Raw genomic sequence first — 143799 nt, forward strand, 5'->3', positions numbered from 1 at the left:
ACTTTGCTGGGGTCAAAGATGACATTGAGTTTCTGGTTTGGAAGAACTGGGTGCCATTCCACAGCGGGGGGCTGGCCATTATTTGAGAGCATAGGCAAAGAGTTCATTTGCAGTCAGGTTATAGGAAAGGACTATATCCTGGATGCAGAATAGAAATCCCACCAGAGGGATGAGTCTGATTATACACGTCTTTTCTCCCTCTCCACTCTTCCCCCCCCCCCCCCCCAGACCACATCTCTTCAGGCATCAGAGAATATTTTCCTTGGACCTGGGTCATCGTGCCCTAAGCAATACTGGTGCATCTCAGTAGAGAGATTTGCAACCAGCTGTTCCACCAACCAGGTGACTCAAGCAGAAGGCAGCTCACAGAGGACGGCTGGTGTGCTGCCTAGAGACCCCCAGACCCCTGAACTGACTTGTGCTTAGGGAACAAATGGTGCCACTTGTCTTTCTGTTGGCTCAGTGGCCCACCAGTTCCTACTTCTTGTGATTCAGGCCTTTCTTCTTGACGAGTAGGTTGCAGAGAGTGACGAGGATCTCTGCAGAAAAGTGTGTTAGACCAAGAATGAGGCCAATCCTATTTCCCCACCATCTGATCCATCTATCTACTGGTGCTCCTCACAAGGCACACAGCCAAGTCTACCTTGGCCCAGACGTGAGGGCCACTTTCTATTGGTGCCCACGTCTGGCTATTTCCCCTGAAGTGCCATTTCTATTCATACTCGATGTGTACAGGAGGCCCCTGCTCCTCTCTCCTCTTTGATGTTGTCGAAGCTTCCTAAGGCCCTCAGCTTCTACCTCTGGAATAGCGTCTGTGGTCCCTGATACTTCCTACGTGTGGGAGGGGTGGGGATGGGGCAGACTTTGCAGCAAGGGTGAGATCAGGTAGGGGTTGCTCCAGAAGATGATCAGAGAGGAGAAGGCCAACCTGACCTCTGGGGGGTGGGGGCGGGGTTCCCCAGTCCAGGGCTCATTCTCTGGAGGGTCAAGTGCTCTGGAGTAAGCCCTCCTGTATCTTTCCCTCTGTACTTTGGTCACACCACCAAAAATGAGCAGCTCCTGTTGACTCTGGGTCGAAAGGTCCCTTGTGCCTGGGCCCTCAGCGGTGAAACCCTCTTTGGCCCCACCCGGGGAGGGGGCTTATGCAAGACAGGGCAGCTGCCCAAGCCATGCAAGCCACTGTAGGCTGTGACCAAGCAGCCCCAGGGATCCACCCCTGCAGGCTCCACCTTGTCCAGTGTGGAGGCTCCCTGGACCCAGCCCCAGAAAGGCCTGAGCAAAGGAAACACACAGGGCCCTCCAGGCCACAGTCGCTTCTGATGTAAAATGAGGTCTTTGAACTTGGGGGCCTGGAAGTGGCCCTCCAGTACTAGCGGTCCATGATTGTCTGAAACCCATCAGCTTTTTCTTCTTCACCCCACAACTCAATTTTCCCTGCCTCCTGCACGTCAATGACGCAGGCGGGAGTCCCCCACGAGGCGGCCCAGTGCCATGTCCTGGGGATTATATCTTGATTGTGTTCAACATTTGCCTGAATAGAAACCAGGTGACAGCACTCTGGAAGGACCCCCGCTCCGAAGGCGCTTTCACCCCTAAGCATGGATCAAATGCATCTGGTGGGTACAGGACACCAGGAACATGTGGCAGACCCCACCTCCAGATGCCCACGGCTCAGTAGGAGGAGAGGGACCAACAAATAAACAAGAAAATCTAAACTAGGTAGCCTTTCCTGGTGGGTCCGAGCCAGCCCAAGGCCCTGCCTTCTCCCCGGTTAGCATGAGATGATGGACTTTTGAATCAGGCAGTGGGGAGAGAGGGTAATAATGTTACTCCCAATTCAACCCCGTAGCCCCAACACCCTTTTAGCTTTTGCTTTATGCTTTGGCACTTTGTTTTTGGTTTGCAGGTGATTAGGATCTTGACTATTAAGAAACTTTTATAAATTTGGCTGATGTACACTGATTCTTTCTTCCTGGAACCTAGAGTCTCCGCCCATTTCCTGATGGGCACTGTCACCTGGGAGCCCCAACTCCACATGAGACAGGAAATCTTGGAGTATCGATGATGGTGCTCTCAGCACTGGGAAAATGGAGGGACACCAGAGATGGTGGCAGAAACTGTCACCAGCCCTCACCCCAGGACCCCCCAAAGGAGCACCCATCACCCCTTTATTCTTTGCCCTTCTCTTCAGCCAGGTTCCTTCTGAAACAAATGACCAGCTTGTATGTTTGGGTGATGTTTTTAAGCCATGGCAACTGTCCCCCAGGTTGGCCCAAACTCTCCTGGGGCCTGGGAGACCCCCACCTTTCTTTCTGTCCATTTCTCCCCAGTCAATCATCACAAGGAAGGCCTAGAAGTATTACAGTCTGAAACTAGCTTAGAAGTATGTCAGTGGGGCCAAAGCAGGGTCAGTGGGGGGCGGTGGGGGGATCTTTTCTACAGTAGCTTTGAAGCTGCCATTGAGCACATGTCCCCTGACTCTAAGCAGCATCCCAACTCAAAACAAAGTGGCCCCGATAGCCCCAGATACCACCTCCTACTCTGTGCCTGGATACTGACAGGTGGTCACGTCCCCAAAAGTTTGTGTGGACACTTCAACCTCCTTGCCTTCATAAAGATTAAAAAGTGTCTAGCAGACAGACAGGATCTCTGCCCCCAGGAAAACAGTGATCTAGAACAATGAGACAGATATTAATCAAATGATGACCCAAGTCTGTACTTACAATTCTAAGAGCAGAGAGAAAATGCCCAGGGTGCCGTAAGCATAGTGGAGGTTAAAGTAGAGAACAGGCCTCTAGAAATTTCTAGTTCCCTCTTGCCCCAGCTGAATCTGACTTCCGAACAGATGATGGTTTCTTCCCAACTTCCTTCCAAATGGTGAGATAAAAGAGCTCCTCTCCTGCAGGTAACTCCCGTGTGGATGCCAGCCAGAAGCCGCCCTGAGGGTCTCAATGGTTACTGGGGCTCCCAGAGACCTGCTCCCACAGGCCTCAGGCTGGAGAGACATGGCAATCACATGACAACCTTGCACATGCAGTAAGTCCGAGCGGCTAGATTGCGATTTTAGCTTATTTTTGGTCCTTCTCTGTTCCATATCTCTATCCTTTGGTTTTAAAAAGGCCAGATCAATTTTGAGCCTGGTTCTAAACATGGAAACTTAACTCACTTTGTACCTGCTCCTGGTGCCTTCGCCGTGGAGAGGCCCTGCTGCCTTGGGTCATTTGCCCCAAGAAGCTTGGGTCCTTTGTCTCCCAAGTAGGGGGTGCTCAGAAATCCTTCCAGAGACTCAAGTTGCATCGCAGTGTCCAGTTTGCAGCCCGTACCACTTACCTGTGGCTGAACACTGAGAAGTAGACCAATCTCCTTTTTGTAATCACAGATGAATTCACAGCAGGAAGGCGATGCTCCCGGGGGCGGATCTAAATGGGCATTTGGCCCCAGATAACCCTCAGCCAAATCTGGTGTGCAGCCTGCCTAGACCCCGGTTGGTTTATTACCTCTCAGAGTGGGCAAAGCTTAATATTGGTCTTCACTTCTTGCTCAACACCCTTTCTCCAGAGAGAGTCCTTGGAAAGCACCTCCTTGGACAGGAAAGGAGGAGGCCAGAAATCTGGCTTCCAGAAATTCTGGGATTCAACAGGTGCCACTCTGGCTTGCCCTTCCCTGGCTCCTTGGGATCCTATGTGAGTGCTGTGTGACTCTCAAATGTCTCAGGGAAAGAAAGGTAGAGTCTGGCCAGTTCTTCTCGCTGTCAGGCGTGACTGCCACATGGTGTCACCATTGAACACTGACCCTGTGGAGGGTCCCCGGACTTGAGCTGGTCCAGCAGTGACAATGTCCTGAACAGGCTGTAGACTTCTTCAAGAGAAGGTGACCCCACTTCTATGATGTTAAACTCAACCTAGGCCCCACCTTTGAGCATGCCTATGAGTATGCACGGGTGTGTACACACACACACACACTCGGTGGCTATTTCCAAAGCACGTCCAGCGTGCCTGAGTGACTGGGTCAAGGATTGCTTCCATCCCCACAGAGTGTGCTAGAATCCCATCCCTTCCCCCAACTGACCTCCTCCTTGTGGCCTTACATTGAGCCTGGGCCAGTAGTCAAGGTAGTATTTTATGCCTGAGTGTGGTGCACCTTTATCCATCCCAAAAGACTTCAGGACTTTGAATATCAGGAATTAGAGGTTGGAGTCTTTGCCAGAAGGTCCTAGCTCTTATGCAAGTAGATTTACTTCCTCACCTAATTAGCTCTGCATTCAGGAGACTTCTGAGGGCAAGTCAAGGAAGGTTCTATAACAGTCTAAATCCATAAAAAAGCAACTGCTTGCTCTCACTGCTCTCTCTACATAACAAAGAGGGACGTTCAAGTGGGTTTTTCAAAGGGGAGAGATTAGCTTCTCTCAATTAAAAAAAAAATTAAGGCAGCTACATTTACATTCCTTCTGTATGTGTGGTCCTTTCTGTCTGCTTGGGGACTATGGTCTCCTCTAATGATCTTTGATTCTGTTTACTCCACTAAAGAGTTATCAAAACCTAAATTCTAAGACTTTTTTAGCCCAGGCAATGGGCCTTCCCTGTTTAGACATGGAAAAGAGAATATTTTCCCATGAGCTGTTCCTCTAGAAACAGATTATTAATCTAAGCAGAAAATCTCCCTGACTTATAAATAGCACGGGTAGTGTTCAATGTGGTCTATAGTATACATCTGAAAAAACAAAATCTAACTTCGTTTCTACCAGGGGCCAGCACCATGGATTATATCACATCGGGCTGCGTTTATCACCCTTCTTTAAACTTTTAAGATATCTAACTGGGATGATTAGAAACCAAAATATGCAAGGCTGTATTGGCCACATGCTGCTTTGTAGCAGAGCTGTGCGAGTCTGTCCAGCAGACAACTAAGAGAGGGTTTCTTACCTCGCTGCCTATCAAGTGATGGCTCCTCGAACTGAACTCTTTGGGGTCGGCTTAGGACGAACTGTCGAGCCTGCAGCCAGGAAAAAAATAAAAAATCTTTCTAGTCAGAAACCACATCTAATCTTCACAAATTATTATCAATTTCTCTTTGCCATAAAAAAAAAAAATCTCAGATAATACACGTCCTTGATGGAGGGCCAGCATATCTGTCCATGAGATCCAGGGAGGGGTTGGGGGGGTGGGGTGTACTGGGGAGAGGAAGGAAGAAAGCAGGTAAATTAGAACACTCATTTATTACATATAGTGTCAGATTATTTGACATTTTTACAGTAAGCAGTCGCTTTCATGCTTTTATAATTCTTAATTTTTTTTTAAAGTTCCAATGTCAGTTCTTTCTTGATTAAACCCAACTATAGCTGTCTTTGGCTACTATTGTACCCAAGAAACAACGATTTAAGCACAGTGGTCTAGAGACAAATTAGCTTGCTGATTATCACCCCAAGGAGACATCTCGTAGGAACAACATAAGGCTGTAGCTCGTGTGGATTTTTGGCTCCGTTGATTAAAAAAAAAAAAAAAAGGCTTTGAAATACACTAAATGAGACCAGTTCAGATCCCTGTACTGATGCATGTAGGAAGTCTGTATTCTAGCATCAAAACAAGGCATATAGAAACTGTCGTTCTCAGATAAGAATTTCCAGTTCAAGAATATGGGATACAGTCTGAAATTCCATTCATATCTGTGAGTAACTTGGACCCACTTTTAGGTGAACCAGATACAAGTCCCCCACTGTAGCTGAGCTCTTCTTCATGCAAATAACATGACCTCATTGCCAAGATTAGAAATACCTTGATAGACAACTGGCCCTACTTTCAATCAGCTATTACAAATTCTGCCCCCACTCTCTAATATCCTCATGCCTCATGTCGACACTATCATTTACTGGGGTGACATTTTGAAAACGTGGATTTCTTTTTTATTTATTTTCTTGTTTTAGAAAACATCCATTTCTTGCAGATACAGGAAACTACTTTGCTCAAAGTTAATTGAGCATTTTAGAGTAATTTCAGAAATGTGTTTATAGGCTAAGGAGGGCATCTGGTTACACCTATTCTCAGAATGATACCGGCTAAAAGAAAAAGCACAGTCAACAAGTATGTTTCAACCTCTATTGTGTTTGGTTTGGAGAAATCAAAAAATAGAACACAAATTGAAATTTAACTACCCATGGCAGTCTGAAAAATAGATCAAAGCTGCAGAAAGATATAATTTTTTTAATTACGTGAATTTGCTGTCGTGATTTTTATGTTTTGTTTCTGAAGGGTAGAGAACGATCACACCTATTCCACACTTCCACATATATCACACTGCAGCAAACGAAGGCTTTTATTTCTGCCTCCCTGAAATGCACATTCATTTTCCTTTTGAACAATGGTGTTTGAGGAATCGGAGGCCTCTTGGTGCAAGAGTCCTTCAAAATGCTGCTCAAACTGAGGATTTTGAGGAGATGATTACCACTTGGGGACCTGGAAAGGGTTATCCTGCAGCACGTCTATAGAATTATTTCCATGTTTGTGCTCTGCAGTAACTTGTAATTCAGCATCATCAGGATTCCCTTTGCTCCCCATTTTTAACTAACAAGGCCAAAGCGGGTCTAAAGCAAATAACGAAGGACTAAGGGAAAAAACTGAGACTGTTTGGTGGTCAGAAAACATCATGGCAGCTGGCAGTGAGAGCCAGGCCACCCAAGGATGGCATAAGTTTTAAAGATGCTCAGAGAGTCTCCACAAGCTACCCCACAGATGTGACCAATACACATACATAGCACCCACACTTGGCCTTAAAGGGGAATTGTTCAAAAACACTTAACGTATAGGGTTTGAAAATTGGATATTTATCTTCTTTAATTCCTCCATGCGCCTCTCAGAGTTCATGAACCAACGGTCGGGAAACATCCTCTGGAACAGCTGATGGAAAGGCACAAGGATTAGAACTTTGAAAAGCATCTAAAGGGCTTGTTTGGGGTTGGTTTTTGCTGGTTGGCTCGTTTGAGGGGAAACCTTGGTCCTGTTGGCTCGTGTGTGCGTTCGCAACCCCGCATTCTTCCAACCCGTGGCCTTGTTGGGATTCTCAGCTTTCCTAGAAGATCTCAATCCCACTGCCTCTCCAAGCACCTAGCCAGCATCCTGGAGTAAGCATACTCCTAGCATTCAGCAGGGATATCAGTTGGGCACAGTAAGGGGACTGTCCTGAAATAGAGCCCATCCTGTCCATCTGGCACTCCAGAACAGCACCGTTCAAGTTTTTTAAACCCACTCGGCATTTTGACAACCCCCAACCCCAAATCACGGCCATCCTTTATACAGCTACTTGAAATTCCAAACTAAATTCAACCCCATAACCTGGAAATTCAAACATGAAGGCAAGAGGACAACACTCCAACTTGCCTTCACACTCTACAATAGCCACACACCTGTTAGAAAGGCGGAAACTCCTTTCTATAGTCCTGTAGACTATAATATGATTATTCATCAAGATACTATAAGAGCATCAATTGGAAGATTCTTCGTATTAATAAGACATTAAGGAATATATACCAAAATCTACCCAAATATACCAAAATCTCCCAAATTGATTTCTTTCCTCTATTCCAACAACAAACAGAAAATATAGGAGTATATTGGGAGGATTGAAAAAACTCAGAAACCACACTAATGACAAATGTCAAAGACCTATATTAAAAACACAAACCTTTTACAGAGATTGATAAAAGAGAAAAGTTAATGGAAAGACGTAACCTTGGATTGAAACATTCAATATATTAATGCTGGTAATCCTCACCAAAGTAATTGTCAGGCGAAATGCAAGCCTAACTAAATCCCAGTGGGATTTTTTTTTTTTTTTTTACCTTGATGAAAGATTCTAAAGCTGATCTGGAAGGGGAAAAAATGATGAGAGGAGAATAGTTAAGAGTTGTTTAAAGAATATCAAGGAAGTACTTTCCCTAAGAGATACCCAACTATATTATTATTGATACAGTCATTAAAATAGTGTGTTACTGATGCAAGACTCAAATCAATTGAAGAAGTGGAACCACACAGTCCTGAAACCTATTATATGGTTTTTTTTAAACTTAAATCTGAGAAATGAAATACCAGAAAGCAATGGTTAATGTTTGAATTATCTAAAAGGGAAATTGGAAAATATGGCCGTTTGGGAAGGGGAAGGAATCAAATTTGATTCCTATCTCATAACATACATTCAAAAACATTTGAGTGTATTAAATGTAAAAAAAAAAATGAGTCCAAAAATATCTAAAAGGAAATATTGGTGTATATTTAACTAAAGCCTAGGTGAGGAAAGGCTTTTTAAAAAAATTTTTTAATGTTTTATTTATTTTTGAGAGAGAGAGAGAGAGAGAGCACAAGCATGGAAGGGGCAGAGAGAGAGGGAGACACAGAATGTGAAGCAGGCTCTAGGCTCCGAGCTGCCAGCACAGAGCCGGATGCAGGGCTCAAACTCGTGAACCATGAGATCGTGACCTGAGCTGAAGTGGGATGCTTAGCAGACTGAGCCACCCAGGTGCCCCTAGCAAAAGCTTTTTGATCATGAAGTAAATGAAAGTGATGATCAGAACAGAAGGAGTTATCTAAAAACATATCAAAAACAACCTGCACAAAACATAAAAGGAAATGATACATCGGTTAAAAATATTTGAAGGAAATGAACAAAGAGCTAAAAGGTTTAATACAGCAAATACTTTTATACATCAATAAGGAAGACAATCCTGGGCAGACAGAGAATCCCAAGCATACAATTTTTAGAAGAAATACAAGTGTGTAACTAAATTCATGATAAATGTTTGATCTCAAGGTTAATCAGAAAAAGGCACATCAGCAAAATGAGATCTTTTTTGCAGTTAATAACTGTGTATTTTAATTATATTCACAGTTGACGAGGTGAAGAGGGGTGGCGGGGGGTGGGGCTGTTCAGGTCCCCTTCCAGGGAGCCTGCCTGGGAAGCCTGGGAAGCAGAATTGACTGACAGCTCTAGCTGCCTGCCCCCTGGTGACCCCTAAGGGTCCCAACCACAGCTTGAGAGTAACAAGGGTCCTCAGACCAGCCCATTCTTGCAAGAAACTTTGGTTTGGGGGTTCCCTACCTCTGCTCAAAACTTTCTTAGAATCATGCCACAGTCTGAGCCACTTCTACACTACCCTTTCCTCTCTCGCCTTCCCAAATTTCCATCTGAAGGCTCTTCTGCTGGCCCTGCCCCCCTCCCCACCTTCCCCTTCACACTGGCATCACCCCCATCCAAATGCATCTCGGTGCCTGCTTCTCAAGACACTATAGTGACACAGGAAGTGATGTGGGCACCGTCCTACTCTGCTAATGGGACTGTCAATGAGCACAACCTTTTTGGAAACTACCAACGATGGAATTAACGGTGTTTCCTCATTGAATAGGATATTGTGTGGTTGTGAACCATCAGGTTTGGAAAGAACCCTGATGGGAAAATATTTGTGTTATAATCTTAACTGGCTAAAGCGAGAAACTACATTGACAGCATGACATGAGTTTCAAAGAACCATCACATAATAATAGATGGACACATAGAAAAAAGACGGGCAACAAACCCACCCTGATGTACAGGGTGGCTATGTCAGAGGAAGGGGCCGTGGATGACTTTTTCCTCTTTATACGTTTCTGCGTTTTTTGTATTTTCTGCAGAAAGTAGGTATTATTTCATAGTCAGGAGCTTTAAACGACAAGATTTAAATGCAGGCCAGAACAAGAGGGGGCAATAGAACAGGAGCCCAGTGTAATTGTACAGGATCCGCTGTGATGGACTGGGAAGGGGAAGAGGGCCCCTGGCCCCAGGCCGGATGGAAAGGCCGCAACAGACATTCAGATGACTGGAGTGGCCATGGCCACAGGCAGGAATTGCATGGTCTGAACCATCAGTGGGAAGTGGGAACGGGGTTGGTTTTTTTTAATGAGAAAAACAATAGGAAAGATTGAGAAGCTCAAGTCAGAACAGGAAAGAGTCTTCAAGTGCTAAGCCAGTCCGTGGAAAGCCTTGGAAGTTTCTTTGGCATTGCCAGCTGACTGATACTCCCTTCTCCCTGCCATTCCTCTGAATCCCCAGATTAAACCCAGAGAAAGCACCCACAGCGAGAAGCAGCTAGAAGGAGTTTGAGGCTTAGTCGTCATGTGCTCATCTACCTGAGTGCATGCAGCCTAGGCAGCCACGGGGCCCCCGGGGGGAACTGTCCCCACCCCTAAGGGAGGGCAGCCTTCCCTTGAAGTGGCTCTTCCTCAGGAGTTGTTTTTCTTCTCTTTTGCTTCATCTGCCTCTCCCTCACATGGGCGAGGGGGCGGAGATCCATGCCTCTCAGTCTGGACTCTTAGAGAAACCCCTAGACTCCCCCTCCCTTGAGGACCCGTCTCTGGCCACTTTGCCTTTCTGCTTTTTTACTCCTGTATCTGCGGCTAGCCACAGCTGTCTCTCTCAGACAGAAACCATGAACTCTGGTCCTGGATGACTCCTCCCACCCCCAACGCTGTTCCCAGCCCCAGTAGGATATTTCTGGGCCCCTGGGGGCCTCACCTACCCGGAGGAGGGTTCCAGCTCCCCAAAGGCTGCCCTGTTCCAATCTGCCCCTGCCTGTGGAGGGAGAAAGGAGGGAGGCTTGGGGCGGTGGGGGCGGGGGCAGGGGCAGGAGGCGGGCAGGCCAACCCCCTCCTCCTCTTTCTTCCAAGCGGCAGCAGGCAAACCCCTCTTCTTCCAGTCTGGGCATCTCAGAAATGAACAGGATTCTAGAGATGAAGAAAAGCCCGGACATGTCGTTTACACTTTCACAGCTAACTGCCGAATCCCTTTCAGTCAAATGCCCAAGTATACATGGCAAGACTTGCTCCAAGAAGTGATGGGGCCTGAGGCTCAGGGAATCCTGGGCTCCCAGGCTCTGATCTCAAATAGAGCCAAGCTCCATTCACCCGTCCCTAAATGACCAGAGTTTAGGAGCAGCTGGGACTCCTTTAAACTCCAGCTGGGAGAGGGCAAGATTGAGCTCACCTGGTATCTTTTCACAAGGGATACAAGAGATAAGTGATTCCCTCTCCCTGTACCCCTATAAGCATCTTCGGAAAGGTCCCTGGGGGACTGAAGCAGGGAAGGTGGGTGAAGTGCCCCAAAGCCCTCCCACACAAAGCCCTGCTTTGGGCTGCGGTCCATTCTCAGTATCCTGGCCTTGCCTCGCATCCCCAGCTCTGGGAAGCTATTGTCCTAACCATTGAACCTAGTGTTTCCAGGAACATGGTAGTCAAGTCTCCAGCGGCATCCCTCAGACCGCCAGCACCCTGGCATGGTCCAGACGGCCCCAAGCCTCAGGGCGCTGCCCACTAGGATCTGACCCTGCCAGAGCTGGGTTCACTGCTGCTGAGCCAAGTCAGAAGCCTTTCCTTTTGTTGTTCTCTCCTCTTCTGCCCCAAGCCACCAGGGTCTGGGCCGCAGGAGGGGTGTGGTCCATCCCTGACATCCAAGAGTCACTTTCATCTCCATCCGACTCAAGTCACTGCAGCGTTCCCCAAGTTCTTATAAACGCCACTGCCTACAAGTGTTTACAGAATACTCCCCACACTGCACTCAAGCCCAAGGAAACAAGGAAACAAGACAGATTCCAAACGCTCACGGAGCTTACAATGCCACTGGGAAGACAGCAGTCCAAGCCATGTATGAGTGCCCGCAAGAGGCCAAGCTAGGCCTCTAGGGGGTGGGAGCTGGGCGGGATGACTGGGGTGCTGTGACAGGGGGCGGTGTGAGGGGAGAGGGAATTTGAGGGGAAGAGAGGGCGGCCACACCAAAGGGAAAGACTATATGGCACCATCCCAGTCCCCCAGGGCCACAAAAGATGGGCTCCCCGTGCAAGTCGCTTCTCCCTCCTCGGTGTCATATTTTTGTCAAGTGACAAAAGCCTGTGTCTGAAAGAGACCCTTCCTGTTTTCTTCCTGTAGACTCGATGTCTAGCGTTCCTCAACGTCCTAGATCAGAAAGTCAGCCTAGACACATGACGGCAGCATAGCTCTGCAAGCGGGGAGATTCATGCTTGTGCTGGGTTGGCCATCAGACAAGGAGATCCCGACGATCTCTTCCAGATCCCAGATTGACGAATCTCTCTACTCCCTCCCAAATCCATCCTCCATTTCCAAGACTGTCAGGTGTCTGGTTGACCAGCTGTCACCGTTTCCCTGTCATGGTCGATAGGCACAGCCACGGGGCTGCGTTCTTTCCATTGTGGAAAGAAGGTGTGGATGACTTCCAGGTAGCCCAGAAAAGCATTATACGCTCCCACATCCCATGAGCTGGAGTGATGATGACCAGAATAGCAACCCTGGAAGCCACTTGTTGAAAATGGCAGAGCCACTCTCCGTGTGAGTCCTATAGGAATGCACAGAGCAGTATACTTTCTGCCCCATCTCCAACCATCCAGGACATGTGCCTGGACTATTAGGTGAGAAAGAAAGAAACGTCTCTTGCCCTTGAGCTCTATTGTATCTTGGGTCTATTTGTTAAGAGCACTTTGGCCTACCCTAACATAATCTCAAAGACCTGAGTTTTCCTTTATCAGTCAAACAAGTGACTCAAGAATGGTTAATGAAACTCAATTACTTACAATTCTGGGTATTGATAACTTAGGGAAAGAGAAAATTAGGTGGCAATTTAAATGAAGGGTTACACATTCATAAACTTGCCCTAAAACATTTTGGAGATGTCAACTTTAGCTTTGTATATCTCCATTTGAATTTGAAGACAGAGTTGGCAGTTCCAAGGAGGTATCTAATTGAGGATTGCTTTTCAATTCAACAAACATACCCCGAGAGTCCCCCCTGCCAGGTAAACCCAACTCTTAGAAAGGGAGCTGGATACAAAATGGAAGAAGCGGCCTCCTAGAAACAACGGCACCCTTTACTGGGCTCCAGAAAAGCAATCAAATACAGCGACCCAATGGGTTCTCACCTACCGAGCTCTTTCTGCAGGCCTGAGGATACTGACATCATGCAAATGTTGTGTCTAAAAGAGAAAAACCAAGGTGTTCTGGAAGGAGGGACGGTGCTTTCCCTCCACCCTTAGAATTGTCCTTTAGAGGAGAATTGTGTCTTAGGAAGAAAACTACTGCTGTCAGCACAGCACCAATCATGACCAGTGGGAACCTAAGGCGATACCTGGGCTGGGGACGGAGGCTAGGCTGTCAGTGGCTAAGATGTCTTCCTGAACCCTCCAGGATGCTTTTAGAGTTTATGTTTTTAATTACACGCAAAGTGCGTTGTTGACATGTTGCACGGCAGAACCTGATATATACTCTCTCCCCAATTCCCAATTAAAATATCCCAAAATGTGCTCGCAATGGGGAAGGCCCTCAACTAACCGCTGTATTCATGGTGGCAGCCTGCTGGTGACTTGCGCGTCGTAGGGGAGCTCGGTCACGTACATGTTTTGAGAAGTGCTAAATTGCAATCATGCAAATATGTTATATATCCCATTTCTTAATCCATGTAATGGAAAGAAAATGCAAATGAAAGTATCCAGAAGATACCGTAACTGGATCAAGTCTTTTTTCAATTGCTACAGTCTTCTGAAGATAGACCTCAAAACCCCAGCAATGCCACGACCTGGGGTCCTGACATTCAAGCTTAAAGCTTCTGCCGTCACTCCCTTAGCTGACCTCTGAGTCCCAGGCAATGTGCCACGGGCTGCATCTGGCCCCCTCACAGCCCACCCCCCAGCTTGAATTCCTCCTTTGGCAAAAGCCTGCTGGTGCCAGCATGGAGCTCTGCTCTGCCCACGGAGGGAACTACCCAGCCCCAAAAGGTTAGTGATGGAAGTTCAAGAAACTCCATGCACCTGGGCTGACAAATACAAGTCCTAGAGCGGGGACCGTGCTGGTTCAGGAACAAATAAATCTGGGGGTGCGGGGGGTGACTTGGAGGAGAGGGATTCTAGAACATTCCTGAGAATGTGAAGCCTACACAGGTGTAGGGTTTTTGGTGTGTTTTGTAGATCAGTGTGTCCCCAGTGCCCAAAATTGGACTTGGCACATGGTAGGTGCTCAGTAAATATTTGTGGAATGAATGAATGAATGAATGAATGAATCAAGATGGGTTCCTTACTGACCGAAAGTAGACATGTGGAATTATGTAGTTGAAGAGAGCCCCTGCCAGCTAGGCTGCCCAAGCTGGATGCCAGAAAGGCCAGCTGGCTCACCACCAAGGTGCACGTTTCTCCCTAGAGACCACGGGAGGACAGCAGGAAAGTGGAGGACCTCCCTCCACCCAGCCCCTGCAAGCTCAGAAGCCTGGTTTTCCTGGGTATCCAAAACAGATAAACTCCAAGGCCAAGGGTGATCATTAGAAAAAAAGAGAAAGACTTCTGTCCCAGGGGACACCAGCAGGTCCTGCAGACACACCTCCCTGGATCTGCCCCCTCCTCTCCGATCCTCTGAGGTCTAGAGTCTCCTCCATCACCCTGGACCTCTCCTCTCTCCTCCTGGGCTGTCTCCAGGATGCATCTGGAGTTTACCTTAGGGCTGGGAAGTGTGGAATCAGGACAAGGCACATTAACAGGGGCGGGGGGTGGGACCACCTGGGCAAGATTTACATCATCGTATGTGGCCTCTTGAGGTACTGACTGGTAGCAACTCCTGGTAAAGGCAAAAACAACTATCAAATATACCAAGAATCTTTGCCCTCCGTGACCCACTTCCAGGAATCAACCCTTAGAAGTGATGACAGGAGGCGTTGCAATACACCTGAAAAAGGATGTTCTTGAACGCATTAATAATGATGGGAACTTGGAAGCTACATACACGTCCTGGAGAGAAGGGTTAAATGAGAGTGTGGTCCTCAGGAAACCCACTTATGCCCCCAGCATGCCGCAGGACCAAGAGATGACAGGAGCCTCCAAATGTAATTAAACCATGCCTGTAAAGGATTTTAGAAATATGCACGAAGGGTAGGGGTTTGCAGAGATGGCTTACCGTTGCAGCGCGCATGGCACTTCACTCCAAACAGAAGGGAAAAAAAACCTACACTCAGCTCCTGTCCCCGGGGCTCCCTGGGTATGTCCAGCCCCTGAGCACCCAGCTGTCAGCCAGACCCTCTGGATCCAGCATCCCCCATGGCCTCTGTCTTCTTCCTTATTAGATATTTATAAAAAGAGAGATGTAAATGCGATGGGCTCCAGGCCAAATAGGGGGTCACTGGCACAGGCACCCACGAGCACGGCAGAAGCGGGCCACTGTCAGAAGGCGCCGTATATACATATGTATGTATGTACTTGTATCTATGTAAAATACATACACGGATGAAAAAAGAATCGAGGCGAATGTGAAGAAATGTAAATGTCATTTGATTTCCACTTGGGCCTCTTTTTCTATACCAATGCCTAAGTTCAGAAAAAACGTGGACTATCCTACCGAACGGCCTCAGCAGGGGTCCCCTACAAGTATGCCGGCTCTTTGTATCTGCACGCAATTTGATCTCTCTTCTCCCATCCTCCCAAGGTCTGCAGGCTCATCCAGCACTCCTGCCTCCTCTCTCCTTGTGGGTGGTCCTCATGCCCAAAACCCCTTAGAGAAACACAGACTTGCCAGCTGGTGAACAAAGGTGCCGGTTCTGGAGGCTCCCTTCGGGTGGCTCAGATGCCGGACCCTCCAAGCCTTCCTGGGAGTTTGGGACGGGAGGCTGTGCCTCTGAGCTCTTCCTGCTCCAAAGGCCCGGATGCGCCTGCCTCGTCTGCCTGCCCTAGAGCCCAGCCGGCCTTCCTCTGCCTTTTCCCACTCCCCACCCCCCGACTCCCACCTCCCACCTCCCCCCCGGCACCCACCCCACAAAGAGCTCTGCTGGATGAAACTTCCCGCCGGCAAAGAGGAGCCTAGAGAAGTAACTAAGACTTCTGTTTCTGGAAATGGCCCATCAGGTCACTGAAACCATACCCCCCCCCCAAAAAAAGTTATTATTTTTTTAATTAAAAAACAGATGGGATATTATAAGAGAAAGACTCTTTTTAAAGGCATCAAAGAGATGACAAGCTAGTGAGGAATTGATGAGCAGAGTCGCAGAGAAGAAAACCCAGAACAGAAAACCCAGCTCTCAAATCTGCTCTTGCCTCGAGGGCACTGGGATCCAGATGAATCTGCTTAGAAACTAAGCTGTGATTCCGATGGGCTTGTGGGCAAAAGTCACTGCCCAGCGCCCACCACAGTCTGGGGCCCTACTGAGCACCCCCCCCCCCTTCACCAACCACTACCCTGAAGGCGTACATCCCCAGAGCAAAGGAAAACCAGAACTGAGCCAGCCCTCCATGGGCCTGTGGCTTCACTCCGAGCCCTCTGGTTGACTCAGGGAACCCCAGGCCTCAAGCCTGCATGATGGTGGCCCCGGCCCTCGTACTGCCAGCAAGCGTCTGTCAGAAAAGCAGGGAAAGTCTTCTCTGGAAGAAGGTTAACGTCACCCTAGGCCTCAAATCGTTCATACACAGGAAGAGCCATCCTTGAAATCCGGGAACTCCTGGCAGGCCACCTCCCTGAGAAGGACACGGAGGTCACCTCACAAGGACACTGGAGTGCCCGCCCCACGGGGCAGAAACATACCTGACCACTCCCCATGCTGTCACGAGCCCTCACTGCGCCCTTTTCTGGGATGAAGCTGGACCCAGATGCAGGTTCTCTGTGACATCAGAGCTGCGTGCATGAAGGAGGCCCCTTCTCCATAAGAGAAATGCAAAAACTTAGAAAACTGAAACCACTAAAACCCATCACCATCTTTTCCCCCAGTCTTCTTTGCAAGGAGCCAGGAGGGTTTGTTGGGAAGCAGGTGGCCCTGACGGGGGAGGGTGTCTAACACTGGGAAAAGGGCTCGGCCTCTTTGAGAGGAAAGTACCCCTCTTCGATGGGCTCAGGACACATCCCACCCCTTGGCCATTTCTCCTGAGGCTCACTCCCAGGCCTCCCTTGTCCCATCCCCATCCCTTCCTGTCCCTTCGGATCCAATTGAGGGCCCACCACTGCTCCCACCCCTTAGAACTCTCCCAACAACGGAGGACTTTCATCCGCTTGACGTCTGACTTCTCTTAGTACGAATTCCACAGACACCAAAGCCAAGACTGTTATGTCCACGAGGGTGTTCACAGTTCCCAGAACACTGCCTAGCACAGAGGAGGGCTCAGCCGTTTGGTTTTTTGTTGTTGTTTTGGTGGGGTTTTTTTATTTTAATTTTTTCCCCAAGCAAATGAATGAAATCACAGCATTTCCTGTGAAGCCCAGAGACTCTGAACAGCCAGCTACAGGCCTTCCCCTGGCCTTTGCTTCAGGGGGACTTCCTCCTCCTCCTCCAGGAATACTGGGAGCCCTTCTCCTTATCTCCCTTCATTTTCCTCTTCTTTTGTCTCCTCCTTTTGTACGAGACTTTTCAGGAGCCTGTGTCCTCCAGCGCTTTTAGAGTAGGACCCTTCTAGGACAGTGCTGCTCGACTCTTTTCCATTTTAAAAACACTCCCAAATTCATTTACCGGCAACATCCTCATACTACCGTCATTGTCGCTATCAAAAGTGGTCACTGCCTCACTGGTCCCAGTGGGAGACCCCGTACTGAGCACAAAGAGAATTAACAGTCTGTGTCCACCTGGAAGCTGGAGGGAGCCTCACGGGGAAGGCTGGGCCAGTGAGTGTTCTCTGATGATGTCACAGATACATCAACAAGTGCCTGGGGAGGGAAGAGGGGGGAGGAGGGCAGGAATAGCTGTGACACCTTCCTAGAGAAGTAATGATATGGGTGGGGGGAGGGGCACGCGGGAAAGGGTTTGATCAGTCCTTGTGGTAGAAGGTGAGGGCCCCAGAGCCTGAGGGCACAGGGAACAGGGTGAACCCACTACTGCACGGGACGAGCAGGGGGATTTGGGATTTTTTGGTTGGGGGTTGTGGGGAGGGTGATGGGAGCAGGGCGAGGCAAGAGGGCAAGTAAAAAGAGTGTCGTTGGCAAGAGTAGGAGGCTGGACACCGCTGGCCTGGGGCCAAGGGAACATTCCAGTGGCAGGGATGGGGGACAGAAAGAACGCTTACAGGCAGGAACGTCCAAGGCACCCTTGTAAAAGTGTGTGCATGTGTTTGCGGTGCACAAGGTAAGGCCTCTCAGGAACATGCCCACGGCCTCCAGAAAACCCAAACACTGCCTCCACGTCTCTTATGTGATAGAGTTTTGATTGCACCTGGCACCCAGGGTGATGTGGCGAGGGGAGCGCAGATGTACAGAAGGCAAAAATCAGGAGGCAAAGACGACCCCATGGTCACAGGCCCCCAGGCCTCCAAAGAAAGCCCACGACGGTGGGATTGTGCCTGCCTGAGCTCCTTAGATCTTAAATCTCACCGGGGCCTGGACACCTCAGAGAATAAAGCTCTGGGGAGACAGGGCCGTGGGTTGGTAGGCCACGGCACCACGTAAAAGTGGGGCTGGAACTGGACCTTGACTGGGGAGCGGGGCGGTGCAGGTGACATGTCGGGGAACCGCACACGGGCACTGACAAAAGGGCTGTTCAGGGACAGGCAGGGGGTGGGGGCGGGGAGGGTCACGGTAGAAGACGGAGCAGCCTTCAGAGAGACTCCTAAGCTAAGTTAAAGAGTTTGGACTTTTAATCTGTTGGCAATGGGGAGGCAGTGAAGCTTTATTGACCACAGAAGCACTTGGGTCAGAGAGTGCTTGAGACCACCCCCCAAGGGTGGTGTTTGGGCTTCAGCCCCCCAGGCTCTGCCCCAGGGTCTCTCAGAGAGCAGCTAGGAGACTCCACAGGAGCTCAGACTGTGGGAAGGAGGGCCTGGAGGGGAGGAGGGCCACCAAGGCCAACAATGGCAGGGGAGGTGAGGAAGTGACGAGAACCCGAGAACCCACAGCGAGCAGCTGGTCAGAAGCAGGGAGGGGAGAGGAGGGGAGGAGGGCAGACATTGAACCAAAGATGATGCGGACGACCTTGATGCTGGGGAGAGGTCTGGAACCCCGGGGGACCCTGGCGAGACGCGGGTGGGGCTTGGGGAGCACAGGCTGGCAAAGGCTCCAGGTGAGCACACACGGGAGGGAGGGAGGGAGGCAAGAAAACCTTGACTCACACTGCTTTTCTCAAATGCAGACTTCCATAACACATGTTCTCTGTCTTCTCAAGTGCACAGAGGCTTCAGGCCATCTTCCTGCCCTAGGAAAGGCATCTGCGTCTCACTGGATAGAGACATGCGCTGCCCCAAAATGCCCACTGGGCACCACTCACACACCCAGCCTGCAGCACCGGCAGGTGAAACAGGCAGCCCTCCCCTCCTCGTCGCTCACTTCTTCTGGGGGTCAGGCCGGGGGCCCAACACCCTGCTGTCCTCCTGACCCCACTGTCTGCCCATTTGCCTTTTCTCTGACACTCAGGTGCAAAGGAAGCCCTGAACATATCTGCAGTACCCCAGGGGCAAACGTCTGAAATTCTCACCACCACCCGCCCCCCCCACCAAAACGCTGAAAATGTTGACGATCTCCCAAAGAGACAAGTTTGCCAGCCTCTGGCACGAGCCTCCTGACTCTACCTCTACTTGCAAAGTTCGAACCTGTAACCTTTTATCTACTGCAACTTAAGTTTTCCGGGCACTTTCTCTTTCTCTTTCCTCTGCATCTATTTCTTCCTCGGGCCACTTTGTGTCACCGCCTGGTTAGTTTCCAAATACTCTGCTCTATTCCTCCTCTCCATGCTCATCATTTCCCTGGACAGTGGGAAACTGCCCCATTCGCCATCTTTCTCTCCCAAAAGTGAACTCTTCGGCCACCCAGGCGAGCGAGCGTCTGGCAACGTCTTTTTACGTTTGAATCCTCCCCTGCCCCCAGCCCAGCCTCCCCCGCAGTGCTGACAGATTCCCCGCCCCCCCCCCAAAAGCGCTGATCTGTCCCTGCCATACCCGATGACTGCAGGTCCCAGCCATGGCCCGTTTTGCCTGACACCTGCCTGTGTCACACTTGGGAGGGTGTTGGGACCCGGCTGGGACGCCAAGGTGAGATCTTCTCTGTGACAACCCAGCCTTCAGTGTCCAATGGGCTCTCAAGGGCTTAGACCTTCTCGTTTCCAAATGGAAGCTTTTTTTTTTTTTCACTTGTAGGTTGCTGAGAAGGAAAGGAAACTGTAGTATAGTGGCTTTGTTTTGTTTCTTAAGTCTTTTCTGCTCACGAAAAAAAGCCATATGTTCATGTGCTTTGGCACCCAACCCTCCTACTGGGCTGCTTCTCAGACATCAGGGCCATCTTCCTGGCACCAGCCATCCAGGATGGTTTCCATCCTGGAAACCCCGTTCCTCCAAACAAGGTGGCCCTCGTGGGCATGGGAAGGAAGCCATCACCCCATTCAAGTCCCTGCTCCCGGCCCTCCTGCAGGGCGCCGGGCCTCGGTATCAGGGATGGTCTGTGGAGTCGGCACATGGGACCGTCTGGCTGGGACCTCCGTGAGATTCTAATACAGAGGGCATCATTGTCTCTGGGGACCATTGTGGAAGAGGGGGCAGGTCAGAGGTGACCTCAGAAAGCCGACGAGTGACAATGAAGCAGGGTACAGGAAAAAAGCAAGCTAAACCCTTGCTCTTCAGGATGTGGTTCCCTGGACCGGTATCTCTGGCCTCCCCGGGGTGCTTATTGGAAATGCAGAGTCAGGCCACAGGCCTGCGAGTTCTCACGCGTCTTCAAGGCTGTGTGGCCTTGGCCTTGGTGGACCTCACAGTGGTCCCCAAGTGGGCCTCCTGTGGGGCCCGCTGGCCTGGCTGTTGGCAGTCCAGGGCCCGGCTGCCATCTCCCCGCTCTGGGGACTCTGGCACCCCCACACAGAGCACCCAGCTCCAGCACTGCCTCCTCCCAGGGCAGGCACTTTCCGGCACAGCCCCCAGACTGAGAGATCATACCGCCAAGCCCCAGCAACCACAGCCATGGTTGGTCACAGCCAGTGAGGTGGGGCCACCGCTCTCCCCAGTCCTTCTCTGTCCCCCTGAGGATGAAGTTCAAGGCTTTCAGACTCCTGAGTCCCTTGGGTCACCAAGCTGCTTTCAGGAAGCACCTTATGGTGCTTCCCTTTGGTAGCCCCACATTGTGAATCTGAGGTTCTTTATAGATGGCCCATATCCACTCTCTGCCCCGAGTGCAGTGGCCACACCCTTCCCAGTCGGCACATGGGTCAGGTGTACTGTGACCGCCCCCCCCCCCCTACACACACACCCCGGCACCCTCGCCTGGACAGGGTGGGAAAACAATGAGGCACAGGTGTAGAAGAAAGAACTGGAAGAAGAGGAGGGGCCTCCTGCTGAGTCTTGCTTAGGGCTCTGGGTGCAGGTAGCCGGGCCTCAGAGGGAGCTTGCCCTCCTGTGGAGGCAAGAGTTGGAATTCCCATAAACTCTAGGACCCCAAGTCTCCTCAAGTGTACGTAGCACGAGGACACTGGACTCCATGACCCCAAGTGACAAATCCCCCCATGTCCTCCTGTTCCACAGTGCGGGACCCTCTGGCACAGACTTCAGGTGGGACCTAGGACCTAGTACCGGGACAATTACCAACACCATGGAGCTAAGCTAAGCAAAAGCTTTCAACAGAAAACTTTGACATAGAACTTAGTATATACTACCACAGAGGTGACTGTCTCAAGTCAGTGGCTGAGGGACAACTAGATGGAAAACCGGTAAGACGGAATCCAAACCTCACACAACGGCTGTTTTCAGGGCCAGGCACAGCCCAAGAAGACTGGTGGTTCTGAACCCAGCGTGCACATCAGAACCACCGGGGGCTCCTCGTGGGGCGATACCTATAGGGGGACAAGGCTGGCGGAGCTCTGAGGGGTTGGGGGGCTTCAGCTCACTTTGGCCACAGAGCCCTCCCTGGGCAGGCTCCACGTGGCCGGCAGCTGACCCTCCACGGGCTCCGGTCAGTGAGGCACAGATGGCCACTGAGTGGCCGTCCACCAGGGGAAGGACAGAAGAGGGTCAGGACCACACACAACCCAGTGGTGACTGTGGGCCCGGCAGCGAGCCGAAGCCCCCTGGTCACACAGAGGTAAGGACAGACAGCGGTGGGCCAAGTTTCGCGCTCACACAGGCTTCAGCCTCCTCTTGGCCAGGCTGAAATAGTTGGAAGGGGCATAAAGGGGAGGAAAGAGGAGGAGGAAAGGAAACTAGCCATTATCTGGGCTCCACTTGGGGGCCAGTGCAGACCCCAGAGGCCTCGCTCCCTGTACTTGGTGCTGGGGCCTCTCCCCTCCTCAGCCAATGGAGATTAGGGACAGGGTCACTCGGTGGCAATCCTACAAAATCCAATTCTAAGGCTCCCATTTAAAGAATTGTCTTAACTATTTACGGACGCACTGGAAACACTCATCATATTGAGTCTAGGGGCGCCTGGGTGGCTCAGTCGGTTGAGCGTCCAACTTCAGCTCAGGTCACGATCTCACAGTCAAGTGAGTTCAAGCCCTGCATCGGGCTCTGTGCTGACAGCTCGGAGCCTGGAGCTGCTTCAGATTCTATGTCTCCCTCTCTCTCTCTGCCCCTCTCCCATTCTTGCGCACATGCTCTCTCTCTTTCTCAAAAATAAACATTAACATTTTTTAAATAAATAATTGTCTTAAATATTTACGGATGCCAGAAATGCTCATAATAGCAGCACCAAAAATGCTCATAATACTGAGTGCAAAAATCCAGTGCTATGCCACAATGTTGTAAAGAAGAATGTGAAGGTCACCCCCACACAAGTCCAGAGGTCACTCATCATGCAAGCAGAGCTGGTCCCTCCCTTGTCAGGGCTTCTGAGTCCCCACCCCAGCCCCCAGTGCCTGTCACAGCCCTTTCTTCTCCATCATCCCGGAAGTCCTACATCTGGTCTTTCTCTAGACTCAACTTCTTGAACCTCCCAACTAACACAGAGCCTGGCATAAGTGGGCATTCAATAAATGTTTGCAAATGATGAGTGGATAAATGATGGATGGAGGGAAGGAAGGAAGGAAGGGGGGGAAGGGAAGAGGGGAGTGAGGAGGGAGGGAGGGGAGAGGAGGAGCCGGAAAGGAATGAAGAGGAGGGTAGAGGAAGGGATGGAAGGGAGAAGGAGGGGAAGGGAAGGAAGGGAAGGGAAAGAGAGAAGGGAAGCAGTAGGGGAGGGGCGGAGACAGGGGTAAATTCAGAGGAAAACACGACCAAAATGTGGAGGGTTACTATTCTCTGGCTAACTTATTTTACCTCCTTTTCAATTACTTCCAAAATGTCACCAATTTTTTTTTAAAAAAATCACTTTGATAATAAATCCACTTTTTATCAAAATTCTATTTAAGTTGTTCTGAAACGTTTTCTCATAACATTCCAAGTCCTATTTTAGGTGAGTCGAGAAGACACTGGCACCAGGTGATGTCTATATGGTGGCCACGTGTTCCAGAGCCAATACTGGAACACACGATCCACAAGTTCCCAAATGCTCAGAAAAGATACGGAACGGAGTAGCTGGATTCTGGGCAAGACCCCCACATCTGAGGAACAGGCATGCCCCTCGAGAAAGAAAGTAGTACCCCTGGGGGCTGTGGGATCCCTTGGGACGATGGGCCAGTCTCACCCTGAGGTCGGCTGCTCTGAAAGGCCCATGGCAAGGATGGAAAGAGGGAGACGTTAAGGAAGAAGACACCCTACCCGGGTCCGATCTTCCTTCCAACCTACTTTGCGTCCCCAAGGCTGAACTCATTCTGCTTTTAGGAAATCACTCTCATCCCAGAGGAGGAGCTGGATTTTCCAAGTAAAGACAGACCCTCCAGTCCCCACCCCACCCTCCCTTCTCCCCTCTGCCCAGGTGCTACACCTGTGGACCCCACTGTCCCAAGCACGAGCACCTGTGGCCACGAACGCCCTGCCCAGGGGGAAAGAAAGCGGCCTCAGGAGAGCCCTAGGGGCCCGCACCCTCTCTGGGCCTCTGGAACCGTGTGGCTGCAGCGGGACCTCCAGGCAGCGGGCCCTGGTTGGAACGTGGCCTCCCGGGCTGGGGCCGAGACCCAGCACCGGGTAGCGACGCAGCACTGTGCACAGCACTCGGGGCTTTGGACCTGGGCACGTCCACTACCATACTTCGGGTTCCTAGCTTGTAGAGCAGAAAGGATATCAGAAGCTACTTGAGTGGTGCCGGACACACGAACACATTAGTGCTGATGACACGCCCACTTTGCAGCGCCCCGATGAGGCGGGTGCTACTGCGCCCCTTTTACAGATGAGCAGAGGGGCTCGTGGGGAGGTCAGAGCAGTGCCCCCGAGGTCCCGTGGCTGGTAAATATTAGAACCAGGACTCGAGTCTGGCTCCAGAGCCTGAGCTCGCAAGACGGCGTCTAGAAGCTGTTTAAAGCACGACCAATAGTAGCTGATGCTCTGGTGTTACAGATGTCTTAGTAAAGCAGAGGGTGACCAAGGTAGGGCTCTGTGTACCAACCGCTTCCTTCTACTCTACCAGCCTTCCAAGACAGAAGCATGTCTGGACCATTCACCTCCGTGGCCCAGCAGACCCCCCATCGTGCCTTGTGGCTCCCTGAACACCTGTTGCACAGGTAATACAATGACACATTTATCGGGCACCCACCCACCACGTGCACCTTACCTCATTCAAATCTCTCTCTCCCTCCCTCCCCCCCCCCCCAACACTCACGGTGTGGGCAGCTGAGAACTGCCTCAGCCAAAGGGTCCAAGCTAGGTGTTGGGCATCCCCAGGCTGGCCTGCCTGACCTTGCAGCCTCTCCACGAGCGAGGGGTGAACGTGGAGGGATTCTCGAGGCAGAGCAATGTGCCCCTGGGGTAGCTTTCAAATGAAAATGAGATGATCCCATTTCTATAGCATACAATTCCGTTGTTCTTCACTTTCTATTCCAGAACGTGCCCAGCAATTATTTCCACGGATAGTGATTCCAAGTAAAATAAGGAGAGAAAAGTACACAGCTGCCCTCCAAGACCTCGAGGGACTTGGGAGGGAGAGTGAGGGCATCAGAAAACAAGGGCTGATGTCAAGGCCAGCTGAATCAATAATGGTCTCACATCTTATAGTGAGAGAGTCATTATAAAGAAAAACAACGCTATCTCAAAACAGTGGCAATGTCAAAGCACAACCCTACTACATCTTTGATTTCCAAAAAAAAAAGGAGACTGGGAAGATCCCTTGTGAACCCGACTCCAATCTAGCAAATGGTCCATCCTAACGGCACGGGCACCCAGAGCGGGCTCGTCATCACGTGTGGGCGTCCGCTGGTCTCCCCGCCATTGGTTCTCACGTTGCACAACAAGGCTCACAACAAGGATGGAGACCACACACACAGTTTTCCCCGATGCGCAGCCGGTGTCAGTCCCCCAGACTGGGCCCACCCGCTGCCGATGTCTGCTGCATCCAGGTCAGGATTTCAGCAGAGGGTCCCGGCCCGCAGCCTGTTCCCCTTCTCTTGCACCCCCGCCTGGTCCGCATCGTGAGGGGCCTCGTGCACGCCTGTGGACACCGCAGCCTGCACACCCCCATCCCTAGCTGCTCAGCCAAGGTGTAGGCACACCAGGGGCCCAGGCAGGACGCCCGGAAGCCAGGGACATTCAGGCAGAGAATTCAACCGTGAGATCTGAAAAGGGAAGGTCATGGGCCTGTGAAGAGGCCACAGACAGAAGGGGGCCTTCCAGAGTGTGGGGTGCCTATTGGGACGTGTGCCTTTCAGTGTCCTTGACCCAGAGCTCAGACGTCTTAGGCCATCCCGCGAGTAAGCTGCAATGGCCTCTGAAGAGAAGCTCCCTGCCTCCTTCCCTCAGGGGAAAGTGCTAGAGAGCCCAGGAGACTCACAGCCCAAGATCTGTCCCCTTTTACCAGCAGACCCCGCAGTGACAAGACCTTCCTGATCCTGGTCCTCTAGAAGACCAAGACCATCCCCAGGCTCCCCACGTGGTTGGCCGCACTCCCAGGCTGTTAAGGCACTAGGCCAACAGGAGACTTGTTTTCCAACGGGGATCCCGGGAGGAGGAGGTGTGGCTCTCGATGGGAACAGCCCAGGGTCCATGGGAAGGACAGCGGAACCCCGAGTGAGTTCCAGGAAGGACACCTGCAGAAAGGACTCTCCAAAGAACTGAACAAGAGAGTGGATGCAAACGCACCTGGCCCACAGGAGGGACTTGAACGCCTCTGGTGACGTGGCTGGCAGCAGCGACATTGTCTTGAGTGACTCTGTGCCAGGCACCTGCAGCATGCGCTTTGCTAAATCATTCCTTTGATCACAACAATCAGAGAAGCCTCGCTCCAGAGGAGTGAGGCCAGGATCCCCCAGCTGGTCAGCAGCCAGGCCGGGAATCGCACGCGGGTCCGTCCATCTGCCTCCCAATCCTCCTTCCCAGTCCCCACCCCCTGCCACACCACACTCAACGCCTCAGCTCGTCTTCCTGCAGACTCTGAGGAGAACCCCCCACACGCCTACCTGCCCCCAGCTCCCAGGACAGGCTGGAGGTTAAACAACGCGGCCAAGACTCCAGGCCCCCTGCTTTGCCAACACCCTAGAGCTCTCTGTGTTCCTGTCCTGTGTGCAAAGCTCCTGGAAAACCCATCCCCAGGAGGACGAGCTTGCAGATAAGCCAACCAACCACACCCAGAAAAGTGTCTCACCTCAGCACATTTTTTTTAAGTTTATTTATTTTGAGAGATACGGAGACCGCGCTAGTGGGGGAGGGCAGAGAGAGAGGGGAGAGAGAGTCCCAAGCAGGCTCCACGCTGTCAGTACAGAGCCAGACGCGGGGCTCGAACCCATGAACCTGTGAGATCACGACCTGAGCCGAAACCAAGAGTCTGATGCTTAACCGACTGAGCCACCCAGGCGCCCTTCACCTCTGCACATTTTGAGTACACTTTACAAGGAGACCCACAGCCAGCTACTTGGTGGACCAAAGACTCGGGTAGCAATATAGGGTACGGCTCACAACCACCTGAGTCTGTCTGGTTCCCAAAAATCATGCAAAATAGACCCTGTTTTCACTACTGTGTGTGTGTGCCCTTGAGTCCACATCAAGTACTCTTGAATTCACTCATAAAATCACAAGAACGTTTCAAGATGCCAGCACTACCAGGCCCAAGGTCAGCCCCGGCCCCCACCTGTCTCAGCAGGAGCCATCTGGGGGGCTTCCTGGGGGAGACCCTTTGTCTGCACTGGGGGAGGGGGGGCTGCAGCAGACACCTCCCCAGGCCCCAGAGCTCGCTCACCCCTGGCCCTGGCGGTTTCAGAGGATGAAACCACCTAATTGCCTAAGACAAGACCTAACCCCGAGCCCTCAGAAGACCCAGGGAACTATTAGTGGGGAGAAATGTACGGAATACTGGGTCCTGCAAATTCATGGTTCCGGGGCCCTGGGAAGAGGTGTGCAGGGGGGAGGGGGCTGCAGGCGGCTCTGTCAGGGAGGACTGCCCGGTGCCGAGTCCCCTCCCCTGCCCTGCCCTCCCCTTTTCTCCAACTCCTTTCCCTCCCCTTCTCTCCCCCCCTCCCCTTCCCTCTTCAGGAAATGACACCACCAATGTCCACTCTGCTGACACAGTTGCCACAGTCTCACCAGCAAGTCTGGGGCATGGGCACACCCTATTCCCTCGGATCTTGCTCTTCTGGATCCTCTCCCCCTGATCGCGCTTAAATGGTATCCAAACACAGGAATCCCACTGAACAGGGCAGGGAGGGGAGACAAGACTTTCAGGGACGATGTGCCAATTCCTTACAACACGTCATTTTGCAACAACGCCCCAAACTTTCCCGCATACCCCCCCCCCTCCACCTGCCCCGGCCACAACGTGAGAACAGCCATATAATGACTACGTTCAGGACAGCACACACGGGCGGTAGAGGGAAGGGGTTGATAATTATGAGTCTCCTTTCCCTTCATGCTTTCTGTAGGTACCGACGGCACACCGGGAAGGGCGGGTTTTCTTTGTGTAGAAGGGGGCGCATTGCGGGGGTTGATCCCCAACTGAATCCCCCAAAATAGAAGGTTAGGTGAGGTATCGGCCAACCCTGGGGGCCTCCTGCCGACTCTGGAACATGCCTCCTCTCTGCACCCCCAGCCCGGCCCCTCCCTGGGTGCCCACAGGATCCTACCCCACAGGAGACCCTCCACCACGGCACCTTCCCTGCAGCCCTGCTGGGAGAAAGGACCGCCCCAGACGACTGCAGTGCAAGAGACGTGAAGAGCAGGGCAGACCGCCCCCCCTCCCCCAGCTTCTCCAGAACGTCTAAGGACACCACGTGAGGACAGAAGCAAATAGCCAGCTTTCCTTCCTGGCGCTCACTCGGGCCGGCGGACCCAGCCTGGACTTGGCCCGTTCCTGCCCCTCCAAGCCAGGTAGGTAGGAGGCAATAACAAGCCAGCACATTCTGACACTCTCTTCTCTGGAGACACCCCCAAGATTCTCCAAAATCCCCGCGGCAGCTCCCAGGAAATGACCAGATGTGCCTACACGTACGTGCACAAACACCGCACGCCCGCCTCTCCCCAGCACCATTCCCGTTCTCAGCTTTTCCCTAAACCACCAGGACCAGGTGCCTCCCCCTTAGCCCCCCGCCTCTGCCCTCCTCCAGGCCTTGTGCCCGCGCTCCTGATCACCAGAAGGCACCTCGCTGGCCTCCGGCTTAGAAAACATCCAAAGCGACGCACGCATGGGTCATGCCAAAAGGGTCGTTTTTTGGTTTGTTTTTTAATTTTTTTTTATTTAAGAGCCCGCAGTGCTGCAGCTCTGGAATTGGGAAGGTCATTCCTGGCGGCCACACCTGCCAGGCCCGGCGGAAGGCACCTGGAAGGCGGCACCGGGGTTTCTGTGTAAGGCGGAAGAATCCGGCTTCCCCGCACAGGGTTCCAGTCCCAAGGTTCAGAGGGCACACAGCTGCTAGGCGCCGGTCCCACTGAGTCACCGCTCTGGCCCGCGAGTACCCTGTGGGGGGAGAGGTAAAGCAGGCCCGCCCCAGGGACAAACAGGGCGGAGAAGAGCAGGAGGAAAGTCAACAAAGGACATGCGAAAGAGGGAACAGAGGCACAGCTGGTTGTACAGGCAGGCTCTGCACCACACCCTTGCCCCAGCAGTCTTCCCAGACACCCCCCTCTCTCCTGCAGAGGCCATCGCACCGTCCCGATAGCCAGGGACTGGGGAACCCGTGGACCCCGCAGCACTGACGGCCCTTCTCCGGAAACTGAATAACCTGAGAACAGGTGAGTCAGAAACGGCTACGGAGTTTTCACCCACAGCGGTGGTACAGGCCATAAGCAGGCAAAGTGCACGAACCCTGCAGAATGCCAGAAGAGAGGGGATAAAAAACGCAAAACCCCTCTCCAGAGAGAACAGAATCCCAGAGCCCCAAAGGCACTGCTCAAGCAGCTAATCTCAACCTCGGGAAAAGAGCAAAACGGAAGGTCTCCATCCACCAGAGAGGTCAGCCCAAGGCCCTGTTTCCAGAAGCCAGCACATGTCTGGGCACACAGCTCTGAAACGAGCCAGCCCCCCCCCCCAAAACCCCTGATCCACACCTTCAGGAGGGGCCTTCCTGCTGTCACCTCCTGAGTCCCGGTGGGTGTCCGGTCCAGCCTGGCCTAGAACAACTTCAAACGTGGTCCCCGACACTGTGCCTTTTTCAGGCAACCAAATCCCCATCCCTCGGAATCACCACGGTGATTTTCTAAAATTACATTTCCAAGCCCCAACAGTGTAGAACAGGGCAGAGAAACACACGGAGGATGTTACTAACCAAAGGCTGCCTCGTGCTGTCTTTTCCTCCCAGAAAGGGAGAAGTTATTTCACATGTGCACACGCGTGTGCACACACATGTATGCATACACGCACATACATATAGGCTTTTCCCTGATACACAAAATTCTTTGTGAACTAGCTATGTCTAATTCTGCTGGACCCGTTTTTTGAAAAAGGAGAGAAAAGGAGCCACAAACACCAGTATATTTCTGCTAGGGCTGGCTGGCTCTAAACATTTCAACTTTGAACTTTCACATAGCTGTCACCAAAGGCCAGAACTTGGCCAAACCCAAAAGACCACTGAAGGGTCAGACGTCTAGAATGTTGTAGATCCAGGAGAGCAGAATATCAGAAATTAGAAGCTGAATATCCTCTAGGCTTTTTTTTTTTTTTTAGGTTCCTGTTAACTTCTGATCTCTTTACTTTTGTGAACAGTTGCCTTAAAGTTACTTTGTTTAAGTCAAAATGTTTCTATCCCTTGCCCCGTAGCAAGACAAAAACCCTCTTGAGGAAGACAGGGTGACATTTTAAAGGGGCATCCAGAGGGTAGTAGAGGCGACTCTCCTGCAGTGATATTCTGAGCTGATGTGCGACACACACAACTGTGCCAGAGTTTCATAGTGTTTGTTTTGGTTTCAACATCTCAGACAAGACAGCTTCCAGATCCTTCACATCCCAGGCTGCAGCTGACCAACGTTCCACAGGATGCCAACATGCTGGATATAGATTTTACCTAAAAGAAAAAGAAGAACCAGTCAATGCCCTCGGCAGAACCCTGCATCCATTCTGACCCTCACAGTCTCTACCCTATAGGTCACACTCACCCAACCACAGGACCTTTGAACATGCTATCTGGAAGGTAACTCCTTCCGTTCCTTCAGCTCCTCGCTCAGGATCCTAGCTCCCCATGCAGACCCCCTAGTACAGAGCTGCTTTTCTCCTTGTACTTCTCCTTCCTAGCAGTGCTACTGGTGTTTACTCCAGGGCTCCACAAAATTTTTCTGTCGAAGTCCAGACAGTAAACATTTTCGACTTTGTGGGCCCTACATTCTCTGTGGCAACTACTCAACTCCACCCCTGTGGAACAAAAGCCACTGTGGATAATAGGAACATGCTTGAGCATGGCTGTGTTCCAATAAAACTTTATTTGTGGACACTGAGATTTTATTTGCAAATTTTTACAGGTCATGAAACGGTAGGCTTCTTTTAATTCTTTTTCAATCATAAAAAATGATTCTTGGCTTACGAGCTGTACCAAAACCAGGCAGACAGCCATATTTAGCCCATGGGCCATAGTTTGCAAATCCCTGGTTTATGCAATTATCTGATTCATGTCTGGCTCTTGCTTAGGCTGGGGGCCCCTTGTAGGGAAGACCCATGTCTGAGCTCACTCACCTTTAAACCCCCGGCACCAACCACAGTACCAGGAGTGAAAGAAAGCCTGGAACCTAAATCCACTCAAGACATCATCCAAAGAGACTCAGGAGAGGAGGGAAAATCTGTGAGGTCAGAGCCACCAGTGTCCTCTGCTCATGTTTGATCATGGGCATCAAAAAATCATACATGTAAAAATAGTGGGGATTTAGGAGAATTTACAAAATAATGAATTTCTTTTCATAATGTTACATGACCCCAAATATAAATATTACCATCATCATCAGGTAACTATTTTCTAAAAGATAACAAACATCCTATTTTTAGGAAATACACAGTTAAGTATTTGCCAAAAAGGAACATGATATATGTAACTTACCCTCAAATGGTTCAGGAAAAAAAAAATCTGTATGTACACACACACAGAGCCATCATAAGGTGACTGAGGTGAAACGTTATACCAGGAAAATTTGGGTAAAGAGTATACTATTTTGGGGAGCACCTGGGTGGCTCAGTCGGTTGAGCACCCAACGTTGGCTCAGGTGATGATTTCACAGAGACTTCAAGTCCCGCATTGGGCTCTGTGCTGACAGCTCAGAGCCTGGAGCCTGCTTCAGGTTCTCTGTTTCCCTTGCTCTCTGCCCCTCCCCCACTTGAGTTTTGTCTCTCTCTCCAAAATAAACATTAACAAAAAAATGTTTTAAAAAAGAGTATACTATTTTTGTTTTTGCAACTTTTTTTAGGCTTGAAATTATTTAACAAAAACTTTCAAGAAAAAAAAAAAAAAAAAGCAGGGGCTCCTGGGTGGCTAAGTTGGTTAAGCATCTGAGTCTTGATTTCAGCTCAGGTTGTGATCTCACAGTTCACGACTTTGAGCCCCACACTGGGCTCTGTACTGACAGCACAGAGCCTGCTTGGGATTCTCCCTCTCTTCTCTCTCTCTACCTCACCCCCACTGTCTCTCTCAAATAAAAAATACACTTATAAAAAAAGAAAAAACACAAAGATACACTCATATTGGCCACTAGGATACCCTACACAGCAGACTGGTGGGCGGAAAAGACAAGTTGCCACATCCGTGTCCAATCTGTGCAGGGTGGCTTTTTTCCAGCATCCACATGCGCCCTCCTCCCTTGGGCTGGGGAGTGGGGGCTAATCTCCCCCAACTGACATCCATGGAGCCCAGATGCTCACCCCCACTCTACAGATGCAGCCTGAGGACCTCAGATGTAAAGACTCCCATCAGGGCTGCCCCCCTCCCACAAGAGTCAGGCTACATCCACTGCAGGTTCAATGTAGGGGGACCAAGGGACTGGGGACCGAGCTTTCAAAGCTTCCAAAGACCAAGAACGGGACCCGAGTGAAGGGACTGGATTCCCAAAGGCTCCAACGAAGCGGCCGTGCCTAGGAAGGGGAGCAGCCTTGGGCGCTGGCCTGCTGAATCTGGGAGGAGCAGAGCATGAGGAGTCACAGAGGCACGGACTTCACGTAGGGGACACAGGCCGGAGACTCACCTTCTGATCCGGGGACATACATCTCAGGGATGCCGCGAGACCACACCCAGGGTCGTCCGCCAGGCCCCTGTCTGTGCCCACGCCCCCGGGCAGCCGCGAACACCCCTGTGCTTATAGAATAAACGTGCTCGAAGGACGGAGTGGGACGGGGCTGGCGCAGGGGGCCCCCCATGAATCACCACGCTCGGCACAACTACTCACAGCACAGTGGGACAGGGGGGAAAGGAAACAACAGAGTTTACACACACCTCCCGAGGGGAGCAGTCACCCTGGGTGCCTGCGATCGCCCTCAGGGGGGTCACCAGCTCTCCAGAAGGAGGCGAGCCCCATCACAAGTCTGGGCCGTGGGGTTGGCTTCAGACTCTCCGGTGACGCTGTGACTCAGGAAGCTCCAGGGGACCGTGGACACAGACACTAGGGCTCTCGGTTTCATCTCCCTGCCTCCCCAAGGCCATGCAGATTTGGGGTTCTCCCCCGGAGGGCCCCGTGGGGTGGGGGACGGGCTCACGGCTGCAGTTCCCCCGGCTCTCCCTCCACTCGCTCAAACCTGCACACATCACACATGCTGTCAACTCTCCCCCTCACTCCTCCCCGCCCCTCAGTCCGCCTTGGGGTGCTTCCTTTCAAACCCACCATGAGCTTCACCTCCTCTGGAAAGAGCTTCCTGCCCCGGCGAGGTAACCCTCCTGGCTGTCCACAGCACCCCGTTCTCTCCTCCCAGCGGTTCCCAGGTTTCTGGCTGTCGCTCCCCAACCCCTGCCCCAGTCTCAGCACAAGCTCCCGGGGCACAGGCCAGGTTCACCCAACCTCACTCACAGTGAATGGAATTAGCAGGCTCGCGAGCCGGACACACAGAGGTGGGGGACGCGCAGAGATTTCTAGAAGGACTCTCTCAGCCTCTTTCTCTTCCCCAGAACAGCCAAACTGCTAACAACACTCCTGCTTCATCAAGAAGAGAGACCCGAGAGAGTCTCAGAGCTGAGCTCCCCGCCCTCCCTGGCAGCTCCCTGAGAAGTGAAGACACATTTGGGCTCCATACCCCATGCTTATTCCTTTCAAACCTCCAAACATCCTGTGCAACGACACTGGGTTGTAACCATGTAACCATCCCGGAGAAGGAGAAGGGCGTGTCCCAACCTGTCTGTGTCCCGTGCTTTGTCTGTCAGCAGAAAAAAGCCCTTGGGGCACCTGGGTGGCTCAGCCAGTGAAGCATCTGGCTTACCGCTCAGGTCATGACCTCAGGGTTTGTGGGTTCGAGTCCCGCATGGGGCTCCGTGCTGACAGCTCAGGGCCTGGAGCCTGCTTCGGACTCTGTGTCTCCCTCTCTCACTGCCCCCCCCCCTCAAGAATAAATAAACATTTTAAAGAAGAAGAGCCCTCAACACACAGGGTGTTGCATCTCTGCACCTGTGAGCACCCTAGCAGCCGACCTCTCCGCACAGCGGTCCAGGACACCTCAGGGAGGTGAGGCGAGGACCACCACTGCATGTCAACCGTGCTCCCGCTTTCATCCAGGACACCAACCACAGTAAGGAGCAACCAAACAACGTGGCCAGCTTTTGCAAAAGCATTGCTAAGATTATTTGTGCTAGGTTTTGGGTTGTTTAGTGGGTTTTTTTTTTTCCTTTGTTCTTTTCACTTGATTCTTCTGTAGCCCTATAAGCTCTGGTGTGTGTGTGTGTGTGTGTGTGTGTGTGTGTGTGTGTGCGCGCGTGTGCGCGCGCACATGTGTGTAGGCAGGAGACGAGTCACATTCACTTAGTGGTAAATTTTCATCGCCACGCAAATTCCTGTTGGTATAGGTTCTCTGCTCAGAGACCTAAAACTCCAATCTTTTTACGGTGCATGATACCTTAGCAGAGGACTGCCCCCAGATGGCCAATACTGCTCTTCAAAGACACAGAAACGTCCCCTGACATGCCCGTCTTTCAGACAGGAGCTCAGCTTGTACAGAAGAGGGCTGGCAGAGCATCGTCCAAACAGGTAGGGGGGTGACCCCTGCTGTTGTCTGAGGTCCAGGTAGGTTACTCCGGCATCCTCAGGGGAACCTGTGGGTCGCTGATTCCTTCCCGGCCTCAGAAGCTCACCATACCCCATCGTCCCTACAGCTGCCCACATGTTGACGCTCCTAACAGCTTCGTTCCTCACTCTAGAACCTTCGTTCCAGAAGACAAGGAAGCAGGGAACAGAAGGGCCATTTGAGCCCGACCTTCAAGAAGTCACTGCTCTGGGGCACCTGGGTGGTTCAGTCCATTAAGCATCTGACTTCAGCTCAGGCCATGATCTTACGGTCCATGAGTTTAAGCCCCGTACGGGCTCTGTGCTGACAGCTAGGAGCCTGGGGCCTGCTTCAGATTCTGTCTCCCTCCCTCTCTCTGCCTTTCTCCAACTCTCTCTCTCTCTCAAAAATAAGTAAACATTAAAAAAAATTTTTTTTTAAGTCACTACTCTGTGCTTAGCAACTTCCATAAGGTGTCCAGGACTCTGAGCCCCAGGCTCAGTCTAGCACAAGTAAGTCAATCTGCTTTCTCCTGCTCCCAGCCTTGCCTCCAGGGGCCTCTTGCTGCAAACAGCCACCTAATGCCCTTTGTTCCAAAGACAAGATGCCAGGCACAGCACCTGGCATCCCAGCGGAAAGCTCATGGCTTTCTAATGAGATTCCCACAGGAAGCTCTATTCACAAGAGGGTGGGAGGCGGGCACTTGTAGAATGCATGCCTGGATTCCCACAGGCCACATCTTTTCCAAACCTAAGAAGCAGAGGGACGTGGCACGCAAGCTTGGGCGGGAGGAGCAGTGGGTCTCCCCAGCTCCCAGCACCCACCTTTGCACCCCACGTGTCACAGCCGCCACTACCACCTACAGACAACCGGGAGGAAGGTTGGCACCTGCCTCGCCACCGGGGTACACGCCCAACGGGTGTCACAGGGGTCTCCTGTAGGAAAGTGGGGATGCACGAAGACCCGGAACATCAGCCACAGCCGCACGCCAGGCCAACCAAGCTCAAAGCACACACAGCCGGGGTTCAAACGCCTTTGGAAACATGGAACCATTCCAAAACCCCAGGGTTCTCTGTACTCCGGTTAGCCAACATTTATTTCTTCTAATTAGCCTTTTTAAGGACAGAACAGGGAACGCATTTCCACAGACTTTGTTTCCCTCCACGCCCCCGCCCCATCTGGCCCTAAACACTGGAGGTCTTATCTCATGGCCTTGAACATCCCAGTTGCCCAGGAGCCTAAAAAGAGGGCTACGCACAGAAGTCAGGAAGCCCTGGCCGCCTTCTCTCCATTTCCTGCCGGGCTGATGCGGCCAGGCTCTGCGTCCCACAATGCCATCAAAGAACAGCACGTGTAATAGTATGGACCAAGTTACTGCCTCACTGCCCTGGGCACCGACAACACGATTTTCCTCTTTGCAGTCACTCATAAAATAACCCAAGGTCATAATTCAGCTGCATCGATTTAAATGCAGTCTGTTTCCCAGAGGGAACCCCAATATTTCGCTGAGCTAGGTCTAAACAGGAAAGACAAGTACCTGTGAAGAGATTATCAGGGGCAGACAGAGAAGTTCTCAAAAAACACTAACCCGAACATAAAACTGGTCTTAAAATTCGTGTTCTTTCAAACTTATTGACCTATAAAGTTGTTTGTAACATTCCGTCCAGGTGGAAAACTGTTCCAAAGCAGCACGTGTAACATGGTGCTACTTCTACAAAAAAAGAAAATTCACAGATATGTACTCACACACACTCTAGTGGTTACCGTTAAGTAGTGAGATTACAGAAATTTTATTTTTCCTTTCTCTTCTCTGTAATGTGCATAGCATACATGACATCTGTAATAAGGAAAGCTGTCACTCTCAGTCTTCCTAAATGGTCGGTCATCTCTGGGCCTGAGGGCTAGAGCAGTCTTGTGTCTGGTGACCAAGCTCCAAGTTCGCTCACATCCTGGTATCATTTCAACCACAAACAACACAACCAGGAGCTGCTTGAAGTTCGACAGACAGGAGGATAGTGCCTGGTGATGAGGAAAGCCTGCGGGAGGCAGCTAAAGTAGATTGTTACAGAATAAACACTGGGGCGCCGGGGTGGCTCAGTTGGTTACATGTCTGACTCTTGATCTCAGCTAAGATCTTGATCTCAGGGTCATGTGTTCAAGCCCCATGTTGGGCTGAAAAACACAAAAAAAAGAAAGAAAGAAAAGAATGAAAAGGGGACCATGTCTACACGATTCAAAGATTAAAAAGATAGTAAGAGAATGCTGTGAGCAACGTTAGGACAATAATTTGAAAACTTGGATGAAGTGGAAAAAATCCCAGAAATACGACCCATATCAAAACTAACCCAAGAGGAAACAAAGACTATGTAGTCCTATCACTGTTCAAAGGACTGAACATCAATAGGTTTTTTTTTGTTTTTTTTTTTTTACTCTTTGCACACAGAAAACATCAGGATCCGGTGAGTTTCAGCATGTTCTACTAAACATTTAGTAAACAAATATTTCTAATCTGATACAAACTGTTCCAGAGACACAGCAAATAAGGAACCTACCCTACCTTGCTTTATAAGGAAAACGTGTCTTACTAGTAAAACATTTACCAAAGCCTGACAAAGATATCACAAAGTAGGAAAAGGACAAAGCAATCTTGGTCACTCAGACAACCAAAGAAAGCCCTAAATAACTATCATCAAAGCGGCGTGCATGACAGGATAACACAATGACAATCAAGCTCCTTTTGTTGCACAGACGCAAAGTTGGTTTAATATCAGAAAAATCTAACACAATTTCACCACCTTAACAGATGGAAGGTTAATAAACAGTATGACTGACCCTCTCAACAGAGCTAGAAAAGGCATTAAAATAAAATTTGACATGAGCAAACTAGGGACAGAGGGAATCTTTGCAGGAAAGAAATTCTACGAAACCCCACAGCTGCCACCACTCTCAGTGGTCAGCATGGAAAGCACACACTTTAAGGTCAAGAATAATGCAGAATGTCTATCGCTTCTATTTAACAACGATTTAGAGGCAGAGGCGCCTGGGCGGCTCAGTCCGTTAAGCGTGTGACTCTTGCTTTTGGCTCAGGTCGTGATCTCACAGTTCAGGAGACCAAGCCCCGAGTGGGGTCTGTGCTTGGGATTCTCTCTCTCCCTCTCTCTCTCTGCCCCTCCCCTGCTCATGCTCTCTCTCTCTCAAAATAAATAAAGAAATATCTTTTTAAAAAGTCACCACGTGCTGAGGGGCCCCATGCACTGCTGTGTCATGTGGAGCTGGAGCCACCCGCTATGAAAGTGGCCAATGACCTACTCCAGAGCATATGCTCCGAGACCCTGTGTCTTTTTTTTTTTTTATTTTTTTTATGTTTGTTTATTTTTGAGAGAGAGAGAGAGAGCACGAGCTGGGGAGGGGCAGAGAGAGAGGGAGACACAGAATCCGAAGCAGGCTCCAGGCTCCCAGCTCAGAGCCCAACACGAGGCTCAAACTCATGGACCGTGAGATCATGACCTGAGCCAAAGTCGGATGCTCAACCGACTGAGCCATCCAGGCGCCCCTCTGACCCAGTTTTTCACCTGTTCTTGCCCTTGAAACAAACCAGGGAGCATACTCAGACTTTCGTAAAAGCAAACGTGAGGCTCCCGGGTGGCTCAGTCGGTTGAGCATCCGACTTCGGCTCAGGTCATGATCTCATAGTTCATGAGTTCGAACCTCGAGTCGGGCTCTGTGCACACAGCTTGGAGCCTGGAGTCTGCTTCAAGTTCTGTGTGTGTCTCTCTCTCTGCCCCTCTCCCCTGCTCACACGTGCTCTTTCTCTCAAAAATAAACATTAAAAAAAAATGTATTATCTGTTACCTAACACCTACCAGGGGGTTCAATTTAATCATCTGCTTTTAGAAACAAAACCACTATGCCGAAGACATACCTGCCTTCCTACGTTTACTGCAGCATTATTTATGACAGCCGAGACATGGAAACAACCAAAGTGTCCATGGACAGATGAAAAGATAAAGAAAATGTAGTGGGTGTATATATATATGTAATGGAATATTATTCAGCATAAAAAGGAAGGAAATCCTGCCATTTGCAACAACATGGATGGACCTTGAGGGCGTTATGCTAAGTGAAATATGCCAGACAGCGAAAGACGAATACAACATGATCTTCCTCATATGTGGAATCTCAAAAAAAACACCATACTCATAAGAAAAAGAGACCAGATTTGTAGTTAGCAGAGGTGGAGGGGTGGGGGTGGGGGACTCGGGTGGAGATGGTCAAAGGTGCAAGCATCCAGTTAAGAGATAATACATACTGGGGATGGCTGTGGCTAACACTGCCTTACGGTGTACCTGGAAATTGCTAACGAAGTACCAATGTCAATTCAGCACGTACGGTCAGCCTAGAAGAGGCACTTGCTCCATTGTTTGAAGTACTAAGATGAGCCGTGGAATTTTCTTAATCTGACAGTGGTTTCAATACTTCTTTTCATGATACCAGACACAATACGAATCCAGCAGTCTCTAAGCCACAGTAATACTTGTGTCCATGTGCTCAGGAAAGGGCCCCTTTGGGGATGCCTGGGTGGCTCAGTGGTGAAGCATCCTACTCTTGGTTTCGGCTCAGGTCATGATGTCACAGTTCATGGGTTCGAGCCCCACATTGGGCTCTGCGCTTAAGAATGCAGAGCCTGCTTGGGATTCTCTGTCTCTCCTTCTCTCTCTGCCCCTCCCCCGCTCACCCTCTCCTCTCTCTCTCAAAATAAACATTTAAAAAAATGTTAAAAAAAATAAAAGAAAGAAAGGGCCCCTTTTCCTACCTTACACTAAAGTCCAAGCCTAAAGATAGACTATCTGGACAGATTGATTGATGTATTTCTTTGTTAGGGTCTTTTCCTATTTAGTGAGATGCAAGGCTTCCACAGCTAGTTCAGTCATGAAGTATGGATGAGATTCTATTTAAGTGTCTCAGCATCAAAACAGTACATTGAGCCCCGTAAGCCCACAAGGGCTCCCTACTGTATAATACTTCCAGGCCTGCAGGACACAGCAAACCCTCTTCATTGTGACTAATAACGAGGACAGAGTTTTCTTCACGTTATGTTTTATTTCTGTGCATTGAACATGAAACAGATGAAATGGCTAAGCAATAAAACCAGTACGACCACGAACTTTCTTACGTGTATATTATGTGATAGTATTGATGAATATCACTGATTGTTCTCATTCTACTCAAAGGGCTACTATTTACCTAACATGCAAATTATAGCGAATGGTTTTGCTCTGCTATCTACTATAATCAATCCATGCTTTAATGTTTGTGTATTCTTAAAATGTAGGTGTTGATTTTTTTTTAATGGCTATTTATTTGGGGGGGTGGGAAATGTGAGCATGAGTGGGGGAGGGGCAGAAAGAAAGAGGGAGACAGGATCTGAAGCAGGATCCATGCTGACGGCAGACAGCCCGATGCAGGGGTCAAACTCACAAACCACGATATCGTGACCTGAGCCAAAGTCAGAGCCAAAGTTAAGAAACCGGCTGAGCCACCCAAGCACCCCCAAGAAAATAGCATTTTTTTAAGTTAAAAATACATACATATATTTGTAAAACACCTGGCAATATACGTAACAGAAACTTATAAAACATTTATGGAGACATTTTTGAAAGTACTGAAAGACATTTTTTTTTAAATACCTAAGTAAATGGAAAGTCATCCCATATTCATGGATTGGAAGGATTCTCACAAAGGGGCTGATTTCCCCCTAAACTGATGCATGGAGTCAAAATCCCAAACATGCTTTTGTTGAACCTGACAACTGATTTATAAAGAAGGGCCAAGAACAGCTGTGCTGACAAAGAACAAGTCAGGAGAGGCTGTGGAAGACTGGCCTTCTCAGGAATGGAAACGCTGCATGTGCTGGTTAATCTGACGTGTCAACTTGACAAGAGTCACAAGGTGCCCTGACATTTGGTCAAACATTCTGAGTGTGTCTGTGAGGGTGTTTCTAGAGATTAACAATTTTATCAGTAGACCAAATGAAGTAGATTGCCTTGTCTGATGTGGGTGGGCCTCGTCCAATCAGTTGGAGGCCAGAATAGAACAAAAGGCGGGTAAGAGGGAATTCACTCTCCCCACTGACTGTTCTCAAGTTGGGCCACTGGTCTCCTCCCTCACTTGGAACAGGACTTACATCCCTGGCTCTCCTGGTTCTCAGACCTTCAGACTTGGACCTTTATAATAAATCTTTCTTTATGTAGATACATATCCTATTGGTTCTGTTTCTCTGGAGAGCTGTCCAGGGAAAACTCAGGATTGGGTCCAGCCTGGACCTGTAGTTCCCCTTTGTCGGCAATAACTGGAAACTTAAGCAAACAACTTCCTCTTCTCTGAGGCTTTGAGCCCTCATCTCTAATCTACACTCACCCCCGTCCTTACATTGAGAATCTCATACCTCCAAAGAGCACGCTCTAAAAGAATCCAAAACGCAAACTACAATCCTGAAGTCACAAAGTCATTCTGACTTTCCTACAGGCTCCCTTTCTCATCGGTAAATTCCAGCCAAGGAGTAACCCTCGCCCCACTCCACGCTCTCAGCCATCAGTTTTAGAGTGGCTGAAAGAGAAGTGTCCATTTGTGGGCAGTCTGTGGCACAGGCAGCTGCCAGAACCAGATCCCCGCAGGCAGTGCGCGAGCAGCTCGTTGTCTGATATTCAGTCCCCCTTTTCTTCACGCAAAGCTGATTCCTCCAGCGTTCGCATTTGGGGAAAGTGGGAATAACCATTTCTCTGCCAGCTTTCTGGGTGCTGTGCATTCTAGGAAGGGATCAAAGCGGCTCCCCCCATAAGCAGAACGCCCCAAGGTCAAACACATAACCAAAGAACAAGGACACATGGACGCCACCCCTGGCCTTGCGCTGTTTTCCAAGGTGAACCGTCCCACCACGCCAACACCCGAGGGCCCAAGGAGGAAGCTGCTGCCCCCCCAACCCCCGTACCTGTATTTGATGTCAAATACTGTGGAGTCCTCATCCTCATCCTCCTCTTCGTTCAGCGGGGCCATTTCCACTCGCTCGGCTGGAGTAGTGATGATGTCATACTTGCGGGTCTTCTTCAACCTCTTTCCCGACCTGGAGGAAGGGAGGCACGTTCCTGAGAACTCTGTGATGCCCAGAGGTAAGTGGCGTTGCCCCCTCCCGCTTGCTCCGGGCAGCCCTGGCAGACGTCCCAGCTCCCTCCCTTTCAGCCATGGGAACTCTTACAGATTCCGGACCTCGCCAATCCTCTTGGTCCTCACCTGCAAAGTGGAGATGATCATGCCTGCCCTGAGCACTGAAAAGCCCAGTGAGCAAATAAATAGTACCCCAATGCAATATTTTTAAAAGGGTAAAATTAATGCAAAGAAAATCTGCGATGAGCCAAAGATGAAAATGTTCAATGAAGACAGGATCCAGCCCTGGGTTTGCATGGGCGTGACACATCTGTCCCCTTGCCCCCTCCCCCGCCCCCCCCCCAAGCATAGATGTCACAGGTGGCACTGACAGGCCAACCAGGTGGGATCTGGGTCAAGGCTCAGGCACTCTCCACCTGTGTGATCTCAGGCAAGTCGGTTAATCTCCCTAAGCCTCAGTTTCCTCCTAAATAAAATAGGATATGGACAGTATTTGCCCCTCACAGGCAAGAGAGAATTAAATGAGATGGTGAATTCAAGGAGCCTACACACAGGAGGCTCTCAGCAAAAGTTACTGTTAGTAAAAATAATAAACAAACAGAAGTGCTATAGCCTCTCTCAGATGACAAGGACTTGTAAAAAAAAACAAGTCAATATCATTTCCAGCATGAGGATTTATGGGGACAGTGAGTTATAACACGAAGCTTTTACCTCTGGGATGGTAAAGGGTCACCGCGAGCCACCGGGAAAGTGCTAAGACACGTCCTTCGGTCTCTGGCATTAGTCACTCTGCACGAAGGATGCTACATTTATCAGGGCAGGGCTGAAAGTTTATAATGCCACTGGGAATAATACTATTATCATGACTACTGATGCTCTTTGCATTTATTTCTCCACTATCTTGACTATTTTCCCAAATGCCTTGTATTCTACGGTGTCTCTCCGTTTTGACTACATTTGATACTGTCTATGAGAAGCCAGACAACCTCCTCCCTGCAAATAATCATAAATGGGGCACTGAAGAATTGTACACTCTGCACATTCCTCCTGCAGACTGTCAGCTCTTCCCAGGTGGTGACCACATCCAGGATACACGCAAGACCTCTTTGTCCCCCACATGCAGAAATTCTTTGGTCAGTTTGTAAAATGATGAAATAAGAAATTCACTTTAAGGTTTCTTTTTTGTATATGCTTTTTAAAGTTTATTTCTTTATTACTGAGAGAGACAGAGCACGAGCAGGGGAGGGGCAATAGAGAGAGAGGGAGACACAGAATCCGAAGCAGGCTCCAGGCCGTCAGCGGTCAACACAGAGCCCGACGCGAGGCTTGAACCCACGAACCATGACATCATGACCTGAGCCGAAGTCAGATGCTTAACTGACTGAACCCCCCAGGCGCCCCAACAGTCAGGTTTCTCATAGTTTCTTAGCAACAGCAAATTGTTCTTGTCTTACCTGGTATGATTTACCAAAAACATGAAACTGTCACTTACGTAGAAAAAGTAGATATTTACCTGTATGTGTACCTGTATCTTCGGCATAAAGCACCCTATACAACCTCTAGTACCTGCTCCTTGTGGTTTTTCAGGGAGAGACTTCGAGAGACAGGGGGAAACCAGCTATAAATTCTGATGACTGGGGCACCTGGGTGGCTCAGTCGGTTAAGCATCCGACTTTGGCTCAGGTCATGATCTCTCGGTTCATGAGTTTGAGACCCACATCGGGCTCACTGCTGTCAGCCTGTCAGCACAGAGCCCACTTCGAATCCTCTGTCCCCACCCCTCTCTGCCCCTCCCCCATTTGCCCTCTCTCAAAAAGATATGAAACATTAAAAATAAAAAGTCTGCTGATCACCACACCCTACCATAAAGCTATCTGCCCTACCTGGACAGACACACACACACACACAGAGGCATGGGTGTGATTGCTTGTATCTCAAACGTGAGATGAGGCATGGTACCAGTACCAAGCTTGGGGGGTAAGAGGGGCACAGCCAGCCGCCTCCCCAGTGGTCCTGGACAATGGCATTTTAGAAGGAGGCTTTATGCAGGAGCATAAACACTAACCTTGTAAACACCACTAGTCCTACATTCTCAACCCTCAACAGACTCTTCTTTTCTATCCACCTCCCCCCAAAGGAGTAAAGTAAGTCTCTGCCTTCTGCCCTAGCTGACTCATAATCCTTGACCAACTCCATCTCCGATACTGGACAGGGGAGATTAGAAACAGCTTCCAGACGCCACAAGCCACCCAAGACAAAGGCACAAGGAACCACCATCCCCAAGCCCTGAAGACGGGTCAACATCCCCATCTCCGCAGACCCTCACACCACACCTTTGTCAGGAAAACAGCCCCACATCTCCACCCAGATGACTCACAGCTGTTCAGAGCTCTCTGCAAAGCCTGGCTTTGCAAAGGTTTTTGCCCAAAGAGACCGACAGCCTGATGGTTTCGGGCTGAGGAATCACAGTGCTGTTTGTAACTCTTTTTCAGGTACAAGGAAGCCTAGAAAATGCGAAATCTGATCTGAAAACCTCGTGGTACACTCGGAACTTGAAACCTAATTTAGTCATTGGCCCTGGAGCAGGACTGACTGCTGACTCTGGAAGAAGGTTCTGGAGGCTCTGACTTTAGCTCTGCTTCATGGGAGTGGATCCCTATCACCCCTCAAATCACCTCCCTTCTTCCTGATGGCTTATAGAATCTCATCATGAGAAAATTAACTTAGCTAGTTTAAAATAAGACCCTTGAACAGTTACGCAGGGGAGAAACTGGAAAACACCACCAGCTTCTAGAATGTCACGGCCTACTTGGTTTAATGCCACCCATTCCAACCATGTGACCTCAGAAAATAATTTTAAACCCCAAGATTACACCAAAGGTGTAATGGTTAATTCTATATGTTAATTCTGTATGTCAACTGCCACAAGGCGTTCAGGCATTTCATCAAACATTACTTCTGGGTGTTTCTGTGAGGGTATTTCTGGATAAGATTAACATCTGAATTGACAGACTAAGTAACAGACTGCTCTCCTCGGTGTGGTGGGCCTCATCCAATCAGCTGAAGGTCTGACCAAAACATAAAGACTGACCTCCCTGCCTGACTGCCTTTGAGGTGGGACATTGTTTTTTGTTTGTTTCTTCCTTATGTTGACAATTAAGCTGAAAAGCTAGCTTTTCTTGGGTTTCAGGCCTGCCATCCTTGGGATGGGAACTTACACCATTGCAAGCTCTTGGGTTTCTAGATTGCACGTTCTCCTTGCAAATCTTGGAACTTGTCAGCCTCCTTAATCTTGTAAGCCAATTACTTAAAATATATATATATATATAATATATATATATATTAAAATATATATATACATATACATAAATCTATTGACTGATTATATACAAGTGATTAATGTTTTAATAATATAATTCATGTGTTACATATTGATATATGTTCCGTGGCTCTTAGAAAGATAGAAAGATAGATCGGTTGATCCATCCATCCATCGACCCTCTTGGTCCTGTTTCACTAGGAGGACCCTGACTAGGGACAAGAGGCCATTAACAAGGGCCCTCGTGCATGCTTTAAATGCCAGTTCTGACGTAATGAGCTGAAGAAATTACATTTCAAATGATCAGCTCTCTGAGACACAGAAACATCACAAACAAGGAGCGATGTCACTGTTCCATGACTGGACGTGTTAACAGGGAAACTGGGACCCAGTGAGAGGCTGAAGAGACCCAGACGCATGGACAGCGGCCTCCAGGGACAAGTGCCTTTGGTGGAGGGGGGCGGTCACGGTCAATGCGCAAGCTACGCACGCATTCAGGTGGGGCGGGATGGGAGGCTCCCCACATATTTGTCACAAGAGGAAGCGAACCCCTCCTTTCCTAGCAGTGCCCAAGTCAGAAGCAGGGAAACGTGTGAACAGTCAGTGAGCATTTCCCGCAGATTCCAAGGGTCCTGGGGCTGGAGAACAGTGTCATCCTGCTTCAGGGAGGGAGAATGGGAGAAAACGGAAAACGGATAGTTCTCCAGCCCGAATAACTTCACCCAGTCCTGCTCTGTCTTCTCTGAGTGTGGACACTCTAACGTGTCTTTTCTAATTAATACCAGTCTACGACAGGTGAGCTCTTGCTGGGCTAAGTCATTTACACATACTGATCACATGTGATCACATGTCACAGCTCATCAAGCACTCTACAAGGTGCCGCCGCCTGCCTCACAACTGAGGAAAAGGGGGCTCAGAGAGGTTGATGTTCCCACGGCCAAGGCCAAAGGCTGCCCCAGAACAAAGCTCCCTGGTGGTCACCTTGAACCACCCGTGCCTGCCAAGAGGCAAGGCGCCAGCTGTCTCTAGATACTTCCTGCTCACTCTCAAACGCAAGCCCACTCCGCACCCCCACCAGACTCCACCCCCACTCCACGTTAACACCAAGAAACTCTCTGCCCTTCTAGAACCTGCCACTTAACAGAGCTCGCACATTCCTACTCCAAATTGATCTGCGCACACTTCTAATGAACTCGCTCTAAATCGTGGACCCTCAGGACGTGAGTCCGTTCAAAGCAGGCCAGTTTCCATTTCCTCCCTCCTTTCGGCGTCTACATCTTCAGGGGCCTGGGTGAGTCCCCTTCCCACGTAGTCCCCACGGTTGAGGGGGCCTGGTCACCTACCATACCCCCAGTTCCAGGAGTAGCTGTGGGACTGAAGCCCGAGCCAATCAGTGTGTTGCAATCCCCAGGCCACGGCAAGAGGGGCGGGACTGGGGACCAATCAGAGCCAATGGCCTTTTGCTAGGAAGGCTGGACCGGGGGCAGTAAATGCTCCATCCACTGGTCTTGAGACCCAAATGAAGCAAGCCATCTTGCCACCTTCTGGAAATGGAAAGTAAAAGGGTGCCTGAGCAGCTCAGTTGGTTAAGCGTCAGAGTTTGGCTCAGGTCATGACCTCACAATTCAGGGGTCAAGCCCCACGTCAGGATCTGTACTTAGAGTGTGGAGCCTGCTTGGGATTCTCTCTCTCTCTCTCTCTCTCTCTCTCTCTCTCTTTCTCTCTCTCTCTGCCCCTCCCCCATTCATGCTTTTATTCTGTCTCTCTCTCAAAATAAACAAATAAACTTAAAAAGAAAAAAAAGAAATGGAAAATAAAGCTCATATGGCAGAAGGCAGATTGGGAGGGAGAGAGATCAAGTTCCAAATCTACTATAAAGCCAGCCCTCCTTGGGGCGCCTGGGTGGGTCAGTTGGTTGAGCGTCTAACTTCAGCTCAAGTAACAATCTCACCATTCATGAGTTCGAGCCCCATGTCGGACTATGTGCTGACAGCTCAGAGCCTGGTGCTTGCTTCGGATTCTGTGTCTCCCTCTCTCTCTGGCCCTCCCCCACTTGCACTCTCTCTCTCTCTCTCTCTCTCTCTGTCTCTCAATCTCTCTCTCAAAAATACACATTAAAAAAAATTAAAAATAAATGAATAAATAAATAAAATAAAGCCAGCCCTCCTTGACAGCTACCAAAGCCAGCCTGGGCTGAGGTTTCTGTCACACACCACATGGAGAATCCAGTCACAGGATCCTGATGGAATGAAGGCAGGCACAGCATGAAGTGAAACCATCGCTGTAACAATACAAACCATCTTGGGATTTTCCTACCTGCTAACGGTAAAACTTCCACATGTACATACAATTTTATTTCGTCTAACCCTTCAAAACCCCAGGACTCATCCCTGCTCTAGAAAGAAAGAACCCATACATACAAAGTGCCTCAGTGACAACATCCTAAACATTTCTGCTTAGAGCCACCGGGGAACAGGTTTTCCAAGAACACAAACATCCTGGTGACTCCTTCCCACAGGGATGTTTATAAGCACACTGGCCTGCGAAAAAGGCCAAGGCCACATGGCCACAAAGACTCTGAAGTCCCCTGAGTCTCTCCAAGGGACAGTGCATCAGCTTGTGGGCACAGCCCTCATCTCGGTCACCAACCTGAGGAAGAAAGTTCTAGACACCTGGTTCTAGAGCCCAGGTGCAGAGTCAGATCTGAGTTCATAACCCAGCAATTCTATACACAGGCCTGTTTCCACAGTCATACACGGGGGCGGGGGGGGGGGGGGGGGGGAGGCAGGCAGGGGAGGAGCCTGCCAAAACTGTCAGGCATACAGCTTCCAGCTAAAGAAGATTCGAGAATCAAAGAAGGGAAAAGATATAGCTGGCCTGTGCTCTACAGCATGGCCCCGGTGACACCATTTCTCTTCAGTGAATAAGGTCCCTTTATTTTTTTATTTATCCATTTTTTGAGACAGAAAGAGAGAGAGAGACAGAGTGCTTGGAGGAGGGGCAGAGAGAGGGGGGCAGAGAAAATCCCAAGCAGGCTCCGTGCTGTCAGTGCAGAGCCCGACCCGAGGCTTGGAACCATGAGATCATGACCTGAGCTGAAATCAGGAGTTCGACACTTAACTGACTAAGCCACCCAGGCGCCCGTGGAACAAGGTCCCTTTGAACCAGATGGCCTCAACGAAGAGATGGCAAGCGGTGGCTTTAAGTAAATGTTCACACTGTGTTTCACAGGAAGAGGCAAGACCAGAGAAGTTCTAAGAGACAAAGGATCCTTCCACAGGAGCCAAAACACACATTTTTAACAAGGCAGAGGAGAAGTTCAAGATTCTTTTACTCTGAAATGTGATCCTAAAGCCAGGGGATTTGTTTACGCAGAGGCCCTGTCAGCAGCTGCCCAGAAGCGGGTTTCCCAGTGAGGGGGGGCTGTTCCGCTTATGCAAACACAAAGGCCGGGGAGCAGAGCATCGGGGCTCAGCGGGCCAACGTGGAGGGGGGCCTTCCGTCCCTGCCCTTCCCCGCGAGGAGGAACAAAACTAAGCCAACCCTTAAGGGTTAGTTTGTTATGAGAAATCCAGCTGGGGGTGCAGCAGTCAGACCCATAGACTGCACATCCAGAGATGGGGTTTGGACCTCGGCTCCCCAATTCCTCTGTTATGTACTCACTCCCCTGAATCTTTAAAAAAAAAATTTAAACTTTAATGTTTATTTATTTTTGGGAGACAGAGTGAAACAGAGTGCAAGCAGGAGAGGGGCAGAGAGAGAGGGAGACACAGAATCCGCAGCAGGCTCCAGGCTCCGGGCCATCAGCACAGAGCCCGACGCGGGGCTCGAACTCATGAACGGAGAGATCGTGACCTGAGCCGAAGTCAGATGCTTAACTGACTGAGCCACGCAGGCACCCCTGAATCTTAATCTCATGTCCATTGGTACCGCTGGCCAGGTTCAGTTGGGGTTCTGGTGATGGAGCCTCATGGTGCCTCCCGCCTCACCCACTCCATGGGCCACAGCACGCCCGTTTCCCCCACGAGGCCTTCCCAGGACACCCCACAGAGGTCAGGTTTCCTGCTGCCTCAGATTTCTGTGATCTCCACTCGCAGACACTGTCCCCGCTGTGAAGCACCATCTGCATGTGACTCCGAACCACGAGTGGCCCTCTTGCATCACCGTTCCGCTGGGGTGACAGTAACAGCAGCCACCACAACGGGGCAACACTCAGCGCCAGGCATCACCCGCGTACTCCTAGTGGAGCCTCCGGCCATCGTGGAGTCAAGGAAACAAAAGCCAGGAGGCACTGAGCGACCTGCCCCGCGAGTGGGGCTCAAGGCTACGTCTACCACATTCCAGAACCCAAGCTCTTCACACTCCAACAGAGAGCAGGAGACGCACCGGGGTCACCGGGGATCCCCACACTGTCAGACAGCAAGAATCCAATTGCAAATTCTTGTGGTCGCCCCCTGCCTCCTCCACCACCGAAAAACAACCGGCGGAGGACCGTGCCAGCAAAGGGAGGGTGCGCCGTGCTTCCGACTACAAAGCGTCCACGCCAATGTCACGCCTCTCATATTAATCTACAAGTTTAACGAAATCCAATAAAATACGGACAGATTTTTGTTGGGGGATCTAGACGAGTTAGTCCCAAAGCTCAGAGAAGGGGGGAAAAAATGGATAACAAGAATAGCTAGGAAAATTCTGGAAAAGAGGAGTTTGAAGGGAGACTGATCCTAAATAGGGTTTACCTAAGCCTGGGGGCTGGGAGGGAGATGGGGGTTCTGCTAATGGGCTCGGAGTTTCTTTCTGGGGTGATGAAAATCTTCTAAATTGATTGAGGTAATTGTGCGCAAGTCTGTGCATGCACTAAAAACCACGAATTGGACACTTTAAATGGGTGAATTGTGGGATATGAGAATTATCTTATAAAGCTGTTACTAACAACAGGGAAAGACAGGGGCGCCTGGGTGGCTCAGTAGGTTAAGAGTCTGACTTCAGCTCAGGTTATAATCTTGCGGTTCATGAGTTCAAGCCCCACGTCTGGCTCTGTGCTGACAGCTTGGGGCCTGGAGCCTGCTTCAGATTCTGTGTCTCCCTCTCTCTCTGCCCCTCCCTGGTTCGCACACTCTCTGTCTCTCTCAAAAATAAACAAACATTAAAAAAAGGTTTTTTTAACATAAATATGGGGTGCCTGGGTGGGTCAGTCAGTTAAGCATCTGACTGCTGATTTCAGCTCAGGTCTTGATCTCACAGATTGTGGGTTTGAGCCCCACATCAGGCTCTGAGCTGACAGCACGGAGCCCGCTTGGGATTCTCTCTCTCCCTCTCTCTCTCTGTCCCTCCCCCACCGCACACACACACCCTCTCTCTCTCAAAAAATAAACATTTTTAAAAAATAGGGAAAGATATGTATTTATTTATGTGTGTCTGTACATACGTTACGCTCATTTCTCTACTTTTAAAACCTCTAGGGAAAGAGACACAGGAAATTGATGGCAAGCAGAGAAGAAAGTGTGGTGGCTGAGGGGACAAGAGGTAAGAAGGACATTATTCACAATATATTCTTTGGCTCCTCAGGAATTTTGAACCATGTGAACATACGATCTGTTTTTAAAAGGAACAAACGAGGAAGTAAAATTCAAAGTCAGTAATTAAAAAAATACTTTAAATGCATCAGGTCTGCTCTCCCCTTGGAGCTGGCCCAGGGGCCCCTCTGCTCCACCCAGAGGCCTCATGTCGCCTCCCCTCATCTGGGGACTTTAGGAGCCAAACCCAGCAACCGAACCTTTCCTCCACCCTGGCTGATTTCATTTTTAAGCCCATTAAAGTAGGTCTGTAGCTCGAGGACCAGCTTGCTGCAGAAACCACACTACTTGTCACAAAGAGCATGTCACCTCTGACATTGAGAAAAATTAACAGGGGCCCCTGGGTGGCTCAGCTGTTGAGCATCCGACTTTGGCTCAGGTCATGATCTCACGGTTCATGGTTTCAAGTCCCACGTGGAGTGAGCACAAGCCCCGCCTCAGGTGAGCTCAAGCCCCACTTTGGGTGAACTCCTCTTCTCTCTCCCTCTCTCCCTGCCTCTCTCCCTCCCTCTCTACTCCCCCTCCCCGGCCATCGTAGGATTCTCTCTCTCTCTCTCCACCCTCGCCCACCTGCACCCTCTCTCCCTCAATAAAAATAAAATATTTAAAAACAAAAAAAGTTAATAAAGAAAATAAGAACGAAATGGGGTGGGGGACACAGAACCCAGAAGCTGCTGGGAGCTGGCTGAGATGCCACACGGCCTTAATGCCTGGTGGGGCTTCTGCTCTGGGGTCAGGGGCGTTTCCCATTTTTCTCTCTGACCTTGACCCTGCACCTCCAACCTCAGAGCGTAAGACATAACTACTGAGGCTTCCCTAGAAAACTAAGTAAACTCGGGGTGCCTAGGTGGCTCAGTCAGTTAAGCGTCTGACTCTTGATTTCGGTTCAGGTCATGATTCCAGGGTCATGGGATCAAGTCCTGCATCAGGAAGATTCTCTCTGCCCCTCTCCCCTTCTCTCTCTCTCAAATTAAAGAAATAAATAAATAAATAAATATTTTTGAAATAAATAAATATTTTTTAATTAAAAAAAAGAAAACTAAGGGTGCCTGGGTGGCTCAGGTGATTAAGCCTCCAACTCTGGCTCAGGTCTTGATCTTGCAGTTCACGAGTTCAAGCCCCACGTCGGGCTCTGTGCTGACAGCTCAGAGCCTGGAACCTGCTTCAGATTCTGTGTCTCCCTCTGTCTCTGCCCCTCCCCCGCTCGTGCACGTACATGTGCTCGCTCTCTCTCTCTCTCAAAAATAAATAAAAACATTTTTAAAAAATTTTTAAAAAAAAGAAAACTAAGTAAATCTGAAGAAAGAACCCAATTCCAAAACCCACCTTCAAGCTTCCCTGCAGGAAGGAGCAACAGTGCTGTCCCTGGAGAATAGGTCCAGGATTAGCCCCCAGCTCAGGAGGCAAGGCCAGCGCCACTGCTCACCAAGGCCGGTGGCCAGGATACAATTCCCAAGTACAACCCTCCTTCCTGGGGCCCGGCCCCTGCACCCCACCCAAAACCTTCCTTTTAAAGCAGTTGAAACAAGCCACTGAAGGAGGCAAACACGCTAAGCTCCAACAGGAACCTCATCGCGCTAAGCTCCGGGCGGGCACCTGGGGACGGATGGTCAGGTCCATGAGACAAAGCTTCTCCTCCAGCACAGTGTGAGCTTCAAGGTCTCCAGCGGCCCAGCTCTACCATGGCTCCAGTCAGGCCCTCCTGAACACTGGTGTTCGAGAGCCTTCCAGATGCACCCAGAAGCAAGCACCTCCACGCCTTTCTCTGTCCTTGGGCTGCACCCTCCCCACCATGCCAGGGCTCCTCGGCTCCGGCCCCCGGCGCCCGGTCAAGTGCAGTGACTCAAAGCACCGCGTCAAAAACGCAAATGCCACAGAGCCCCGCAGGCACAGGAAACCGGTGAAGCAGGCCTGGTGCGACACGAACATCGGAACGAACGGGATGACAAACGGCGACCAACGCTCTCTGACTCAGAGACGCAAGGTGTTCACAGCCCCGGCCGAGAGCGATGGCTGCGACCCAGCGCCTACCCACGACTGCCACCTGGAACAGAGGCCCTGTGTTTCCAGGGATTCTCGTCTGTCGAGAAAAGCAGACCTCGATTCTCACATGAAGACTTCCAATCTGTAAGTGTCCTCAACCATCTCAGTTGTCAAAAACACCGCGCAGATCAAAACAAAACAAAACAAAACAAAACAAAAAACGTATCTGCAGACCATCAGTTTGCAACCTCTAGTTCCTGGCCATGGTCATGGATGCCAAGCAGGAGTGATACTCAACAACTCAACGAAAAAATCATGAGCCCAGAAAGATGGAATGACTCCCATGTTCAACCAAGGCCTTCCTCATAGCTGCCCCCCAGCAGTTCAGTTGTTATTCACACAACCTAGCTGCCTCCCTCCCTCTTGGGCACCATCCCCTTGGGGTTCACGGAAGTGGTGTCATTTCTGACGGAGCCCAATGCCTACATCCGGCACACAATGCGCGTTGTGCCCTGGGGGTGCGTACAGTTCATATAAACACGGATCATGCAAAACGGGCCACAGGACCCCAAAGAGCTTGATCACAAGCCTTAGGGCTTTTCTTCGTAACACCACAGCTTCTGGCCTCCGTCTGCTCTCCACACTTGTTTGTCTGTCGCTCCCTGGGGACTGTCTCCAACTTTCATTCTTCCAAGACAAAAAATAAGCACACCCCCGGCTTTAACCAGTTGGGGGAGTCACGTGTGGTATGGCAACAGCCGACGCACCAAGCAAGACCTGTTCCTCCAGCTGCCAGGTGTGTTTGCAAAGGGTTGGGTCCGCCTTGTTTTTTTAAATTGTTTCTTAACGTTTATTTATTTTTGAGAGACAGAAAGAGACAGAGAATGAGCAGGGGAGGAACAGAGAGAGAGGGAGACACAGAATCCGAAGCAGGCTCCAGGCTCAGAGCTGTCAGCACAGAGCCCAATGCGGGGCTCGAACCCATGAGCCGTGAGATCATGACCTGAGCCGAAGTCAGTTGCTTAGCCGACTGAGCCACCCAGGTGCCCCTAGGTCCGCCTTGTTTTCATACGAGGTACCAGGTGAGGGAGGCGAGGCATAAACGCGACGCAGGCAGCCTCCAGGGGCAGCTCCATGGGTTTCAAGGGCAGTGGCGAGATGACGGAGAGGGACTCTTTTGATGGACCCAGCGGACCCAACTACAGCCTGGAAACTCTGAAGTCACTGTGCTTTGGGACACACGTCATGAGTGACCCTTTCAGCACCCGCTTGTCCCTGCCACGTGGTAGGGGAGGCGTGGGAACGTCACTCCTTGCCACCCGCACCTCACTTCAGGGGCAGTCACTTCTCACAGAAGCTCAGCCCAGATGTCCAGGTGTGTGGGATGGAATTTCTGTGAGCAAGTGTCACCTATACAGCACTTTCTTCTTCTTTTTTTTTTTAAAGTTTATTTATTTGAGAGAAAGAGTGTGTGTGTCTGTGTGCAAGTAGGGTAGGGGCAGAGAGAGAGGGAAAGAGACTTCCAAGCAGGCTCCACACTGACACAGTGCAAAGCCCGACACAGGGTTCAAACCCACAAACCATGAGACCATGACCTGAGCCGGAAATCAAGAGTCAAATGCTTAACCAACTGAGCCACCCAGGTGCCCCTGCATCATCTGCTTTCTCCCCTTCTCCCCTGCCTGACCCCGCCGTGACCCCTTTCTCCAGGTCCTTCAGGGCCTCCTGACACTCTCCTCCCCCCTTCCTCTTCACAGGCTCAGACCTCCAGCCCTCCCTACTGGTCCTTCCAGCCCCTTCCACAGGTCTCCACAACCATCCTGAGTCCCCACTGTAGCCACATCGCTATTCACTCAGTCACTCAGCAAACACTTACTAAGCACCTAGCATGGGTCAGCATTAAAGCAGCACTTTATTTCACTCCATACGATTCTCCCATCCACTACAATTCCCCAAATCCTCCAGCTAGAATTGGTGTCTTCCAAAATCTGGCTTCGAGAAGGGAAGGGCAGAGAACCCTGGCTCGGAAGTCAGACTCCAGCCCTTCACCAGCGGCATGGCCGTGAGCAAGACTACATCACTCTGTGCCTTGATTTACTCATCTGGAAACTGGGCGCTCCGGCCGCACACCGATCGGAGGAATGAGGAAACACAGAAAACGTTTAGCACAGAGCCTGGCACACAGTGAGGGCTTCATGGATATTAGTTGCTACTATTATTGTCATCATCATGATTTCCAAGTGATCGTTTTCTCACACCCCCCCCCCCAAGGCAAAATCCTCTTCCTCCCCACTTGCCTTCCCAGACCGTTCGGTCTGGGGCCAAAGCCCCTGGGGCCAACCTTCTGCAGTGTATGCTTTTGCTTGTGAGTGTGGCTTTTGTTATATCATTCCTCCGTTGAACTGCATTCTTTCTTCTCTACCCAGTAGAATCCTCCAGGGGCATCAGCCTATCTCCTGGATTGCACTAGAAGCTCCTTGGACAGCACAGTCCCCCCTATGCTGACAGTGGGCCTCGGTAAATACACTGGGAAGATGAATGCTCCATCCATTCAACCATGGTTTCTCCTGGGTCCTTGGACGAATATGCTGGGGAGACACAGCGGGACCAGACCAAAACCCAGCCCACCACAGATTGGAGGCCCAGAAAGGACCAAGCTGAGCATCAGAACTCCTTGCACTTAAGTTCTGTTCTTCCTACAGACTCACTGGATGACCTCAATAAACCCTCCCCTCTTGTGGCCCTCAGTTTTCTCATCCGAATGAAGGGAGGGAGGTCAAGGGAGCTCTCTGTTGCCACAGCCTCTCCCCTGCGCCACACCTGGCAATAAACGTGGATTTCCTGTCCCCTGCACCCTGAGGAAAATAAAGTCTGGGCTCCTGGCAGATCACCCTTAGATTAAGTATGGATTTTTTTAAGTGAAACCATGACAACATGATTCCAAATGCATGGTTGCAGAAATTACCTCTGCAAATAGTTAGCACCAAAGCATCAGCCATAAAACTAAAATACCAGCTCAACCCCTCAAGCGTCCTCTGCTTAAAGCGAGGAGGGTGCTACACAGACATTAACACTGGAGACCCCACCCCTGGACGTGCCTCAGGTGTCAGGAGGGACCTGAGTTTGCAAAGCCCACCCCCCCAACCAATGCATACGTGCGCATGAAAGTTTATAGGTAAAGTTATACAAGGCAAAGGGCTCAGGGTTAAATTAAAGAGGGATTTTTCTCCCTTTCGGATTCGAGAGAAGAAATCATTGGCAGGTGCCCAGTCCTCACAGACACATTGGATAAGCAGCCATGAGACACTTCCTCCACTCAGGGTCTTGTGTGTCCAGGGAGGCTCACGCACGTTAGAGTCACCAATTACATCCGAAAGAGGCTCTCAGAGGCAGATGCACCTGCCTGATGACTCTGGCCATATGGCTGTGTCCTCATTGACAGGCAGAAGCAGGACCAAAAGGTTGGATATAAATTACATCTGTTTTCAGAATCGGATTTTTAAATACAAGAGGATACTTTGCTATTGAAAGGGGAGCCAGGGACTTGGTCGACTTGATGTCATTCTAAATATCCCCACAGGCCTTGGAGGCGTGTACTCCAGTGAATGGCCAGAAAGGCCCAGTAAACCGCTCACGTGAGGCGACCAACAGCCTCCCAGCCCAGACTGTCAGGGAACCTCAGCACTACCGAAGTCTCAGGCTATCCTTTGTTAAGGGGCTGTCCTGTGCTATAGGAGGATTCTGGGACATCCTTGGACTCGAAATACCACAGGACACTAGCATCCCTCTCCCCAAGTCATGACAATCAAAAATATCTCCAGGGGCACCTGGGTGGCTCAGATGGTTAAGTGCCAGACTTCAGCTCAGCTCATGATCTCACGGTTCATGGGTTCAAGCCCCGCATCAGGCTCTGTGCTGACAGCTCAGAGCCTGGAGCCTGCTTCGGATTCTGTGTCTCCCTCTCTCTCTGCTCCTCCCCCGCTCACACTATCTCTGTGTGTGTGTGTGTGTCTCTCTCAAAAATAAACATTTAAAAAAATTTCATCTGAATTTTTGCTGTATTATTTAACACTCTTTCTTCACTGTGGTATATAAAATTAAACGGGAGAAGGGGGGAGCGGGGGATTGGATGAAAATGGCCCAAGGATGCAAACTTCCAGTTAGAAGACAAGTTCTGGAAGGTATAATGTTAACCTGATGATGACCGTGGCTCACACTGTGGTACAGTGCATCTGAGAATGGCTAAGCAAGCAGATCCCAAAAGTTCTCGTCATAAAGAAGAAAACAAAAACCTTTTTTTTCTTTTTTTTTTTGTTTGGTATCTGTGTGAGGTGATAGATAGTAAGTAAACTTATTGTGCTAATCATTTCACGATATACGTAATCCAAACCATTCGGCTGTATACCCTCAGCTTACAGTGCTGTATGTCGATTTTATCACAATGAAACTGAAAAGGAAACAGAAAATCCAGTAAAAAATTAAGATTAAGTTAGGATAAATATGTTTCACTTCTATAGCTTTTCCCCCCCAATTCAAAAACTTTGGTCAAACAATCAAAAATTACCTGATGCAAAACAAACTGCATGATCTCTCTCAAAGTCATAAAAAGGGGCTTAACTTTCTAACCATGCTCTGCCTACAGCCCCAGTTTATTAAAAGAATATTCCTACGCTAACGAGCAATAACTAAAAACATGTCAGAACGGTTAAGTTTCCCCAAATCCCAAAAGTATGAAGCTGTTATGTTTTCTCTTAAATAACATTTGTTCTTATTATAAATGTAAATACACAGACGATGGGAAATTTGGGGAATCTGGGGTAAGCAGAAAAGTCTTCATTCCTTTTCAAAGACCTGGGTTAGATTTTTTTTTAATTTTTTAAGGTTTATTTATTTTTGAGAGAGAGTGTGTGATTGCGGCAGTGGGGGGGGGGGGGGGGGGGGCCGGACACAGAATCCGAAGCAGGCTCCAGGCTCCCAGCTGCCAGCACAGAGCCTGATGCGAGGCTTGAACCCACGAACTGTGAGATCATGACGTGAGCTGAAGTTGGACCCTCAACCGACTAAGCCACCCAGGCACCCCTACCTGGGTTAGTAAATTCACGGAGCTTCTGGGGTCCCAACGTCTTCAGGACGTGGCGGCATGCACCTCTGCCACTGTGGCAAATGTGACAGCCGGGCAGTGTCAGACCACCGAGGATTCATCTTCCTCCCCCGTCCTCCAGGAAGCACCAAAACCCTCCTTCCAACATAAGAGGATTTTGCAAAGCTTTTGAAATAAGAAATGGCTGGGAATGCAGCCAGCAGAGATCTGGGAGAAATGTGGCCTGGGCAGTGGAGCTCGGAGACTCGCCAAGATGGGGAAAGGATCCCCATGAGGAGAGGAAAGTCGTGGCTGAGGTGGTAGTTTCTCTGCCTTGTCTCCACCCCGGTCATAAGACACCGGAGAGGAGAGCCGGATTCCTCCCAGATTGCAAAGGGTAAATGTCAGACCTGAGAGAGCATGTGGGGCACAATACTGGCTTAAGTTGTGTCATCCCTGACTCCATGCAACCCACCAGATCTTTCCAAACATCCAAAAGTTAGAGGAATTGCCGTTTTCTACTTCCTAGACAGCCTCCTTGTTGCTTCTCTTCTAGCTCTCAGAAACAGATCAAGTAAGAGACCTGGGGAGGCAGCCCCACTACCAGCTGGGCAGAACTGCACGTGTGGACACACACACACACACACACACACACACACACACACACACACACACACACACAGAGTGAAGGTACCCTGCATCCACACTGCCTTTCTCTCCTTCCAATTTTGTCTCCTCTTAAAACAGTGTTGCTTAATGATTCAAACACATGAACAAGGTGTCAATGATTCTGCAGATGGCAGGATCGGCTCGATTCATAAGTCCGGGAAGAGGGAGCTGTTCAACCTCAGTAGAAAATGGAAAAATGCAAAACAAACCAATGAGATTCCAATTACACCCACCTAATTGGAACAGTGAGAAAGCCAAATGGTACTAATACTCGACAGGATCGCAGAACCCTCAGGCACTACAGGAGGAAGGGCAAACCGGTACATACTCCAGAGAATCATGTATGAGTCACCCTGGGGCCCAGAAACCCCACATGTACACCCCAGGTGCCCCCACACAGGTCCCCGAGAAGACATGTCCCAAGCCACAGCAACGAGCTGAGTGCACAGACAAGGGACAGCTGAAAAGAACATATGTCTGTTGTAAGGAAACTCAGAGCATGTAAAAATTTTTATTTTTCAGGTTATATAAAAACATAACCTGAAAAATAATAATCACCCACATCCATAAATGTGCACACACACAGATTTCTTTGCATACTCATTGTATGTATATAATTTATGATTTAAATGCCATCGTACTATCCATACTATTTTGTAACCCGTCCCACTCGATAATAGCTGTTAGATCAATGCCATCATTTTTAACAGCTGTACCGTATCCCACATGTTCCATAAGTTATTTAACCAAGACCCAGTTGTTAAATACTGAGGTTATTTAAATCCTTTTACTACCAAACAGAACTGCTCTGAACCTTCCTGCCCATGGACCTTTGCTGCTTCTTCTAATTAATAAAATTGGAAGAAAGATGGATCACAGTGAAAAACGTGTGTACCCTGGGAATGGAATTGCTTCATTAAAGGTATCTATATATTTCACTACAATATACATTCTGTGCTTTCCTTTTCTTTTTTTAAATTTTTTTAATGTTTATTCATTTTTGAGAGACAGCATAAGTAAGCAGAGGAGGGGCAGAGAGAGAGGGAGACACAGAATCCAAAGCAGGCTCCGGGCTCTGAGCTGTCAGCACAGAGCCTGAGGCAGGGCTCGAACTCACGAACCACGAGATCATGACCTGAGCTGAAGTCAGATGCTTAATAGACTGAGCCACCCAGGTGCCCCTCTGTGCTTTCCATTTTAACAGTTTCCTTGGCTCCACATTTTTCCTGCTGTCTGGCCAGGTGGCTCCTTCAGGGAAAACACACAAAGGGGCTAGCATTGCTGCTTGGTAAGCAATACCCTGACTATACTCTTCCTCCCTTGTCTGCGTTGTTAAGGAAATGGAGAGTCTCCATCCAAATATATTCCTACCTCGCAGGCTTCTGGCATGAGCCAGGCATCTGGGCACAGAGGACATTTTGAGAAACAACAGTAATATAAAATACTTAGAGGAGTTCAACATTCGTTTGCTAACAACATCTTCATTAGATGCCAGCTTCGTGCTTGGAGGCTACCTGGTGCCAGAGAGGCACAGACGATCAAGGGCCAGCCTTGCTCTTGGGAGTCCCCAGGCTGGAAAGCAGAGGGACACGTTCAGTGACTGTCTCGACTCCATGTAGGAATTTCCAAACTCCAGAGGGGCTCAGGGAGCCCTGGAGGGCCCTGCTGGAGGAGGTTTCTCAGAGGAGGCAACAGAGGAGGGCAAAGAGCCATGAGCTGGCCGTGTAGTCTCGGTGGCAGAGGGGACTCCAGGCAGAGGGTCAGAGCGGAGCAAGGCATACAGGTCCCAGGCCACGTGGCACCTCTGGAGAACCTCTGGGAGCCCCGCGGGGCTGGAGCGGTGGGCAGAGCTGACACAGGGACTCGAGAGAGAGGCAGAGCCCTGTTCATGAAGAGCCAACATAGTCTGCAGCCTAAGGAGCTTGTTTGGGGGTGGGGGGAACAAGTGGGCAGAGGAAGGACAAGACCAGAGAGGGAGGATGGACGGGGCGGGGACAAGGCTGGCAGCAGGGGCACCAGTGTGAAGGCTACTGCTGTGCCTTAGAGACAAGGTAGGGAGGCAAGCCCAGCAGAAGTGCTGGCAGGAAGGGGAGCCTGGGTGGCTCAGTCGGTTAAGCGTTAGACTTCAGGTCATGAAGCTCAGGTCATAACCTCACAGTTGGTGAGTTCAATCCCCACATCGAGCTGTCTGCTGTCAGCACAGAACTCCTTTGTCCCCCTCTCTCTGCCCTTACCCCGCTTGCTCTGTCTCTCTCTCTCATTCTCTCTCTCAAAAATAAACATTAAAAAAAGAAGAAGAAGAAGAGGAAGGAGAAGGAGAAGGAGAAGGAGAAGGAGAAGGAGAAGGAGAAGGAGAAGGAGAAGGAGAAGGAGAAGGAGAAGTACTGGCAGGTGGAGAAGCCTCCATGGGGGAAGAAGGGATGTGGGCCCAGGCGAGATAGCCTCAGGGTCACTCGAAGGGTGGAATGGCCAGGACTCAGTGACTACACGCTAAGGATCTGAGAGAGGGAACACATAAAGCATGACACCCGGCCGGGACAGCAGGTGGTCGGGGAGGCCCGACGAACCGAGCCTGCCAAGGGCTGTGGAGAGGAGGAAAGCTCACGGTATAGACCACGAGCAAGATGGGGCGCTGGCGCTGCCTCAGCCACAGATTTATAGCACATTCTAGAATCTAGTGGGCAACTCACTCTACTCCCTGGAATGTGACTTTCCCCTCTGCAAAGGACCACATGGGGACTGTGTACCACTAAGGCCCTTCCCAGCTGTAAAATGTTTTAAGCTCCTGTCGGCATCAGAAACCGGGATGCCAGTGGTCCACCTGCAAACTCACCCCAAGAAAGACACCTTCCATGGACGAAGAGGCAAGTCATAGATGACCAGCTTCTATAAAATCAGAACCTTCCTCCTACACGAAGCAAACAAGCAGACGAGGCCTGAGCAACAGGCAGCTCACATCTGGCCACATGCTGACTGCCTTTCTCCCCCACCCCTTGGTAATAAGGAGCAGACTAGCAAAATAGTTCAAATGCCTTCTTAAAAAGCACACTGCCTTGTAGGCTCAGAGGCCTATTTTGAGCAAAATGTTTCAAACCTCTGTGCTCAGAGCCAGTCTAGGCATCAACAGCTCACTCCAGCTGAACGATCAGGGAGTCCGTGAAGGACTCTGGTGCATCCGCTGGATGCCAGGCCAGCATCCGGCACTGAGATACGAGGGGGGACCGGACATCCCTGTCTCCCAGGCCTGTCTGCTCAGAATGGGAGCTTGACAGCAAACCCAGCCACCCAGCCCTGCGCAAGAAGGCTTGTACGGAGGATGCGCAAGGCTAGCGCTGGGGGAAGCCAGAAAAGGAAGTGGACCTCACTCGAATGTCCAGAAAACTACTCAGAGGAAGGGGCATGGGAGCTTGATGCAGACCTGGAAGGTGTGCCGCAGGAGCTGGCCCAGCAGTGGGAAGGCACAGGCCAACCATGGAGCATAAGGAAATGAGCAAGGGACGGAGAGAAGCTCAGAAGGGCTGGCTGATGGCCACAGGATGGGCTGGGGCCAGTCTGTAAGAGCCCTGAAGGCCACACCCAGGTAGCAGTGCAGGGAGCCACCGAAGTTTGCGAGCAGAGGAGCGAAGGCAGTGGAAAGGATGGGGTGAAGAGGGGCAATTCAATGACCAAAGTACATCAAGGGGACCAGCACAGTGAGGAACAACATGGCCGGGACCAGGGCAGGGGACAGAGTGGGGGGTGGATGTGGGAACACTATTCCCCTTTCTCCATTTTCTCAGGACCACTGGCATTTAATCCTACAGACCCGCAAGGAAACACTTGGACACAGAGTTGCACAGCACCAACAGCAAACCTCAACAGACAGCCCGACCCTGCCTTTCCAGGTCTGGTTTCCACTCCTGTGCTGAAAATGCTCCCCCGAGGAGAGCCTCAACGAGCCCCCCGAAGAGGGCCCCTGGCCCCAACCCTCCAACAGCTGATCAAACAGCAAAGCACACTGTGTACACTTCAAGGGGGGTGGGGTGGGCACGGAATAACTCACACACACACACACCCCCAGATTTCCAGGTGGCCCGCCTGAGCAACAGGACACATTTGCACCATTTCCTGCAAAAAACAGGATTTCCCAGGCATTCAGAGAAAATGTCCCCCTTGCATTCCCTGTGGTCTTCTCCATCTCTGCTCCAAGGACCCAGGGTCCTCCTTCCTTATTTCCCATACACTTTCCCCCTGAACTTGAGCAACCTACAAAAGCCTCCCCCCAGACCCTCAGGCCCTAGTAAGTCTTCGCTGGGGCAGCCCCGTCAGGCAGGAGCACAGGAGAGCCATTTGTATCCCCCAACAGTCCCTCAGACCACCAAGGGTCACCAAGCACCCACCCTGGTGCCCAGCTCCAGTTCCTGGTGCAAAGTCACCTCCAACACACGCCCTGGGCGCATTCCATCCTCGATGCTTTTGTTGTTGTTGTTGTTGTTGTTTTTGGTAGCACAAGGAAGGAAAAGGAAAAGGGCAGGTGGGGCACTGGGGAACCTTCGAAGCAAAAAAAGGAAAGAACAGCAAGACGGGTAAAGTTGAAGGCAGACGGACTTGAGCTCAAATTCTACCTCCACCACTGAGTTTACTTGGATAAACTACCCCGCTTTTCTGGAGGTTTTTTCCCCCATCTGTGAAATGGGTGTAAAAATAAATTCCGTGTAAAAATAAATACTGAATTAATTACCAGAATTGGAGCGCTACTGTTAGCTTAAGCGCTAGCAGAGAGTTCAAAGGAATCCAGTATTCACGACAGCTATCGTTAAAGGGGGGAGAAAATTTATAAAACGTTTGGGGGGTGCGGGGCGGTCGGCAGAGCGCACGCCCTCCGGGTAGGGCCGGAGACGCTCGGCTGGGCTGGCTGGAGCGCACCGAGGCCCCGAGCGGAGCCGCGCGCCCGGAGCAGCCGTGCGCGCGAGGGTGGCGGGCGCGCGGTGACAGCAGGTTGGCGGGACAGGTTGGCCCGCGGGGGAACGGCAGCGAGCGTGCGGACCCACCTGAAGACGCGCAGCAGCAGGCAGGCGATGAGCAGCGCGGTGAAGGCGCACGCCACTATCACGGCCGCCTTCAGGGTGGGCAGGTCGCGGAGCAGGCTGGAGATGCGGGTCACCAGGGCGTCGCCGCTGCTGTTGGAGCTGCCGCCGCCGCCGCCCGCCGCCGCCGCCGCCGCGGCCCCAGACCCCGTCCGGGTGGCGTTGCCGGGCCCCGGGCCGGTAGACGGCCGCGGCTGGCGCTCGGCTTGGGGCTGCGGCGCCGGGGCGGACTCGGCTCTGCGGGCGCGGGCGGCGGGCGCGGCCAGGAGCGCGAGCAGCAGCAGCAGCAGCGGCAGGAGCGGCGCGGGCGGCGGCGCGGCGCGCATCGTTAGGTCGGGCGGCGCCGGGCCCCGCGGGGCGCGCGCGCGGCGGAGCCCCGGTCCCGCACCGGCGCCGAGGCCTGCACCCGGGGCTTCCGCGGCGGAGGCGGCTGCGCGGTGCTCGGCAGGAAGCTGCGGCGCCCGGAAGAGCCCGAGCCGCAGCCGCCGCCGCTGCCACCAACACGTTGCACGGAGTCATTCGACGGGCCGCGGCCCCACGTGGGCGGAGCAGGCCACCCGGGCCCCGGTGCGGGCTGTGCCCCGCTCACCGGCGGCTTCATTCTCCCCCCTCCCCGCGCCAACCCCACCCCGGGGAGCCCGGGACCCCTGCGTGGAAGCAATCACGGTCAGGCTCACTATTGCGCCGGCTCTGTGCTTCGGAGTTTACGTTTTATTTATTTCATTTAATCCTAAAGCCCCTTTAGGAGGCAGGTAATTCTTTATCCTCATTTAATCGTTGATTTAGGACCCAGAGAGCCAGCTCACAGTAACCCAGATTCTGTCAGACTAAGAACCAAAGCCTATGGGACGTCGAGGTAAACCCCCATTTTACAGATGAGGAAACAGACCTCCAGGGTGAAGGGTTTGCCCCATGCCCTATGCCTTGCAGTATATTTTAGTATCTCCCCAAATTCCCTCTGTGTCTCGTTTCTTATGTTCTCAGTTTTCAGACATTTTGCACCTCTGCTTATGAACTGGATTGGGAAGTGCATTCCTGCCTTGAAAACTTTGCTGTGGAACAGTAGTTGGGGGCATTAACAGGCTTCCTCCGAGACCAAAGTTTTAGGCTCCAAAAGTAATTGGCTGCCTCTGGTTTGGAAGCTACATGATGCGGAAGTGGAGAAAGATCATTGTGGAGGGTCCAGTGTGAGGCCCAAAGGTGGGAACTGAGGGCTTTCCTGGAGCATTAGAAACTACACTGAGGACCTGCCACCTTTCACTTTGAGGACCAAATGTGGCAGTAAACTCTCTAATGGCAGTTGAACAGGTAAGGACACAGGACAAGGATTCACTGACCTTAAACAGCTCTCTCCTGGTCCTGCTAGAGAAAGAGACAGATAAAGATAATACAGTGTATCAGTTAGCTGTTGCTGCCTAACAAATTACCTCAAAACTTTGAGGCTTAAAACAGCACACATGTATTATCTCACAGTCTGTGTAGGCTAGGAATCTGAGCATAGCTTAACAGAGACCTCTGTTTTAGGATCTCTCAGGGGTATATGCAGGTTAGCAGGTGCTGGGGTCTTATCTGAAGGCTCAAGTGGAGAAGGACCTTCTTCCAAGCTCCATCAGTGTTTGTTGGCCAGAAGAAACTCTTCACAGACTGTTGGACTGACAGCCTCAGTTCCCTACTGATGATGGCCTGAGGCTGCCCTCAGTTCCTTACCATGTGGGCCCTTCCAATATGGCAGCTTGCTTCATCAAAATGTACAAGCTTGGAAGCCAATGGGAGTCTACTACCAAGGCAGAAGTCACTATCTTATGAAACCTTATCATAGAAGCAACATCCCAGCACCTTTGCTGTATTCTGTTGGTTACAGGCAAGTTACCAATCTTGTCCACACTCAGGAGGAAGAGATTACACAGGGGTGTGAAAGTCAGGAAGCAGGGATTATTGAGGCCATCCATGAAGATGCCTGCCACTGTATGTGATACATTTTGATTCAGTGGGATGAACAGTAATCGGGTTATCACCCAGCAAATACTATTTGAAATGTATGTTGAGTATTTTGGCGTGCCCCAGTGGTGATAAATTTGGACAGATCACATGATTCAGGTCTCTTCCATCTCTAAAATGCCACGTTATGGCATGTCAGAAATGTTGCTTTGGTACAAAGCCAACATTATCATATCAGCATGACAGAATTTATAAAAAGAAGTTCCTTAAAGAGCTTACTCTGACACCCATGACTTTACAGCACAGCGTTCAAGGGCATAAACCCTAGACATCACAGGTTCATATTTTTGTCCTTATCCGAAATTCCTGTGTAGTGGAGCAGAGAGGTCCTGAGCTCTGGAGTCTCTCAGCCAGGATGAGAGGTTTAAGCACGGAGTGGCCTCGGTCAAGGTGTTTAACCATCAAATCCAAGTTATTTTTAATGTCTACAATACTTAGCTCAGTAAGGTCACTGGAAATATCCATAAGAAAGGAGAAAATATTAGTACCTTATCCTTCTTTTGCTATAATTCCTGGACCTGTGTAGACTTATTTTGATTATTTAACATTGACTTACCACCAAAGATGTAAAAAGTATAAATGTTAGATATTTTTAGTAAAGTGAAACTTTAGAATCTCTCATTCCTCCTATTTGCTGCACAAATCATCATAACAAAGGACTTATTTATAAATTGCCCTAAATTAGAGTTCCTTAAACATTTAGATTAAACCATCCATAGACAGTGACATTTTTAACGTGGAACACAGATGACCGGCCACAGAAAACTCTGGCTGATTTCAGGAAAGGGGAGTTTATTGGAAGCATGTTGGGTTGCTTCTAGAATCAACTGGTAACTAGAGGAGAAGTTCTAAAAGTGTGGTCTGTGGACCCCTCAAGTCTCTGAGATCCTTTCAAGGAATTTCACTGATGGGGTGAAGATTAATGCCATAATAATACTAAAATATTATTTGACTTTTTCACTGAGTTAACATTTGCACTAATATTGCAAAAACAATGGTGACAAAAACCGATGGTGTCTCACTTCCCCAAAGAAGACATCCAGATGGCCAACAGACACACAAAAAGATGCTCATCCTCACTTATCAGGGAAATGCAAATCAAAACTACAATGAGCTATCACTTCACACCGGTCAGAATGGCTAAAGTCAACAACACAAGAAACGACAAGCGTTGGTGAGGATGTGGAGAGAGAGGAACCCTTGAGCACTGTTGGTGGGAATTCAGCCACTGTGGAAAATAGTGTGGAGTTTCCTCAAAAAGTTAAAAACAGAATTACCCTACGATTCAGCAATCGCACTATTTTTTTTAACCCAAAGAATACAAAAACACTAACTAAAGGGATACCTGGACCCGTATGTTTATAGCAGCATTATCTATAACAGCCAAGATATGGAAGCAGCCCAAATGTCCATCAATTGATGAATGGATAAAGAAGATGTGAGATTGTGTGTGTGTATACACACACACACACACACACACACACACAAGAAGATGTGATATATATGATGATGTGATATATATATAAAAGAAGATGTGATATATATAATATTATAATGGAATGTTTTATATATATATATGATGTGAAATGTTATTCAGCTATTAAAAGGAATGAAATCTTGCCATTTTCAAGGACGTGGATGGAGCTCGAGAGTACAATGCTAAGTGAGATAAGTCAAAGACAAATACCATATGATTTCACTCACATGTGGAATTTAAGGAACAAAACAAATGAACAAAGGGGGAAAAAAAGAGACAAACCAGAAAAAACTCTAGGGAACAAACTGATGGTTACCAGAGGGAGGTGGGTGGGGGGTGGGTAAAATAAGGGAGGAAGATTAAGAGTACTTTGATTATGATGAGCGTGGAGTAATGTATGGAATTGTTGAATCACTACATTGTACATATAACACTAATAGAACACTGCCCATCAAGTAACTAAAATTAAAACTTAAAAAAAAAAAGACAACTGATGGTGTCTTATCATGTATCAACACAAACTATACCCATAGTAATTGAATTCTTCACAACCATGCGCGATAGGGAAAAAAAAAAAGCTATAGCCATGAAATTATTAAATCTTGACCCTTGGGAACAGAACATTTTAATATTACATGTGATGAAATGGAAAGTATGAATAAGTCACTTCTGCTGCACACTGAAGCATGATGTTTGTCTTAAGAAAAAGCACATGTGCCATTCTTAGAGTTGCAAACTGAACAAGCCACTTTTTTCACAGAATACCATTTCCAATCAAAAGAGTGCTTTTAACCTGGTTTTTGGCAGGCATTTTCTCAAAAATGAGCAAGATGAGCCTGTCACTCCACAGATAATAACTGAGTGCATTGTAGCCAATGATAAAATTCAAACCTTCGAGTGAAAATTTGAATTCTTAGAAAACCTGTCAATTAGGATGCTCTCTGCAGTGAGCTAGACCGCTTCCCAATCCTTCAAGACTTTTCTGATTAGCTTTCGAATTTAGATGTTATATAATGATATATGTCAACATTTAGAAGCTCTGCATAAATCAGCAAACCAGTTTTTCTAAACGGCCAATGTGCAATGCTACAAAATCATGCATGGGGTAGGGGTCGGGGTGGGGGAATCATGTGTGGGTAACACATCCATTCAAAGTGCAAGGTAAACAAACAGATTTTGAGGAAACAAAGTGCAGCAGTCCATTGTCATGGTTTTAGATTTCACATTGTAACTGATGTTTAAGAACGACTAGTTGTGGGGAGCCTGGGTGGCTCAGTCGGTGGAGAGCCCAACTCTTGGTGTTAGCTCAGGTCATGACCTCGAGGTTTGTGAGATCGAGCCCAGCATCAGGCTCTGTGCTGACAACGTGCAGCCTGCTTGGGTTCTCTCTCCCTCTTTCTGCCCCTCCCCCACTCATGCGCACACACGCACTCTCTCTCTCTCTCTAAGTAAATAAACATTAAAAAAAAAAACTACTAGTTGCAAGTTCAGATGCAGTATCAAAGAAGAATGTCTATACTATTTGAAGACTATTAAAATTCTCCTCCCTTGTCTGAGCACGTATCTGGGTAAGGCTGGATTTCCTTCATATTCTTCAGATTCGCAACAGATTGAAAGCAAAAGCAAATATAAAGATCCATTTATCTTCTATTAAGTCTGATATTAAAAATATCTACAAAAATAAAAAGGTTGGGGCGCCTAGGTGGCTCAGTGGGTTAAGCGTCCGACTTCGGCTCAGGTCATGATCTCACAGTTTGTGAGTTCAAGGCCCGCATCAGGCTCTGTGCTTACAGCTCAGAGCCTGGAGCCTGCTTTGGATTCTTTCTCTCCCTCTCTCTGCCCCTCCTCTGCTCACGCTCTGTCTCTCTCTCTCTCTCCTTTAAAAATAAACATTAAAAAAATTAAAAAACAAAAAGTTAAACAATGCCACTCTTCTATTTTTTGAGAAAACTTTTGAGAAAACAGTTATTTTTCCATAACAATGTTATCAATGTTAACATATTAATGTATTTGTAATTTTGTTTTTAAAATGAGTTAATAGGGGCACTTGGGTGGCTCAGTCAGTTAACTGTCCAACTCTTGGTTTTGGCTCATGTCATGATCTCACGGCTTCGTGGGTTCAAGCCCCAGATCAGGCTCTGTGCTGACAGGACAGAGCCTGCATGGGATTCTCTCTCTCTCCCTCTCTCTGGCCCTCCCCCACTTGCGCTGTCTCTCTCAAAATAAATAAATAAACTTTAAAATTTTTTAAATGAATTAATAAGTATTTTTAAGTTTTCTCCATTTTAAATTTCTAACGTGTTATGTGACTGGCTCACTCAGTGGAGCGTACAATTCTTGGTCTCCGGGTCATGAGTTCGAGCCCCAGGCTGGGGGTAGAAATTACTTAACATAAAACAAATTGCTTAAAAATGTTTAAACAATAAACTTCTAATACAGTAAATACCAATGGGTATAACCTAAGGTCCTTCATCTTTATTAAGACTAGAAATCAAGAAGGAACCAAAACATTCAGGGATTAAAATTCTATTTGAGAAATGCTGAGCTTAGAGAATCAGGTCTGGAGGAGAAAAGAAGCGAATCAGTTAGGATACTTTCTGCTATGGGAAACCGAAAACTCCATTTGGGGGCACCTGGGTGGCTCAGTTGGTTAAGTGTCTGACTTTGGCCCAGGTCATGATCTCCCGGTTCATGAGTTTGAGCCCCGCATCAGAGTGAGAGAGCCTAAAGCCTGCTTCGTATTGTGTCCCTCTCTCTGCCCCTCCCCCAATCATACCCTTTCTCTCTCCCTCTCTCTCTCTCAAAAATAAATAAGCATTAAAGAAAAGAAACTCATTTTAACTGAGTTAAAGGAAAAGGAAATCTTTTCTCTCACATGAAGAAAGTCCCAGATGGGGCTGCTCCAAGGTTAGTTGACTCAGCAGCTACATCACATCAAGGACCCTGGACCCTTCCACTCCTCTGCTCTGCTGCCCACAGCTTTGGCTTCAACTCTAGGAAGGTGGTCACAAGATCATGACAGTGACAATCAGAGTGGCATGTCTTCTTGTCCACATACAGCAGAGAAGAAACAAGAAAGAGAAAACCTTCTGCTGCCCACGGAATATAAACCCTTCTGTTGGTCTGACCAGTCCATCATGAGTTAGCACCCACCAGGGGAATGCCATGCACTGATGTGACTGGACCTGCCTTGGAGCTGAGGTCTGGGAAGCCCCTTGAGGAAAACTAAAGGAGAGGGAAGGTTCTTAAGAGAAGAGGAAGGGAAGAAGTAGATGCCACATAGGCTGGAACTCTCATTCCAACGGGCAGGAAAACAGAGACGTGAGTCTGGCTGGGCTCCTAGTGCCAAGGTCAAAATCAGACCCCAGGAAGGATCCAGCTAGCAAGCTACTAACCAATGGCTCTGTCCAGCAGATGTTCCGCTGGTTCCACCACAACTACTGTCTCCTTTGTCACTGGACCATAGATGCCACTGCCGTTACCACCACTGCAAAAGTGACCTTGAATTGCATCACTTGAATCCAAAGTCCCGGGCTGGAGCATCAGACTGGTTTACCTAAGCCGCATGTCACTGTCAGGAGCAGGAGAGGGCATGTCCCACCCCCTTCAGCTCCCACGGGAGAGGCGTGACCCTTCCACCAAGACTCACAGCCCTGGAGGAAAGCCACCCAAATAAGGATATCTGGATGCAGGTGGCCAAAAATGACAAGTACTCCCTTTGAACAGATGAAAATTCTTCAGAAATAACTCAGATCAAACAAGGATAGATAGAAAGGTAGATAGATGATGGATAGAGAGAGACAGACAGACAGACACGGATGAGATTCTTATATACACATACTTTGGGGCGCCTGGGTGGCTCAGTCGGTTGAGTGTCCGACTTCGGCTCAGGTCATGATCTCACGGTCCGTGAGTTCGAGCCCCACGTCGGGCTCTGTCCTGACAGCTCAGAGCCTGGAGCCTGTTTCGGATTCTGTGTCTCCCTCTCTCTCTGTCCCTCCCCTGTTCATGCTCTGTCTCTGTCTCAAAAATAAATAAACGTTAAAAAAAAATTATATACACATACTTTATATATACATACAAAGCTATGCTTATTTACTTACTTATTTATTCATAGCAAGCACAAGAGAAGTCATTTAATTCCAGTATACTGTTTACTAGCTGTGTGCCCTTGCTTAAACCTGCTATGTCTCTGTTTGCTATCTGTAATACAGGGATAATAAGAAAACCTACCTCATGAGAATATTGCAGAGACTAAAGTATTTGTAACATGCTTAGCACAATGTCTAGAAATGTTCATTATTAATACCAGAGCAGCGAAGAAGGAACATTGACATGGCAGAAAATATTTTTAAATTTTTAAGTTTATTTATTTATTTAGAGAGAGGGAAGGGGCAGAGAGAGGGGGAGGGAGAGAATCCCAAGGCTCCACACTGTCAGTATAGAGCCTGACGTGGGGTTCAAAGTCAGGAACCTCGAGATCATTACCTGAGACGAAATCAAGAGTCAGACCCTTAACCGACTGAGCCACCCAGGCACGCTGACATGGCAGAATATATTTAACTGAAAATTGTTTTCTCAACCTTCAAGGCTCACCAATAGCCAAGGAGGGGAGTTTCTGATTTCCTGCTGGGGACACCTCCAGGGTCAGGGGCTGAGAAGCAAATCTAGTTACCTTAGGTAACAGCATGGATGCCACCTTTGACCTCAGAGCAAGACAACTTCTGGACGTGTATCACCTATTTCCCTATCAGCCCAGAGGCAGTGAGTCTCAGGCAAGTACCCTAAACCTTCAGAAGACAGATCTTCTCAGTCCTCAGGCCACCAGAGAGAAAAGTTTGAAGGAAAATATACATCTATATAATTTTTAACCAACATATTAATAGTAACTATCCCTAAGGGTGTTGTCATGGGGCGTTTGTATTTTCTTCCTTTCCTTACCAGAATTTTCTAGTCTCTAAAATAAATACATATTAATTTTGTTATCTTGATGTGTAATAATATATAATTATGTATTCATATATTATTTATTACATTTAAAATATACACTATATATTTTAATGATTTTGTCTAAAACTGATCATGACATCACTCTTCTTTTTTTAACGTTTATTTATTTTTTGAGAGACAGAGATAGACAGAGCATGAGCAGGGGAGGGGCAGAGAGAAAGAGAGAGTCACAGAATCCAAAGCAGGCTCCAGGCTCCCAGCTGTCAGCACAGAGCCCGGCACGGGGCTCGAACTCACAAACCGTGAGATCGTGACCTGAGCTGAAGTCGGAGGCTTAACCAACAGAGCCACCCAGGTGCCCCTCAATCATTCTTTTTAATATGACTTTGGGAACACGTGTATACAGATGACCTGAGATCACACTTCAGAGTGTGTGTATGAGGAAAACGTGAAAGGTGGGCTTGGGAACCTCAGGGCTGCTCAACCCCCAACGCTCTTTAGTGAAAATAATTTTTCTCCCTCTTTTTTCAAGGTTTTATTTTTAGGTAATCTCTATACCCAACACGGGCCTTGAATTTACAACCCTGAGATTAAGAGTCACGTGCTCCACTGACTGAGCCAGCCAGGTGCCTGTTAGTGAAAATAATTTTTTTTATGTTTATGTTTGAGAGAGAGAAAGAGCGAGAGCAGGGGAGGGACAAGGAAGGGGTAGACGGAGGATCAGAAGCGGGCTCTATGCTGACAGCAGACAGCCTGACGTGGGGATCGAACTCACGAACCACGAGATCACAACCTGAGCCGACATCAGATGCTTAACAGACTGAGCCACCCAGGCGCACTGAAAATAATTTTTAACAAAAGACTTCATGAGGATAAAGAAGTTCCAGATAATAATGGCCACTGTTCACTGAGCTTTGCATGCATGACTGCACCGAACCATCCAACCCCAGAGGTAAATAAACATCGGCACCCCTGTTTTACAGATGAAGAACCCGGGGCTCATCTGCCTTCTCAATTTAGGGACTCGAGAGGGACACATGTGCTCGGGCAGTAGGAGAAAGGTCTGGCCTGGTGAGGGGTCCCCTGTAGGCTGGGGAAGCAGCGACCAGCTACCCTTCTGAAGGGCACTCATAGCAAAGGACTGGAGAAGGCCCGGCGCTCCTCGGCCAGAAACCCAGGGGAGCAGTCCACGCTGTCTCGGCCAGTCTTTCACTTTTCCTTATTCCATCAGCAGAGCTCATGTCATCTGGAAGCTTCTTTTCATGGCAATGGATTTTTTTTGCGTGTGCTCCTGTTATGAGCTAGGCGCTGCAGGGAGCGAAGAAGCATGTGACACGTGGCCTTTGGCCTTAATGAAAGCCATTCCGATTTGCAGACAAGACCTATCGGCCACTAATCTAATCACTAGTGAACAAAGTTTCCAGACCTCAGAGAAAGGGGTCAGGGAGAGTCGATAAATAGGTTTTGGCTGTACTACACAATCACTGCTAGGGAAGTTTGGACAGGAAACTCATTTACAGAGTGCTAGCTGTGTGCCAGACCCACTTCACACACTCCCTCTTTCCGTCCTCGCAGCAACCTCCGTGGCCTGTGGTCCCCCTGGGGACCTGAAGCCCTGAGGGGTCCGACGACTGTCTGAAGCCACACCAGTTGGTACCAAGGGGCAGAGCCCGATCCCCACCCCCGGTCTGTCCGACTCCTAATCAAGTCTGAGACCCCCTCCAGATGTCTGTTACTCAATTAGAAATGTCCTGTGAGCCTCCAACGTGCTGTGAGTATCAGAGTGCATTTAGGAGAGTAATGCTGGTATGGTGGGAGAAGCTTCTGGAACCCTGTTGCACAGGCCTCAGCCAATGGTATAAAACACACGCCTGGAATACCAGTAAATGTCATGCTCAAATCAGAGTCAACAATAAGCTCTTTTATGCACAGTTTCGTCACCCATGTGATAAAAGGGATCATACTTCTCTCACCGTTGAGTTCTTGCAGTTTCCTCCCACTTCTCGTGGGTGGGTTAGGAGGCCTGGAGGGCCTGCTGGGGGACAGGGAGCTGGCTTCCCAGCCGTTCTGTCCCTGTGCCCCACAACCAAGTGGCCGGGAGGGACGGAGGGCCATGCTAGGTGGCTCTCCCCCTCCCCTCCACTTGCCAGGGCAGTCAGTGTCCTCGTCACCAGGAGGACAGGTGGCCGCATGCGTGCCACAGCTCTGGCACTGCCACACTCTCCAGCTGAGAAGAGAGGGCACATAAAAGTGGGCATCCGAACTAATGCAGGAGGGTGACCAGCTCTCCAGGGCACCGGCATCTCAGAGAGCACTCAGCAGGCAGGATTTTGCCTTTTAAAGTCAAGCTAGTCCCGGACAAACCAAGAAAAGTTGGTCACCTCACCCAACCTCTCCTAATATGACCTCCTGCTCTTGTCTTTCCCAGCCACACGAATGCCCCATCCCGTGTGGTCCCCGGAGGGTAGGCTTTGCTAACAGCTAACACCCTCATCACCGTTTCCTCGGGCTCAGGCACTTAATGTAGTTGTGTCATTTAAACCTCGGCACAGGACCAGGGAGAAATTACAATGGTCACCTCCTTTCACAGATGAGGAAACTGAGGTTTAGACAGGTAAACAACGCATATACAAATAGCTCCATAAAACAGCTTCTGCCCACCACCAAGTTTACTCTGCTTTCTGAAGTTTGCCAGAGTGACAGGGAGGGAGGGTGGAAGTCAAGAAGGATTCAAGAAGGAAATTAGGAAGGAAGGAAGGAAGGGAGGAAGGGAGGGAGGGAGGAAGGAAGGGAGGAGGGAAAGGAGGAAGGAAGGAAGGAAGGAAGGAAGGAAGGAAAGAAGGAAGGAAGGAAAGAGGAAAGGGAGGGAGGGAGGGAGGGAGAGAGGGAGGAAGGAAGGAAGGGAGGAAGGAAGGAAGGGAGGAGGGAAAGGAGGAAGGAAGGAAGGAAGGAAGGAAGGAAGGAAGGGAGGGAGGGAGGGAGAAGGAAGGATGGGAGGGAGGGAGGAAGGAAGGAAAGGAAAGAAGTTTGGACAGAAGGAAGGGAGGGAAGAGAAGAGGGAAGGAAGGGGGAGAACAGATGTAAGAAAGATGGAGAGAGGAAGGAGGGTAAGAGAGAGAGAGCAGGAGAGAGTTGGGAGACTTGATCATCCTCCCGGAGAACATGCTGCATCTGGGCAACCCCTTCCGAAGCAGGCACTCGGTCCCCGTCCTCGACTTGCTCCCCACTCGGCTCTCCGGGGGAGCTGACAGAGCACCAGCTGCAGCTCATTTTACTCCCCGCTAGAAATGAGGATATTATCATAGGATATTCATTCCTATTTTTATAAATAATTCATCTTTTTTTTTGCACGAAAAGTTAAACAGCCTGAAGCCAGAACATTTAAAAGGAACGTTGGTGCCTTATTCATAAAATAATAATGTGCTGGTTTGCCAGACAGTTTGTGAAAGTCCCAAAGCTAAAATACACCGAGTTCTGGGGCTATTTTTAGCCTGGAAAAGGCCTTCCGATGTCTTTCTCAGTTCACACTTGATAAGGGCAGTGTTATGCTTTCTCTGAATGCGGGCTTTCCCAAATCAGTTACATTCACAGAGGGAAATCTAAAAGACAACTTGGCAAATAGCATATTTATAAAATCCAGGCCCCCGGTACACAAATGCTTTTTTTAACTCCACAAAAAAATAAATCATAAACAAAAGGATAATGGAGTCTAGGGTCAGCCACAGCTATGGAAAATGGGGCCACAGATTGTTAATGTTTACGTGAGCCTTTTTCCCAAGGCTGACAGGGAGAGTTCTTTTGCAGAGACAGCATTTCCAGAGTTGGAAACTTTTCGAAGCAACTGGCAGACAATAAGACTTGGGCGTCCGTGTGACCATGGGTCCTCCCTTCCCCTTGACATTATGTCTTTTACAAGATCTTTATTTTTGCCACCTGTGATGATCTTTCAAATACTAAGATTACTCTTGCCATATTATCTTCAGGGGAACACACAAAGACTCATAATGTTGGTTGCCTGTGACACAGGGTAACCAACAACTTGGTTGGTGACTGATGGTTTTCCTGGAACGCGGGACTCTCAGGGCCAAGCCAGAAAGTCCCAGGCAAAGCAGAACCAGTTGGACATCCCACCTATGCTGAGGGACTCTGGATCACTGGGACCCTGGGCGAGGGAGAAAATGGTGACGATATACCCTTACACACATTTGGAATACTGAACCATGTGAGTTTATTACTTGTTCCAAAAAATAAGTTAAAAATGTTTTGTTAAGAACTAATCACCATCCTGTGTTTTACAGCAAGGTGATACTCTCGAGCCTGCCCAAAGGAGTACAAACCATTAAACTCCATCCCATGGTATATGCTCCATTGATCAAGTTTAATCCACACAGCTAGGTAGGACTAAAACGCAGCACCACGAAAAAGCAACTAGGCTGACGGATACCTACTGAAGCCATTGTCTCTAAATCTGACGACAGGTGAAACATCTCAAATGTTACATGATTTCACCTCTTGGAATTTGTGGTAAGGAAATAAGAATTAGCTTGGGTATTTAGTAACCAAAACATCTGTGGCAGTATTGTTAGTGATTGTAAAAAGACAGAAATGAGGTAAATGTCTAACAATAGCAGCTTGCGAACATAAATAATAGAATGTCCAGACAGTAGAATAATATGTAACAATTTTAAAGATTTTATTTTTTTAAGTAATTGCTATACCCAATGGGACTCGAACTCACAACCCTGAGGTCACGACTCACATGCTCTGCCAACAGAAGCCAGCCAGGTCCCCGAAATGATGCTGTAGAGGAATCTTTTATCCTGAAATATGTTCCTGATATATTAAGTGATACATTAAATAATAAATATATTAAAAGCAGGTTACAAACTATGCATGTTTTGATCTCACTTTTATTTAAAAAGAAACAGAAAACAATCTAAAATACTAAAGTGCTGGGGTGCCTGGGTGGCTCAGTCAGTTAAGCATCCGACTTTGACTCAAGTCATGATCTCATGGTTTATGGGTTCATGCCCCACATCGGGCTCTGTGCTGACAGCTCAGAGCCTAGAGCCTGCTTTGGATTCTGTGTCTCCCTCTCTCTCTCTCTGCCCTTCCCCACTCACACTGTCTCTCTCTCTCTCTCTCTAAAATAAATAAACATAATTTTTTTTTAAAGTATCTTTGTTTCTTGTCTGCATTTTCTGATCTTTCTGAAATGATATGTATTGCCTTGTAACAATAAAAATGATACATTTTGAAAATGAAAGTATAGGCCTGGATCTATTAAGTATTATGGAAACGAATGAAGCAAAGGTTATTTCACATCCAACTTTCCCCCACACAGCAGTCTGTGCTACCAGGACGTGCAATAAAAATGTTTTAATAGCATGTTTAAAAATGTGCTGTTACTATCAGGTGAGAGAGCTCTTTACTAAAATGAGTTAGACCTCTACGAATGGCCAACGATAGTTTACGAGACCCGTGCAAAATTAACATTATTACATTCAAGTTCTGCTTCGTTTATTATTCCGTTAGTTCCTAAAATATATACTCCAAGGGACTTTACCATGATTCACCCAAAGAACTCAAAATTGTTCAAACTTCTGTAATACTCACTCTCACAACACCGGAAGGTAAGTGGGGCTCTCGTGGTTATTCCATTTCAAAGATTAGAGGGGCGCCTGGGTGGTTCAGTCGGTTAAGCGTCGGGCTTCGGCTCAGCTCACGGTGTCACAGATCGTGAGTTCAAGCCCTGTGTCAGGTTCTATGCTGACAGCTCAGAGCCTGGAGCCTGCTTCAGATTCTGTGTCTCCCTCTCTCTCTGCCCCTCCCCGACTCGTGCTCTGTCTCTCTCTCTCTCTCTCAAAAATAAACAGTAAAAAAAAGAGAGAGAGAACGGAGGCCTAATGAGGTCATGTAACTTGCCCGGGGCTGGACACGAGTGCCTGCAGGCCTTCTCTCCCCGAGGCCAGCCTCTCATTTGCTGGCCTCCATCTGGTTAGTATTGTCAAACCATGGAAACGGTGGGCCGTTGCCAAAGAGAAATATTTCTATCAAAGTTTCTCCAGTGTCCCCTAGGAGACCCCCCAACAACCAGTGATGACATAATACTGGCTGATGGTGCCCTCCCGGCCAATCACGCTGCGGCAGAAGGCACCACCCAGCGAGAAACTTTCTACGGGATTTCAACAGGACACAAAGCCCTGGGGGCGTGATGTGGGGGGGCCCCCACCTCTGAGCCCGGGCTGCACCGTCTGTCCACGGCTCCTCTTGCACTGCCGTGCTGGTCTCGTACACGTCAAGGTCACATCCATTCGCTTTCTTCTCAAAATGAAGATTCTGACAGGGGAAGACCAGCTGGGCAGAACTAAACAAGCCACAGACTTCTTTCTCCAGCCAAGTGGAGGGTGAGGAGGGGGGCAGCTCACCCTCTGGGGGGCTGTTTGTAAAATAAATAGCGAACATCGTGAGGCCAACTCCAGCCTGCTTGACGAGAACACACCAGCTATTGTCTCTGTGTTTCAGGGTCTGCACTTCCAAGCGGGAGCCACCCCCCCCAACCCGCCCACCTGTGTCCAGAGACACCCCTCCAGGCCTGTCCTGCTGTGATTCCCACAACTGGCATCATCAGCCTCCCGCCGGAGGCCCGAATTAGGTTGCACGTTTGCGAAAGTTCATGTTTTGATTCCCAGGCAGAGCTCTTTGAAGGACTGGGGCAGAGAAGTGGTAAGTTTTGAGATGGTCCCGGGTGGCATCTCTCCCAAACCCCACACTGCGAATTCCCAACTTGCAGCCCTCTGTGGATGCCTCCCCGGCTCCACTCTGGACCCTTCTTTCTCCAAAATGACCTTGCCACCTGCTTCCCAAGAAGGGCTACTCCGCATCCTTCTCCACCTTTCCGGGCTCCCCTGGGGTCTCAGGGCTGTGGCCCGCCTCCACCTTGACCCTGGATCCCGTCTCCTCTGTGTCCTCGAAGGCTTTTGTTCCACCAACCGCCTCTACTTTCTCCAGGATCTTCAGTCCTCTGCTAGACACCCCTGCTTTCGAAAAAAAAAAAAAAAAAAAAATCCCTGAACTTTGCTTGTCTCCTTCGTCCCTCAATATCTCTTGCTATTCCTCCCCCGAACCTCTAGGTGGCCTTTAATGATGCTGGGGCTTCCTGCCTTGGAAGTCTCTGCTCCCTGGAGGGACTGGCCCTCTTTCTCTCCGGATGTCCCATCTTCCCTGTGACCTTCCGTCTTCCTCTCTGCATCCGGCACCTCTGCCTGTAGCTCAGTCCACAGGGCTTCCACCCGAGACCTCTCCTCATTCCGCACCCTCTCCCTGGGTCCTCAACCATGGCCCCGGCTTTAAACCACCCTCTCCGTGTGCCCCATGACCATTCTTAAGATCTTCTGATTCCAGGGGCACCTGGGTGACTCAGTCTGTTACGGGTCTGACTCTTGATTTGGGCTCAGGTCAAGATCTCGCAGTTCATGAGTTCAAGTCCCACGTTGGGCTCCAAGCTGATGGTGTGGAGTCTTTTTGAGATTCTCTCTCTCTCCCTCTCTCTCTGCCCCTCCCCCCTTGCTCATGCTCCCTCTCTCCCTCTCTCTCAAAATAACTAAACTTAAAAAAATAAAATAAAAGATCTTCTGATTCCAGAAACCTCAAAACTGTGCAAAATTGGATTCTCATCTTCCCACCCCCAACCTCTCCTGGCTCTGGAACGCCCTAGCTCTACTGGCAACCTGGGGGGCTCCCATACTCTTCCCCCTGCTCACTGCCACATTGCCAAACCCTGTCTCTACTCCCTCAAAATGAAGTCCAAAACCACCCACATTCATCTGCTTATCTGTCTTCCCAACACACACACACACACACACACACACACACACACACACACACAAATGCAATAGCCATCAAATCAGAACTGTTTTGTTCATAGCTATATCCCCACCAGACAGAAATATGCCTGGCACAGAGTGAATATTCAGTAAATGTCACTCCACTGAATGAACAAATACATAATGACTGAGTTTATGTCAGGTAACATCATGGTTAAGCATATCTATTTAAATTCAGAAGGCAAGAGTTTGAGTCTTGGTTCTGCCATTTACTCTTTGTGTGACTTTTTAAACTGAATTAACTTACCCTGAGTCTGAATTTCCTGATCTCTAATGTGGGCATAAAAATAGCAGATGACTCAAGAGTTCATTGTCAGGATGAAATGAGAAAACACATGTAAAGAGCTCATCCTGGTGCCAGGTACACGTGAAGACATCAGTAGGCATTAGATATGATTGTTGTCATTCTTTCCTGTCTTCAGATCCCACCTGTGTCATATCATCTCCCAAACTGGTCCCTCAGAGTCCAGACTCCTCCCCTCAGGTGAGTCCTCAATCCTACTCTCAGAACCAGAGTGATCTTCACAAATGCAAAATAGAGCATAATACTCCTTTGCTGAAACCTTGTAGGTGAACTCCGCCTCTAGAGTCCAAATCCCATAGTCTGGCCTCAGCTTTCCCACCCCCAGCTTCATCTACCCTCAACCCCATGGACCCTAAACTCTACTAAACCACTTGCTGTCCCTCCCCTCCAGGCTATTGTCTGAGCTATTCTCTAGTTCTAGGAGAAATGTTCTCTACCCTTCTCCCCTCCTAATCATTCTACAAATAAGACATAGACTCCTCTGTGAAGCTTTTCCTCATCTCTCATTCACACACACACACACACACACCCCCCCCACCATCCCATGCAAACTTACTACAGCCCATTTACACTCCTCTATGACAGCTAGGGTGACCAACCTTCCCAGCTCACTCAGGACTGAGGGGTTTTGAAGAATGCAGGACTTTTAGTGCTAAAACCAGAGAGTCCTACGCAAATGGGGCGTTTGGTCACCCTAATAGCATCGATCACATTGTTTAGGAATTAGCTGTCTTTCTGATAAGATTGTAGAGCACAAATTTTGTCTTGCTTATCTTCATATCCCCAACATCTAACCTAGTGTCAGGCACATTTATAATTATATGGTCCATATTCAATAAATATTTGCTAAACGTATTCACTGAGATAACAGCTAATTGGGGCAGCAGAAGAGCTATTGGCCATGGCTCAAATCCTGTCCCCCTTCCTGCATGACCTTGGACAAGTTATTACTTTCATTTATATATTTATTTGTTTGTCCCCAAATGATTCGAGGCAAATTTCTTGGTCTCGCTGAGCCTCTGTTTGCTCATTTGTACAATGGAAGATAATAATATCCATTTCATAGAGATGTTGCAAAGATTAAATGGATGTAAAGTGGTTCAAATAACTCCCGGCACATAACAAGCTTTCAGTAAATGCTAACTGCTATTACTATTGTCCTATGTATTATTATTTAAAGAGTTAACACAGTGCGTTCAATAAAGGCTGCTCCCTTCCTGCCATTAAATAAATGAATGCAGGTGGCCTTAAGTGTAATTATGCCACAGAAAAAAAAAAGCAGCCCTTAAAACAGTGGTCAGCCACCTTGGCTGCACATTAGGACCCCCTAGGGAACTTTTACAAAGACTGATGCCCAACCCCTTACCAATTAATTCAAATCTCCAGTGATGAATCCGCACATCAGCCCCTTTAAAGGGCTCCCCTGGAGATTCTAATAGGCGGCCAGGTTGAGAAGTTCTGCCTTAGGGCACCAGGTTCCTCACTCTTTAACTCTTAATTGCTGGGCTGGGTCTTTCCAAATAGTTATCCCTAATGTAGCTGTTGTCAGCAGTCAAAAGGGCTTAATTCCCTTTGTCCCCCTCCCTTGTCCTCAGGGCAAGAACTGGAGAATTTCCAGCTGACCTGAGGGGAGCAGGCGTTGGCCTCTCCTGTTACCCATCCCAGGCTGTACCCTACCTGGTTCTAAAGCCTTGGCCTGGCCCCTGCTGCTCCCTTCCCCTCAGCCTCCTCACAGCTTCATGATCTCTCAGGAACAGAAAGAAATGAAAAGAGGTCACTTTATCTGTGTCTACCCTAAGGGTACAGATGGTTTTCTTTTCCAGCCAGCATTTCTCAAAAGGGGCTCCACAGACATCTTCTCAGGGACCAACCAGTTTGGCGTGAGAAAAGCTTTGTTGGCTTTTTCGACTTGCTGATAATCTAAAATGTGACTACTGCACATCCTCTGGTCGGCCCGTCTTAAGAGACCCACTGCAGGAACTGAGTGCCCGGGTTTGTGCTTTGTAACATAAAGGCCGTGCACACGTACAGATTCCGAATAGTCTTAACAGAGGGAGCAAGGCAGAAAACTGAGTCCTGCTACGGCACCAGGCAGTAGAAGCAAAACAGACTCAAAGTGACCAGGAAGTAGCCTTAGTGTCAAGTCAGCTGTAGAAACAAAGCCAGTTTGTGTGTGGCTTTTCATAATGTTCGCAGCGGCTAATTAGCACTGAAGATACATTTAGGATACTTTTTTTCCCATTCCAAAACCCTAGGTAGAGAAAGCCCATTTAATTTTTTCATTAATGTTTATTTTTAAGAGAGAGACAGGCAGCACGAGTGGAGGCGGGGCAGAGAGAGAGGGAGACAACAGAATCTGAAGCAGGCTCCAGGCTCTGAGCTGTCAGCACAGAGCCTGACGTGGGGCTCGACCCCATGAACCGTGAGATCGTGACCTGAGCTGAAGTCAGATGCTTAACTGACTGAGCCACCCAGGTGTCCCTCCCATTTAAAGTAGATTTTAGGGCTTCTGGGTGGCTCAGTGGGTTGAGCATCTGACTCTTGATTTCGGCTCAGTTCATGATCCCAGGGTCGTGGGATCGAGCCCCACATCAGGCTCTGAGCTGAGCAGGGAGCTTGCTTAAGATGCTCTCTGTCTCTGTCTGCCCCTCTCCCCAGCTCATGCCCTCTCTCTCTAAAATAAAATAGACTTTAGTAAGGCTAACCATATCTTTTAGTGAACGTGAGTGATCTACAGATCATTAAAATAATGATTCACTTCATTAAAACCTCATTACCATCAGCAATTGAGAATTGCTCACTGGCTCACTGGTGGTTATACAGTGTCTGATTGTCCAGCACTAGAAAATACAGCTTGGGTGCGACTGATACCATTTGTAACTATTCTTATGAGAAGAGAGAGTCTCTGCATTGGTAATATGAAGTGGAAATACAGAAACTAGACCCGAGGCTACATCTTTCCATTATTAAGCCAGCAATCGTGATTTATTTTTAGTAGAACCTGACCATAAATCCCATCAAAATAATACCGTTTATTTAGATGTTGTGCCTATGCACTTTCTTTTGCTTTTAATTTATAACTTTGGAGCGGGGTGGGGGAGGTTATAGGTGTATAAGAGCTGTAAGCATTAACAGTTTTATCTGGTTTTATTTTATACCTAATTAAGAGACGACAAAAATAATTCCAGTCTTTGTTGTCTGTCCTCCATGATCTTTTCCTTCCTGGTTTGGAAACTTGTGGTGATAGATCGAAATCATCTGGGGGCACTGTCAGGTCCTGCCCTGGTCATACAGAGGTCAGTAACAGCAGTTTGGAGTGGGAGACACTCCCTGGGCTGCAAGTCTGCTTTGTCAACACAGGTAGAGCCTACTTTGTCACTTAACAGCTATGGGTCCTTGGCCAAGTCACTTCATCACTACTGAGCCCTCTCTCCTCCCCCCCCCCCCCATCCCCACCAGACCTCACCTTCCTGAGATGTACCATCCTCTGACTCCACCTTCCAGTGGCTCTGCGATCCTCTCACAACAACTCTAGGTAGAGGATGAAGCCCAGAAGGGTTTGGGGGCAGACCCGACTGAGAATTCTGATCCAGGCACTGACCTTGAACACAAGCTCTCTGAGCTTCAGGTTCCTTAATGCAGAACAGAGAGAAGAAGGCTGTTGTCATGAGGTGTTTCTTAGACTAAACAAGATGAGAACTCTCTAGGAGGCACAGAACATGCCCCTTCCCAAGGACTGCTCAGGGAACATTCCATGCCGCCATTAGAGTTCCCACAAAATCCCCCCAGGGGGCTCTGGGCCAGCCGGGAAGGAGAATGTTTTTTAGGCTTTGGTTTTTAACCTCAGCCCATAACCTCTTTTCGTCCATATAAGGTCATCCTGAATCTTCTCTAGATTTCTGAATAGCTCACCACAGGATGCACAAGGGGAGATGGGGAACCTTGGGGAACAGAGCAAGAGGGGTCAGGCTGAGGCTGGGGAATGGTGGGGCCCAGGGCTGGCCCTGTTGCTGCACAGAGAGACAGCATCCTCCCCTCAGGAATAGGGACTTCTCCCATTACAAGGCCATTGGAGGTGAGGCCCTCCTTTCCTGTGCACTTTTTAGCTAGTTGTAACTAAGCAAACTAGATTTGCATTTTTATTTCAGTAAGGTGTAAATGACTAATCAAACGTACACACATCTGCCATGCTTGTTTACCTATGTGAAACTAATTAGTAGACTCCAATCCCACCCAGGAAACGTGGGCGGGGAGAGCAATATTTACTGGGTCCCTCCCCACGTAAGGTCAGCCCTGGACTGGGGAGAAGCCCCTTGCTCCTACGCTCCCAGCAAGGAGAGGCAACTCCCACTCTGGAAAGCAAGAGGCTGCCCCAGCCTTAAGCCCAGAGACCCCAGATTTTTCCAAGCCCAGGTTCCCAGTACCTGGTGGGCGTGTGGGAGGGGGCTTCCCATTCAGCCAGGATTCACAGAACCCCCAGAATGTGAGCCCTCCTCCCTGGCAGAGAGTTCCTGTCACCTGGACCCCTGAGGGGACCCAGTGGGTCTGGAATATCAAACCCCATTTTCTGTTCTCCTCACCTCCTCCTAGCTGCTCCAAGAAATCCTGCATAAAAGATCAGCTCTTCTCAGTTCTGTCTGATATTATATTAGTTCACTGTTGTATCACAGTAGCACAGAGTGGGAGGCTTCGACAGCAGAAATGTACTGTCTCACAGTCTGGAGGCCAGAAGTCCAAGGTCAAGGTTTCAGCAGGCCTGGTTTCTTCTGAGGCTGCTCTCCTTCGCTGGCAGATGGCTGCCTCCTCACTCTGTATTCACTTTGGGGTTCAGTTGTTCCTCTGTGCGTGCACAGGTCTATTCCAAATCCTCTCATAACAACACCGGTCATAATGAATTAGGACCCACCCTAAAGACCTCATTTTAACTAAATTACCTCTTTAAAGACATTCTTTCCAAGTACAGTTGGAGATAATGAGGTACAGGAGGTTAGGACTTCAACATATGAGTTGGGGGCTGGAGGGGCAGGGACACAACTCAGCCTATAACAGCCTATATTACTTTTTAAAAAGATTTGTTAGTGTTTATTTTTGAGAGAGAGACAGAGCGTGAGCAGGGGAGGGGCAGAGACAGAGAGAGAGAGAGAGAGAGAGAGAGAGAGAGAGAGACAGAATCCGAAGCAGGCTCCAGGCTCTAAGCTGTCAGCACAGAGCCTGATGCGGGGCTAGAACTCACTAACCGTGAGATCATGACCTGAGCCAAAGTCAGACGCTGAACTGAGTGAGCCACCCAGGTGCCCCATGATGGTTACTTTTACGCATCAACTTGACTAGGCTATGGCGTCCAGCTGTTCGGCCATACATCCGTGTAGATGTTGCTGTGAAGGTATTAGATGCGATTAACATTTATTATTTTTTTTAATGTTTATTTTTGAAAGACGGTGTGAGCGGGGGAGGGGCAGAGAGAGAGTGAGACACAGAATTTGAAGCAGGCTCCAGGCTCTGAGCTGTCAGCACAGAGCCCAACATAGAGCTCAAACCCACGAACTGTGAGATCATGACCTGAGCTGAAGTCGGATACTTAACCGACTGAGTCACCCAGGCACCCCTAGGTGAGATTAACATTTAAATCAGTAGATTTTGAGTAAGACGCATTAACCTTCATAGTGTGGGCCTCATCCAACCAGTTGAAGACCTTAAGTCCAGACTGAGGTCCCCCAAAGAAAAGGAATTCTGCCTCCAGAGTGCAACACAAAAATTCCCCGAGTTTCCAGCCTTGGACTCAAGACTGCAACATCAACTCTTGCCTCAACTTCCAGCCTTCCAGCTTGCCCTGCAAATGGCAGACTTTTCAGCCACCACAATGTCATGAGCCAGTTCCTTACAACAAATCTGTCTCTCTTGCCCTATTCAACAGGAAAGATATATGTCTCATCTTAAATTCTCAGAAGAATCCTAACTAATACAGATATTCATTTCCAATACTCCTGTATTGCAATAATTATGATTACATTAGCATGGGATTATATCCACAGTAATTTTTCTTTTATAAGAAGTCCAGTAGCAAGTGACAGCAGTTCCCTCGCTCAGGGAGGGAACGTGTCACCATTGAGATCCCACTCTGTCTCCTACCTCTGCTTTCCTGCACACTGGATGCATTCTCTGGCAGGTTCTCTCTGCATATCATGGTGGCAAGATGGTGGGCCAAAGCCCCAGCGTCAAACTGGGAGATCCTACCCTCTCAGCAACCCTAATGGAAAGAGCAATTCTTTAGTACCCAAGAGCTCTAACACAAGTCCCCAAATTGTATCTCATTAGATAAACGTAGGTCACACGCCCATTCCTAAAATAATCATGGCCAGTATTCTCTTTTTCCAGCAATTGGTTTAAATGTGAGCACATGATCTAGTTCGGGAAAGGCCATTGAGGATTTCCCAGAAAGGTTTCTCTCCCTCCATGATAACAGAGGGGCTTGTGAGAAAAAAAAAGCTTTTGACCCCTTCTCTGACATCTTGCTTTAGAGGCTCTCAGGTGAGCCTGGGACACCAGAAGGTATAATGGGAGACTAGCCTAGGACACGAGCCCTTTCACTGAGGACAGCAGCAGAAAGACAGAGACAGTGTCTTTGATGATCTTGTTGGGCCTCTGAGCAATCTTGAGACTACCTACTTCCAGAAATCTTGCTAATGAAATTTAAAATGTCCTGTGGGTCCAAGCCACTGGTACCTGTCACTAAAACCAATCCTAAGTGAAAAAGACATTTTCCCAAACTCAGTGTTCTCACCTATGAAATAGGAGCAAACATTAGCACCTTCTGCGGTTAGCATCAGCATTAAATGAAATAATGCCTAGTAGTGTCTGACACACAGAAAACAGTCAAGGAACTTTGGTTTCATTTCCTATGGCCAGTCCCTCTGGCTCTTTTAAATTCTAAGTATTCCTCAATGGATTAATTGATTGCTTTGTCAGACCTTCCTCATCTCAGATATTGTATTGCTAAGCTTCTCCTTTCCAGAGTAGTTGGTTCCCTACTTGTCTGGGCCAAGGCCTTTCTCCATCTGGTCTCAAAGATCTGAGTCTGTAACTAGAGAAATGCCCTCTTGTTCCCCAGTTAAGATGTACTATCATCATGGATTACTGCAAAACCCTTTCTTGTTTTGTTTTTTCCTTTTTGATCCCTTTTCCTACTTAAACACACTTGCACACACACCTCTGCCGCTCTTAACCACTCTAATGTTTTTTTACGTATGTGAATTCTTTTTGAGAGAGAGAGAGAGAGCATACAAGCATGGCAGAGAGAGAAAGGGATATAGAGAATCCCAAGCAGGCTCCACACTGTCAGCATAGAGCCTGATCCGGGGCTCGAACTCACAAACCATGAGATCATGACCTGAGCCAAAATCAAGAGTCAGATGCTTAACCGAATGAGCCACCCAGGCGCCGCCCCCCCCACCATTGATTTCTTTTAAGTGATCTCATATCCAGCAAAATCTTGCTGAGTCTACTTATTACTTCTACTGGTTGATCCTGTTGGATTATTCAAGTAGATATTTAAATTTTTTTTTTAACGTTTTATTTATTTTTGAGACAGAGAGAGACAGAGCATGAACAGGGGAGGGTCAGAGAGAGGGAGACACAGAATCTGAAACAGGCTCCAGGCTCTGAGCTGTCAGCACAGAGCCCAATGCGGGACTCGAACTCACAGACCGCGAGATCATGACCTGAGCTGAAGTCGGCCGCTTAACTGACTGAGCCACCCAGGTGCCCCTCAAGTAGATATTTAGATCATATGTGAACGGTTTTATTTCTTCCTTTCCAATCCTTTCTTCTCTTATCTCCTTTTCACCCTGATGGGTAGCTTCTCTGTGTCAAACAACAGCAGCATAGGAGTATCAGTGAAATCTTGGGCAAATTTCCTCTCCTTTCCTGACCCTCCGTTTCCCCAGCCAATAAACCGTCCCCATGGACTTGTGAGGATCACGATAATAAACCCAAAGTTCCTGGCACCCAGTCAGTGCTAAAAGCATAGAATGTAGCTTTACTAATGCCCCTAATAAACATATGAATTGTCCATTTCTTTGTATGCTGTGTATCCCACTGTTACAGGGAGTTGTACCATTTAAAATATATAGGATATCTAGGGGCACCTGGGTGGCTCAGTCAGCTAAGCATCCAACTTTGGCTCAGGTCATGATCTCACAGTTGATGAGTTTGAGCCCCGCATTGGGCTCTATGCTGATAGCTGAGAGCCTGGAGGCCCCTCCCCCACGCATCTCTCTCTCTCTCTCTCTCTCTCTCTCTCTCTCTCAAAAATAAATAAACATTAAAAAAATTTTAATACATAGGATATCTAAAGTAGAGAGATGGTAATTTTTATTTGAATCTACAATGGAGGGCTCGGTCGGTTAAATATCCGACTCTTGATTTCAGCTGAGATCATGATCTCGGGGTTCATGGGTTCCCGCCCCATGTCAGGCTCTGCATTGACAGTCTGGAGCCTGCTTGGGATTTTCTCTCTTCTTCTCTCTCTCTGCCCCTCCCTTGCTCACTCCCTCTCTCTTTCTCTCAAAATAAACTTTTAAAAACTCTTTTTTTTAATAAAATGAATAATTTTTAAGACTGGTGGAAAGGATTTCAGCCCCCTACCAACTGCAAAGTTGTCCACTGGAAGTATTAACCAAGTATAACCACAGCAAGTTAGCAGTATCAGCACCAGATGCATAGATCACCCCAACTTTTCACTCTGATTTCATAAAGTTAATGTGTCAGCAAACTTGTTATCAACATGTTCTAAAACAAGCTCTCATGATGAGCATGATGGTGGTAGAGACTCTGGAATAAACTGAATTTCATACGTTCTAAACAGACGGGCGATGATTAAAACAGGAAAAAAAAATAACAGCGTGTCAATTTTTTTATTCAACCCAAATATTCTGGTGAGGAAAACACGATAACCTATTACTTATCACATCTCAGGTTTTATTTCCATATAGTAGGTCAGGGCTTAAAATACGATAGATAATGTAAAGGCATAAATAAACTCTAAGTTTTATCCAATCTTTGAAAAAGGTACAAGCCATCAGGCAACTTTCTTTATTAAGTCAGATTTTTTAATTAAGTTAAGAAAAACTAGTAGCTCCACTAAGTGTTGATACGGGCTTGTGCTGGTTGGCTGGTCTTTCCCCCTTCAGACGCGTATTGAAATGCTGATAAGTGGATTGCTAACAGTAATTATAAATATTCTGGGGAACGTGATTTCCAAGCTCTGATTTTCAGGAAATTGCCGAGTCTTTGCTCTATTTGGGTGAAAGCATGTTTGTATAACAGCCTAGCAATAAAAACCATCTCTGAAAACTATTCTGTTCTTTGATGTGACTGCAGGGAATTTCTCACGGCTGATGACAAGGATTTTAAACAACATTTGCACCACTTGGACAGCTTTTCTATTCTGCTTGGAACTGGGTGGTTTTTGCAATCCCCCTTAGTGACATCATGGTGAACTGAACAGCAAGAAATACAATTCCCTCCCAGTGTGCTCATACCTCACCGTGGCTGACGGGTGGTTACCGCCGTGGAAATGGAGTTTGATTTCCCTACACTGACTGTCCTGATTCTCTGATCTCAGCACTTTTCCCCTGTGATCCTAAGCTGGAAAATTGTTTTGTATATGAGCTACCACAGTGCATTTCAAGTGGAACTGTAGAATTTACGTTTTAGAAATTGCCTGTCCTATCAACTATCTGTATCCCTACCCTGTACACCATCTCCACAAAACATGTCACGGATGAGGCATACGAAGACTTGGTAGGTATTTCAAAGTTTGTATTCAGTACCTACTGTATGCCTACCTCACGGAAAGGGAACATAGCATCATTGTATCATTAATTCTCCTGTGAGATACTAGAAAACATATACTGGTCTCTGCCTCTGGTTCCTGGCACAGGGTCTTAAAACCCTTATAATTCCCTGGGTGATAAGAGGAGCGTCTTTTGTTCTAACCAGGTTAACTTTGGGTGAACTCCTGGATGGCACCTGGGTGGAGGCTGGTCACTGGAAAGACCCAGCCATGATTAGAAGAGCTTGCAATTTTCATTCTCTTGAGAAGGCGGAGGGAGGGAAAATGAGAGTCAAATGATACCTATGTGATGAAGCCACTGTCAAACCCCAAAAGCACAAGGTTCAGAGAGCTTCCAGACTGGCGAACGTATCCACATGGGTGGGCGGTGCACCCCAAATCCACCGGGACAGAGTTCCTGTGCCCTGGACCCTCCCAGACCTTACCCTTTGTGTCTCTTCATCTGGCTGTCCATCTGTTTCCTTTATCGTGTCCTTTAATAAACTGGTACCCATTAGCATTTCCCTGAGTTCTATGAGCCACTCTCGCAATCAAATCCGAGGAGGGAAGAGGCCTCTGGCTGGCAGCTAAGTCAGGCAGAAGTTGTGGGTAACCTGGGAAATACCACTTTCTTATTTATTTTTTATTTGAGAGACAGTGTGCGTGACAGTGTGAGCAAGGGAGAAGGGCAGAGGGAGAGGGAAAGAGAGAATCTTAAGCAGACTCCACACTGAGTGCAGAGCCCAATTTGGGGCTGAATCTCACAACTGTGAGATCATGACCTGAGCTAAAACCAAGAGTCAGACGCTAAACCAGTTGAGCCAGCCGGGCACCCCAGCACTTACTACTTCCGCTTGGCATCTGAAGTGGGGGGCAGTCTTGTAGGACTGAGCCCTTGACCCGCGGGATCTGTCTCTAGATGCACAGAGTCAGGATTGAGTTGCATCGTAGACACCCCACTGGGGTCACAGAGACTTGCTTGGTGGAGGGAACCCCATACATCTGGTGTCAGAAATGCTGTGAGTGCGGTCGTGTGTGAGAGTGCAGGAGAAATACATGGAGGACGGGGTTTCCCCACGACATCTCCTAGGGGCCCTGAAGATGGCTGACAGCAATAACAATGCCAAACTCACCGATAATGGCTACTGAGAAAGCACATCACAGTAGCTGAGAGTATAGTCTGGAGTCAGAAACCCTGCCTCAAACCTCAGCTCTGGGGCTCCTGGGTGGCTCCGTGAGTTTAGCATCTGACTCTTGATTTTGGCTCAGGTCAGGATCTCACGGTCTGTGGGTTCGAGCCCCACATCAGGATCTGTGCTGCCAGTGCAGCCTGCTTGGGATTACCTCTCTCTCTCAAATAAATTTTTTACAAAATCCCAGCTCTGCCACTTTAGCGTGTCACCCTCGTTCCTCAGCCTCTCTGTGCTTTGGTCTCCTTGTCTGTAAAACAGGAATAACAGCACTACCACAAAAGCCTCACGGAAATTAGGTGAGATGATGTAGATGACACTCTCTGTGGGTTACAAATTGTCTTCGTCTGGGAACAACCCATAAGGTTGTACTTTCCTCATGCAAAGAGACACCCAGAGGGGGGCGCCCTCTGGCACTGGCTCGGCAGCTTGAGGGTGCTGGGACTGAGGTCCTGAGGGGCCACTGCTGCTGTCCAGCAGTCATGGTCAGATTCCCGGCAGGGAGTAGGAAGGCGGGCGAAGGCAGGACAAAAGGACGTGGCCTCACTCTAGTCACACACCCTCCGTGCAACTTTCCAGAATCTTCTCAGTGTCTGGGCTCCTCACCTCCCACACAGGTCTGGCCCATCCCCTCACTGACATGGTTCTTTCTCAGCTTACTCATGACTCCACAAGGCTACATTTAGCAGACATTTTTCATTCCTCATCTTTCCTGACCTCTCTCTCTCTCCCAGTGGAGTGAGATTCCCTCCTTGAAATATGTTCTTCCTGTGGCGTCCATGACACCCTGCTCTCTGCTTCTCTTCCTGTATCTCTGGTGGCTCCTCCTGTCCCCTGAGCATATTCCTTCTCCTCAACCCAACCCCAAAGTGCAGGCGTCCTCAGGCTGGGCTCAGACCCTCTGCTGACTCACCCGATCTCTCTCATCAGGCAGCCTCAGCCATGTCCACAGCTTAATTTCCACCTGCACCCTCCTGATGCCCAACTTCCCCTCTGCAGCCCAGACCTCTCCTCTGACTCCAGACCTGAGCATCGAGTCACCACCCAAATTTTCATGGCTTGTTCCAAAGGCTTCTTGCACTCAAAATATCCCAGAGAGCGCCCACGGTCTCCTAGGCCCTAAGCACTCCCCTCCATGCCACCAGACTTCAAGCCTGGCCCTCTCCACACGGTGTCTTGCCCAGGGAATGGCCCGTCCACTATCCAGTCTGGTAAACTGAATACCTGGGTATCATCCTTGACTGCTCCCTCACTCTTTCTTTCCATTTTCAAACCAGCAAAAGGCCCCAGAGCCTTAATCTCCTAAAAATCCCCCACATTCACCAACTTGTCTCTATCCTGCCCCAAGCCACCCTCATCTCTCACTGGGATATGGCAATAGCCTCCTCACTGACCAGCCTGTGTCTGTCTGTCTTGTTCCAGACATGGTGTCTTATTCTCTACATGGTGGTGTGAAACTAAATAAAGAAACTTCATTTAAATGAAGTCAGGAGCACATCCAATAAAGTATCCAAAATATATAAAGGGTTTATAAAGCTCAACACCAAAAAAATCAAATAACCCAATTAAAAAATGGGCAGAAGACATGAACAGACATTTTTCCAAAGAAGACATCCAGATACATGAAAAGATACTCAACATCACTCATCATCAAGAAAAGGCGAGTCAAAACCATACCACCTCATACCTGTCAGAATGGCTAAAATCAAAAACACAAGAAACAACAAGTGTTGGCAAAGATGTGGAGAAAAAAGAACACTCTTGCACTGTTGGTGGGAACGCAAACTGGTGCAGCCATGCAGCCACTGTGGAAAAGAGTATGTGAGTTCCTCAAAGAATTAAAAATAGAAATACCATATGATCCAGTAATCACAGTAGGGGGTATTTACCCAAAGAATACAAAAACGTTAATTCAAAAGGAAACATGCACCCCAATGTTTATTGCAGCATTATCTGCAATGGCCAAATTATGGAAGCAGCCCAAGTGTTCATCCACAGATGAATGGATAAAGGCGATGTGGTATTTTCGTAATGGAATATTATTCGGCCATTAAAAAGGTATGGAATCTTGTCATTTGAAACAACATGAATGAAACTAGTGAGCACAATGCTAAGCAAAATAAGTCAGAGAATTACAAATACCAGGGGCCCTGGGTAGCTCAGTTGGTTAAGCGCCCAACTTTGATTCAGGTCATCATCTTGAGGTTTGTGAGTTTGAGCCCCACCTCAGGCTCTCTGCCGTCAATGCAGAGCCCACTTCAGATCCTCTGTCCCCCTCTCTCTCTGCCCCTCCCCTGCTCATTCTCTCTCTTCCAACATAAATAAATAAATAGGTAGATAAATTTTAAAAAAAATACAAATACCATATGATTTCACTCATACGTGGAATTTAAGAAACCATACAAACAAGGGGAAAAAAGAGACAAACCAAAAAAACAGACTCTTAACTACAGAAAACACACTGATGGTTACCAGAGGGGGAGTGGGTGGGGGGATGGGGGAAATAGGTGGAGGGGATTAAGATTACACTTACTTTGTTGAACCCTGAGTAATGTATAGAATTGTTGAATCATTACATTATACACCTGAAAATAATATAACACTGTATGTTATCTGTACTGGAATTTAAATATTTTAAATAATAATAGAAAATAATTTTTAAAAATAAATAAAATGGAGTCAGGAGGCCAGAAGGGGGAGCTCTCATGCCCCCACCACTCAACTGCAGACCCAGCAAGAAGGAAATCAAATTCACTCTCCAGCAGGAGGAAGAATTTCTTCTTGCTTAGCAACAAATTCAGGCAATGAGAAATAGTCACAACCCTGAAATCTTGTTTTCCTTCAATGGACCTTTATTCAAAATAGCCCATCCAAATTCCTCCTTTTCTCTATAAAGTAACCTTCCTTTCCTTTGATCTCCAGACTTACCTACGGCTTTTGCTATAGCTTCCTTGTCCTGAGCTACATTGCTCTGCTAAACTCATTTGTGGGTAAAATAACCGGCTGTTTTACTTGTAAGGTAGTCAGTAGCTGTGGAGATCTTTTCAATATGCAAATCTGATCATATCACCATCACCAACCCAGAACACCCTGTATGCTGCATTAAAATCTTATAGGAGGCACCTGAGTGGCTCAGTTGGTTGAGCATCAGAATCTTGATTTCAGGCCAGGTCATGATCTCACAGGTTCATGTGTTCGAGCCCCACATCAGACTCCGAGCTGATGGTGCAGCACCTGCTTGGGATTTTCTCTCCTCCCTCTCTGCTCCTCCCTCTGCTCACATTTTCTCTCTCAAAATAAATAAACATTAAAAAGTAAAAATTTAAAAAAAAAAAAACCCTTTCAGTAGCTTCTTATTTCTCTTGGGACAGAGGCCAGAATCTGTAATATAACCTATAAAGTTGAATGCTGGGTTCCTACCTAGCACTGGGTCCTCATCTAGCACTACGGGCTCAGCATTCCATGCTGTAGTCATAATGGCCTTCTTTCTAGTCACCAAGACCTTGTTGTTCTCTCTGTCCTCGGAATGGAGTTGGTACAGAGGAGACCAAGTTGTTGAGAGCCTGTGGTGCAGAATGCATCATCCATATGGATAATGAAGCTGACCAGGATTATGGCAAGAAGTGGAATGGAGAAGACTTGGGGTCACCTACCAAAGCCCTTACTGGATGTGTAGAAGAAACCCCAAAATGTAGACAATGAACAAAATCTCATAGAGCTGTGAGATATTCCAGTGGCACGAGCTTTAGAGTACTGAGAGTTCTTCACTCATGAAGAAAGGGTGGGAGAGCAGCCGTGAGGAGCCAGGAGAATGCGGATCCACCATCTCCTGCCCTGTCCTTCCTCCAGAACTCACGATACCAGGACCGCAGGAAAATGAGAAGCCTCCACTCAAGAGACACCCAGGTGAACATGGTCTCTAAGCTGTTCCATTCTGCCTTAGGCCTCATCTCCCCTTTCTGCACCCTCCCTCTTTCCTATTTCCCCACTTTCTTTCTCAATCCCAGTTGCTTGGCAATCTCTCCAATTAAATGGGCATAATAACATTGGCCTTTAAAAAAAAAATTCTCATACGGGTCCATGAGGGGACATGTTCAAAGATGTTCATTGTTTTGTGGTAGCAGGAAGGGGACAGCCATCCAAGATTGGAGAAGTAGATTTGTGCCATGTAGAGAATGCACACTGTGGAATATGGCACAGCACTTAGAAAAAGCAGACTGGATGTGCACAGCAATATGGATGAAGTGTAGAAACATAGTGCTCGTAGCACCCAGGCTCTGGACTCTGAATACAATCTCCCACTAAGCAGAACCAGGGCTCCTTAAAGAAATGGCTGACTCCAGTCTAGGGCAATAAATGTATTATGATCCAGGAAAAGATCATCATACCAGGAAGCAAGGAAGCTATCTATCAAAGACTAATGAGACAGTGTCCAAAATAACCAAAAAACAAAATAAAACCTTACAAAGGCTCCCATTTGCCAAAGATGGGGCGATTTAAACATATCAGTATAAATAACTGCAAACAACTGAAATAATCAAATGTGTTTATTTATTTGAGAAAGAGAGAGAGAGAAATAAAGAGAGCACGCACAAGTGGGAGAGAGGGCCAGAGAGAGACAGAGAGAGAGGATCGTAAGCAGGCCCCACGCTCAGTGCAGAGCATGATGCGAGGCTCTATCCCATAACCCTGGGATCACAACCTGAGTCGAAATCAAGAGTCGGACATTGAACCAACTGAGCTACCCAGGTGCCCCTCAAATATGTTTAAATATATGAGTTTATAATCTTATTTTTAAAGCTTTATTGGGGCAGCTGGGTGGCTCAGTTGGTTGAGCAACTGACTTTGGCTCAGGTCACAATCTCATAGTTCATGGGTTCGAGCCCCACATCGGACTCTGTGCTGACAGCTCGGAGCCTAAAGCCTGCTTTGGAGTCTGTGTCTCCCTCTCTCTCTGCCCCTCCCCTGCTTGTGCTCTCTCTCTTTCTCAAAAATAAATAAATATTAAAAAGCTTTTTTTTTCAACTTTATTGATTTATCTTTAGGGGAACTGGCTCGTTATTTTGAAAATTTATAAATAAAAAGAAAGAATCAAGCACTGTCTTGCTTTTCCTATACAAACTGTATCTCAAGGCAACTAAGTTTCTCTTTATAGAAATAGTCCAGCTAATAAATAAAGGAATGATAGAATTAGATTATCATTATTTTGAAACCCCTAATGAAATCATGGACCTAGGCATTGATCATCAACTCCACTAACATCACAGAGACAACCAGACACTAGGTGCCTCTTGATAGAAGTCCATAACTTCCCCTATGAAGTATTTCTTGAGATATAGATATGTATATATATTTATCCTGAATCTGATCAAGTTTCTAGATCTCACTACCAATTTACAGGAAATACAGAGGGCAGAGGAACATAGGAAACAACACTACAGGGATACAGTTGGCAGAATCCAGACTTTGGAAAATTTCATGAAGATAAATATTCTGATCTTCAACAAACAACTATTTAGGAACAGAGGGGAGAACCATAGGTTAAAAGAGACAAGAGACCCATCAACCAATCACAATGTATAAACCTTTTTTGAATTCTGATTCAAACAAGTTTTAAAAATTATGAGACATTTGGGAAAATTTGAACAATGACTGAAGAGTTGATTATTTCTAATTTTTAGGTATGATAATATGATATATTGATTATGTAATTTAATGATTATAATTTAGAGGTACATACAATATATTTATCGGTGGAAGAGTATGTAGTATGGTACTCGAACTTACTTCAAAGTAATCTGTGAACAGTGGGAATGGGTGGTAATTACAGATGAAACAATAGTAGCTACAAGTTGAACTTGACTCTGTACAAATTGCACACTTCACTTTGAGTGATGGGCACAATGAAGTTCATCACACTTCAATTTTTGAAACTGTTTGAAATTTTTGCACAATAAAAAGTTTTTTAAACAGTGGTAAGAAAAAGAATGAAACAGGATACATACTGCATGATTAATGTAAAATTAAAATATAAACACCAAGAGGCACCTGGGTGGCTCAGTTGGTCAAATGCCTGACTCTTGATTTCAACTCAGATTATGATCTCACAAATGAACCCCCGCACCAGACACTGCACTGACAGCATGCAGACTGCTTGGGATTCTCTCTCTCTCCCTCTCTTTCTCTGCCCCTCACACTATACACACATACATACATACATACATACACACATACATACATATATAAACACCAAAAAATAATAATACAAATAAAATGACGTATGTCAAGCATATTAGAATGGTTGCCATTAGGAAGATTGGGGAATGGACATAGAGGGTAAGATTAAAGGGTATAAAAATAACTGAAACAATAAAGACAATTACACCGACCAACAGGGAGGTGTTGTTAACTCAACCCTTTGCCTCTGAGGTCAAAGAAAGTTCCTTCACATATTTGTGAGGATTCAATGAGGTACATGGGTATTATTGCTGGCACAGGGCCTAGCACATCAGAAATCATAATAAATATTAATTTCCCTTCATTCCCTCTACCTCCCACCATTTCCTTGCCCTGCCAAGGAATAAAAATGATCAGATAAGTTAATTCACTTTAAGATACGAAGCTCTGTTAACAACTTCATGTCTCCTCAGGAGAGGCTTTCCAAGGTGGCCAATACTTAAGAAATTAATCTTCACTAAGTGAAATTCCTGCACACCACCAAAATTTCCATTCCCTTTGTGCCATACTCTAAAACAAGAAGGCCAATAGTGTTCAATGCAAGGATGATTCCAGGAGGGCACAGATATGCCCATAGGCCCATAACTCTTCAGAGTGGTGTTCTGGGTCCCCCATCTTCTAAATCAAACACATCAACACTAAAAAGCACACCACCTACTAGCTCATCCCAGGAATCAGAGAACTCCAGGTTGCAGCTTGATCTCAGATGAGCATCAAAGTGAAATATTTATGTGCTGAGCTTTGCTCTTTATCTAGCTGGAAAGATTTCTATTTCATGCCCCACCCCAATCACCACCAGAAACCAACCTCTACCATTTCTCCTTCCCGGCCTCTATGGCCATGACTGCCATGTTCCTTCCAAGCAATATATAAACTTTTAATTCAAAATCATGTTCTGGGTGACTGGCTCACTGGGAATCATCCAGAGGTTGCCAGTGACTCAGCCAATAAATTTGAGGCCCAGCAATTGACTTGGGAGTCAGTGGCGCCTGACAACTGCTCAGCAGCTGAAGGTGAAAAGAAGCAGAATTCTACATTGGTTTATAATAGATAAATGTGCCCGGTCCATCTCATAGGAGCTATTGGAATGAAAAGCAATCAATTAGCAGTGTTCCTGGCTGCAGGTTGGCCCCAACAGGTCAAAATTAAGGTCAACTGTAATCAGAGGGAAGGACATGTTGCCTTCTGAATAAAACCTAGCTAATCAGTGTACATGTATTTATCTAGCATATTCCATAGAAAACAGTAAGAGTCACTCACTCTAAGAGACCTCTGCTTTCAAAACTATAATAGGGGTACCCGGGTGGCTCAGTCAGTTGAGCATCTGACTCTTGACTTTGGCTCAGGTCATGATCCCAGGGTTATGGGATCAAGCCCCATATCAGGCTCCACACTGAGCGTGGAGACTGCTTAAGGTTCTCTCTCTCTCCCTCTGCCCATCCGCCCCACTCATGCATGCTCTCTCTCTCAAAAAAAAAAAAAAAAACTGTAATAATCTTGTGAGAGATATAATATAGAAAATTATACAGAACATGAGATAGTACAACCAAGTAACCATATAACTACTCAGCATCCAACTCTGTCTGGATTACCCTTCCCACCTTTATTGATAAGCCTGAATTCTGCAAATACCCGAATGCCATTATCTACACAGAATCCTCCCCTGGTGACTTACCTTGGCACTCACTTTTCGGGCACCAGCCCTCTGCAGTAGCAGCCTGGGAACCCCAGACTCACTGGGCCTCCTGCCCTCTGGAGCTCCAGGGCAGGAGCCAGCCCTACCCTCACTCAGCCAACTCCTCATATATTAGAAAAAGGAAAATGAGAGAGGAGTTAAGGTGTCTTCTGCAGGTGTCTCCACATTGGGGTGGGAAATGGATGAATTACATTCGACAGCTCCTTGCTTCTTGAATCCAGTGCTATGTTGAGCAGGTGCCCCTGTGCACATTATCCAGAGCACATAACTGACAGAATCATCCAGGAACATGGGCAAGAAGCTTTGCCTTCTACCACTGGACACAGACTACATCCCAAGTCATTAATCCCCCCATAGACAGGTTAGGATTAGACTGTCTTGTATCTGGACCACTGAGCCACATTTGTATTGTTGGGAACAATGTTGGAATCGTGCAGCTCAGAGGTCTAATACCTGTCACAAACTGTTCCTGGACTCATTCTTCTCTCCCCTCGTTCCAAGCCTTCTGAGCAAGCAAATGAGGGCTTTCAGCCATAAGTGATTGAGTTACCTAACCAAACTGACGAGAAAAGGGTGGAAGCAAACAAAATAAAAGCTAAGATTTGAATTTAGCCAAAGGAATTGTACAGCAGGGAATGGCTTTTCAATCTGAGAAAGCTGAAGGTAGATGTTAAGAAAATTAACTTGGACATTTTTTATGCATCAAGGGCTCACTGTTCACTAAAAGAGGCTTGGAATCTTGGTCAGGACACTGTCTTTAGAAGACAGTGAATGCTGAGAGAATTTGGGACAGTTGGCATGGATACATGACACAGACCATGAATCTGGCCATCTCCATACTCAGCTATCTTGTCTTTGAATGCCATGATGAAGCACAGCTCAAGGACAAAGATTTCATACTTAAATTTTGTTAATGTTTATTTATTTTTGAGACAGAGACAGAGCATGAGCAGGGGAGGAGCAGAGAGAGAAGGAGACACAGAATCCGAAACAGGCTCCAGGCCCCCAGCTGTCAGCACAGAGCCTGACGCGGGGCTTGAACCCACAAACTGTGAGATCATGACCTGAGCCGAAGTCAGACGCTTAACCAACTGAGCCACCCAGGAGCTCCAGTAAAAGTCCATTACTTAGGATAACCACTGTACCAGTTAGGATAACTCAACACTCCCATCCCCGCCTTCCCCCAACCCTCTCCTCAGTCCAAACATGACCATGGCCTTCTCCTGGTCAACTCCAGCATCATCATCTTGAGGGTTCAGCATAGCCGAAGGAAGTGAAGCCAGCCAGAGGGTCAACAGGGGAAAGAAAATACAACTGAGAGCAGAAGAGGTTGATACCATGGGCCACGTGTGCATATGTGGCCAGCAACACCACTACTGTCATTTCGGTAAGAGACCTGGGTTGGTTTGGGGTCTGTAGAGCATCTGTGTATTTTATATACTTATATGTACATATTTATGTATGTGTTTTAATATATTTCATGTCTATAGAAATACTTCATGTTATTTATGTGAATCTGGGCTTATTACGTCAGGTTGGACAAAGAGGAATCAAGGTTTTAGGGGGAGCCCTGGAGTTTCAAGTAGGGGAGTTCGATGCTGGAGGGAGGAAAAGTTACCAGAAGGACTGAAGAAGGTTGAGAGTGCTGGGAAGTCATGCCCTTTCTCTGGCCTGCAGGTGTCTGTCTCTGTCTCTCCCCTGCCTGCTCCTGTCTCCACACCCCAGCCCCAATTCACTCTGTCTCTTCCTCTACTGTTTTTTCCTTCACACGCAGAAGCAATCTATCATCATTCCTCCATTGTTATTGACTTCATTGTCACTGGTTTTTTAGGTTGCCAGTTGAGTGTTTTTTTTTTTATGTAAAACAAATGTTTGTAAATCATCACATTTTCCCATTGACTTCCATTGCTATTTCAGAAGTATGATCCCACAGAGGAAAAAACCTTGGCATACATAGTAAAAACCACAGATGGAAGCTACTATAGCCTTCAAAGAACATTCTGCCTTTGACTGAGTATGATTTATGAGTATGTGATTCTCCCCCTGGACATCTGCAAGAAAAGTTAGGCAAACAGGCAATCAATTAGAGTACTCCATGTTAAAAGTCTATTTATTATTTATTAACCACCTTTCTTGATTGATTGGCTTCCGTTTTACTGGTTTTTCTCAATGACCCAGTGTAAATTGACTACTTAATCATTCACACTTGTAATCATTGGTCCAGACATTCGATGGAAACTGCCTGTAAGCTCGCTGGGCAACACCTGTTAGGAACAGTTCCTCAATAACCTCCCTTCTTCTTCGTGGTCACTGTGTCCTGATCTGTCCTACACTCCTCTGCTCCTTCCCGACTCCCCTGGTCATGAGACACCGTCTCAGGACTGACCTTGGCCTCCTTCTCAGCTTTAAGTCCCATTTACTTCCTTAATTATATCTACTTCTGTCCACTTCCTGCCCCCAAGTTTCTGCTGGGCATAGCCTCTTCTTCCACCTGTTTGCTCTGAGGTCCATGCATTTATTTGTCAAATGCTCAGAGCAGAATATTAAAAAGTTACTCTTTTTTTGAAACTGTATGTTAGCATAGTGCCAGTAGCTAGTGGTATATGACTTTCAGTTCTAGTCTCTCTTTTTATTTTTTATTTATTTTTTTACGTTTATTTATTTTTGAGAGAGACAGAACATGAACGGGGAGGGGCAGAGAGAGAGAGAATGACACAGAATACAAAACAGGCCCTAGGCTCTGAACTGTCAGCATAGAGCCCGACATGGGGCTCCAACTCACAAACCATATGATCATGACCTAAGCCAAAGTTGGATTCTTAACTGACTGAGCCACCCAGGTGCCTTTGGTTGTAGCCTTTCTAAGCAGGAATATACAGTCTTCCAGTTGGGGGGTTGGGGTTGTTTTGGGGTTTTTATTAGTTCAATATCACACGTACGTTGGAAGTTCTGTCATCTGCATGGGGCATTCCTACCTTGAATTATCAGATGTGCAAGGGAAGCACGTCCGAACAATATCTCTAAAATCTAACCTCCTTAAAACCCAAGGAGCGCTTGGGTGGCTCAGTTGGTTTGACTCAGATCATGATCTCACGGTTCACAGGTCCAAGCCCCATGTCGGCTCTGTGCTGACAGCTCAGAGCCTGGAGCCTGCTTAGGATTCTGTGTCTCCCTCTCTCTCTGCCCCTCCCCCACTTGTGCACGCTCTCTCTAGCTCTCTCTCTCTCTTTTTTAAAATAAACATTTAGGAGCGCCTGGGTGGCTCAGTCAGTTAAGTGTCCGACTTCAGCTCAGGTCACCATCTCGCGGTCTGCGAGTTCGAGCCCCGCGTCGGGCTCTGGGCTGATGGCTCAGAGCCTGGAGCCTGCTTCCGATTCTGTGCCTCCCTCTCTCTCTGCCCCTCCCCCGTTCATGCTCTGTCTCTCTCTGTCTCAAAAATAAATAAACGTTAAAAAAAATTTTTTTTAATAAATAAATAAACATTTAAAAAAATTTAAAAAAACAAAAAACAAAAAAACCTCAGGCATCACAGCATCCAAAAATCCACATGGAAAGGAATGTGAATCTGTTCTTGACCAAACAACAGCCAGAGCCCAGGTAATCCAAATAGCAGCAGACTTACACCTAAAGCTTTACTAAACAACCCTCATCCTTACATGTGATGTTCTTTGATATCTATTCTATTCCATTTCATTCGTAAAAACTAGTTTTACCCATTAAACTGATTTTACAACTGGGTTGAATCCCACAGTTTGTAAAAACACTGCTTCCATCAGTCTGGCTGAAGCATTAAAGCCAGATAATGTTGCCAGTTGACGGGCTGGGAGTCAAGTGGGGAACCACTGGAGACCTGGGCCAAATCCCTGTTCTTCTCCTGCCTTGCTGACAGTAGAGGACAAACCACTTAGCCTCACTATGACTCACTTTCCATCTTAAATCCTCACATGCCTATCAGAGGGATCTAACGAGATGAGAGATGTGAAAACACTTTGAAAATATTAAAGAACCATTCAACTCCAAGGGGGTGGCGGCAGCCACTGAGAAGGATGATGCGTCAGAATAACCGGCTAGCTGTTTCTCTACAACTCAGCTCGGTTCCTCGGAGCTCTGGCAGAGGTGGAAGAGGGCCAGAACCTAGTGATGAAACCAAGAAGAGGGAGGAAATGAAGGAGACTGACAAATCCCAAAACAAGCATCACTGCGTTGGCCAGCGATTTACAACCAGCACCCGCTACCGAGAACCAGGGGCTCCCTGCCTTCCTCCAAGAGGCATACAAAATTCATGCAATTTATATACACACAGAGACATATGTGACTCTGGATGTAAGATACAGTGTATATATACTATATAATATGTAGTACAATATTATATACGTGTTAGTGTATAGTACGCGCGCACACACACACACACACACACACACACACATTCTAATTCTCAGAGGCTCTGTTGCCAAATTTCCTCACGGCGTTCCTGATGCTAAGCTGACAGTTCCCTCTCGTTCATGATTCAGGAGCTCTCAAGAACACTGTCATTTGGTTAGAGAGAACTCTCCCAGCATATGCAAGAGCCATCTTGGCACGTGTTCTGTATTATTTGATCTGCCTCCCACCGTCGATCAAAGAGCACTTCTAACTGAGCCAGATGATTCAGCAATCTAGAAGTCATTAGCCACAGTTTATAGAAGTCTTCTGAGAAGGAATTCCTATCCCAACAAGACTTCTAGCTGAATTTCCCTTTACCCTAGAGATTTTAAATTCAAATGTCTATGAGGAGGCAGGCACGTTCCATAGATTGGGGGGGGGGGGGATGGGGGGATGGGCAGGAGTATATTTGTCACTGTGGAGTGCTGGGACCACATTCAGCCGGTGTGCCATCTAAAGTGTGCCTATGCCCAGGGGCGCCTGGGTGGCTCAGTCAGTTAAGCGTCCGACTTCAGCTCAGGTCATGATTTCATGGTTTGTGGGTTCGAGCCCCATGTCGGGCTCTGTGCTAACAGCTCAGAGCCTGGAGCCTGCTTTGGATTCTGTGTCTCCCTCTCTCTCTGCCCCTCCCCTGCTCAAGCTCTGTCTCACTCTATCAAAAATAAATAAATGTAAAAAAAAAAAAATTAAAGTGTGCCTATGCCCAAACCAGCTGATTATTGGCCTATATTGCAGATTTTCCCCTGCTCCAAAAGAAGTAAAAAAAAAAAAATCTGTATTCCTATGTAAAAATTTCCTGATTCTTAAATGGTTGCTCAACTTTTTAAGACATATATATCAAAGAAAACATAACAAATTCAGCCTATGAATATCAATGAATGGCCTGTTCTTTTTTCTCAAAAAAAAAAAACCAGAATTAAGTGATTTTTTTCCTATTACAATAACTCATTAAAGGGTGAAAATTCAAAATAAAAGTCAAATTCATCTAGTGTCCTGTCTTTAGACTTTCGTACCATCTTAGCCCATATCCGCTAAGAAACAGAGCCTGAGACAAGGATTAGGACATTTACACTTTACTGGGGGGATACTTTCTACAGACTTTAAGAACAAGGGAAAGGGGAAAGGGTCAGAGGAAAGAGGAGCATTACAGAGTGCTGCCTCTGTTCACTACAAGCCACAAAGAGACACAACAGAACACCAGGCAGGTGGATTCACTCCACATATGAAGACACAGGTGAGCTACAAGGGGAAACTGACCCTCAAGAACAGTCCACGGGAGAAAAGAAGGACAGAAGCGTATCTGCCAATTCCTTACTTTGCATCTTCAATGTCTTACTCAACTCTGCCTAGTTGTGGTCCTGGCAAGCTCACTCCTATCTCCTGTTTCCCACTAGTCAATGTTTACCCCATAGGGTGACCCTCCCCTGAACCTGCAGATGCCAGACTCCATAACTGCATGGAGCTTCTGCTTATCCAAGTCCAAAAGTGGCAGGAAGAACCAGAAAACTTCAGGCACATGGCAGGTTGGCCTAGCTGCAGAGCACAGGGAAGAGGATGGCCCAGCTCTCTCAGGGCAGGTGACTGGTTGGCCCCAGTGGTGGCTGCAGTATGGTCCAGGAGGTGGTTGGTGCCTTCAGAAAAAAAGGAGGCAACTTGGGGAATCTAAGAGTATAGACAGGCATAGAATAATACATGGACATAGTCAAAGCATAGCTATATTAAGAATCATTAAGGGGTACCTGGGTGGCTCAGTAGGTTAAGAGTCCAACTTTGGCTCAGGTCATGATCTCTCCATTCATGGGTTCGAGCCCTGTGTGGAGCCTGCTTTGGATTCTGTGTCTCCTTCTCTCTCTGCCCCTCCCCTGCTTGTTCTCTCTCTCTCTCTCTCTCTCTCTCTCTCTCTCTCAAAAATAAAACATTAAAAATATTTTTTAAAAAGAATCATTAAGTTAGTTTGAACACTGAAAACAAGGAAATAAACCCACAAATTCTAATATCAGAAATGAGAGAGGGGACATCACTACAGATCCTGCAGACAGTAAAAAGATAACAAGGAAATGTTAGGGCAACAGTTATGTCAATAAATACAACTTGGATGAAATAGACACATTCCTGGAAAAAAGTTACTAAGTCAACATGGCTCAACATGAAACTCACAGTTTCCCACTAACTCAAAATCATTCAAATCAGAACATTCATAAATTTACAAAGCCTCCTAATTTAAAATCAAATAGCAAAGTTCTTAAAGCCAGGGAGACTCAAATGGAAGCTTACCTGCCAGGCTTCACATGAATACAGAAAAATTGGGTTGATAAAGCCAATCAAGAAAGTTGAGTGGGTGAGACAAATCTGGAGAAGAAACTAAGAATACTAGCACCATGCTCCCACTGCTCCAGAAAGCTTAATCCAGAAAAATACTCTGACAACAGCTGGTTGCCAGGTGTTTTACACCAGAAATGGTACAATTAGATGCCTACAGGGGTCAGAGACCAGCCAAGACAACAGAGGCCTGACGAGCCCCCTGCAACTTCATGGTTCCATCTGGTTTCGCAATTGAGTGTGGTCAGGGACTCTGGATTTTCTGCATAGTTATTTGAAATCCCCCAATGTTTAACTGCTGGCCCAAATTAAAAATAATAATAGCATATATATTGTGTGGGCCAAACAAAGCACATCAGCAAGCCAGAGACAGCCTACAGTCTGGCAGTGTGTGGCCTTTACGTCCGGTTTGCTTTTTCGGAGGTAAGGTGCAGAGAAGGGAGACTGGGAGGGGTTTTTGTTTGGTTGGTTGGTTTCCTATTTTAGAGTGTTGGAAAATAAAGTACTAGAAATTTTTTCTTTCTTTTTTATGACCCCTGCAGGATGCAGAACTTCAAAACAAAGGAAAACAGCATGGTTAGACATTCTGGCTCCTCCTCCATCCTGCCCCCCAAGACCCAGCAGATAAGGAGAGGTTGGGCTTCTTCTCTCCTCTTCAGGCTATTGTCAACCTACTGTCCCTGTCCTCAGTTTTTGAAACACAGTGGTGATTTTGTTTACTCCTGTTTCCATATGGCCGAGCAACGAGGGGGGTGTGAACACTGAGGGTTCATTTTACTGTGATAAGATGCTATCCTGTGTCAGGAAACAAGATGAAAAACAAATGTGCCTAGAGATTCCTGAGAAGAAAGGAAATTAATTTCAGAGCCCAGGCACTGGAGCGCACCGCTCCTGCCGTCTTTCAAGTTTGGCTGTCACGGCCACCTGTTCAAGTTCCAATGAGCCAACCCAAGGTAGCCAGCACCATCTCAGGGAGACACTTCCAATGGGCAGACAACTCCGTGGAGAATGCCTGGCACTAATGAGCCATCTCCCACCAGCACCCAGCCTCCCAGCGGCAAGAGAACTTTCCAGCATCACCCTGATGCACAGTGGCTGTACTGCAAGCCATGGAACGAAAGGTGCTCAGGAGGGCGAGCGCAACAGGCCACCCCTACATTTCCCCCACCTTTCAGAGAGGAGGGTGATCACTCAGGAATGAGAGGGGTAAGAGCACTGGAGGAGCCCATCAGGATGCAGACAGATGCTGAAAAAATGTCCTGAAAGCCACTCTCCCAATGCACTTGGATCGGCCTGGCCAAGCTCCCCATGGATCCAGACCCACTCCCCAGGGAGATGCCCCGAGCAGGTCAGGCCCCAGTGGTCCACATCCTTTGTGCATCTCCGTCAAGGCCTCAAGGCACAGTTTTTCCCAATGATAATCAGTAAGCTGGCAGCAGAAGAGTCACTTTTCACACCGGTCAAACAGAAAGCAGAGGGTTTCCAAGGCATCCTGCTGCTCTCCAGGCCTCCTGGGCCAACTTCAACTCCCCCAGGCCCATAGAGGGAGAGGCTGAACCACTTGAACCAGAGCCGGGACTTTCACAAACCCCACCCAGCTGCACCTGGGGGACAGGCGGAGGGCATGAACTCACCCGGAAGGCTAGTGTATGGCCCAGGGGGTTCATGAGGACTGGGTGCAGACTCAGGTGCTGGGAAAGAAAAGAACAAAAGAGCCCCCCCACACACACACATATATAATCCCTGTACGACCTGGAGGCTGACTCTCCCCTAAATTGGGGAGCCTTTTTCCCCAATGGTCCTTTCTGGAAAAATAAGAGAGACCACTCAGAGAATGAGCCACTTTACTGGAAAGGAAGAACTGAGAGGGGGAACAAGCAAGTACTCCTACTCATCTCAAGGTCTTCCCAAATTCTACAAGAAGTTTTGCCTCAGGGCATCCAGGTGGCTCAGTCGGTTGAGCATCTGACTCTTGATTTCAGCTCAGGTCATGATCTCACGGTCCGTGAGTTCGAGCTCAGCGTCGGGCTCTGTGCTGTCTGGTCCGTGAGTTCAAGCTCCACATCAGGCTTTATGCTGACAGCTCAGAGCCTGGAGCCTACTTCGTATTCTGTGTCTCCCTCTCTCTCTGCCCCTCCTCTGCTTTCTCGCTCTCCCAAAAATAAATGAACGTTAAAAAAAAAATTTTTTTTTAAATACCTCACATGTACAGAGTGCCAGGTGCTGTTTGAAGTGTTTGCATACATGTATCCTCACAGCCATCCTGTGTGGTAGGTCCTTCCACAGCTCCCAATTTGCTCATGAAGAAATTGGAGCACAGAGAGATTAAGGGACTTGCCCATGGTCACACAGCTAAAACGTGGTAGAGCTGGAATTTGAACCTCGACCACCTGAGCCTGTATGCCCGGCTGCCTCTTGATGCAACAAATAATAGTAACAAAGACAAAGAGCATGTTCTGATGAACAGAGTGCCTTCACTCATTTATTATTCCAAAAAATATTTTTGTTTAGCCCCCACCAAATGCAGGTCCCAGAGACAGAGCAGGGTAAACAAGTGATACCCAATTTCTGCCTTCATGATTCTTCTCGAGCAGCAAGACAGATCAAGTCAACGCTCCTAAAACTAAATGTGTAAGAGTGGTGGTAAGCACTATAAGGGAACAGACACGTAGAGAGCAGTCAGCACTCTCTAAGACAAATATGACTTCTCTCATTTTACAGATGGGGAGGTGGGGATTTCAGAGTTCAATGCGATATAACAAAAAGAACACACTGATTTTAAATATTTTTTAAATGCTATTTACTTTTGAGTAGGCAGCCAATATCCACATGATTTGACATTCACAAGACACTAAACGGTAGACCAAAAGAGTCTCCTTCCCACCCGACTCCAGCCTCCCAGGACCCCTCCCAGAAGCAATCAATGCTGGGTCTCCTGCCAGAGACACACAAAAGCAATCAAATACACACACTTTCTTCACACAAGTTACAGCACAGCACACACACAGTTCCACCCCTGGGGTTTTTTTTTTTCTCTAACAAACAAATACACAGCCCGCGTCTTCATTTTTCCATGGCTGCCTGGGAGTTCATCGCATGGATGTCCCACACCTGCTTTAGCCAGGCTCCTACTGATGGTCATTTAGGCGATTTCCAACCTTTTACAAGCACCGACCATGCTGCTGGGACCCACCAAATGCATACACCATTTCACTCACTTGCAGGTGTAGCTGCATGATAACCTCCCAGAAGTAGAATTACTGGGGATGTGGCCACGTGGATCGGTAATTTTGATAGATATTAACCATATTGTACACCACTGAGATGTCCCTGATTCACACTCGCCTGGCAGTGGATGGAGTGGTTATCTCACCACACCCCAGCACAGTGACGACAGCACTGGAGAATCAAGTGAGTTTGGAGCTCGCTCCACTGAGGGCTTGGGCAGACTTCTCGACCTCGCATCTTGGAGGACCTCACGAGAAGAGTGGGCTTAGCAGGGACCCTGCCCTGTGCCGCTGGAGCGTCTAACACACAGCCCTTCGGAGCCAAGGTGAGAAGCACTGTGACTCCCCCGGGGAAGCAGCTCACAAGAGATGTCCCCAAGGCCACCTGCACTGAGCCGGAGGCCAGACAGGACACCTCAAAGGAGACACCGGCAAGGCAGCTCAGGCTCTGCAGCCAGACAGGCTGCTGTATGAGTTGCGTGACCTTGAGCAAGCTGCTGACTCTCTCCTTTCCTCCTCCAGGAGAAGAGTCAGACAGGTGTGCACCCGTGGAGCACCTGTCACACAGCAGAGGCTCAAACCCCAGTCACGGTCACGGGGCAGACACAGGGGCCCAGCACCCACCATTCCGGAACTCACAAGTGCCTCTCCCCTGTGACTATCTGGGCTCTCTGCCAAAGGTGAGGGGCCCACTCCATCCTTGAATGTGGGACAGCCCTCAAGCAATGCAGGACAGGAGCTGGTGACAGAGAAGGCAGCTTCTCTGCCCCTGGGGAGGGGGTTGGTGGCTCCCAGAGGTCATCAGGGGCACGGTGCCCCAAGTGCCCACAGCAACAGCGGCTTGTCAGCCTGCCCTCTGGAGTCACTCCCCTTCTCTCTCGTACCCCCCAAGTCTGCCCCCCCATCAAGTAAACTATTTAGACTCAAATTCCTTCTAAGGGAGCCCAATCTAAGACAGTTATCATTGAGGGGAGGCTAAGCGGACAAATGAGGGGAGAGCAGCGATCAGCACAGAGATGTGCAGGTGAGACAGCCACCGCCCAGGCCAGATTTTGTGGCTCTCAGGTTCTAGAACAGCATCCATTTACACGTTGGTCATAGATGTTCTGTCAGGCCTAAGGTGGAACATGCTCAGAGAGAGCCTCGGTGAGACCCCACTGTCCCCCGAGCCACCCACCCTGGAGGGTCAGGACCAGTGTTTCTCGACTCTCCAAGTAGAAGCCCACCAAGCTCCTGAAGGCATGCTTGAGGTGGGCAGCAAGTCCCAGGGCATTTCAAAACAAATGTCCATGATGACAAGGAGAAGAGTACTCTTAGAGTGAGGCCAAGCCAGGTGAACAGAAATGTGACTGAGCAGATCGTGTTCAGGTGATGCATTCTCCAACAGAAAAACACACGGCCAGGCCAACGGCGGGAGAACCAGGTTTCCAATGTATCAAATGCACGCCTGTTGTCTAGGGTCCTGTGCCCTTTGCTTGGAGAAGTCATTTTCCACAGTGGTCAGGCATTTGGGGGCCCCACTTCTGCAAATCTGCTCCTTGCACCAGGGTTTTGCCTGAATTTACCACCACAGGTTGGGGAAAGGGGGAAGAAAATCTCGCCACCTCTTTCTGAAAAGGCAAGAGTGAACTCTAGTTAAGTTTGGGAGCTGGATCATTAATGTCTCATTAGTGACTCTAATCTCTTACAAGCACAGAGAAGGCACCAGAAAATCATTGCCTAAGCTATGAGCTATAATTGCTGCTGTCCTAGGCAGGGGGAAAACAGGCCATGCTCTGTGCCTTCTTGCAAACAAAAGCCCAATTCGTTAATGAGGATTCTTAATTTAGGGCAGGAGAAAACTTTTGGGTTATTATTAGACCACAAATGGAGGCTTGTGTTTCATTTAACTGCCCCACTTAACCAAAAAAAAAAAAAAAAAACCTTCCGCTTTGTAAATTAAAGAATTATTTTTAAGTGTTAGAGGCCTCCAGATAACCTTGAGTAAAACCTCAGGCTTTGGTGCCCAATCCACAAATTCAACAAACTGGGGCAAACAATCCCAAAGGCTTTGTCCAGCTCCAACAATCTATGGTTCTGTTCATGTCACCACCTACTGCTCCTGGAGGTCCCTTCAAAATCCACACCTTATGGGGCACCTGGGTGGCTTAGTCAGTTGAGTGTCTGACTTTGGCTCAGGTCATGATCTCCCGGTTTGTGGGTTCAAGCTCCGCATCGGGCTCTGTGCTGACAACTCAGAGCCTGGAGCCTGCTTCGGATTCTGTGTCTCCCTCTCTCTCTGCCCCGCCGCAGCTCATACTCTGTCTCTCTCTCTCAAAAATAATCATTAACAAAATAAATCCATGCCTTAATCTGTTCTTCCTAACCCTCAGGGTCTTTGGATACTGTTGGAGACCACATCATCTTCTGCCTGCCTGGGATCCCCACCCAAGCTCCTCACAAAGGATCCCATCTGTGAGCTAAGAAGTTCAAGGAAGACAGCAAAATCTTCCCTTTGCTATCCATAGGGGAAAAAAAAGAAAAAAGATAATCATCTCTATCAGTTCCATACGCTACATGATCCAGTATTGTCCAAGGTCTTCTCCTGGCCAAATTAACAACACAAATCGTCACCGTAAGAGGAAGTTCATGGGTACTGGAGAGGGGCAGCCCTGCATTATGGAGGCTTTAAAACCCATACTCATAAAATGTGATAGGAAAATTCATCTTTGAGGTTCATGGCCAACAAAATCTGCCATGTCTCTTTCATGGATGCTTTTAATGTTCTCTGCAGAGCAGTGAGTAGGTGACCCTGGGGAAAGCATGGGGTTGAGCAAATTCCCTGAATAAAAACAAGAGGTTGGGGGGCACCTGAGTAGCTCAGTTGGTTAAGCATCCAATTCTTGATTTTGGCTCAGGCCATGATCTCAGGGTTTATGAGATCAAACCACACATCAGGTTCTACACTGACGGCTTGGAGCCTGCTTGGGATTCTCTCTCTCTCTCCCTCTCTCTCCCTCTCTCTCCCTCTTTCAAAATAAATAAAATAAAAACAAATAAACAAGAGGTGGGAACTGTGTCTCTCATGAGGGGACCCTGCCCAGGCACAAACCAAACCCCAGGCTCACAAGGGTGGCTCATCCTGGAGTCTTCTCACGATGCCTAGCTACACACAAAATGAGATTGACTGCATTTGGTTAAAAATAAATAAATAAAAGAAAGTGGTTGAGTTCAGTTCCACCACCAGGTTTTTTTGGGTTTTCCTTTTAGGCATCTGTCTTGGAAGTGGTGTGAGTGACCTCATAATGACCCAGCACCCTCTTGGGTTCTCTGTTTGTTTGCGGTCACCATGGAGACAACGTAGGATGTCCCTGGAGGGCTCTTGTACAGCATTTACTCTCTTTGCTACTAGTTCTTGACCCCAAAGCCATCCACCATTCTGAACACTAATGCTAACTGCCATAAGGAGCCTGGATGAGCCCCCAGGGGAGTCAGGAAAGGTCACCACGTGCCCAGCTGGGAGCCAGGAACCGCAAGGTGGAAAAAGTCCCTGCTTTCCAGGGTTTTGTGTCCATACCCACAAAGTCTCTTGCTTCCAACGGTTTTCCCAGTTTCTCCCAGTCATGTCTCCCAAATCTGCGCTCTTTCTGTGTCCTCTGATTCAATGAATGACACCAATATCCCCTAATCCCATAGCGAAGTCAGAAGCCTGGGGGTCATCTCTGAACCCTCTCTACTCCTTCCCTCACATTCAATGAACCACCATCGTTTATCTTCTTGATCCTCTTTAGTCTTCAATCTGTTTATTCAGGGATGCCATATAGGGTTGCATAGAATGTGCACTGTCCAATTTAAGGCCTATTTTTCGCACCATGGTCTGTGAGACTGGTGGCCCCTAAAGTTGTACAGCGGGAAAAAAGCACTTTCCTTTTCTCTCCTTTCTGTTTCTGTTACCTAGGCTCTGACCAACACTTCTACCCTGGAATAGAGTCAGCCTGGTCTGGAGGAGGGCACTATGGGCACTCGATTCAGGTCTTGCCCCCACCCATCCAGTCTCCACAGAGTCCTTTATCAAAAAGGTGTGTCTTACAATGTCACCCCTCTGCTTCACACCCTCCACTGGCTGCCACAGTCTTCAAGATAAAACTCAAACTCCCTCACCAGGTTAGAAGACATAAAAGGCCTAGCACAATCTGGCCCCTGCTTCCTTCTTCAACTGCAACTTATACCTACACAACCACCACAGGCAACCTAATATTCCCACCACGTGAGGTTGTCAGAACCTTCCATACCACTGTTCACCATCAGAGCTTGGCCTGGAGGCCTATTTCCTCTGCCTAGACCTAGACCCCCAGCTGCCCTCTGCCCCACCTCTGCCCCTTGCCCCATGGTTCATCTAAACTCCTATGCATCTCTCAAGGCCCAGCTCACACATCACCTCCTCCAGGCTGTACTCCCTGACCAGGCTTGCCTGAGTCCCCATGACCCCAACTAGAGTCTAGGCCAAGTGCTTCACTACTGGGCCTTTTAGGACCAAAACAGTGCTCAATAAACCATGCCCTGTTGCATGCCAGAAAGAGCTTTCCAGGCCCCACTCCTCAGCAGATAACTGAGGAAATTACTGTCTGCAACTCTTCCCCCAGGAAGAATTTCTCTGCAGTATCACCACCCCTGGCAGCTCTGGAACCATCTGAAATAGCAGCTCAGGCCTGGTCTCTGCCCTTCCTTCCCTTCACTGCTCTACTCCTGCCCCACAGTCTGCGCCTGCCTCCACCAGCGGCAGCTGAAGCCTCCTGGGTGAGCCGGCCTGTTCCTGCAGCTCTGCAATTGCCCCGTGCAGATACCATCGCCATTTGCAAGGCTCACTCCTGCATACCAAACAGAAACTCCTGGTGGGGAGCCAAAACCCAGTCATCCTGCAGAGTCACCACCAGCCCCTTGGAAGGAAAAGGGACCTGTGTCCCGCCCCAGCCTCTCTCTCTCCTCCCGAGCTTCCTGACTTCTTGGTGCATCTGTTGTACTCTCTTGCAAAATCCTTGCTCTGTTCAAATTGGAAAGGGCGAGCACATTGAATGAAGTTCAAGACATCGCATTTCCTCCAAACATCCTTCCCTGTCCTCAGTAATGACACACTTTGCCTCTTGATGAAGCCCCCTGGCTCATACTGCAATTCTCTCTCTCCCTCTCTCTCTGTGCCTCCCCTGCTTACTCTCTCTGCCTCTCTCTCAAAACAAATAAGCTTTAAAAATTTTTTAAAAAAAAAGTTAAGATGGTAAATTTTATGTTACATATTTTACCATAGTGAAAAAGTTTTTTAAAAAAGTTAAAATGCTAAGTTTTACATTACGTAAATTTTGCCATAATTTCTTAATCACCAAGTTCTCCATTCTTTCCTTGAAAAACTCGGGGCCCAGAGAGCAGAAGCCACCTGCCGGTAGTTGGTCTTCTGGTCTCCGCCTTCCCTCATGATCCAGCTCTCCCTCTCCTTGGCTGTGACCATGCACCCTAGAGAGGCACTGCTGGGGCACATGCTCACTGCACGGTCCGCTCCTTCTGCCTTTTTCTTTTATTCTCCCTCCACTGCTCAAGACCAACCTGCCTCTTGCATACACTTCAGCCAGAAGATGGTACCTGGGCTGAAAAGGTTGTGCAAAGGCTTGGTGAAGACAGATCACGCTGCGAGGATGTGCAGAAGTGACTGCCAGAGCCCCTGCTTTGCAGCATTTCTCTCAGAAATAACCTCTGTCACCCACAGGCCGCCCCTTTCATTCAGGTCTATCTTATTTCTGGAAGCAAATCCACAGCCTCTCTGGCTCTCTGGCGCCATCTAGTGTTAATTTTTAAATAGCCACAAAGATTTTTTTTTTGTTCTAATTTCTAAAAGCATTTTTAAAGAACAAAACAGTTTTCAAAGTTTTACTGCAGAAGAATGTCTATAATATTCTATAATACTATACTAATAATATGATATTAATAATATTCTAGAAGGAAATCAACTTTACCCATTGTTCTAGCATTGAGTGGTCAAGAATTTTTCCGCCAACACATTTATAAATATTTCAAAGATACTCTGAAGGGAAGATGTTGGTTTTATCCATCTGGCCCTTAGTATTGCCTTTGATAGAAAAACTGCCTGTGAGATAAAAATGAAGAAAGATCATATAAAAACAGGAAGGGGGACAAAACATAAGAGACCCTTAAATACAGAGAACAAACTGAGGGTTGCTGTAGGGCTTGTGGGTGGGGGATGGGCTAAATGGGGAAGGGGCATTGAGGAAGACACTTGTTGGGATGAGCACTGGGTGTTACACATAGGGGATGAATCACTGGAATCTACTCCTGAAATCATTATTGCAACTATATGCTAACTTGAATGTACATTAAAAATAAATACATACATACGTATATACATAAAAATGAAGAAAGGTATGGCTTGTGTTTAAAGTTTTATCCGAGCCAGAACAGAAACAGTGTAAGTAAAATATGTCATAAACCCTCATCTTTGCCTGTCTCAGTTCAGCAACTGAAGGTGGGCACAACCTAACAGTGGCAAATGAAACGGCCTTCTTTTTTTTTTTTTAAGTTTATTTATTTATTTTGAGAGAGAGAGAGAGCAAGAGAGGGGCAAAGTGAAAAGGGACACAGAGAATCCCAAGCAGGCTCCACGCTTACGGCACAGAGCCCGATGTGGGGCTCTATCTCACCAACCACGAGATCATGACCTGAGCTGAAATCAAGAGTCAGACGCTTAACCCACTGAGCCACCTAGAACTGCCTTCTTAATGAAAACACAAATGTCATCCAGGGAGATCCCACAATGCCAATGACTGAATCAAAACCTATAGATCTACTGGTCTTTGGGGCAGGTTATGTTGCTAAAACTAAAACTGATATAAAGAGGAGAGAGAGGCAACAATTTACACACGATTATTCAGAGGCATTAATCACCGGGTAATGTAGTAAATCTAGCTCCTGCACAAGTTGCAAGTTGCTTTTGGCAAGGGGAGGGGAGGGGAGGGGAGGGGAGGGGAGGGGAGGGGAGGGGAGGAAAGAAAGAAAGAAAGAAAGAAAGAAAGAAAGAAAGAAAGAAAGAAAGAAAGAAAGAAAGAAAGACAGAAAGAAAGAAAGAAAGACAGACAAACCCAGGAGCCAGCCACATTGGTGTTATAATCCCACCTCGGGTTATCAATGTCACTGAGAGGGCTTTAAAACATCCACTCTTCTCACAGGAGGCCTCAAGCTGAAGAGAGACTTTCAGGACTCAGACATGGGCTTTGTTCTGGAGATCCAGTCTCGGTCTCCACTGACCCACTACACATAGAGCCTACAGAGTTCAAACAAAACAGCAAAGCAAGAGGACCTGGGGGAAGGGAAGGAAGCAGGGGCCTTCCACATTTTTGGTCCAGCTATCTGCTGAAAGATTAATTACCAAAAGCAAATCCCTACAACCTGAAGCAGAGGAAAAATCTCAAAAGGAAAACACAGCACTTCTCCAGTGAGAAGCCAGGCAGGGCCTCATTTTTTTTTTCTTTAAATACGTGTCACATTTCCCCAAAATGCATGAGGTGTCATCCCTGCAGTAAAACAAGTCAGGCTTTGAGGTCAGAGAGCTCTGAGTTTCAAGCCTGCCTGTGACTTCAGACAGCTTTAGCAGAAGCTCTGGGCCCCCAGGTCCTCATCTCGACATCAAGACTAAAAATATCTTGCCTCAGTGAATTGAAATAAAGACAGGTGAAGCATCCCCAGGCCAGAGCCTGGCCCAAGCAGGTGTTCAGTAATGGTGGGCGCCATCTTGATGATGATGATGATGATGATGAAGACGACGACGATGATGGCAACCCTACCGTTTCACTCCCCCTGGACCACAATCCTTCCACACACAAACCTGCCCCTCTTCTAACTGGCAGTCACATTCACTTAATAACTGTAGCTAACATCCATTGAGCACTTACTATGTGCCAGACGCTGTACAATAAATTATTTCACTTAATTTTCAGGGCACCCAAAGATAGCCGTGGTTAATACCCCACTTTATAGGCAAGGAAACAGGTTCAAAGAGGTTGGGTAACGCATTGGTCAGGGTACGCCAACCACTATCACAAAAAACCCAAAACCTCAGTGACTTAACACACTCCAAGCCTACCTCTTCCCCACATCCCTGCTGGCAGAGGGCATGAAACGAAGGACTCACTGTAGCAGTCATGCAGGGACCCAGGCTCCTTCTGTATTGTGACCCCCCCCCACCACAATGAATTGCCACTTGATTTCCCTGCATCTAGATAGCAAGTAAGGAGAGAGCAAGGGGCTCTTTATCCCCTTAACCCAGTGTGACACACGGCACTGGGCTAAAGTGTGGCTAAAATGAGCCTCTCAGCCCCAGCTCAATGCAAGAGGCTGGGGCGTAGCCTACTGGTGCTCCCAGGAAGACGAAAACAGAAACAGATTCTAGCGAGCACTAGTCTCTATCTCGATGAACTTGCCTAAGATCACACAGCCAGTAAGAATGGAAGTGAACTATGAACCCAGGTTCTCATCTCCTAATCACTGAGCTACATACACTGTCATCTGGGGAACTGTGGAGGTTTTAAAACAGAGCTCCCAAATTCTTTCCCATTCATCAAATCAAGAGGTAGGGTCAATGCCGAATCTGCGTTTGGTTAGTTCTTGACCAACAGAATACAGCAAAAATGACACTGACACTATGACCATGTCCAGGCTCTTAAGACACTGGCACGTTTCTACTTCGTATCTCTTGGGACACCCACTCTTGGAATCCAGCTGCCCTGTTGTAAGGAAGCCCAAGCTAGTCTATAAGAAGAGATATGTGTATTTGTTCCAGCTAACCCCAGGGAGAGGTCCCATCCATCATCTAGAATCATCATCTAGAATCAGATGTGTGAGTGAAGTCCCTTCCAGATGATTCCAACCAACAGTCAAGTTACTGCCAGCTTTTGAGTCTTCCTAGCTAAAGCCCCAGACATCATGGAGCAGAGACAGTCCGTATGGCCTTGCCCAGTCTGGGAACTCCTGGCCCACAGAATCTGTGAACATAAGAAGATGGCTGATTGATGCCAGTATGTTTCGGGGGTGGTTTGTTATACAGTAGTAGTATCTGGAAGAGGAATTTATTTAAGACCCTATTGGGGTGCCTGGGTGGCTCAGTCAGTTAAGCATCCGACTCTTGACCTCAGCTAGGTCTTGATCTCAGGGTCATGGGTCCAAGCCACACATAAGACCCTATTACTTGGGAGAAAAGCCTCCAGAATCTCTTTATACCACCATTTTATTTTTATTCTTGTGCTATTTGATCTTTTTTCCCACAATAAAAATTGCTCACAATTAAACTTTGTAACTTCTACAATCGAGACAAAAAATGTTTAATGATGCACCCTCTGCTGATCACTAAGCCCCAATGACCTCTGTGACCTTGTCCCTCGACTTTGCCAGGAAATGAGACTCCTTGGGTACGTGGTAAAGCTGGGTGGCTACGCAGATCCTAGAGGTCCCTGATGCTTATTCCAGGAAGGAACAAGCCAGTGGCCCCAGTGACCGCTCTAACTGTCCTCTTCGAAGCACTATGCAGCTTCTTCGAGGATGAGTACGGACCGGGGTCAGCCCCACCTGCATATATGAAAATAACACTACGGAGGGGGCTGGGATTACGGGTAAAACAGACCCTAAAGATGGTTTGTGAAAACGTTGCCAAAGAGGCCGGGATGCTGCCTGCCTTTGGACAGTGGCTCATGCTGTTTCCCCTACATCGTGTGCCTTTCCTGGGTACAGAAGATTAATTCTGAAAGAAAAAGTTCAGTGCCCAGCAGCCAAGAGAAGAGAGGAGACAGGGACGCCAGGGAGCAGCCAGACTCACGCGCTGCAGTCACATCCCCACACGCTCTCTCCTCACGCCTCCTGACAGGTTGGGTCGGAGGATGTGTCTGGTCTCTAGAAAAAAGGGCAGTGCAGGAATCCCCTCCATGTCTGCATCTTTTCAGGAGCCTCAGTAAGCAGTGGGTGACCTTCCTCACGCGCATGTATGTCACAGAACTGGACAGAAGCCTCAGCCAGCAAGTAAAATGGAAGCCAGAATCAGTGGAATCTCCATTCCTTGAAAAAAACATCTTTGGGTCAGGCCAAAGCAGAAATCTCTGAAATGAGACCTTTTCTGCATCCCAGCCTTTCTTTGCCCAGAAAGCCAAATGTAAGAAAGAACTGCTAGAAACTAGGGCCGGCCTCCAGAACTACAGGCTCAGGAGATGTGGGGAGAGACCAAAGATGAAAAGCAGTGGGGAGAAACGAAGCTGTATCTGGAAGATCTCCCAGGAACTGTGGCTCGACTGCCCAATGCCAAACTCACAGCTCTCAGCCGGACTTGAGCCGGCTCCAGGACCTTTTCACTGTTTCCTACTTACTTTTACCGGAACAGCCCTCGCATTCAGTGCCACCAACTCCATCGATCAGTTTTTTGGAGCGTCAGTGGATTCAAACATGAATACGACAAAAAACAGACCTCTGGTTCGTGGACGGATGAGCCCGTGGCGAGCTGTGCGGTTCCAGAAGTTGCCCTTCTTACCTGAGGGGGTGGACCCACTCACGGAAGTGCTGGGGGTCCTCCACATCTTCCTGTGTACCTGTTGCTGTACCCCATTAAAGAGGATCAGCATTGCCAACACGTGGGTCGGGGCCATTGTTGGGGCCACACCACCTGTCGTGGGCTGGCCAGCAGCAACCTGAAGCCTTGACGCTGGAATGTTTCTCCTGGGAGGAATCCTCTACTCCTGCCTGCTTCCCCATTTCAACACACTGAGTTGGGGCCTCTGCACAGACGACTCCCAAGGCTCCCATATGATGTCAGTCACCCACCCAGTCCTGCGAAGGTGCACTGCCCTGTGCCACCGCCTGGCCTTGATCACACTGTCCTCGGCAGCCCCCGTCCTGGATGTCACCACATGGACCTTCCCCATCATCTCCCTGCCCACCCCCACCCCCCATCAACCTGTATATTTCCTACCTTGGCTTTTGGTTCTACATGGATGTGGACCAGAAGAGCTCCTTTTTTTTTTTTTTTTTAATTTTTTTTTAATGTTTATTTATCTTTGAGAGAGACAGAGACAGAATGTGAGTGGGTTAGGGGCATAGAAAGAGGGAGACACAGAATCCGAGCCAGGCTCCAGGCTCCGAGCTGTCAGCAGAGCCCGACACGGGGCTCCAACTCACGAGCTGTGAGATCATGACCTGAGCCAATGTCGGTCACTCAATTGAGCCACCCAGTGCCCCCCAGAAGCTGTTCTTTTGCAGCCTCTGGCACCTGCCCCTTGCTCCTGCTGCTCATGCTCACCTGTGAGAAGCCACCAGGTGGGAACTGTGCTAGGGGACAGCCTCAGAGTTGAAATCACATGGGCATGTGGGAACAAAAAAAACAAAAAACATACAGGGAGATGTGCAATTTTTTTTTTTTTATACCTCTGCTGGTAGACAAGAATATTTTGGTAATTCTGGAGCTCTAGAAGAGAGACTGCTGGGTGACTGCAAAATGATTTTGTGCTCAGTGATCACCCGATGATTGTTTTTTATGGTAACGTCTAAAACGCTCCCCAAATAACAGGTTGGCTCAGGTTGATTAGTACAGAATATTTTTCTCTCCAAGGGTTTTTTATATATTTCTTTCCCCAACTCCCCTTCCCCCAAACTGTTTTTCTTCTTCCTTGCATGGATGTACAAGTGCACCTCCTCCTTTATGGTCTCCCTTCCTCTCTCTCTCTCTCTCTCTCTCTCTCTCTCTCACACACACACACACACACACACACACACACACACACACACACACTCCCCACCCGCCAGCCCGAATGCTCATTGGTGGCCAGACACTCTATCTGTAGGTCTTGTCCTCTGGTCCCCCGAGGGCAGCGGAAATGCATGCTGTGGGCCCTCCCTGCGAATGAGCCAGGGCCTCCTATCCAGGTTTCTCAGTATATTCTCAACCACATATTCCCCCAGACAATAAAAGAATACCAAGGATGTGCGGCTGCTTGACATTCGAAGGGAGAATTCCACACAGTTGCCTAGGGGATCTCAGACAGGACTGCCAGCCCCTGGCCGCCCCCCCATTACACATCAGCATTTCAAAAACTCCAAGGAATCAAAAGGATCTCTATGGTTCACTTTAAAATCCTGGAGGTATCTGAAGTGTCTCTTTCTGGAAGGGTGGCGCAAGGCTTCATACCAGCAGTCCATCCGGCTCTGACCCATTACTGTCCCCCTTCGGCCACCGCTGCTGATCAGCGGCCCCTTTGCTGTGTGGCTTCTCAAGACTGAACGAGAAAGGAAGTCAGGGGAGAAAAGGTGAGCTGTAGCTCATCTTCTCATCCCTTCAGTGAAAAAATGCCATTTCTCTCCTGGTATCCTCTCAATTCAGAAATTATTCTCCCTATGTCCAATGGCTTTAAGAGCCAGAAGCTTAGGTTGGATTCCTGGTGGGGATGTGTCAGGTCCCAGGACTTGTGCGAGTTCCCCTGTAGCCACATATGACCTCAGTGACCTCTGGGTCCTTCCATCCACCCTTCACTGTGCCTCTTGTCCACTGTCGAACCCCACTTGCCTGAAGGTCTTGAAGAGTAACAGGATGTCTTAATTGTTCAGTTTCCAGGGGCACTGCTGCCCTATAGGAATTCATTTCAGGGTGTTTCAGCAACATTTAAATGGTCACGACGATACACCTGTTCTCAAAATTTTCCAAAGCGATTGCAGACAACATGTGACCTCTGTTTCTAGCTACCTGTAATATAACCTCTCAGCTGCATCCAGGTTCTTTACTGTGGAGAGCATAGCATGGGAATGTCTGCAAAGAACATCTCCAACTTGTTGCAGCCCTCGAATTTGTAAAATGCCTCCATTCTCTTTTCCTGCTTCAATAAACCAGTATGCATGAATGTGTGTGTGTATGTGTATATATCAAAGAAAGCGAAAAGTACAGATGACATTTTACTATGGAAGAAAAATGAAATCGCCAGTATTAGTCATGTCTGACCTACAAAAAATTGGCAATTTCGTATGGTTCGACCTAACAACAGGAGACTTGTTGAGGGCTTACTAAGTGCTGGGGTCTATGACAGACATACATGATCTCATTTAATCCCCCAGACCTCTTAAGAAGGACATTTATATTCCCATTTCACAGAGGAGGAAGCACACTGGAGGGGTTTAAGGTGTACCAGATGAGAACCTGAAGACAGTCAACTGGTCAACAATTCGCAAACATGGAATGACCAAAGAAATCACGGGACCAACACCCTCACCTTACATACAAGATAACCATAGCCTGCACATGGTCTGACTCTCACTGGTGGTGGACATGAAAGTACACAGGGGAAGGATCATCAAGAGTTCTCGAGACCCCTGGACATTCTATGTCTCTCCTGGTCTCATTACACTAAGTCTATGCCCTTTCTCAACTTGACCTCACTTGGTTACATCAAGGAAGAATAGTCATCTCTGCATATCAAAAACTAGAACCTTTCTAAATGCCCACCAAGAGGACACTACATACCTTCAATATGTTGTATCTTTTAAATGGAATACTACGGAACCCTCAAAAATAATGTCATGGTCATATACTTGGAAACATGAAAAGATGCTCAAGTTATTATCACGGTAAATTTCAAAAGATGCTGTGTACAACACAACATGAACACCTTAGAAAAGAGGCTGGGAAAGGGCGCCTGGGTGGCGCAGTCGGTTAAGCGACCGACTTCAGCCAGGTCACGATCTCGCGGTCCGTGAGTTCGAGCCCCGCGTCAGGCTCTGGGCTGATGGCTCGGAGCCTGGAGCCTGTTTCCGATTCTGTGTCTCCCTCTCTCTCTGCCCCTCCCCCGTTCATGCTCTGTCTCTCTCTGTCCCAAAAATAAATAAAAAACGTTGAAAAAAAAAAAATTTAAAAAAAAAAAAAAAAAAAAGAAAAGAGGCTGGGAAAATATACACCAAAACGTTCGCAGATGATGCTGCTAAGCATTGGGATCATGGTTTTTATTTTCTTCTTTCTAACCTCCTACAGTGAATACATATTTTTTTGAGAGTACTGAGAATAATTCAAAAAGATTTTTCAAATGAAACAGTAAAAAATTTGGCAAAGGATGCTTTCCCTCTTTCACTTAATGGGCCCCAGAGGCATCCAGTGAAGATCCAAGGATCTCCAAGGATCCCAGGTCCTGTGGATCCTACTCTTACATCTCTTGGACCCTCTGATGGAGAAAACAGTTCCTCCATAATAAAATAGTGTTTCCTGTGATTAGAGAAGGAAAGTTAAACTTTCAAGAAAATGATAGAACTGTAATGCTTTACTAGACAAAAATAGAGACTGCTTTCAAATGCTTGTTATTGGTACCTTCTATACAAAACCCTTTAAAGTATGCTGACCTATGACCCTTGGGGCCACCTTTTTTTCACCTACTGAATGTCACAAGGTCTCCCCTGCCTCTACTGACCACCAGGTCACTCTTGGAGGGTGATGGGCTATGCCCTTGTACACAGAAAACCTATCATTTTGATGTGCTCAAGAGTCCTACCCCTTCATACTCTCACCCATCCCCTCTTCTAGGCTCTGGCTACTTAGTGTTGAGAACTTGGAAAAGGGATAAAGAACAAGTGTCTCCTTACTTGACTAGATTTGGTCACAGTTCCTATACTGGTTGACATGGCTTCTCTGACCAGCCCTGAGTAGGCTCTCCTGATCTCTGCATGACAGGTTTTCAAATGCTAATTATGACTATCTTATGGAATGATGTGGGAGCTCTTCGTTGGGGGATGGGGTCCTGCACAGTTCAACAACATGACCCTAACTCTGGCTAACCTCTTCCACACGCCCTCAACTCCCACCCTTGGCTCAGGAATCACCAGAAAGGGTGGAGTGAAAGAAGCCACTCATTACAATCATCTACATAAAACAATAGCCTCCGACACTCCTACTCCAACGGTGCTATATTGTTATCCATTGGTGCAAAGCAAATTATCCCAAAATCTATTAGCTTAAAGCAACAAATATTTATTCTCTCAGTTCCTGTGGATAAGGAACCTGGGCATGGCTTAACTGTGTTCCTCCAGCTTAGAGACTCTCACAAGGCTGTAATCAAGGTATCAGCCAAGGCTGGGATCTTATCTGAAGACCTGACTGGAGAAGGATCTGCTTTCAAACCCACTGCCTGGCTATTGGCCAGAGGCACCCTCAGTTCCTTGCCATATAGGCTTCTCCACAGAGCAGCTCACAAAATGGTAGCTGGCTTCATCAGTAAGCAAGAAGAGCCAGAGTGAGTGAGTGCAAGCAAAATGGAAGCCACAGTCTCAGAAGTGGCACCTCTTCACTTCTGCCATAATCTATGTATTAGAATCACTAGGTCCAGCCCACACAGACAGGGATTACACAGAGCATGAATACTAAGAAGCAGAGAATCGTTGGAAGCCATCTTGGATGCTGCCTACCACAGGCACATTTTCTTGTCTCTCCAGCTCACTGAAGAATACCATAAGATTTTTCATGAATTTCTCCCCTTTACACTGTTGGGCTGGGAAGATGTTTTAGCCTGTTGGGTGCCCCCAACACCTCTAAAAACTCAGCTTACCCAGTCCCAAGTAGCTTGGAAGTACCCCCAGCATATTCCTGGCCAGTATGACAAGACTGAACAAATCAACACCAATTTCCTATATGTACCTTCCTGCAGAAGGCCCAGGACACACACAGCCCTCCTCCAAAGGGGGCCCCCGGAAATTACCCATCCTTCTAGTCTGCTCCACTGCGCCATGCCTTCTTTTCCTTGATCTCTCCAAGTCTCTATTTTCCTGTTAAAGTAGGTTCAGACACAGGAAACAAGATCTCAGAGTCACTGGAGGTTATCAAAACTCCACACAGCCAAATGGAGAAGCAACCAAGAACCCCAATTCTGAACTATGAGAATTGGGCTAGAGTCCCAGAAACCAGGAGGACCAGCAGAGCCTTAGGAGAAAACTACCAAAGATACCTGAATCCTTAGCTGGGAAGGTTGGAAAAGGCTTGATCCCCTAAGTCCCATCTCCGCTTCCCTTCCAAAGGGACTTCAGGCCCCTTCCAATGCCCAAGAAAATCCACTTCCCATCCCCATATGCTTTGACTCCCACCCAGAAAACAAAAAGAAACAGCATAAATTTTGTTTCAGTGGATTAAGGAGGACATTTCACCACAAGCCACAGCATAGAAACATCAGAATTGCTTTCAGGAGGCCTCCACCAGGGCCTCCCTGCAAAAAGATCAAAGACACCTTGATTATCAGTGATAATCAAGTTTGCTTATTTAAGTAGGCTCCCTGCTAAGCATGGAGCCCAATGTGGGGCCCGAACTCACAACCCCAAAGACCTGGGCTGAGATCAACAATCAGATGCTTAACCAACTGAGCCAACCAGGCACCCCTCTGTTGTGTATTTTTTTTTAATTAAAATATATAGATGTTAAAAAAGATAGATAGATAGATAGATAGATAGATAGATAGATGTTAAATTGCACCATACGTTAAATAGTTATTTGGGGCTAGCTCAAGCATTTATGTTTTATATGAGGAAATATAGCCCAAATTCCAAAATCTAATGACATAAGTGAACATGTGCACTACAACCACTTCTTAGGTTTCATATGCTTACACTCTAGAGCTATGGTTTTTAAATTTTTATTTTTGAAGCACAAAAACAACTGTTTTGTCAAGTAAGAGCAGAGCAGTGGCCCCAAGGGATACTTGTGCATCTGAAAGGAATGAGGCCAGAGTCCAGCCTGTACAGCCTCCTCCTCCCTCCCTTCAGATTTCTTGGGATCCTCTGGAGACCCTAGGACTCCATGGGACACAAAGTCGTGTTCAATATTAATCTGCGTTTTCAAGATCCAACACTAGAGGGCAAAATGCTGAGCCTAAGCTCTAGATTCATTATTCTATGTGTGTGCAGGATGATAAAGATTCCTATTGCAAACCACACTTTTAAAGAATCCATTTTCAGATCACAAAGTTTAACTCTTTGGAAACACAGGTCTCTGATAAAGCTAAGGTTGTTGTAGAGCACCCTGGAAAATTAAACAACTAAGCGACGCCATAATTCAGTGAGATCAGATTTCTGCAAACCTCAAACCAGAAAACAGCTTAAAAATATTAGATAAGAAGGCAACGCATTTGGGCCCTGATGAGGGGGGAGGAGCATAAATAAGCTTAGGAAATAATAAAAAAACATAATAAAATAATTATATTACATCTTTAAACATGATGAAACAATCTCATTAAGCCTAAATTCATTTAAAGGTCAATGATGCATAATTTATGTAGGCTCATAAAATGTATTATATAAATGACAATTAAACCAACATCCCCTTCTTTTTCTTATCTCTATCCTATTAACTCTATAAACACAAGAACTCTGGTATATTTTATGCAGTGGTAACAAATTTAAAGGATACTGTGTTTTCTTGAGGTTATTTCTAAAACTCCACAGACACCTAATCCAGTGACATTTTATCAAACACCACAGTGTTGTATCCCAGAAGATGAGCACTGCAAGGGAGAGCTATGTGGGAAAGATTCTACGCAGGAGTGAAGATAAATGGGCCCAAGATAAAATATGTCAGCTTCATAATATGGCTGGGAACTGCCTCGGACATACATTTTTTGGTATTAAGGAACTGGCTCAGTATGAGTCTCTATAGAGTAAGAGACTCTGATTCATTCAGGGTTTATCCATTCTGGGATCTGAGACTATACAAGGGAACAAAACAAACAAAAATCCCTGCTTTCACTGAACTTACATCCTTGTAAGGAGAAGCTGTCAGTGAACAAGGTGGTTGTGAACCTTATGGAGACAAAGTAAACCAGGAAAGCTAGAAAGAGGCTATAAGAGTAGGTAGGGATGTAGGAATTTATCATTTTCAACAGGGTGGGAGCTGCCAATTCCAGGAAAAGAGAATAGAAAGGGGAAAGGCCCTGAGACAAGAGCAAGGAGTAAGAAGAAAGTAATTTGGGCAAGGGGGCGCCTGGGTGGCTCAGGAGGTTAAGCGTCTGACTTCAGCTCAGGTCATGATCTCATGATTCATGACTTCAAGCCCGGCATCGGGCTCACTGCTGTCAGCGCAGAGCCCCCTTCAGATCTTTTCTGTCCCCTTCTCTCTCTCTGCCCCTCTTCCGCTCACGCTCTGTCTCTCTCTCTCAAAAATAAATAAACATTAAAAAAATTTTTTTAAAGAAAAGAAAGTAATTTGGACAAGAACAGAATGCTTAAAATGGAAAATAATCAGACAGCAAGGCAGACAGAAAAGACAGAGTGAGGGGTGGGGGGTACACTGGAGGAAAACGCTGCTGATTGCCAGGATTTGGGCTTTCATTCTGAGGCACCTGCCAGTGGTGCCTCAGGTCTGAGATGGACCTGCCAGTGGTGGCTTGTAAGGAAAAGAAAGCATCATCAGACTCAACGTTCTGATAGGATTACTGTGGCTGCTGAGGTGAGAAGAGACTGTACAGAGCAAGGGTACATGAGGCATACCACAAAAATACAGGCAAGAAATAATAATGGCCTGGTTATAGCAGAATAACTTGTATCAGAGTATTCCTCCTGACGATCACGATTGCCAATTCTGGAGCTTTACAAAAAAAAGCTGTTTGAAGACCCTGCAGAGCGACCCAAAGCAGACAGAAACAGAAGAGGATTTGATACGTGAAAAATAGGAATATGGCAGATAGAGCTGGGCAGAGTCTGGAATCATATTGGTGTGTGGAGCCAGAAAAAAGAATTCGAGCATGCCAGAGGAGCATTGGCAGAATTCCACAAAACAGAGGAAGCCACAGAGGAAGTAAGCTCAAAATGTGCACCGAGAATTCCCGTGTGTCATTGGCTGACCCCCATGGTCCACATCTGCAGGGCAAGACTACAGAAAGCCCAAGGGGAAAAGAGCTGGAAAGACTAGAGCTGAAGTGAGATTTGAGCACCTGCCCACCACAGGGAAGACGGAGGGAGGAGATCAAATCCTTCCAAGTTAAAGGGGCTTTCCATTACAGCCTTTCCGTTACAACTCCATGAAAGCTACACTTAGGAGTAAAGACCTCCCCAGGGCTAATGTACTCACCTCCGAAGTAACAGTAAAACCAAAATAGATCTGCCTTAGCAATGATTCAGGTGATATAAAGTAATTTAACTACATTCTAGAACAAAACTCTGTATTCTCCGAAGACAGAAAACAGATTTGAGATCCTTTTAAAACCCATCTCCTACAATGTCCAGTATATAATTTAAAAAGTTACTAGATATGAAAAAAACAAAGGAAAAGGAGACCCATAGGAGAAAAAAAGATGACTCAGAAGTTGGAATCAGCAGACAAGAACTTCAAAATCTCTATTTTAAGTATGTTCAGAGACTTAAAGGCAACACAGTCATAATGAATAAATGGATTAAAATAAAATTTTTAAAAATACAAAAAAATGACCAAAAAGAAAATTCTAGAACTGAAAAATACAATATCTGAAATTGAAAAGACCAAAACAAAAACCATAGTCTAGAGTGGAATAACAGAAGGAATAATCAGTGACCTTGAGGACAGGTCATTAGAAACCATACCAACTGAAGTTTGACCATGTTCACCAAGTACCTGGACTAATCAATTATAGGAGGTCTGCACAGAATCAGTCAAGAATTTAGTCGACATTATTACCAGCACTAGGCCTAAAAAAGCAAGAAGGTAAAGTATCAGAAATGAGTGAGACAGTTGTAAAAAAAAAAAAAAAAAAAAAAAGGCCTGATTTTACCTCCTCCAGCTCCTAATCTTGTAGTGACTCCCATTGGCCCAATCAGTCAGAAGCTACCGGGCATCAGAGCTAATTGGCTCAATATGTAAGAATCCCACAGCCCACAGCAGGGTGGAGATTATGAAGAATGGAGGGACAAAAAGGGAGTATCTAGATCACACTCCTAAATATATCCTAGGAAGTGATTAAAAAGACAAAAACAAGCAAAAAGCCCCATCTTAAAACCTAGGTCATTTACAAATTAATAAAATCCATACTGGCCCAAAGTTCTTGCAGCACCAAGTTCTAAAAGATAATGAAGTGGGGCACCTGGGTGGCTCAGTGGGTTGAGCGTCCGACTTCAGCTCTGGTCATGATCTTGCAATTCATGGGTTCAAGCCCCACGTCGGGTTCTGTGCTAACCGCTCAGAGCCTGGAGCCTGCTGCAGATTCTATCTCTGTGTCTCTCTGACCCTCCCCACTTGCACTTTCTCTCTCTCTCAAAAATATAGAAACATTAATAAAATAAATAAATAAAAATAAAAGATAATAAAGTAATAGCTATTAAATTTTGAGAACTGTTGTAATCACATATTTTAAAATCTAGTCAACATGTTTTTCATGTGCAAAACTTACATAAAATTATTCTCAGATGTCCAAAGATTAGAAAACATCCTGCACATTACTTTTAGAAACAATTATTTGAAGACATACTAAGACCAACTGAAAGAAAAGTCAAAATTAAGAACTCAAAAACAGGGAATTTGTAGTAAAAGATTTGTGTAATTCTTCAATTTGGGCAAGGGGGGGCATGCAAATTAGAGTGATATATTCTTTTTTTCTTTTTCATTTGCAATTGGCAAGCACTAGGACGAATTATAGTATGCATTCCACTAACAGTCCATTCCTAGCATGAGAGGACAGAATGGGAGGCTCAGAATCCCCACGGAGACAGACAATTAAAGGAATTGTCCTAGTTATTTAGGTACTGGCCTAAAAGATCTTTCCTTCCGCCACTGGGCACCAAATTCACTGGTCCCATTAGATCATGTCCTATCTGATAGTATGAGCAGCTTAGAGTAAGGTGTGGCCCTACTCAACTGGTCCCATTCTGTATCTGCACCTTCCCCAGGGCTATGTTCTTCACCCTGCAACACGCACAAAATACCCCAGGTTTGATTAACTTAAAACAATAACTGTGCTGTCCTGACCCAATACTTTCTAACAACGGCTAGATTTTTTACGGGATTGGGACACTGTGCAAAGAACCACTGAATCATCGCCACAAAAACCTCGTAGTAATAGAGAATCATACGATGGCCAACTTCATCGTAAAATGACTTAAGAAATTACTTTCTTATTGAATGGCGAAGAAAAATTTCTGATGTAATATATGCCAAACAATCAACAGTGACTACCTCTAGGGGTAGGATTATGACAAATTTGTACCTTCCACATTACCAACTGGAGTTCTATCATTTTTCTAAGTTTTTACAACTATCATGTCATATACTTTAATTAGAAAAGCCTTTAAAATAAATAATTTTAAAATAAAATGCAATACAGGGGATACAGGAGCTACTTAATAATGCCACATGGAAGCAAACGAACAAATCTAAAATATGGGATATTTTCTAGGACAATTGACCTAGTTTTTGCAACATGACAACTGGAGGAAAGGGGTGCAGGTTAGTCAATATTTTAAAAGAATTAAGGGACAACAAGCAAATATTATGTATTGACCTTGTTTCTTTCCTGATTTAAACAATTCCTCTAAAATATGAGAATTTTTAGATAATCAGGAAAACTTTATTGTGAACTGGATGATACCAAATTTCTTCATGTATGATTATGTACTATGGCTATATAAATAAGGCCCATATTATTAGAGATGCATACTAAAGTAAGTGAGTGCAAAATGGTATGATTACTGGAATTTGCTTTAAAAGAAAAAAGAGGGGCACCTGGATGGCTCAGTCATTTAAGCACCCAACTCTCTCCGTTTCAGCTCAGGTCATGATCTCATGGTTTCGTGAGTTCGAGCTCCACATTGGGTTCTGTGCTGACAGTGCAGAGCCTGCTTGGGATTCTCTCCCTCTCTGCCCCTCTGCCGCTCACACCGTCTCTGTCTCTCTCAAAAATAAACACACTTAAAAAATTTTGTTAAGAAAAAAGAGGGGATGGCTCAACTGGAAGAGCATGAGACCCTTGATCTCGGGGTCGTGAGTTCAAGCCCCATGTTGGGTGCAGAGATTACTAAAAAAATAAACTTTAAGAAAAATAGTTTTGAGAAAAAAGAAATAGATGTTTATGTGGGAAAATGTGATGAGGTTCATTGAATTATTCTCCTTATCTTTGTATATGTTTGTACATTTTCATAGTTTAAAATGTGAGATAAAATTGAAAACACTATTTTTAAGGGACTTAATCACAAGTATTTGTAGCTGCTGAGGAGCAATTATCCACCGGTGGTAGAAATTATCCGTCATCAAGCGTCACTGTTTACAGGCGTACCCCAGAGATTCTGCAGGTTCGGTTCCAGACCACTACAGTAAAACAATACTGCAACAAAGCAAGTCAAATGAATTTCTTTGTTGCCCAGTGCATAGAACAGCTGTTTATACCACAGTCTATCCGGTGCGCAATACCATTATTTTTTTTAACATACATACCTTAATTTTTTTTAATATTTATTTATTTATTTATTGGGAGAGCACAAGCAGGGGAGAGGCAGTGAGAGGGGGACAGAGGATCTGAAGTGGGCTCAGTGCTGACAGGCTGACAGCAGGAGCCCGATGCAGGGGCTCTAACTCACGAACTGCGAGATCATGACCTGAGCCAAAGTCAGACGCTCAACCAACTGAGCCACCTAGGTACGTATATACCTTAATTTAAAAATACTTTATTGGGACGCCTGGGTGGCTCAGTCGGTTAAGTGTCTGACTCTTGATTTCGGCACAGGTCATGATCTCAGGGTCTTGAGATGTAGCCCCAGGTCAGGCTCTGCACTAACAGTGCGGAGCCTGCTTGGGATTCTCTGTCTCCTTCTCTCTCTGTCACCCCTCCCCCCAACTCACACACTCTCTCTCTCCCTCTCTCACTCAAAAATAAATAAATAAACATTTTTCTAAAACTAATAAAACTTGAAAGTCTAAATTACTCCTTGATCCACGGGCTGTAGAAAGCATGCTGTGTTAGCAAACATGAAACACTAATCTCATTGTACATCTGTGTCAGAGCTCTTGGGTGACCAAGTGCATTGTCAATGAACAGTACGATTTTGAAAGGAATCTTTGTTTCTGAGCAGTAGGTCTCAACAATGGGCTTACAATATTTAGGAAACCAAGTTGTGAACAGATGTGCTGTCATCCAGACTTTGTTCCATTGATAGAGCACAGACAGAGTAGGTTTTTTTTTAATATAATTTATTGTCAAGTTGGCTAACATTCAGCATATACAGTGTGCTCTTAGTTTTGGGGGTAGATTTCCATGGCTCATCACTTACATACAACACCCAGTGCTCATCCCAACAAGTGCCCTCCTCAATACCCATCACCCATTTTTCCCTCTTCCCCACCACCCTCTTCAACCCTCAGTTTGTTCTCTGTATTTAAGAGTCTCTTATGGTTTGCCTCCCTCCCTCTGTAACTATTTTTCCCCCTCCCTTCCCCCATGGTCCTCTGGTAAGTTTTTCAAGTTCCACACATGAGTGAAAACACATGGTATATGTCTTTCTCCAGGCAGAGTAGAGTTAGCACAATTCTCAAGGACCCTAGGATTTTCAGGATGGTAAGTGAGCACTGGCTTCAACTTGAAGTCAGCAGCTGCATTAGCCCCTAACAAGAGTGTCAGCCTGTCCTTCGATGCCTTGAAGCCAGGCACTGACTTCTCCTCTCCAGCTATGAAAGTCCTGGATGGCATCTTCTTTTGATATAAGGCTGTTTCAACCACACTGAAAATCTGTCATCCGGGGAGCCACCTTCATTAAGGATCGCAGCCAGATCTCCCGGAGAACTTGCTGCAGCTTCTACGTCAGCCCTTGCCGCTTCACCTTGCACTTGGATGTGTAGGGCTGGCTTCCTTCCTTAAATCTCCTGAACCAACCTCGGCTAGCTTCCCACTTGTCTTTGCAGCTTCTTCGCCTCTCTCAGCCTTCACAGAATTGAAGAGATCCTTGCTCTGGACTAAGCTTAGGCTTAAGGAATGTTACGGCTGGTTTGATCTTCTATCCAGACCAGTAAAACTTCCTCCATATCTGCAATAAGCCTGTTTCACTTTCTTACCATTCATGTGTTCACCAGAGTAGCGCTTTTCATTTCCTTCAAGAACTTTTTCTTTGCATCACAGCTTGGCTAACTGTTTGGGGCAAGAGGCCTAGCTTTTGGCTTATCTCAGCTTTTGACAAGCCTTCCTCACTAAGCTCAATCATTTCTAGCTTTTGACTTAAAGTGAGAGAAGTCCTCAGTGTCCTTTCACTTGGACACTTACAGGCCATCGTAGGGTTGTTAATTGGCCTTCTTTCAATATTGTCAATATTGCTGTATCTCAGGGAATAACAAGGAGGCCCAGAGAGAGAGAGAGGAGGCAAGGGAACTGCTTGGCAGAGTAGTCAGAACACACGCAATATTTACCGATTAAGTTTGCCGTTCTAAATGGGCGAAGTTCATGGCACCCTGAATGCCTGTATTGTCTTTCAGCTAAGACCTTATCACCCCATGTTAACTTTGTTTAAAAATAAGTACATGGGGGCACCTGGGTGGCTCAGTCAGATAAGCATCTGACTCTTAATTTTGGCTCAGGTCACGATCTTGCGGTTCACAAGTTCAACCAACTGCACTGACAGTGCGGAGTCTGCTTGGGATTCTATCTCCTGTCTCCCTTTCCCTCTGCCCCTCCCCTGCTTGCTCTCTCTCTCTCTCTCTCTCTCTCAAAAATAAATAAACATTAAATAAAAATAAAAATAAGTGCAACCAATATGTTTTCATCGTGTACAAACTGCAAAAAATAGTCTAAGGATATAAATATTAATAATAATAATAATAATAGTTAACATTTATTGCATGCTTATGTGCTAGGCAGCACACAGCATTTTGTAAGAATTAGTTCATTTAATCTTCAAAACAGCCTCCTGAGAAAGATGTCAGGATAAGTTCAGTGGGAACCAGATGGGAGTTCTGAGCAACGTACTCAGACCTATGAATCTGAAGTCTTAGCTGCTTCAGTGTAATGCAGTGTTCAGCCCTGCACAGTCTGCCTTGAGAATATTATAGATATCTGTCCCTCATCATCTATTAAAGAAAGCCATGCAATGAAAAAGTCTTGAAAGGGTTTTCACTTTGTCATTAAATGGTATCTAGATTCCTTACAACTGAATAGTTGATCTTTGCTACAAGACATAAAACATGAACCCAAGTACCAAGACGTCCAGACAAACCCAGCTCCAATGTGTCACAAGATACCCAGGGTGCACAGCAAAGGGAGCTCAATGAAGAAGCATATGTGTTTGCATCAAGTGGCTGTCTTTGGCCTCAATTTGGCAATTACACAAGGTCATCCCAGCTCCACATCTTCTAATTAAATCTGTTGACCCTCATTAAGATTGCACTGCAGTTCAATATCTTCCCCCTGCCCAGTCCCACACGTTAATTCCAAGAGCACTCACCATAAACTTTTTTAAGTATACTGTTGTCTGAGAGTCTGCTTCTTGGGGACCTGCCCTGAGACAGTGACCACCAGCCAGAGCATGCCCTGGTTTTTCCTAAGTATCTCTCAAGATCCTAAAAGGTCATAATGACCAAAAGAGGGCTCACGGCCCTCAAATGTTGTGAACAATTATCTTCATTCAACACGAGGATACAGTTAACATCATATTTAATAATGAAAACTAAGTGGGACACCTGGGTGGCTCAGGCGGTTGGGCTTCAGACTCTTCATTTCAGCTTGGGTCATGATCTCGTGGTTCATGGGTTCAAGCCCCGGGTTGGGCTTTGCACTGACAGCAAGGAACCTGCTTGGTTTTCTCTCTCCCTCTCTCTCTGCCCCTTCCCAGTTTGAGCACGTGTGTGCTCTCACTCTCTCTCAAAGTAAATAAACTTAAAACAAATTTTTTTAATAGTGAAAATTAAGTGCCTTCTCCCTAAGATCAGAACCAAAACAAGAATGTTTGCTCTTACCACAGCTATTCAACATCGTGCTGGGGTTGATGGCCAATGCAAGGCAAGAAAGGGAAATAAAAGAGCATGCAGATTGGAAAGGAAGAAATAAAAGTATTCGTTGCCCAAATTGGTGCAGCTTTGGCCACTGGGAAATCTTTCAGTTGGTTCCTTTGACATGCCTCCATCATTGTTGGCTTTTTTTTATTGTTTTATTTTAGAGAGAGAGAGTGTGAGTGAGGGAGAGGGCCTGAGGAAGGGGGAAAGAGAGAGAGAGAGAGAGAGAGAGAGAGAATGAATCTCAAGCAGGCTCCACACTAAGTGCATAAGTGCAGAGTCCGACTCAGGGCTTGATCCCATGACCCTGGGATCACAACCTGAGCTGAAATGAGGTGTGGACGCTCAACCAACTGAGCCACCCAGGCTCTCTGTGTTCTGTTTTGTTTTGTTTGCATTTTTTTTTTTTTTTTGAAGCACTTCTTACTTTCAGGCACTGCAAGATGCTCATCTTGTGTATTTCTTTCCCCTGTCGTAGAATCAACCTTGTTCCTTTTTTTGGAGGATGGTGTTAGAAACCAAGATCTGGTACAAAGTGAATGTAAGGGAAGGGAAGCAAAAATAATATAAAAACAGGGAGGGGGACAAAACATAAGAGACTCTTAAATACAGAGAACAAACTGAGGGTTGCTGTAGGGCTTGTGGGTGGGGGGATGGGCTAAATGGGGAAGGGGCATTAAGGAGGACACTTGTTGGGATGAGCACTGGGTGTTATACATAGGGAACGAATCACTGGAATCTACTCCTGAAATCATTATTGCACTACACACTAACTAACTTGGGATGTAAATTAAAAAATTAAAAAGAGAAAGAAAAAGAAAAGGAAAAAAGAAAAAATACTAGATTAGAAAAGAAAAAAAGAAAAGTTGGTAGAAGACGAAGCATGACGAAATGTAAGTGGATGTAGATGATAAGCATGTGAGGTTCGTGAAAACATTCTCAAGTTTTGCGAATATTAGAAAATGTCATAATGTGAAGTTTAAAAATTGGGTGGAAGGATCGCAGCAAACATTTTTTGTAAGGAGAGTGCTTGCCTTCCAAGCACAGTGATCACAGAGAGCCCATTATAAACTTCAAAGTTGCTAAGGGAGTGGATCTGAATTGTTCCCTCTACAAAAAAGAAATGGTAACTATGTGACCTGTCAGAGGTGTTAACTAACCTTAATTAAGGTGATAATCCTACTGCAATATATAAACGTACCAAATAGATATGTTGTACATCTTAAAGTTACATAATGTTATATGTCAACTATATCTCAATAAAATAATTTACACACACAAAAAAGCATGCTTGTCTTCCAAAAATCCTGCTTTCCAGTGTGGAGGTTCCTCAGAAAATTAAAAATAGACCTACCCTATGACCCAGCAATAGCACTGCTAGGAATTTATCCAAGGGATACAGGAGTACTGATGCATAGGGGCACCTGTACCCCAATGTTTATAGCGGCACTCTCAACAATAGCCAAATTATGGAAAGAGCCTAAATGTCCATCAACTGATGAATGGATAAAGAAACTGTGGTTTATATACACAATGGAATACTACGTGGCAATGAGAAAAAATGAAATATGGCCTTTTGTAGCAACATGGATGGAACTGGAGAGTGTGATGCTAAGTGAAATAAGCCATACAGAGAAAGACAGATACCATATGGTTTCACTCTTATGTGGATCCTGAGAAACATAACAGAAACCCATGGGGGAGGGGAAGGAAAAAAAAAAAAAAAAAAAAAAAAAAGAGGTTAGAGTGGGAGAGAGCCAAAGCATTAGAGACTGTTAAAAACTGAGAACAAACTGAGGGTTGATGGGGGGTGGGAGGGAGGGCAGGGTGGGAGGGAGGACAGGGTGGGTGATGGGTATTGAGGAGGGCACCTTTTGGGATGAGCACTGGGTGTTGTATGGAAACCAATTTGACAGTAAATTTCATATATTAAAAAATAAAAAAAATAAAAAAAAAATAAAATAAAAAAAATAAAAAAAAAAAAAAAAAAAAAAAAAAAAAAACAAAAATCCTGCTTTCCCCATTCTTCAACATGCCTCGAATCTAAAAAAATTTTTCACATTTATTTATTTTTGAGAGACACAGCAAGACAGAGCATGAGTGGGGGAGGGGCAGAGAGAGCAGGGGACATAGAATCTGAATCAAGCTCCAGGTTCTGAGCTGTCAGCACACAGCCCGATATGGCGCTCGAATTCATGGACCATGAGATCATGACCTGAGCCGAAGTCGGACACTCAACCGACTAAGCCACCCAGGCACCCCCAGTGTGCCTGAAATCTGCTGGGGGCTAGATGTCACACTGTAAACACGGCTAAAAACAATGGCCAAATTTTGATTTTCTCATGCTGCTACTTCGTCAGTTGTTCTGACCGATCAAGACGTTCCCTCCCATTAAAATCTTCATTAATTACCTGGCACTTGATAACCTTTATCAGGCAGTTCCTTAGTGCCAGGCATGGAGTGCTCTTAATGAACTCGGTTAACCCTCGTATCAACCCTGAGAGTTACAGAGGGGTAAACTGAGACACGCGAGAGGTAAAAAGCCACTTGGCCCTATTCTTGTGGTTGGGAAGGGGTGGATCTCAGCTCAAGCCCAAGCCCCCCCCGCAGAATGTGCACGCTTAACTTCCATTCTTATCTGCCAGTCAGTAGGTATTATTTTGTATCCTAAAAAAAAAACACCATGTTAACAATATCACATACTCTAAACTTCCTACTACTGAAATTAAGAAACTGGTGTTGATATTTTAGCATTTGAGCTTGGCTCTTATGGTGAAACACCTCAGCCGAAAGGTAGAGGCAGAACATTAGTTAAGATGACAGCTTTGTATAGTCCTTGGCTTTGTAGGCAAACCTGGGTTCCAGCTCCAAGGTGCCGTCTGCAGCTTGCCCAGTTCTGTGACGGAGGGTTATAAATAGACACATCAAGTGCCAGACACTTAATCCTCCACAGCTCTTGTTAATATGAAAATCCCATTTGCAAAGGGCTTTTTCTACCCAATTGAATTGGCCCGGTGAAGTAATCCTGTTGCAAACAAAAGCCTGTCTGAGAGGCCTAGGAAGAGTTGCACATTATTTGCATAGATTTGCATATTAATTTATAGCTGGTGAAATTCCTCATTTAGGGGTGGATTTCTCCAGGCCACTGAAATCCAAGAAGGCAAATATTTTGAACCAATCAAGTTAATGGATTAGGACTAGGCCCTCTCTCTCTCTCTCTCTCTCTCTCTCTCTCTCTGCTACCCACTTCTCCCCTTCAAAAGAAAATAACAGTAAGTAAGGCTTCACCCCAAACCAAGGTTTTACCTGGAAATGCTAGTGGGGGGTAAGGAGGGTGGGTTAACTTGGATGTACGTTAGTTGGGGAATCTGAGGGAAGGATGCAAGACGACACACACTTCAAGCCAAGAGCCAGCCGACATCCAGGTTAGCATCCCTCTTTGAGAACCAGATCCTATGCAGGAAGCCCAGACCAAGGGCGGGGGCCGCATGGCTCCTTTTCTCTCCAGTGCTCCCTCTCGATTTCCTTGTCTGACCCCCCTCCACCCACAACTGCATTCCCTTTAGCTCCATCCTTCTTTCCCTCACATCATTGCTCCCTCTCTGCACAACAGAGGTAACCGTAGCATCCACCTCAAGGATTAACGAGACGAAGCCTGGCGCTGTACTTTTTTTCCCCAAAGTTTTATTGAAAGGTAGCTTATGTGACATAATTTAGGATACAAATTTGGACTCTCTTGGTTCACATCTTATTTGACTTTAACATATACTGAAAAAGTAGTCCTTTTTCTTTTTTTAATGTTTATTTTTGAGACAGAGAGAGAGACAGCGAGTGAGAGGGGCAGGTGAGAGACAGAGGGGGACAGAGGAACCAAAGCAGGCTCTCCAGTGACAGCAGACAGCCCAATACCAGACTCGAATCCATGAACTGTGAGATCATGACCTGAGCTGAAGTTGGACGCTTAACCAACTGAGCCACCCAGGCACCCCTGAAAAAGTATTTCTGACTCAGCAATTACTTACGAGTAAGAAGAAAAGTTAAATGTATGATGGGCAATACTTTCAGGCAAACAGCTAATGAGAATCATGAATATGAAAATCTAAGTGCCTAGGATTACACCGAATCCGTGAAACAAATCATGGGTAACTAACATCCTAACAATACTGCCTACCCCTATCCTTGACCTGCACTGAGTAACCAAGAGATGTTAGCTGTTTATCTGGGTTGTCTATTGCTATATAACAAACTACCCCATGACTCAGTGGCTTAAAATAGCCATTTGTCTTGCTCAAGAGTCTGTGAGACAGGAATTCAGAGAGGGCTCAGCTGGGTGGCTTTTCTGCTGCACATGGCATCAGCTGGCATCATTCACTCAGCTGCATTCAGCTACCGGCTGAACTGGAGTGGAATTTTCAAGAAAGCTTCACTGCTTCTTGTGGGGGCCTCTGTCCTATTTCCCTGTAGCCCCTCTCTATTCACAAGGCAAGCTTGGGCTTCCTTCCAGCATGGTGTTCTCAAGGGTATCAGACTTCTTACAGTCTGATGCAAAAGGAAGCATTCCAAAGAGGAATATCAGAAGCCGCCAATCTCCAAAGGCCTAGCCTCAGTGTCACTTCCTTTGGTCAAAACAAGGCCCAAGGCTAGCACAGATTCTCTCCTGATGGGAGAATGGCCAAGAATCAGCAGCCAGCTTTAATCCACTTCACTGTTGTCTGGCAATCTTGTCTGCTTCTATGCCCCGACTGCGTGGGTGTCTTTTAAACCTTTAGCGATGGCCCTGAGAGTCCTCCTGAGCCTGGTATCACACATCTCTCCAAAACCCAGGCCTGGGCATGTCGTCACCTCTCTATGCTTGTCTTCAAGGTTCCCACTGTCTGTGGAAGAGAATTCCAATTCCCTAGCTTGGCATTCATATGCACACACACACACACACACACACACACACACACACACACGGACACACACTTCCTCCTGCAGACACTCTCACACAAGCGAGCACACACATACACACACTCAAACACCTGTACACCGTGGCTGCTCAGTAAGGCCACCGGAATATCCTGGGCAACAAATAAGCCGGATTTTTTACCTAACTGCTGTCAGAGGCAGGAGCTCCACCTCGATCAAGGCTGGGAGGGTCTCAGAAGGGGGAGTCCAGAGGCAGATACCTACTGGGTTTTGGTGTCTGAGCTCAAGTGATTTAAGTCCGGTCTGTTACTACAGTTTAGGATCAGTGGTGGCCACAGCAAGGCAGGAGCCTTAGGGCAAGTCTTTATCAGTCAACAGTTGTTTGGCAAGTGGAGTTTTTGCCCAGGGGAACAGCCAATGGTTCTGGGAAAAGAGCTATGTGCACAACTGTGCAATCTCTTGTTTGAATAAATTGGCTTTCAGGAATTTCCAAGGCAAATGGTCAAATATTTAATGGTTTACAATCTTATCTTCCTGGGCAAGAACTTTCTGGAGTAAATGGTAGCTGTGCTGCCACAGGTGGTTTCTGTCTTTAGTCATGTTGAGCCACCAGCATCTCTCTTCAACACAGAGTCACGCTTACCCAACCTCAGCCAGATTCTGAGTGCCTTTGTTCTTCCCCGAACACTACATTTTCACATCCTAGCCCTCTTTCCTAATAAACTTTATTTTCTCCCATTATAAACGAAATGCATGCTTAGTACTAGAAAGATCACTGGGAAGTTTAAAAACAAAAAAGGTTGGGGCACCTGGGTGGCTCAGTTGGTTAAGGTTCCACTTCTGGACTTCAACTCTAGTCATTATCTCACGGGTTCGTGAGTTCAAGCCCCACAATGGACCCTGTGCTGGCAGCTCAGAGCCTAAAGCCTGCCTCGGACTCCGCGTCTCCATCTCTCTCTGCCCCTTCCCTGCTAGTGCTCTGTCTCTCTCTCTCTCTCTCTCTCCCCTAAAAGTAAATAAACATTAAAAAAATTTTTTTTTTTTAATTTTTTTTTCAACGTTTTTTATTTATTTTTGGGACAGAGAGAGACAGAGCATGAACGGGGGAGGGGCAGAGAGAGAGGGAGACACAGAATCGGAAACAGGCTCCAGGCTCCGAGCCATCAGCCCAGAGCCTGACGCGGGGCTCGAACTCACGGACCGCGAGATCGTGACCTGGCTGAAGTCGGACGCTTAACCGACTGCGCCACCCAGGCGCCCCAAAAATTTTTTTTAAAAAGTAGAAATTTATTCTCTCTAGGGGCACCTGGGTGACTCACTTAAGCGTCTGACTTCAGCTCAGGTCATGATCTCGCAGCCCGTGAGTTCGAGCCCTGCGTCGGTCTCCGTGCTGACAGCTCGGAACCTGGAGCCTGCTTCAGATTCTGCGTCTCCCTCTCTCTCTATGCCCTTCCCCTGCCCGCACTCTGTCTCTCTGTCTCTCTCAAAAATAAAATAAAAACATAAAAAATTTTTAAAAATTAAAGAAATTTATTCTCTCCCAATTCCAGAGGTTAGAAGTCTGCAATCAAGATGTTGGCAAGGTTGGTTCCCTCTGGAGGCTGTGAGAGAGAATTCATTCCATGCTTCTCTTCCAGCCTCTCGTGACTCCCAATCACTTTTGAAAGTCCTGGGTTTGGGGCTACATAACTCTGGTCCCTGCTTCAGTGTTCACACAGCCTTCTTCTCTCTATACATGTCTCTGTGGGTCCTCTCCCCAACTAACAAGGACACCAGTCACTGGATTTACGGCCCACCCAACTCCAGGATGGTCTCATGTCAAGATCCTCAACTCAATTGCCTTCACAAAAACCCTATGTCCAAATAAAGGTCACATTCCAACATTCTAGATGGACATGAACTTTGGAAGGCCACTATTTACCCACTAAGGGGTATAAGAGACCTAAGTCTTCATCTACCTTATCAGGAAGCCAACAGATAATGCCTAAAATCAATAAATCAAGAAGTGGCAACCTGAGCATGTTATTTTGACCCAGAGGAAAAATTTAAGACTTGGACAGGTTTCCCCAGGAAAGCAGGGAGAAGTTGGGCAGGACACAGTTCTTTTTTTTTCTTTTTTTTTTAATTTTGAGAGAGACAGAGAGAGAGAGAGAGAGAGAGAGAGAATGCAGGAGGGACAGAGACAGGGGGAGAGAGAATCCCAATCAGGCTCCACACTATCAGCATAGAGCCCAATGTGGGGCCTGAACTCATGAACTATGAGACTATGACTTGAGCCAAAACCAAGTCTGACGCCTAACTGAATGAGCCACCCAGGCGCCCCTACTGGTTGGTCTTGACTCTAAGTTATCAAATTGCATTTTTTGATAACCCAAAACAAAGAATAAAATCACCCACATACCTTTTCTTCCTTACATTTTTCTGCCTTTATCCAGAAGATTTTCGGGTTTTTTTTCTAACATTTCTATTACATTAAAATCCCTATTACCCAGTGATAATTAAAGTAGCACACTGGTGCATGTATTCTCCCCAAATTTTTTAGGTTGATCATATTGTATACGCAACCCTGAAACCCATTTAGTTCCACCTAACTTCATAATATAAACACATCTCCATGTTATTCTTGAATCAAAATGAACCGTATTATTTTGGCTACATAAAATCCCACCTAATGAAAGGTCCATCATTGGCCTTTAAATTGGTTCCTATTTTTTTTCACATTATAAATATCACTGAAATTAATGTCTTTGAGTAGTTTCTTTTTTTTAATTTTTTTAATGTTTTGTTTATTTTTGAGACAGAGAGAGACAGAGCACGAGCAGGGGAGGGACAGAGAGAGAGGGAGACACAGAATCTGAAGCAAGCTCCAGGCTCCAAGCTGTCAGCACAGAGCAGAACATGGGGCTCAAACCCATGAACTGTGAGATCATGACCTGAGCCGAAGTCAGACACTTAACCAACTGAGCCACCCCCACTTTGAGTAGTTTCCTGTTTGTTGTATTCAGATTTCTTCCCTGAGACACAAACCAATTTCCAGAAGGTTACATTACAGGGATATAAATATTCTGAAGACTTTGGATATATCTGCCAAATTACCTTCTGGGGAAGGGAGAGGTACCAATCTGTCCTAACACCAGATCATATAAAATGCATGCCCCATGGATCTTGCTTCTCAACCTTCTCAGTGGAAACCTGTTTAACAGGATATTACATAGGCTTTCCCTATGTAATATCACCCCCAAATTTTACCTATACAGACAGTCCCTGACAGAGGATGGCTTGACTTCTGATTTTTCGACTTTACAATGTTGCAAAAGCAGTGTGCATTCAGTGAAAACCATACTTTGAATTTTGAATGTAATCTGTTCCTGGACGAGCCACACGCAGTGCAATACTGTCTCATGGTGCCGGCAATCAGCCGAGAGCCCCGGCTTCTAGTCAACCCCGGGAGCATGAGAATAAACAAGTGATACACCTACCACTACTCTGTACCTATACAACCATTCTGGTTTTCACTCTTAGTCCAGTATTCAATAAATTACATGAGATACTCAACACCTTATCATAGAATAGGTTTTGTGTTAGATGATTTTGCCCAACCGTAGGCTAAAGTAAGCATTCTGAGCACATTTAAAGCCAGCTAGGCTAAGTTGTGATGGTTGGTAGATGAGGTGTTTTAACTGTATTTTCAATTTACAATATTTTCAACAAAGAATGGGTATCCATCATAAATGGATGAAGATCTGGAGTCCCAGAGCAAAAGACTCTGAGATTACGCACACGGCTGACTAAAGAGAAGATAAACTGTCCTTCAGTGCTCACCTCCAATCTTCACCAGTGAAGAGAAGCAGGAAACTGAAGTGGGGTTTTTTTTTTCATGTTTTGTAATGTTTATTTAGTTTTGAGAGACAGAGTATGAGCAGGGGAGGGGCGGGGGGGGAG

General features: G+C 47.4%; 1 protein-coding gene, 6 long non-coding RNA genes and 1 pseudogene across 9 annotated transcripts; 6 read left to right on the forward strand and 2 right to left on the reverse strand.

Moving 5' to 3' along the window:
- Positions 1-19056: 19056 nt before the first annotated feature.
- LOC122221644 lies at positions 19057-19689 on the forward strand. The gene is made up of 2 exons (XR_006203351.1): positions 19057-19256; positions 19379-19689. It is a non-coding gene; the product is annotated as an uncharacterized LOC122221644 (long non-coding RNA).
- Positions 19690-26753: 7064 nt separating this feature from the next.
- LOC122221646 lies at positions 26754-30881 on the forward strand. Of its 2 annotated transcripts, none has more exons than XR_006203352.1 (2): positions 26754-28323; positions 28696-30881. It is a non-coding gene; the product is annotated as an uncharacterized LOC122221646 (long non-coding RNA). The 2 variants fall into 2 exon arrangements; XR_006203353.1 differs by having other exon boundaries at positions 29089-30881.
- FAM174B (family with sequence similarity 174 member B) lies at positions 30370-63783 on the reverse strand. The gene is made up of 3 exons (XM_042941081.1): positions 63422-63783; positions 41595-41726; positions 30370-30452 (listed from the first exon to the last, which is right to left on the reverse strand). The coding sequence occupies exons 1-3, from the start codon at positions 63781-63783 to the stop codon at positions 30449-30451; spliced, it is 498 nt and encodes a 165-aa protein (XP_042797015.1). The 3' UTR covers positions 30370-30448.
- A 14414-nt stretch (positions 63784-78197) lies between these two features.
- Positions 78198-90388, forward strand: LOC122221647. Its single transcript, XR_006203354.1, has 4 exons — positions 78198-78289; positions 78408-78608; positions 80191-80252; positions 89451-90388. It is a non-coding gene; the product is annotated as an uncharacterized LOC122221647 (long non-coding RNA).
- LOC122221649 lies at positions 78602-84747 on the reverse strand. Its single transcript, XR_006203357.1, has 3 exons — positions 84653-84747; positions 83539-83704; positions 78602-78919 (listed from the first exon to the last, which is right to left on the reverse strand). It is a non-coding gene; the product is annotated as an uncharacterized LOC122221649 (long non-coding RNA).
- A 4254-nt stretch (positions 90389-94642) lies between the features above and the next one.
- On the forward strand, positions 94643-106622 carry LOC122221650. Its single transcript, XR_006203358.1, has 3 exons — positions 94643-95000; positions 100265-100414; positions 106311-106622. It is a non-coding gene; the product is annotated as an uncharacterized LOC122221650 (long non-coding RNA).
- Positions 106623-112377: 5755 nt separating this feature from the next.
- Positions 112378-114059, forward strand: LOC122221648. 2 transcript variants are annotated; one of them, XR_006203355.1, is made up of 3 exons: positions 112378-112511; positions 112933-113053; positions 113618-114059. It is a non-coding gene; the product is annotated as an uncharacterized LOC122221648 (long non-coding RNA). The 2 variants fall into 2 exon arrangements; XR_006203356.1 differs by lacking the exon at positions 112933-113053.
- A 4424-nt stretch (positions 114060-118483) lies between these two features.
- On the forward strand, positions 118484-132810 carry LOC122221453 (annotated as a pseudogene).
- Positions 132811-143799: the final 10989 nt, after the last annotated feature.

Source organism: Panthera leo, chromosome B3, assembly GCF_018350215.1.
Source record: "Panthera leo isolate Ple1 chromosome B3, P.leo_Ple1_pat1.1, whole genome shotgun sequence".
Taxonomy (NCBI): domain Eukaryota; kingdom Metazoa; phylum Chordata; class Mammalia; order Carnivora; family Felidae; genus Panthera; species Panthera leo.

Bases quoted from the DNA above. Each gene is read 5' to 3' on its own strand.
- FAM174B (XM_042941081.1), bottom strand. From the start codon at position 63,783: ATGCGCGCCGCGCCGCCGCCCGCGCCGCTCCTGCCGCTGCTGCTGCTG. The intron at 41,727-63,421 runs GTGGGTCCGCAC...CCCTTCCTCCAG, and splicing joins CTGCTGCTGCGCGTCTTCAG to GTCGGGAAAGAGGTTGAAGA.